Source organism: Uloborus diversus, chromosome 1, assembly GCF_026930045.1.
Source record: "Uloborus diversus isolate 005 chromosome 1, Udiv.v.3.1, whole genome shotgun sequence".
NCBI lineage: Eukaryota > Metazoa > Arthropoda > Arachnida > Araneae > Uloboridae > Uloborus > Uloborus diversus.
In genome coordinates, this window is record NC_072731.1 from 32,486,322 (window position 1) to 32,630,500 (window position 144,179).

General features: G+C 33.2%; 1 protein-coding gene across 1 annotated transcript; it reads left to right on the forward strand.

The window, feature by feature from the left end:
• Window positions 1-3,854: 3,854 nt before the first annotated feature.
• LOC129229120 (uncharacterized) lies at window positions 3,855-118,419 on the forward strand. Its single transcript, XM_054863458.1, has 20 exons — window positions 3,855-3,891; window positions 13,224-13,290; window positions 20,855-20,918; window positions 27,401-27,544; window positions 32,596-32,795; window positions 37,800-38,009; window positions 40,040-40,099; window positions 40,190-40,281; window positions 42,330-42,471; window positions 42,586-43,680; window positions 44,238-45,036; window positions 45,686-45,876; window positions 75,844-76,030; window positions 79,184-79,554; window positions 84,323-84,532; window positions 89,163-89,299; window positions 99,227-99,348; window positions 100,402-100,461; window positions 100,566-100,707; window positions 116,144-118,419. The coding sequence occupies exons 3-20, from the start codon at window positions 20,903-20,905 to the stop codon at window positions 117,357-117,359; spliced, it is 5,394 nt and encodes a 1,797-aa protein (XP_054719433.1). The 5' UTR covers window positions 3,855-3,891; window positions 13,224-13,290; window positions 20,855-20,902; the 3' UTR covers window positions 117,360-118,419.
• The last annotated feature ends 25,760 nt before the right edge of the window (window positions 118,420-144,179 follow it).

The following is a 144,179-nucleotide window of genomic DNA, read 5'->3' on the forward strand; positions in this document are numbered from 1 at the left end:
TCATATTGTTTGATATGTGCATTCATGAATCCAGTTCGGAACAGCTCATAATTGTGACATGGTAAATTTGGTAATGGCAGAATTAATAAAAATTCTCCAGCTAAAAAAATCATTTTTTTTAAATTAAGACTTTAAAAATACATGACTTTTTCGTATAGTTGTAATGCATTATTGTTTAAGTAATTTGGGGGCCCGGGCCCAGCTGGCCTGCGCGTTATTCAGGCCCTGACAATGCCTTTTACTCCCTATACTACTTACTACAGTCGAACTCACTTAATGGAATAGCATATTTGCAGAGCCGATCCTAGCAGATGTGCAGAGTGTGCACCGCACAAGGGCAGCCAAAACAAGGGGCGGCAGCAGGCCGCATCATGTAGTTCTTATAAGCAAGTAAAATTCCTCAAGAATTTATCGCAAGAAAACTTATAATAAGTCGAATAAATATGCTGAATTTTAAATGTTCAATTATCAAAATAAGTGTTGGTTTCCCGGCAGTATAGCATAGTTTAAGAAAAATAGAATGTTTGGGAACATTGTGTTGGTTCATTGTCCATTAGTATTTTCTCTTTACACGCATGCTTCATTTGTAACAGAACCGGTAATCAGGCATGGATATAGGGGAGGAGAAATGGCCCCCTCCTGAAGCATGCTTCTAAAAGGAGCACCGAGGGCAGCCACTAATGTTTACCCCCCAAGCTTTTATAGACCTAAACAATGAAGACGTATTTTAATTATAAAAAAAAGCTATACTGATTAGACACTCTCGCAAGCATTTCAAACAACAACTTCTGTGTTCAACAATTGTGGATGCGTGGAAAGAAAATGGAAAATTGCGACAACTCTGAGAGTCAAACATATATGAATGACGAACTAGAATTTTGTAATTTCCCCCCTTTACGGAATTTTTTTCTAATTATAATCCCGAATGAACTGCCCGATTTCAAATCATGTAGGAGGACAAGGCTCTTCCCGTAGCAAATTTAACGAAGCTCCAAAACGAAGATCAAAAAGGATGCCATGACCTCCTTTACGAGACTAAAGAAGGCTTAAAATTGCATTTCTAGGACTTTAATTTCGGAAAATTTCGCTAAGTCTCTGATTGCCAATTAAAATTATTTATTAAGTCTTTGATTCACCCCTTCCACCTCAACTTAATCAAACATACCCTAAAAATGTTGGCTCCAAAATCCAAAATGTGTTTTTAGAGGGCAGCCCTTCCTAGTGTCCTCAAAAATCGCTTAATGGCATTTTTCGGATTTCTTTTTTGAAATTTTTGCGATGGACTTTTTGCGATTACTATCAAAGACAGTCTCAATTAGCGTCTTTAGAGAGGCCCCTAATCCCTACCCCTCTCATTTAATTTATTGAAAAACAAAGTAAAGTTGCGTTTTTCAAGCACCAGTTTCAAGAACTTTCGGGGAAGGACCCCGGATCTCCCTTTTCTCCAATGCAATATCACTATAACTCAAAATTTCGTTTAGACGGTTCCGTGGAGCCACAGAACCCTTCCTGCCTAAACTAGCCTGAAATTGACTTCAGTTTCAAAAAAAAACAGTTCGAGAGGGCAAACTGAACCCCCGCCCGCTCTTAGTCCCATCGTTATCAAACAATGTCTAAAATACGTTTTTGGGACTTCAATTTCTAAAAAATTCCGGAGGAGAACTGCTTGGCATATGTAACTTTCTACCGCACTAGGGCATAACCATCAGTCGCCGAGGTAAGGTGGAAAAAAGTCAAGTATTACGCAACAATAGTCAAGTCAGTAAGTCAAATATTATGCAAAACGAAGAAGCTTTCATTTTTTAAATTAAATTGCGAGTACTATTAATATCTTTATATGAATTTCCGATCAGATGTCGGCTTTAAGAAAATATTCTTAGGCTAGAAATCTATCTTGAGGAATAACAGAAATAATTAAAGAATGAAATTTAATTCTCGAGTTTAAAGTGAAAATAACACAAATAAATAAATAGATAAAACACCTTGCAAACGTGCTGATTTCATACTGTCATGTCAATGTGTCCTGACATTTTCCTCTCATATCAATACGTATAAAATATTACAACAGCAAGATCATCTTGCCTAGACATTGATTTCATACTGTCATAACAACATCTTGATATTATCCTGTCATATCAATACGTATGCAAGATTACAAAAGCAAGATCATCTTGCCTAGACCTTGATTTCATGCCGTCATGACAACATCTTGATATTATCCTGTCATATCAATACGTATGCAATATTACAAAAGCAGCCTACCTTGATATTTTCCTGATATTATGCTGCATACACCTTGTCAGTCAATATTGTGGCAGCCTGCTGACAGCATAAATGGAGTAACATAACAATACTGAGGCAGCATTAATGCAAGATGATTTTTCTTGCATGTCAACCTTTATGCAATACTGATACAAGATATTTTGCTTACTGGGTAAAGATCCGCCGTAGCTTCCCAGTTTCGTTAACGTCACCAAAGATAGTATAAAATAGCGCTTTTAGAAACATCCTGTTGGGAGCCCCAAAACCCTTCCTTCTAAAAAAAATAGCATGTAATAGATTTTAATTCTGAAAAATATTTCGGTTCGGAATATTTTCACGTTTCCCCTATTGTTTTCAAATACAGCCAAAAATGGGTTTTTGAAACAATAGTGCGAGAAATTACCGGAGGAAAGCCGCTAGATCCCCTACCGTCACCAAAGATAGCCTAAATTTGCAAACTTCAATTTCGAAAATTTTCGATAGGAGACGATTGAATCTCCCCCACTCTAGCAACGTCAACAAAGGTAACCCAAAATTGCGTGTTTAAAACTTCAGTTTCGGAAAAATTTCGGGAAGAGCGCTGATCCTTCCTACGCTACGGTCACAAAAATAGCTTCAAACTGATTTAAATTTTGAAAGAATTTTAGGAAAGAACTCCAACATTACTATCACCTGAAGTCTCGAAAAAGTTCCTAAAATTGCGATATTTGACGTCAATTTCGAAAATTTCTCCATGCACCTTGAATATATCTGACTCTTTTGTAATTGCAACCGAACACAACCAAAGATTAACTAAAACTATTTTTCATACGCCAATTTCGATAATTTTCTCGGAACAATCCCCCCCGCCCCCGCTTCCGTCCTTCCTATGATGTCATCGAAGACAGATTATAAAATGCGTTTTCAAGAGTAGTAAATTTTGGTATCTATTACTTTCTTCAAAGACATAAATTGTACCTAAGGAGTTTCTTATTATAAAACTTTTCTTCCTTTTTACGAATTCAACATTCTTCTGTTTTTTTTCCTCTCTTTTTTACATTATAACTTGGTACAGAAATTTGAAGAAAGATTTATATAGACGTTTTAAAGAATAGTCAAAATATGCAAATTACTCTTGAGGGGCGGCACATCAGGTCTTTGCACACGGGCGGCCGACACCCTAGGATCGGCCCTGCATATTTGCCACGAAAAATTATTCTAATAGGCGGGATATTCCATAATCTGATATGAACATAATAAATTACAACAGTTTGGTACATGGAAAAGGTATTACAGTAAGCAGGATATTCTTTTATCCGATATTCTAATAAGCAGGCTAGACTGAATTTATTTATTTAACTACTACGGTAACCATGGTAGCGAAAGCAGAACTTGAAAATGTTCTTCTTCTTTCCATTAATTTATTTTTGAAAAGCTAAGCCGTATATTAAGCAATACATTTTACTTTTACAAAAAGTTTTTTTTCAATCAATCAGTTAGAAAACCATGCAGTAATTTTATAGTAAAAGGATTTTTGAAGATGAATTTAGTTTTTTTACTAATACACTCAAGTTGTATATATCGATGTTAGAATTAACGTTCATCGATGCAAGGCGGTATTTTTATTATTGACTTAGTTCAAAATTTGAGGTAACATTTAAATGTTTTTGATAAAAGTACTCTAAATTTTACATTTCTGACTTCGAAACTTTAATACATTAACTCTAATCTCTGTATTATACTATAAATTTAAAGGGCTTTGCATTAATACTTGCAAAATGGTTGCTGTATATACTACCCATGATGCACTCCTTAGGCTTAAACTGTTCGCGTCGTACATTCGTAATGTGTTTATCCTCCAGTTTGAAAAATATCTATCCGTGATGACAGTGATTTCTATTTTGTTGTTAGATTTTAACCGCATAAAATAATGAAATCTGAAGTATTTGGTATCAATATCTCAATAATTTCCCGTTTCGATTTTGTTTTAAATTAGTGCAATATTTGTATAGCATTTAACTCTAACGATATTTGTTGGTAAATATTTCGGCGGGAAAGCATTTCATCCATTACTTCAGTCATTGATACAAGTTATAGCCACCAGGTATCCGGATTAAATTTAATATATAACTGAAAATCGTTAATATCTTATTGACATGAGACATCAAGTCCATCGTTGGAATTTTTGTATGAAAAGTTTATTTTGAAAATGTTTTATTCTGTTGTTTAATTGTTAAATTATCATGTGTATGGAAAATTGATGGTTTCTACCAGCCTCTAACTGAATTTCCCTTCTTTTTTTTTTTTTTTTTGAATCTACAATCTTATCCAAGTATACTCAAATATTTGTTTATAATTTGTTGACAGATGCTCTTGTCAAACAATTAAGTCTTATCAAATGTTCAATTAACATTAGTTTCAAATAAAGTAATTTGACCTATTTTTTATTTGCTCACTGTATTAATGTTTTGCATCTGTATAGTATCCATGGCTTCATCAAGAGCTTAATTAAGGGCCATTTCACAGTATTTTGTCCAAATGTAGTCTGCAACATGACACTTTTTTGGCATAACTATTTAATTTAATGCTTGATTTGCACATCATTTTATTTTGATTTAGTCCTACCAACACACAAACTCAAAATGCAACAATGCGAATGAAACTAAATAAAATACATTTGACAAAGAAAAAAATGTCGTGTTTTCAGATTCGACATATAAATAAAATACTGTGAAATGGCCCTTTCGCTCATGTTTAATTTAAAATTAGCATGAACAAATTTGTATCAATTATGTTGTTATATATGCTCCTTGAGAAAAAAAAATATGATCCTTTTTTTAGTTATTTGATGTCACAAATACAATCTGTACTTCTATACTACCCTAGGCAGTTAAATGGGCAATTACATTTTTTTCTTTTTTGCATTTTTGTCTTATATTTTACTTTACTTATAAACATACTTATATTATCTCCGTTGAAAATAAAGAATTTTCAAGTAGTGACCTATCGTCAAATTCAGTCCCCTCATTTCAAATTTTTCCAGTCGGAAGGGAAGGTGCAAGTTAAACACTCAAGTAAATTATATCAAAAACATACCCACTTGCATGTTATCCTAATCAAATTTTAATGGAAATCAAAAAGTTGTTTCTTGAAATACCTTTTTTTTTTCTGTGTGCTGTCATTGACATGTCTGTAGCAGTATACTTCATCAACTGCTTGCATTATCTATTGTTATGTTAAAGGTGTAGACTGGTATTTTTCTTTGGTATCCAGTGGCTAATAACAACAAAAACTTTGGTAAACAAACACCCACACGTATCTTTCTATATATAGTTGTATATATTTAAGTTAAAGATCTTTCCCCTACCCAATAAAAATCAGCACCAGTCATTATTTTCTCTTTCTCATCGAAGAAATCAGAGTATGATTTGGATTGAAATACAATACAGGATGGCGACAGATCAGGGAACTTTATTAATTGGGGAATTTTGAAAAAAATAAGAAAAATTCTTGAAAAATTGATTAAATGAAGAAAAAATTTTTTTTTGCTTTGAAAAATTAAATTTGCCAAGCAAACTCCCTCAGCAAAGCCCTTTTGCCCCCCTATTGCAAAGTTTTCCACTTTTTCCTCTACATTTCCCCCAATTATTTGTTTTAAAAAATAGTAAAATTAATAAGGTGCGATTATAGATTGCTGCATATTTGTGTATCTTTTTTCCTCAACGGAATTTTTAATTAACTGCTTAAAACGTTTAAAACACTGCATTTTATTTAATCTTACTACTATTATATATGCGAAAGTTTGTCTGTATGTATGTATGGATGTTTGTTACTCTTTCACGCAAAAACTACTGAACAGATTTTCATAAAACTTTACAATAATATAGCTTATGCATCAGAATAACACATAGGGTAGTTTTCGTCGCGTTATGGGGGGCAAAACCCTCTTAGGGGGGCAATAAAACAATTTTTGTATAAATTCTCTAATATCGGGATGAAAAAATACTTGCACATATTTACATTATATGTCCATCGAAAGCTCTGATTTTTCTGCTGAAGATGGCACCTGTTCGAAATTTCTAAGTAGAATAAAAAACGAGTTATGAGCTTTTTAGTTCCATGTTCGAAGACTTTCCTCAACTCAATACATTATTTAGTGTATCATCTCAACTCCCTGTCGATAGCGGCAATTGTTGTATTGTTGACTATCTTTGCTTTTCGTGACTGTTCAAGGCTTTTCTCAAGTCAGATCTTGAAGTAAGATTTTTGCACAAGATTGGCAAATAATACATGATTTGGCTGATCATTTTCCACTTAAACGGAACTTTAATGTAATTAATGGTTTTTATTATTATTTATGCTGATTGAACGCTTACTCATTATCCAATCAACCAGCAGATCGCCAAAATTTTTGCAGAAAGATTTCCGTAGCTGATGTATTTGGCAGTTTTTTCAACGTCGCTGTTTTTGAAGCTGAAGACTACGTCATAATGTTTCTCAGCTTTCACCATGTGAACAAAATATCGCCAATCAAAGAATTTTCAAAAGACTTTTTTTACTGTGTTAAATAATCCAGCAACTAAATTAGGCAAATCCATAAACAGCACAAAAACTTCCATTAATTTTCCTTTTTGCACAATTTCAAACAATCACTAAATTTTACTACTTATTTTGGAAACATTTCGGATGAAACTGTTTTGCGCCATTTTATGGTGACCAAAAGTATCTCAGAATCTGGCGGCGATATCTCTGTAACGAAAATTAATATCATATCCTTTTACAAAGAAAGGAAAGAAGGGGTGAGAATCATCGAAGGTACCCCAAAACGACTCTCGCAAATTCGGTAAAATCGCACCAAGAGCCCACAATGATTGAAATTTCCCAAAATAGCTAAAGCAAGTATAAGGGGATTACGAGCGCAGCTACTTTTTTTAAATCACTTCGTACTTCATTAGCCATACAGAGAAGGTTTTAGACTCCATGTTTAAAAAAAAGTATCAACAGATTAATCTTTTTAAACATGAGAATATTAATTTCATGTTTTGGAAATTTGTATATGCTTAAATATAGTGCTTTCGTTTCTAAATCAATACTATTTTGTTCTTTATACTTATTGCTATTTTAGTTTTATGGGTAAGGAAGAAACTCGATTTTTAATCACGTCAAAAAGATGTGTTTTAAATTCTTTCACTTAAAACAGAAAACAAAAGCAAGTAACGATTTTTTCTCTTAATTATTACTGACCAGACTTAGATAAAATGATAAGCTTTCTGCAAACACAAATCCTAACTGGAAAATTTTCTGCAAATAATTATTTTGTCTAACTCACCCTTGAATAAAAAATTAAATTTATATTCATATGTGAAAGAGGCAAAAAAAAAGTGCTTTAAATCATTCAATTTTTTTTTTTACAATAACATATAGTTTGCTTATATTTCACCAACTGAAGAAAACTGCCAAAACCATTATTTTTTTCACACGTGCTTTAAAAGGCTTTTGGAGAAAGACTTTAACAGAAATAAACTCTGGGATTTTCTTAAAAATTCCCTTAATTTTTTTTTTTTTTTTAATCAACGTTAGCAGTTTGAAAAAAAATTTCTGCAGAGCCAAAAAATTTCTGCGAACCCCGTTCGCGCGTTCGTCTATATTATGCAAGACTGTTACTGACCCAGGCAACGCCGGGTATTTTCACTAGTATGCAATATTTTTCAAGTAGGGTAAAGAAAGAAAACCATTATTATTGGGATTGAAGGGAAAATCAATGAACTTAATCCGGGAAAAGTCAGGGAACTTTTTTCGCACTTCCTGTCGTCACTCTGAAATACAATGTTGCTAATATCAAATGCTAATTAAAATTTCAGTTTACAGATGCATTCAATACAAAACATGATATATTAGTGCAGTATACAGGTGTAAAACTACTTACTAATCTTTTGGAAAATACTCTGTAGTAATTAGTCACAGCTTGTATGTGATAATATATACATGTGTAAACCATTGTCACATTACATATTTTGGATTTGGAGAAATAATTGTACTTTATAAATATTGTTTTTGAAGAAGAAATTAGCACTCAAACTTGTAATGTATATTTTAAGTTGAAAAATTAATCAAAGTGTAAAAAAAAAACTGATACATTTACAGAATTAGTTTATGTTCTTCAAAAAGAATAAATAATTGAAAGTTCTAATAGCAGGGACATTTCACTAGGGATATTAATATATTTTGTTAAATGTAACAAAATAAGCTATTTTCTTTGATAGTTATTTTTTAATATTTTTAAAGCATGGATTTATTAGATTTTATACAACATTAATATTAATAAGCATCTACTGAAGTGATCAAAACAAGAAAAAAAGGAATTAGTACATTTTAAACAATTTAATATAATTCTGCAAAATTTGACCCCTTCAGCGACTGGCTTTAATGGATAGCTGCCACTATAAGTTTATATAATCCTTAGTGAAATCCTTAGTTAGCAATTTTTTGGCCATTAAATTTGATCTTTAGCCTTGCTTCAAGTGTGTCTCGTCTTAAAGACATGCTCTTCATGTCTATGATATCTTTTCTGAAACTCCACACTCTCTCCACCTCAGTATTACTAGAGGTAATGCAAAGCATAAAAACCAGTAATTTTTGCATTATTTCGAAGTGACTCTGTTGGTCACTGCACAGCATTTTTCATTAATGACATTGCAACAAACTAAAAAACATCCATTGTTTCCAAGGTTTGAGATTTTTTTGCAACAATGTCAAAAAAATGTGCAAAGGAATTAAAAAAAAAAAAAAAAATACAGTGGGATAAGATGTTAAACTTTTAAGTTAGCCTTTTGCAAAAATGTTCACTTCTGATACATGGTGTTACTATAAGCTAAAAATAATTAAAATAAAACTTGCAAAAATAAATAAATTTATAAACAGAATTTATTCATTTTTAGTTATTAAAATATAGTTTTCAACTGTCAAAAACTTTGAAACTTTTGAAAAGTAAAAAAGGATTGAAATTTCAAACACTGGAAGTAAATTTTCGTGAATCCTGTGTGCAATGTTGACATGTCTCCCAAACATAAAGGTATTTTTTATTTGTTAAAATAAGCTAATTTAAGGTAGCTTATGCCAAAACAACTTCCGATTGTCAAAAATGTTAAAATATGTGCAAGAAGCAATAGGATAGAAATCTCGAGCATGTGATGCAATTTCCCGCGAAGAAAGATTACAAAGGCAGCATGGGTCCACACACACAAAAATATATTCTTTTATTAAAATTAAACAAAATAAGCTTATCTAAGGTAGTCTGTCATAAAATAACTTCCGATTGCCGAAAACATTGAAGTATTTACAAGATGCAGTAGGATTGAAATTTCAAGCCACAAGATGCAAATCTCCGCAAAGTACCAGGGTTCGTACGCTCCTTCAAAACTCCTCCAACGCTCCTTCATTTAGAAAAAATTTTTGAAGGGCCCTTTAAACTCCTTCATTTTGGTTTGAACTCCTTCAAAACTCCTTTCTTAGTTCAAGACTTTATAGCTATATAGTCTTCTTCTATGACAGTAACTTGAAGTATTTCGATTGATAACTTATCTTCGCCACAAGGGCGATTTTAATGTAGTAATTTCGTATATTTTTTTCCTCACAAAGATGTGATTTACAAATTGATCATAGAAATTATAAGAGTTGAAGGTGAAAATATTATTAGATGTATAAAACACTTCACAAATGAAGTAAACCATGCTCAAATGGTGCTTGTTAAATGATTATTACTTTTCCCTCCACCACACTCTCGGCGGCAAAAGTCAGTTTGTCTAATTATTATTTAAATATTTAAAAATACATGAGCAGATGTACAATATTAAGTGATTGTGGTAAAAAAACAATTGTTTAGCAAATCGCGGTTATGATATTGTAAAATGCGACATCCGCAATCGATGTCATGAATTGAGTGGGGAGACAGGTTCATGAAATTGTGACAAAGGGAAAAGAGGGTGGAAAAATAAGTAACATCACGCAGTTATTATAACAATATATTTTTTAAAATATGACATGTGACAAGAGAAGGAGTAAGATAGTGTGACACTTTGCGACAAAAGTGAAGGGGATCAAACATGTTGAAAAAAAAGTGTGACATCATTTAAGGACAGCCCATTAGTACTCCTTCAAAATCTCATTTCACTCCTTCAAGACTCCTCCAAAACTCCTTCATTTTATTTCTGAAATTGAGTACGATTTCAAAGTACGGCTTCAAAAGCTAATTTTTCTTATTAAAATATAAAACACGCTAATCTTTAGTAGCATATGTTAAAACAACTTTTTCTTGTCAAAAATATCAACTTATGTACCAGATGCAAAAAGATCGAAATCTCAACCACAAGTTGCAGTTCCCCCGCGATGTATGATTACAAAGGAAGCATTGGTCCAAACACACACACAAAAAAATCCATTCATTAAAATTAAGCATAAAATAAGCTAATCTAAGATAACCTGTGTCAACATAACTTCTGATTATCAAAAATATTAAGATCTTTACAAGATACAAAAAGATGCAATTTATAGCACGAAATACGATTTCAAATTCAACATGGCACCCTAAAAATAAAATCATTCATCAATCATTTGACTTTGTTTGGGTTTGGAGATCATTTCTGCTGGACTGTAGGGGTTTTTCACTTCCCCCCTGAATGCACAGTGTCTAGCCACATGCAGCAGGTTTTGCGCATCAATCGCGAGGCATCAGCAAGGAGAAGGGCAACATTTCAACTTTTCTTGCACGTCCACAGCCGTCGATAAGTGATGTTACCACCTAGAGGAGCATGAAAAACTGCGTTTGAAGCACAATACAAGCAATAACAAAAACTTAGAAGAAGTTTGGTTTTTTTTTTTGGTCGCCATTTGGGGAGTGGTAACCTGCACCTCTTTGTTATGTCTGTTGAAAGAAAAAAATTCCTTTCCTGAACTTTCCCAACGTTCTAAACCCATGTAGCAGTTGTTTTTTGAAAGAAAAACTAATTTTTAAAAACTCGTCGTTTATTTGAACACTCACAGGATAATAAAATAAAAAAAAACAGAATCGCTTAAAAACAAAAACTATCTCCATCCATCAACTTGATAGTCACCCAACACATTCATTCAATCCAAAATACCCCCTCATTCCTTTTCAATGCACGTCGACTCGGCACGTGCCGATTGGCGATGATGTCAATCGCGTCAGCCCGCACCCAGCCGACTTGCAAGAACGAATTTGCATGGGAATCGATAACTTTTCTGCCAATAGCCAACAATGTCTGAGTATATTTGCGCACACAACTCAAAACTATCAATCATGTATCCATGAAAGCAAGAGATTAATGTCATTAATTTATCTACATATTTTCAAGATAACCATCTTTACTACTAATAAAGCTGAAAGTCTCTCTGTCTGGATCTGTGTGACATGCATAGGGCCTTAGACCGTTGGCACAAAATTAGTTAGTAGGATAGAAGTGTGCACCTCGAAGCAATTTTTTTTTTTTTTTTGAAAATTCAATTTTGTTCTTTTTCCATTCAAATTTTAAAAATATTTTACCGAACAAATTATCATAATGTGGGCGAGTAAATTACCAAATTATCATAAGGTGGAACCGTAACATAGGTAAGCAAATTGGCGAGAAATTCACCTTTCATTATTTGTAAATATACAGGCTAACCAAATGACCTTTTAATTTTCTAACACTGGCAAAGCCATGCGGGTACCAATAGTTGTTTAATATTGATATTAATTTTTAAATTTTGAGCGAAGTACATATTAGCAGCGCGCATAATGTGCGTCTACGTTATCAAGTTATGATCTGGAACTGTCATAAGCAAAGGTATTTACAATCAGCCTTTGTATATCGCCGTTAGCATTAATCGTTTCCTTAACCACCATAAGTGAAAGTAGGATTCTTTAGTTTTTAACCATTTCATCTAACTTGGAAGGTTTTTATGGTTGAAGCGTGGAAAACTCCTTTAAAATGTCATTTGCAGCCTTTTAAATGTGTTTTAACATGAAATAACACCCTTTAGTCACCATTATGCTCATATCGCCAAAATTTGAGGGGGGAAAATATTTGATCTTGTTTTAAATTTTTGTATAAACATACTATTTCTGACCTATTAAATAGAATACAATGTGTTCAATGATAAAATGTGCAAATGAGTGATAAAATTTCCACAGCCTGTTTTGCGTTCTTTCCCTATGAAAGGTAATGCTTACTGTTTGAAAAACTAGTTGAACATCATTTTGTTCTCTTGCAATGATACCAGTGACAGGTTTGGAGGCCCATCACAATTTAGTTTTTGCGGCTCCTTTCAAGTGAACAGAACTATCTAAAACTTTTTCCATGTGCTCCTTAAGATCCGCTTCAGAGCCTGTATGTGATGGAGGGTGGGTAAATTAGAAAATTGTTTTTATTGGTTTTTAGATATTCTAAAGGCATTTCCACTCATTGTTCAAACAACTTTTTCCTCTTGAATTTTTGCATCTTATTAAGATGTCAAAATATTAAAATACTTGAAAATTGCCCGTCAAAGTATGACGGGTGAAAATTGCTTCTACATTTGAACAAAGCCATTGCCTGTTTGATGACATTTTGATAGTTGAAATTGTAACCCTAACTCCAGTGGATTAACCCTAAACTCCAGTAGGTAGCGTTCATTGTTGACCTTTTTTCGTTTCTTCATACTTCTGAAATAACGCAGTCTTACTAGTAAAACAGTTAAGTTACCGAATCCAGTTTAGCCTTGTCACAATAAAACCTTTCCCTGCATGTTAAACATTACCAACTCACATTATCAAATTATATGCTGTGGCGCGAATTTCATTGTAGAAACATGCGGGTTACTCGATCATTGGCTATTATTTATATGAGGATATTCTTGTATTTATTTGTACTTTAATTTTTTGTTAGAATTGTTAATGATTGTTATGTAGTCTTAACATTATTTCTTCTTTTTTTTTTTTCTTTCAGTGCTTTAGTGTCATCAATGAGAAATGAGTTTCAAGGCTCCTAAATTTCCGAACTATCTTTAAAAAGTGTGAGTAATATATATTTTTTAATTAATAGCATTATAAATTGAGGCACTGTCTCTTATTATGCAGTCTTTCCAAGAAGACCTTATAGCTTCAAGATGTAAGTTAGTACATAAAAAGTAGTCGAAAACTTTGTACTGCATAGTGAATAAAATATAACAACGTATATAAAGTACAAATTGAGAGTGGAAAAAGGTTAAAAAACCAGCAAACAGCTGTTTCGGCACTCTAAAATACAAGTGCCATCATCAGTGCATTAAAAACGAAGACAGGTTCACCCGACTGAAACACAGTTGAGGCGAACAATGGAATGTAAGTTAGTGCCTATTCAGGTAGTACAGTAGACCTCCTAATATCCCAATCTTTGATAATTCCAATCTCTTGCAAAATTTCAGAAAAAAATCAAAACAGAAAGCCACTGAGATTTGCAATTTAATGATTCTGTCTACTCACTATTCTCTCTGTCAAGCTATACAATACTAATGCACAGCACTTCTAAGTAAGCTTAAAAGGTTAAAGTGTAGCCTATACATCTAATTAATTAAAGGTTCTTTTTCATTAAACATATTTTTTTTCTCCTATTTACAAAATACACAGTAATTATTAAAATAGATCCCTTTTTTTTTTTTTTTTTTTTTTTGAAAAAAAATCCAATTATCCAATTATTATATTCAAATTTGAAAGATAATCCAGTTTAAAATCCAATTATTATTATCGGAATTTTTAAACATCAGAATGAGTTTAGGTCCCAAATTGCTTCGGATAATTGGAGTACCACTGTACTCTGCTAAAGACCTAAATTACAAATCATTTGCATAATGCCAGTTCTTGTAATTTAAGGGATAGAGGGAGGTGCGGTACGTTGGACCGGTCTCAATTATATTAATATTGTTTTTATTTTATGACTAACAAATAGCACCAATAGTTCTGCAAATCCTATAATGAAATAACAGGGTACAATTATATTGAACAAATTTTTTTCCAGGAAGTGTTATTTCAGTAGTCTTGAGTAATTTTTGGAAAACTATAACTTTATTTTTTTTCATCCAAGATTGCAGGAGAAAATTGAACTCCTTTTTTAAAGTAAGTTCTTTTAGTTCACAATAATTGGCAATTTTTTCTTCTTTTTTTGAGCAATCACGTTTGCTTATTGCTTTTATTTGACTGTTTTGATGTGCTATCGCTTTATTTCCCCACCAGCACCCTCTGCAGTATCGACCGGATGATGCTGCTCCTCTAGCGAAAACCGTCTCCATGTTGCATCCATATCCTACACTTACACGCATACATACACGTAAATACACACACACAACTACCCACACACTCATGCCTGCACACAGACACAAACACATATACCTACACACACATACACATTTCCCCCCCCACACACAAACACTCATACACACATGCCTGCACACATACACATACCCCCCCCCCTACACACAAACACACATACCCCCATACACACTCGTGATTGCGAAAAACATAATTTGAATTCAAGAGGTCAAAATTCAAATTAAATTTTATTTATTTATTTTGTCAAAAAGAAAAAAAAATACTTTTTCAGACTAAGAAGGTGGGTTAGATTGGTCCACTCTTTGTGGGGCATGTTGGACCGGATCAACCTACCCCGCATAATTTTTTTTTTAAATTTCTCTTAAATCTCAATAATTAAAACAATTATTCTATGTGTTTGTATATCATACATTCATTTCATTTCATGTTACACATATTTCAAAATACATTAAAAACCTGTAAAGTTGATCACCCTTGTAAGTTGACCGATTTTTTCAGGCACGGAATTAGCCCTTATCATATAAATCAACCACTGTAAGTTGACCACTAAACTAGTGCACCGCAGGTGGTCAACTTACACAGGTTTCACTGTAATAATGATAAAACTTGGGGCAAAAAAATCAAAGATATATTTTATAATTATTTAACAAAAATTATACTAAATTAATTTTACCAAAAGGTTTATTTCATTTTCAGTAAGTTATCGCCCTATAGCCAGGGCTAGGCAGAAATACATGAAATACACCACCAGCTCAGTCATTCCAACCGAAGGCTGCTTTAACTTAAAGCTGTCAATTTTATTCTTTTTCTTTGAAATGCATGGTAATAGTACAGCAGGGCTTTTTTATTATATATATACTAGCAGTACCCGCACAGCGATGCCCGTGCTAAAAATTAAATGGAAGTCCGTTGAATAAAAAAAAATTGATGCCCCCTCCCCTCTCTGATGTGAAATGATCGTTTTTCTTTGTATAAAATGCGTACACACCTTTTCAAAAAAAAAACTATTTAAGTTTCTTTGGAATTTAAAACTTTTCGTCAAATCATTAAATTAGATTTACAGTTGCTTAAAAACTCTATTTAGCGAGTGAAGCGGTTTTTACTGCAATTTAAAATATTTCGCCAAATAAACATAAAAAGACATCAAATAATATCTTTAAAAATAATTCTGCAGCTCTATTGTCTATCACCAAACTTGCCCAACAACGACGCTATCATAATCCAACCGTCTAACGAAAATAAAAACATCCCGTGGAACATTCAAAAATCGTCAGAAAAAAAGAAAATGTCGTACATTTCACTGGGATAAAAACAAATCAATATTTTCTTTTCTTTCAAAACAAATCTCCAAAACAATGAATTACATTAACGGTTGCGTTAAAACAATAATCCTAGAATAAAATGCTCAGCGCCTAACGACCACGCTACCGGAACCGAGCCCTTTTGCGATTGAAGCGGATGATTTTTCTTTGGTAATAATAAATGTTTCGCCAAACTAACAAAAAGGTATAAAATCACACTAACAGCAGCTTTCAAATCTTTACATATTAAGAGTTGCGTTGCTCGGCTTTGCCCGGTCTACCTTGAGAACAAAAATTGTGTCAAGTGACATATATTCAGCAATTAATTAAAAGAATAACTTAATAACGTAAAGAATAACTTAAATAAAAGAAAAAAAACACCATGCAAAATTACTCTTCCAAACAATGACGACAGATATTAAAATACTTTTAAGAAATTAAAATGCGAAAGATGGATTTTAAAAGCATAACCACGGAAACATAAAATAAAATAAGTTTAAAAAACCAGATTGGAAATTAACAATGGATTCAAAAAGCGTAACCATAGAAACGCGAAAATAAAATGGTTGACAAACTGAATCAAAATGACATATTTTGAAATTGATTTAAAAACGCTTGTAACTTTTTTTCCTTTGAAGATAGAAGCTAATTTTTTCGACCATAGGTCGAGAGAGATCTGGAGTAAAAAATCTCGCTTTTTCCAATGCTGTCAAAAAAAAAAAACTTTGGGGCAATTCCTTCACTTTTTATTGATAGATTTAATGAAGAAAGTAGTGCCTAAATTTCAGCTAAGCCTAAAAAAGTTCGAGCTAAAAACGCAAATTACTCCCGCCGTAATTAAGTTAGAGCATTGAAATAAATTGTTTAGAACGCAGAAAATTCTACCCTTTTTAACGATATATAATATTAATGTGTGCAAATAATTTTTCACCCCTTTCATAGCCAATAATAGGCAATTTACGTGAAATTTGGGCCTAAATTTGAATAAAAAAAGGACTATTTATCGGATTTTTTTGAATTATAGCCTATGTTACTCGGTAAGAAAGCACCTTTCATATAGTGAAAGAATTTTTCAAATAGATGCAGTGGTTCTGGATATTACCTCGAACATATAAACAAACAAAAATCCTCCCTCTCTCTTTATAATATTAGTAAAGATATGCAATGAAGAAAAGATCTTATTCCCCTAACAAATATTGATGCAACTTTGCATAAATGTAACATATGACTTGTATCCTTTAAAAAAACCCAGACCAATAGAAGTGCTATTTCCAAAGGTCTAAAAGTAGCACTTTTATATTCCCAGATATCATTTAACACATCTTTGGTTAACTTGAATCTGCATTAATTATATCCAGAGTATTCAATAATTGATTTTTGAAAAATAATTGTGTATTAATGGTGAATGCTTACTGCTGTTTTTAAATAAAGATGATTAATCAATTAAAATCAATTTAATATGTTATATTGATCTTGAAACTTTATATTTTTCACTCGACAGACAACAGAGAATAAGGTAGTTATAAAATCTGATAGTATTTATCACTAGAATTATAATAAGTGTTGTTTGAGTAATGCAGTCCAATGTGCCCCACCAGGCGGACCAACTTTCCCACCCATGGGCACGTTGGTCCACTTCACAAGGTTCCGTTAAAAATTAATATAAAAAAAAAGTTTATGAATTCAACATTTCCAAAAAAATCTGTGGTGTTTAGAAGTGTTTAGTAAAATTTGTTGTAGAAAATCGAACTGCTCATAAAGTTTTTTGATGAGGTAAAAAATAAAAAAAAGCGGACCAACGTGCCACACCTCCCCGTACCCATTAGAGATGTAACAAGTAGTCATATAATCGAATATTTTGCCAAAAATTAGGCCAAATACCAAATATTTGTTGGCAGAATAGTAATGTGAAATTAAATTATGCAAGATGTGTAGAATAATATTTGACATTTGTGAATGCTACACATTTGAGAATGTCAAGCAGTTTAAATGCCTGGGCACAATGATCTCAAGCTGCAATGATCTATATATTGAGATAAAAACAGGCTATCCATGGCTAGGCTTGCCAGATTTCTGAAATGTTCAACCGGGACATCGGAATGTCCCCCCCCCCCCTCCTTCCCAGCGTCACTTGTTTTCAAAAGGTCACACAACTATGGCTGATTTTTGGAGTGTTTTATAAGGCAGTTTATTCTCAATGCTATCAATAAATGGCTATTAATTATGAACCTAAATAAGAGGTAATAAAAAATAACATAAGCAGATAAAATTTGAACATTTCACTTCTTAGTTGTAAATACTTAAAAGTTTTTTTTTTTTTTTTTAGAAAAGACACTTTGTATGAGGAATAAAAAATTCAACAATACTTAGATATACTACTTCTCATTTTATAGGACTTTAATAGATATTCTGTTTTAGTTTTAACCTTATTGTAAAAATCCTCACAAGCTAATCCGGTATTAATTTTACAAGTCAATGCTACAAGGCCTTAAAAACCAATTAAATTCAAATTACATCAGCATTAAAACTAAAATAATTCTATATAAAACATTGATAAGACCTGTTAGTTGAGGAGGGGGGAGTGAATATTGGGCCCTCAGCAGGGCAGAAGAACTTTTATTGATTTTTGAGAGAAAAATTTTAAGAAAGATTTTTGGACCAATAAAACAAGACAACTGTTGGTGAAGAGCTTATAACCATGAAATTTACAAAAAGTATGGTGAACCTAACATCTTGAAGGTTATAAATGCGTCTCGCATTAGGTGGCTGGGCCACATATTTCAATATACGGATACGTTCCTCACAAAAAGAGTCACCTTCTCCAACATTGAAGGAAAATTTTAGAGGGAGACCTCCTGTCAGGTGGCTGGGTGGGGTAGAAAAGGACTTAAAAGTAGTAGGAGTAAACCAATGGAGGGTCATTGCACGGAACAGGGTTAAGTGGAAAGACTTTGAGAGACGGTCTTGGCTTGCACCAGCAAAGAAGAAGAATATTTAGATAAACCTCAAATAATAAAGGTGGAATGTCCACTTAACTCAAATACAGAGAATTTCCTTAACCTTTGGAAATATCTTTCTTTAAGCTCTTGTAAGCACCTTGCATGCTGTGTGGGGGAAAAACCACTTTCATTTGCCAGAAATACAGTGAAACCTGTGTAAGTTGACCACTTGCGGTGCAATACTTTGGTGGTCAACTTAGACAGGTGGTCAACTTATAAAGGGGGTAATGATGATGATGATTTTTTTTTTTTTTGTAAGTCTTGCACCATGCATTCATTTTTTGCCTAATTGACACTTACTCTTTCTCTTCAACTCACTTTCATTGTTTAGCATTACTTTGAATCAATAATATAAAATGTTATTCGAATAGTTTTAGAGATTATTTTCCCAGAATGATGTATAGTATGTTATGAAAATTTAAAATTTCAGTAAATTGATCAAAAAAAAGTCTTATTGTTTATGAAAAGTTAATCATTTTATATTAATAGTTCCTAAAAAATTATAGTTAATCAAGAAATAAAATTTTTTTCGTTTAACAACAAAAGAAAAACAAGTTTGGAGAATAAAAGGGTTCTTAGTAGTTTTCCCATGTGGTTAAACTCAAAAGGAGGTTTAGTTATGCTGCTGTTTCATTAGTTGGTAAAATGCTGGTCTGGCATCAGAAATATTCTTGGAAAGCTATTAAAAAAATAATAAAAATAATAATTTGTTGAATAAAATTTTTAAAAATAAACCAAGTGGTCAACTTACAAAGGGTTTTTTACAATACTCCAAACCAAACTTGGGGTTCATTAGTGGTCAAGATAGACAGGTGGTCAAGATAGAGAGGTGGTCAAGTTACAGAGGTTTTCTTTCATTATATAAGATAGGAATAATTCCGTTCCTGACAAAAGCGGTCAACATAGACGGGTGGTCAACTTACAAAGGTGGTCAACTTTACAGGTTTTACTGTATAATATAAATTCAAACAGAATAGAATTGTGCTTGAAAGCTCTGAAAAACATATTTTTATTTCATAACTATCTGCTTTGCATGGTCTATCTCGAAAATAAAAGTTTTGTCAAGTGACTTGTGTTCAACAATCAGGCTTCAATTAGAGAAAAAAAAAACACTACAAAATTTCCCGTCAAAATAATCATTCTTAAAGGAAGAAAATGGCAAGTCCAAAGTTTCCGCAAAAATAAAATGCAGCACTCCATAAATACAATTAAAATCTTTCTAAAAAAAAGGAAGAAGATAAATCGCCAAATAATAATCAAATAGGGGAAATTTTTACCTCAAAAAAAAAATCTTATTTAGTCACAGCGGAGAAAAAAAAGTGGCAACCTTCTGAACGCTAATTTAAAATGAGATCGCGCAAATGATAATTTTCCGATTTAAAATTTGTTTCATTAGGCTTACCAGTGCTTTTAATTTTTCCCGGTGATTTTACAGCCTTGATTTTTTGAAATTCAAAATAAATGAATAAATTTAATAGGTGTTTTTCGCGGGCTTTCGAATGGGATCTGAATCAAAGAAATTGGAGAATTATTTCGGGTAGAAAAAGACGTTTAATGCCATATTCGAGCATTAAAATTCGAATGGTTCAGTTCTTTTTTGACGTTTGAAAACACCCCTACGTTCCTTCGCGGATACCCAAGTATCCCAATGCCAAATTTGGTCGAGATTCGACGTAAATTGGATTTTTATAGGGAACATATAAACACATATACATGTTCTTTGTTTTATTTATATAGATTTTCGAGTTTTTTATAACAATGGGTTTTTTCAACTTATAACACTGGAACCTTCTTTGAAGTAATCCTGTTAAAATTTATTAGTTAAAAGCATTTGAATATTATTTAGAGACGACTCTTGTTAGTCTTTACATCAATATTTTATCCTACCAGATTGTATGTAAAAACGTACATGTAAACGTACATGTCCTGAGAAATGTTGTCAGCAATTATTTTACTATTTCTTGTATTTTCAGGCTAGGTTTCCATTTTTATGCAGTAAATATTTTTAAGCTAAGCACATCATGACTAAAATAATAGGTAAGCTTTGATTTTATAATTGTATGTTTACATTGTTATCCATGAAAGTCTTTTTTAGCACTTTAATCATTTGTTGAATGTTTATATTGCTAGTTTTTAGAAGTTGTGATTTGAAGAAATAAAAGCTCTAAAAGCATTGCATTTTATAATCTTTTTCCCTATGAAAGTAATTTTTATTGTATTTTTCCCAAACAAAATCAGGGTCCAATACAGGCTGATTTTACTATTGTTTTTCAGTACCTTCTCAAAAATCAAGTAAGGAAATCAGCAGTTTCACAAAACTAACTTTCAAAATCAGCACAGTCACAAAACAATATTTAAAAAAGTTTAACAAAAATACAGAGCTTCCCCCAGGATTAAAAAAGGGCAGGGTGCTGTTTTTCAAAAAAAGACACAAACTTTTCGAAACTAAAAGGCATGTTAATTATAGCTTCAAAGCATCAGTGGATATAGTCGTAGGATGTTACTGTTATTCCTGGGTTCAAATGTCTTACTGTTGCAACAAAAAAAACTTTGAAACATTTATGAATTACTTCGTAGGACATTTGAATAGTTTATAATCTAACAGCTTAACTCACGTTTCTCTTAAGATTTTGATGAATTATGTACATAATAACTTTCCCCAACGACACACTTTAACATGAATTAGACTTACATTAGTTACCACAAAGTACTTTGAGATGTCACAAACATTTGGTAACAATTGCATTAAGCAAGAATGGCTTGTTTATGTAAAACAATTGATTTACTATTATCTAAACAATGAATATATAAAGTAAAAGTTTCTGCTTGTGGCTAAATAATGTTTTGTAAGCAGATATACATAAGTAAAACAAATTATTATGATCTGAAAATTTGGACATTCTGCTTTTTTTTTTTAATAATTTCTAGTTTTGATTTCTAAATTGGAAAACAAAGAATGAACTATAAAAGGGGGAGGGGGAGGAAAACTAATTCTTTCAGCTGTTACTAGCTGTAACTTAAGACTTTTAAATCCAAAAGTAATAATTGCTCTTGGAGTAACCACCATCATAAGGAAACAAAAACCAATAAACAGCACTAGTTTCAAAGCACTTAGTATTTATTTTCAATAATTAAAAGTCATTTGTTTTCATTTGAAATGTCAAAAATCATCCACATTTGACTTTTACATGCTGAATTCTTTTTATTTTTGTCATATTTTTGCGTTTCTTTGATGCCACGTGTCACGCGAAATATTAGCGTTTTGCTGTTAATCTGCAGCAATCTTTTAGCATCTGCTTTCAGTTTTCGATATTTCTTATTATTTTTTGAGTAGTACACAATGTGAAAAAAACTGAGCAAAAATACAAACGTATTTTTCAGATAAAAAAATTATCGGCATGCGTATAAAGCATAATAATAAAACAGAGCATATTATCCGCTAAAACAGCTGTTTCAGCAAATAATCGTGATTTTGATTAATTTACACTGAAATAAAATTTAAGGGAAAAAAAGATTAAATTCGCAGCGCAGGAAAAAAAAAACGGAAAAAAATGGTGCGGATTTTGGACGTTGGTGGATTTTAGGTCGGTGGATTTGTGGCGCTCCATTGCATCTACTTAATTCTAATTCAAAATGGAAAAGCACTATTAAAAATATGAATTTGATTGAAAGATTATAAAATGCAGGGCTAACTTAACGTTTATCTGGCTGGAAGAGAAGTAGAGTTTTATTAACATACATGTCAATTGGACAAAGAAACACTTCCCTTGTCATGAAGCGATAAGGAGGAAGGATGACAGCCAGTATTCTTCGCTACAGCCCTCCATTATTGATGGGAAGCCTGAGGCAAGGAGCAAGGAAGTGATTCTGGGAATTCAGCAGTGGCTTATCAGTAGTGTTCCCAAAAGTGAAAGGTCCTTGGAAGAACATTGTTAAGTCTCTAGAATGCCCAGTAGGCCACTTTTTATCCCTTGTGGTAACTGATAATGGAAGGCATGCTTTTCTAATAGTCAGCTCAATGGCAATCTTAGTTAAGAGGCAAAGGGGAGGGGCGGATGTCCGCTGTTTTCACTTAGAAGAAAGTCATTGTGGGAAAACAATGGAAAGAGACACTGGCTCCTTCCTTTTTCTAGTAAAAATCTTAAATCCAAAGGATGCCAGCTCATTAACAAAAAGGCAATTAGGGCGCCGTTTTACCGATAAAACGGCAAGTTGGGCGCGTTCTAAGAATCAAAGGGCAAGTTGGGCGCGGCGCCCTCCCGCCCAATCCTGGGGGAGGGTCTGAAAAATACATATTTTAGAATAGAAAACTTGTTTTTCTGTTTAAAACACAGACGCACGCTAGGGCTTCACCATCCAAGGCTGGTAGTGGTCCACTAAAATTTTCATTAGAAAGAGATGGATCTCTAGATTAGAATTTGCCATTGCCTTGCTATACGTTCATTTACAGCACTATCCCCAAACACTTAACATGTTCTACGTGTTGATGCAGCTGCTGATAAGCGCATTTTGAAATTGTAAAGTTAACAACACCGAATGAGTTTCTTTGACACTTCCATTTTGCTACTCTACTGTATGGGTCCCACTAGTGCTGATCTCACCCGACAGGTGTTTAAAACATGATACACTAATTTGTATACCTGACAGCAGCTTAAACCACGTGACATACTAATTTTCTAAATCTTACTATCACTTCTTTCAATGGCAAAGTAAAAACGGCAAGAACTTTATTGGTTACCTTATAAATACTACATAACTATTTTGACAATATATCCTGCATAGGTAATTAGATATCCCATATCTAAATGACTCTCCCCATCATGATGCATATTGTACATGATTTAAATATTCATTGTTATTTTGCATACAACCAAAATTTTAGAGGTTATGGTTTCTAAAATTTACGTGCTATATTTCTACATTCTATTCATTGCAATTTAATATACTACTATTTAATTCAGCCCAATTATTGAGAAAAAAAAACTTTTTTATGCATGATTTGTAAAATGCATTGCATTAAATTCAGATAGTATAAATACATGATATGAAAGCATATGTTCAAAAATAAATACTGCATTTAAAATAATCTTTTATTGCATTTCAATAGCACCAATGCTTCAAAACTCAGGTTTCATTCTCATTATGTGAGAAGTGGAAAATTTTCCAGCAATGTTAACTTTGGAAAGATAGCAAATATTCAAACAAAAAATTCAAAGTTAACATATGCAGCAACTATAAGTAGTTTTCAAAACATAGCTGGAAAGCTTTAAAAATTCAGACACATAAACTACAAACTAAAGAATTTGGAAAAATTAGTTCAGAAATGCAAGGATTGTTTTGAAGAGTATGTATAGTGAAATTACATTTGATTCTTATTTAAGATATTTTTTTGCTAGATCCACAGCAATTCATTAAAAAATATTCAAACAAACATTAGACGATAAATAAAAATTCACACCTATTTCCATGAATGCTCAACTTTTGCATTTCTTCAGTGTGTAATTTTTTCAACACATACAGTTTAGAGTAATTTTATATACAGTTAAGAGTAATTAGAAAAGTATTAGACATGTGATTATAGAAAAAATACGTTATTACGATAACTTGAAGTACAAAGATCATAATAGCGAAAGACATCAGGCATAAAAAATTACAATCTATAATATACACGTGGGTCACCTAAAATAATACATTGAGCATGGCTAAAACATTTGAAAACATCTGAAAGTTTAACAGTGCTTGGGATGGTGATAGAAAACAACACAATATTTTTAATTCCTCATTCTTTGAGTTTAATCACGTCACATTTCGTACATAATTTATCCCAAATCACACACAAGTCAATCATGTTTTTCCCAAATAGTTCACTCACCCAGTCACTGATGGAGCTATATAGTACCATTTCTCACAGCAAAACATTTAATATTATTAAATAAGTTTTCTTCAAATTGTGTAAATTAAAAAATTGATTTACTTCAAGAAAAGTGAACTGGAAAATTTTTTACCTTGAACATAATACTGATTTTCTAAATTCAAATTAAGTCACTCAAAATCAGTCATTTTCTCTACATCATTCTACTTAAAATTAACCTATCAGTATTTTTGCGTTTCCTTTTAAGAACTAAAATAAGTTCTGTATGAAGATAGGATCCTTTTTCATTTCTTTGTTAAATTGTAATGAGATAAATTGTTTTCAGCAACATTTAGTTTGTCAACTTGATGAATACTTACCTGTGCACTTGCTTCCATAGGTAGGAAAGCACCGCCATGTGGTTTAGTGTTATTCCAGGGGGTCTCGGGGAGGGCCAGTGGGAGTGGGGTAGGTACGTTCTGGTTTGAAGCGCTTGATTAGTGATTTCAGATGAACTTTGAAATTAAGTTGTGCGCTTAGTATTTAACAAGGATATATATTGTAGATACTTATTTTGTTCAGAATTTTACTCTGTACAAGTAATCTGCCAATATGTATGGCCATTGGAAGAGTTATTTTTGAGATATTGTTATATTAATCAAACTAGTATGTTGTGGCCATCACGAAACTTTCTTCTATATTTTTCTTTTTTTTTTCTGATCCCTCCCCATGCTTGACGGGGAAGCAATATTCCCAACAAACACAAAATGACACATGAAAAAACTTGACGACCATCCCAATGTCTGAATTATTGCAAAAGCAAAGCAAAGAGCGAAAATTGAAAGTTATTTTAAAAGCTTTGCTTGAATTAATTACAAATATTTTATTTGTTAGCAAACATAAGATGGCAACAGTTAAAAATTTTAAATCATTGAGATAATATTTCCGATCATTTCCATACAATTAAAATCACGAGAAATACGCAGACGATAATCTATTACGATTTATCTTTCGTATTGTTGCATTAATAAAGCTATTTTTATTCGCTAAAAAATAATGATAATAAAAATAAATCAGCACCGATTGGCGCCAAAATTGAACCAAAGCCTGTTTACATATGGATTCACATATATTCCAACTTTCAACCAGAACGTAGCATTACTTCTTGAGATAGGGGACTCACAATGGAAAAAAAGAACGGGCGATTGCGCTACCCCCTTTTTAGCTGTTGACACCAAAATAAAATCAGCTTTTATACCCACTAAAAGCTACTTGCCGATAAATTTTTCTTTCATTCCGTTCATTATTTCTTGAGATACATCAGTCACAATTGACGACAAAAAATGTTCTATAGCTCAACCCCCGTTTGAGTTATTGACACCAAAATTGAATCAGCACCTGTTCCTGTTACTGGCAACATATGGACCAAATTTTATTCGATTCCGCCAGTTACTTCCTGAGGAATAGCAATCACGCGTAACTCAAAAAACGTCCCATTGCTCCACCCCCCTTGGAGGAATTCGTGCCAAAAAACCAATAAGCACAAGTTCACATAGGGGCACATATGCGTACCAAATTTCGTTCGATTTCATGCGGTAGTTTTTGCTGTAGAGCGGCCACAAAAAACTGGTCACACACAGACGTGACACACACACACACACACAGACAGACAGACATTTTCCAAAAATAGTCGAAATGGACTCAGCACACCTCAAAACATTCGAATCCGTCGAAATTCGAAAATTTGCACGAATCCAATACTTTCTTCTATATATTAGATATAGAAGAAAGTAAAAACAGGTGTTTTTTGTCACTAATTTGGATGTAACGGCTAAAGCTCACTTAGTAAAAGGGGGAAAACTTAGTATGGTTATTCCAGACCCATAAAGCATAGATTAAAGCAATTTCCAGCTTTCCACCAATTATTTCTGTATTCAAATCCCCGACCGATTGGCGACACATGTTACAGTCGAACCTGTCTATCTCGAATTTTACGGGAGAGAAGAAAAATTTGAGATATGGAGGTTTCTTGATACAGAGGTTTTGAAAAAAGTTCAAAAAATAAGTAATTGGAGCAATAACTCGAAAGTAAAACTTTGGAAGCAATTTTACTAATCGACAATGTCCCCTTCCTCTCAGTTTTTGAATGGATATAATTGCTGGAAAACTTGCTTCTTGTACATAAAGTTTTAATTCTGGAGGATTATGTGACTGCTAATATTAGGAAAAATGCTTTTTGTCTCCAAATTCCAGTTAATAAAGATCGTTGGGGATCAAATTCAAGAAAGACACTTTAGTCGAAATTCGAGAAATACAGGTTTTCAGAAAATTTCATTCGAGACAAACATGGGGGAAAACATTGAATTAATACTTTATGTGCAGGGAAAATGAAAAACTTTGACATAGAGAAAAACCTCGACATAGTTTTAGAGATGGGCAGGTTCGAGATAAACAGGTTCGACTGTATAAGGTTATGGTAGAGCGTCATGATGACACATCATCTGTTATCATGATGCCTAGGTTTAAATTCTTGTTTTTAACACTGTTTTGAGCTTACTACTGTTTAACACTGTTGTCCTAATGAAGAAATTAACACTGCTATTAGTTGCTGTAAAACGCATTGACTGTTCTAGTGGACTATAATAGTTTCCATTTATTTTATATATAGATAGTTTGGAATGTGGAAAATGTGGAGAGGTTTTCCACCAGCTGGAAATTTTCATCAAACACAAAATGTCTGGTTGTACACCTAAAGAAGATGAAAGTGATGAAGATGCTGCTTCTAAAGAAGCAAAAAATATCAAACAAATTGGTAATTGTTAAAACTTACTGTTTTTTGTTGTTACTATATTTAACTGCTTTATTATGACCTTTAGTAATTTCATTTTTCACTCAACAAGAGAAAATAAAATAACCATTGTTGATTTATAATGCATCAAAACACCCCAAAATTGTGAAGTAAGACGAAAAATTCATTTTAACGCATCCAACTTATTCTACTTTTTACCAAATTTTGAAAGGGTAGAATAGCAAAAGGTGAGTGATTATTCATAGTGATATTAGCGAATGTATACTCAGGATTGAAGACAAAATAGTGTTTCTGAAACAACACATAGTTTATTTTCCAATCCCTTACCTTGCCTTTGTTCACAGTTGCCCCTAAAGCAGAATACTTTGATGTTCTGCGATGTAAAATCATTTGCCCAAAATAGGTTCTGCAAGTACTTCTAGCATTGTACACATAGAAACGTTAGAAAATTAGTTGATCATGAAAACTATAAAATCCCCAATACTTAAACAGGCTGTAAAACCTAAACTGTGTGAGATGCATAGAAAAAGCAAAAATGTAAAGTTTTATTAAAATCCTACTCTGGGTGTTAACTTAGGTTTTTTCTTTTGGCCAATTTTACATTGTATGAACAATCGATTTAAACAATGTTGATATATTTCTGAATTACTAAAATAGTTTTTTGAAATGAGTCGAGTTACTGCAGCATATAATAAAATACCTCAAAACTTTCAAAATAATTGAAATATATTCAAGATATAAAAAGGTTGAAATCTCAGCAAGACACGCAATTTTCGGCAACATTTCAATGTTGGCATGTTTCCAAAATATATGTTTATGGCAGAAATTGAGGATTAAGATCGATTGGGGGAAATTTAAAGAAAAGGAAACCAAAAATGCAAGAAAAATCAGAATCTTTTCAGATTTATAAGAAATATAGGATTGCTCTTGAGGTCTCAAAAAGTAAAACAAGAAAGAAAACTTTACAAAACAAACATAAAAAGTGAAAATTCCGGTAAAAGCCGGGAAAATCTCATCCTGTATGACAATTAAGGGTATAAAGCAGGTGCTTCAGTCAAGGTGATTTTCTGCAAAAATCTAGAATTTCTGCAAATGTCTTAATGTTGCACAAATATTACAGATTTCTTTAAGTTTAAAGTAAATCTAAAGTTTCTGAAAATGACCCTTAAAATTGCGACGTTTTGAGAAAGCTTTCCCGCTGAATAAGCGTAATTTGCGAGAATTTCAGATTTTCTTCTAATTAGAAGAAATTCTGCAGCATTATATCTTTAGTTGGAAGATACTTGTAGAAGATCTGCAGTTTATGCAGAAATTGTACAAATGTTTCTAGAATTTCTGCAGAAAATTTGTCTAAGTTTTCCTCTGTCATTTGAACAGAATTGTTCTGCAGCTCAGGCATCTGTTCTGCGACGTACATCTCAAATTTAGTAGTATTCTGCTTTCGGGATAGCTGCCAACTCCCGATTTGTTCAGGAGACTCCTAAATTTTGATGCCTTAACCCGAATGAAGTTAATATATCCCAAACTCTTTTATCAAAACATCAAAATCCTCCCAGAATAAGATTTTTCAGGGATTAAAAGTTCTGGGAAAATCCTTAGAATAAACCAATTGCTATGGGAAAAAAAAGAAAAGAAAACCTTTTTGTACATGATTTGAAAATTGTATATATCTGCTCATTTTAGAAACATGTATTTAAGTTTTCTCTCTCTCTTTTTTTTACTTGCATTTTTTAACTCTGATATACTGTATTTGCTCTTTAAAATAAAAAAAATATTTTTAAAAAAATCAAAGCAATGTTTTTAAATTGTTCTCTTTTTATTAATTTTCATTTGATTCTGATCTTACACCCCCGACTTTCAGAGTTCGGTGTATATCCATACATATGGGGCATGGCTTTTGTACTTTTTCAAACAATATGCATTGCCGTGTGACCCTTCGCCGTGAAAAATTTGAACTGACGGGCCTGCGTGCAATCTATATCAAATTTGATTCAAATCATATTTATCATTGGTATTATATGAGTTTTACTTCAGCTTTTCAAAGTTTTTCGTGTAGATATTCGTGCATGAAATATAGTATAGTTTTCTAATTTTTGTAAATGCTGAGTTTCAAGTTCAGGTATCCCTCATATAAAATGATTTATTCGTTCGATGTAGTATCAAAAACCGTGCTATACAAGACTATTTTGTAAATGATTTTTTAAATATTTTTTTAACTAATGAATCATGTAAACATTATAAATTATGTCAATATGTACTGTGTTGTATCGAAACCAAGTATTGTGTTATATCGAAACCGTGGTACACTAGACAAGGAATACATAAATCAAGGAGAATGTGTACCGTATCATATTGAAACCAAGTTATAAGTTGAAATTTTAAAGTAGCTTAAATTTTGGTTCAATAAAATACTTAATGTTGTTATAAACGATGCAACTTAATTTTTCATTCCTCAAATTATAACTATTATGCACAACAAGAAAAAAAAATTGATCAACTTTCTTTGATAAGAATAAAATGCATTCTATCAGAAAGAAAAATCTGAAGCCTTTTGATAGCTATAAAATTCATAACTATAATTGTTCTAAAGACAACAAAACAAGAAATAAAATAAATAAAGTTAGTCTATTTATTTCATTTTATACTTTGTTTCAACTACATTTATTTTTTATCAGTTGCCAAATTTGTCATGTGATTAATCCTAATGTTATTTTCTTACAAGGCCTTGGAAACAAAATATTTTTTATCTTTTTGTCTTCAGATCACTGATGAGAAAAACAAAGTCTGAAAATTTAAAATTTAGTGTTATATGGGGAAGTCAAACTTTCGAGTCGGAAATAGACATTTTTCCATATAAGTTTTATAAAAACAAAGTAAAAACTTATTAGAGCTATTATCATGCATTTTTTAACAGTGTATCAAACATAAATGAAATTACATCTTTTAAAATTCCTGTTATATCAAAGCTGTGTAGTATTAAATTCAAGTTTTGTATCATGTAATATCGAAACCATGTTATAATAATCGCAAATTTGGTGCCATGTATTATTGAAACAGTGTTGTAGAAGTACGGTGTTATAGGAGGGACGCCTTTATTTTAAAAGATTAAAATTAATTGTAATAAAAGACTGTAAAGTCTTTGAAAGAATAAAAATGCTCTGATTTGAATTTAAAACAACTTTTTTTTTTCTAATTTTTTTGCACCTTAAAATTATTCAGTGTTTAATTTGCCATTTTCATGATTTTTAACCCTTTTTAAAATATTTTAATATCATTCAGTAACAACCCAATGCTTGTTCTTGGTTTTATTTTGCTGTAATTCTCATTTGCAGAGTTTGGTTTCTATGAACCCATTTATTTATGTAATGTATTGTTGAATTTTCATTCACCTGTATAAAAATGATGAGGTGTCTAAATCTGAAAGAAATTCTGTATATTGCAAAAGCTTACTTCCCATTATGAAATTTATTCCATTAATCAAACTACCTGCTCCAACTCCGTATTATCTCTTCTACATTTTTTAATGTGTTCTGATTTTATATTTATATATAATTAATTTATGATTAATACATATTTAAAATTAAAAATATTTTGTAAGATTTCCAACCATGAATTTTTTTTCAAGTGTTTTGAAAAAATGGTCTTGGCATTATAGTTACATGTTTTTCCATTTAAATGATAAAACGTCCTAATTTCTTCAAAAAAGAAATATATGTAAATTAACATTGTCAAGGAAGTACAGTAGACTCCTGATTATCCGGACTAATGTGGCACATTTGCAGCCTGAAAAACAAAAAATCCGAATAAGACGGTGTTCTATCTTCTAACTCCATCCCCTACTTAATTCAAAACACATGTAATTACATATTTTAGATAAATAACAAAAGCAGAAGTAATACTTACTGCTTTATTTTATAGATAAGTGTTGTCTGCAAAAGTGACCGTGAAACAGCTTCTAACTAATGTGCCACCTGTGTTATTGGGGGATCAGAATGCATGGAGGTTGCATGCAGGAGGCAGAAAATGAAAAACATTTTAGTATTCTTTATTTTCCCCATGCCAGACCTGCCAACTCTCCCGTTTTTCACGGGAGACTCCCGTTTTTTACTCCATTCTCCCGATGTACGTTTGAGTATCCATTTCTCCCGTTTTTTTATTCTTTTCGAGTTTTTTTCTTTTTTTTAAAATTAAACTTAATTTTCTTCCTTAAAATAGTTACTCACAGCCTTAATAGATGGCGTGGCTAGCAGAGCAAGCTCACGTTCGACGAGCACGACCGGTTAGTTAATCACGTGACAGCTAATGATCACGTGCTCCAATCAACTGCTTAGAATGGTAACGAATGCGGTAACCGGTTGATCATAGAACGCTGCTGTTAGTAACCGGTTACCTACCGATCGACCGGTGAGGTTCGTCGAACTCAAGGTGAGCGGCAAACATCCGATGGGTGCGTTCGGAGTGTCGACCGAAATGCTTCCGTAGATGGTATTTCGGTTTAACTCTACGTTCACACTTCTACTTCTATCTCACGCATGCGCCGTTGCCGTTTCGCGGTATCGTTCAGTTTTCAGACGCATGCTAACTGCGCCGCGTGTTTTCATCTTGATCTACAGCGTGCGTTGTAGTTTAACATTCATCTTTAGCGATGTCTGAAAAAAAAGAAATATCTACAAACAAAAAGAGCGATTATACGAGTGAATTCTCTTTCATGAAAAAATCAAATAAATACTTGTTATAACTGTTTTTTTACTTATAGCATCGTTTAAAATCTCCCTTTTTCTCCCTTAAAGCTTTGACTGGATCTCCCGTTTTTTCTTTTCATACGGTTGGCAAGTTTGCCATGCACTTTCATGACCAGTTTTACTAATGAACGATTTCAAATATTCCTTACTAGGCCAGATAGTCACCAGCCGAATAATCGAGTGTCTACTGTAATAGGTTTTATATTGTAGTACTATGTTTTTTCCCCCCATAGTTATAGTTATTTATTATTTAATTCATGTAAAACTTAGATTTCTGTACATGTATTGCTTTTTTTTTTTTTTTTTTTTTAGTAAAAAAACCTACAGTGAGTGAAGCAAGCCCAAAAACGTCAACGAGCAAATATGCTAAAGAAATTGATAAAATGAAAAAAAGTTGTTCACCTCAAGTATTGAAAAAAAAGTTTCCAGTCTCACCTAGTTCATCATCGAAAAAATCTAAGCTGTTGCCTGATGCTCCAAAACTGAAAGGGGTAACTGGATACCTTTGGAAAGTAATTGATATTTTTTTGTTCATTTAGTTTTCAATGCTAAAGAATATATTGAAACTCTGTGAAAAAATATTTAGTTATCATCACATGATTTTAAACCCAACTGTTCTGGGCAGGAAGGGGGGTTCCCCTCCTTTAATTTAGCTTTTTTCACTTTCTCTAAAAAAAATTGCACGAAATTTAATCAAAACCATCTTTTCTACTACAAAAATCTCAAATTCTTGTAACAAACCAAATTAAGTCAAATACCATGTTTTCAGTTCTGAAATTTCTTTCTTCTTTTTTTTTGCCCCAAAAATTTTGTATTAAACTCCAGTACCCCAACTAAAATATGACTAGCATTTGTTAATGAAATTAAAATACTGGAAAAGACAATTACAGAAAACATTGCCATATTTGTCATCACAGAGTGAGGTTTTAGATTGTTTGATGCTATTAATTCAGAATAAAAAATTGTAACTTTTATACATGTATTTGTTATAACCCCTTGTTTTAACCTTTTCCGATTGGGTATTCTTAGAGATGCTGAGTTCTTTTGAGGAGCTGTGTAAAAGCTTGTGTGACCAGAATTTCCTCCTTTACTGGTTTCTTTACCCTTGTCAAAGTGAAAACTGTCCTGAATGTCATGCAGCAATGTAATAAATATCTCCCTGTCAACTTCATTGTTTTATTAGCTAAACAAACATATTGTTGAATCTTTGATTAGTCAAATTGTTGTCTGATATGTTAAAACCCATTTGTGCCTAGTGTCCCATTTTTGGGACGCTTCCCTTAAAAAATTCCCAATTATACTACATTTATCACAGCTTTTTAAAATTCTGGATATAATTTGCTGGATATTTGTTTTCAATATTTGATCACAGATGGCAGCACATTTGCGTATTTATTTTAGTGCTTGATAGCTTTTATTTCAGATCAAGGCTTGTTCTGCATGGAACAACATGGCATCTAAGAAAAGGTAACATATTTTCCTTAATTTTTAGCCAATTTTTATGTAGCTTTTATTATTTAGTAGAACAAACATTAGAAAAGAATACGTATTTTTGAATTTTGTTCGTACTTCACTTTTAAGTACTATTACGAAGTTTTTTTGTAACGTCCTAAATTTGGGACGCCAGGCAGGAAAGGATACGTGTTTTTGAACTCATTTTTAATGCAGTGTAATTGCTATTTTTCTTTTATTATTTTTAAAATTAGTATCCTATAACAGAATGTTTGGCGACAGAATAGCCAAAGGACTCCCTTTCTTTCAATTAATATTAATTATGTGCAAAAAAACCCCTTCTCGCTGGGTTTTTTTTTTTTTTTCAAAGTGACTTTTTAACTTCAGAAATAGTGCAGTTCTGTAATTTACATCCCATATTCCGACGTTGACTTGCATAAGCTTTTGATAAATTGTCCTGGTAAAGTTTTTATAATGTCGTATTAATTCATATAACACTCAACAAATGTTTTGCTCATTTCACTTGCTTCATTAAAACAATAAACAAATAAGAAAGTAAAGATTTTGCTTCAAAAATTATTTTTATATTTTCTGGTACTACTTTTTTTGTACTGTACTGTTGATTGTGTATTATTTTGTAAGTATACGTTACATTTTTCCAGTTTATCCGTACAAGAAGCTCTGGCTCTATTGGAAGAGTTGTCAGATGATGATGACTTCCTGAATGCTGACATAATTATTTCTCCACCAGAGAGTGAAAACTTAACAGACGAAGATAGCGGAGCAGAGGATAATATAAGTGTGAATAATTTGTCTGGTTCACAATTAAGAGCACCGGCAATAGTTAAAATGTGCAGCAAAAAAGCGGCAGTGCGAATAGTTGGGGTTTCTTCTTCTGAAAACGATGATACAAACATACTTCCACCTCCAAAACGGAAAAGGAAAATTGTTAAAAGATAATGGAAAGCGAAGGACCTTAATGCGCTTTTAACACAACAATGGAGTGAAAGAAAGCCACCTTTTTTGAACATTCACTGGTCTCCTACATCCATATTTCAAGAATTTTTTGATGAGGACTTATTTACAATGATAAAAGAGCAAATCATTCTATATGCTTGACAAAAAGGTTGCATGTCTTTTTCAGTTACATACAAAGAGCTACACATTTTCATCGCCATTCTTTTCACAAGTGGCTATGCGGAGTTACCAAGGCGACGATTGTACTGGGACCCATCAATTGATGTGAATAATATTGCAATAAGCTCTTCAATGACAAGAAATCGCTTTGAACAAATAATGAACTATCTGCATTTTGCTGATAACGACAAACTAAATAAGAAAGACAAGTTAGCCAAGCTCCGTCCTTTTTTCTCAATGCTAAATGAAAAATTTCTTCAATATTACCCAATGGAGCAACCACTTACAGTGGATGAGAGCATGGTTCCCTATTTTGGATGACATGGCTGTAAACAGTTTATCAAATCAAAGCCAATTAGATTTGGTTATAAAGTGTGGTCTTTAAATACGAGACTTGGATACTTAGTCCAATTCGAAACGTATCAGGGTGCAGGAACAGTAACAGATGTTGAAGGATTAGGAATCGGAGGATCTGTTGTGCTGGATTTGATATCAGAATTGCCTGCAGATAAACCGTATGCATTGTATTTCGATAACGTGTTCACAAGTCCCGCTCTTATAGATGAGCTATCTGAAAGAAATATTGGAGCGACTGGAACTGTACGTGCCAATCGTACAGCAGACTGTCCTTTGGAGAATGTCAAATCCTTCAAAAAACTAAAGAGAGGTACTCACGAGTATTTTACTGATGAGAAACAGAACCTACTTATGGTAAGGTGGATGGACAATAGCGTTGTCACAATTGCATCAAATGTGCATGGAGTTCATCCTTTAGTTAAAGCAAAGAGGTAGTCAAGTTCGGAGAAAAAAATTATTGAAATTGATCAACCTCACATAATTGCTCAGTATAATAAGTTTATGGGTGGTACGGATCGTATGGACCAAAATTTAAATGCATATCGTTGCTCCATACAATCCAAAAAATGGTGGTGGCCACTCTTTGTATTTGGCTTAGAAAGTTCCATCCAAAACGCCTGGCAAATATATAGGTTGTGCCCATCTTACGAAACAAAACCCTTAGATTTTCTCAGTTTTGAGAGAGATATATGCTTAGGTTTTTTTCACTCCTTAAGTCGTTCATCAGCACCCGGAAGACCCATCACAAAAAAACGAAATTCTAAGAGCAAAGTACTTGACTGTGTTCGCTATGATGGTATGAACCTTTATATAGAAACTAATAAAACGCAGTTAAGGTGTGGGAACTGTGGCAAAAAAGCCACAAGAAAATGTGGAAAATGCATGATTGGATTGCATGAAAAGTGCTTTAAAGTTGGGACGTTTTGATTTTTCACAAATAAATGAAAAATTTTGAAGGTATATTTTTTTCTGTATTTTTTACATACATTTTAGACTATTTGTTATAGTTTGACAAAATACTGCGATGAAAAAAAAATCAGGCACAAATGGGTTAATCATATCTGATAGGTACTAAAATTTCTAGATTCTACCCAAGTTCTCTAACGTGTACAAGCTTAATTGAAAGTTGATTTGCTGAAGCAGCTAAGCATGAGTTTCCATTCTAAGATTATTTCGTTGGGTGGGGGGATTACATTACTTGTTTATTCCTTAGAAATAACTTAGGTAAATATTTGATGTTATCTTTAACATATAAAATTTTAAGATTCTGTTGAACCATTGTTTATAAAATTACCTCTTTTATTATTATCACTGAGTGTTGGTGTTAAGCTTATGAAAAAAAAGCAAATTGCGGTAGCTTTCTATTTTGTAAGCCATTTTGTTAAAATCTATTTATTAGGAAAAAGTTAAGTAAAATGAACCTTGCATGCACATCGTATTAGTGTTGCCCCCTGACCAAAACTGGGGCAGGAAACTTTCAGATAAAAGGGCACTTTATTTCAATTATAAAAGCACTTTTTGGTGACTTGATGCATTCAAAATCCAAGTTTTTTTTCTATAGTATTTATTTAATTTTTTAATAAAAGTTTTTAATGTTTAGTTTATAAAACATAGATAAAAAAAACATTCAAATTTATATTATTATCAGATTTTAGTGGATAAGAGATAGAAACAAGTGATGTTTTAAGGCCAGGCTTGTGTGAATCTTTACCTTTTAAAAAAAGGTTGATTTTGTTAAAACTTTTGAGGGGCAAGGAGGGTGCATCAAAGGTTGATTTAAAAAGGGCAGGGTGCAGCATCCTCCTAAAATATCATTGGGTAAGCATTAGTATGTGTGTTTTTTATCTTCCTTGCCAGTTAACAGCTTTGCTAATATGATTACCGGTGTCCATGTGGTTGTTATCAGTTCTCTCGCAAATTTCGGTTTTGTTGGTGAGCTTTTTGCACTGATAAAGAGGCTCCATTGTAGCCTTGAAATAGCTATATGCTGTATTTTCTTCAAAATTTGTTGGTTTTTCACTTTAATCATATTGTAGCACAAAGCTTATATGATAATTTTTCATTTAGCTTTGCTAATAGTTTTGATTGTACTTTTAAAACTTAAGTTTTTCTGAGTTTTGAATTGCTGCTTAAGAATAAGATTTTTTAAATACAATACTGTATCATCAATTTGTTTACTTTGATAGAAATAGGAGATCTGTTAACAATATAAATGTAAAATGATCAAGTAAGCTTTTTGCTACATGATTGAACTAAAAAACAATGTAAGTAAAGCACAAGTTATGAAGAAAATGCAGCTCATAGATATTTCAAGAATTATTACAATGAAATAGCACTTTTTCATCAATGTAAAAAGGTTGAAATTCAACAAAATGGCTTGAGAAAACACCTTCTCTCACTAACATTTTGTTGTGTGTTGAATATTTTTGCATTGATGAAAAGGTTCCAGTGTAGTCTTGAAAAAGCTATATGCTGTTTTTTCTTGATAATTTGTTTTATTTAAGTAAGTGACGAAAACAATATAGATCTTCATTTTCGTAACTAAAAAAAAAATCTGTGTCTTTCATTAGAAACGCATGATGCAAGAGCAATTGAAAGATCAAAAGAGACTCATGATAGCAAAAAGAAAAGCAATGCAATATGCCTCTGATGAAGGCTCATTTGAACAGGATGAGTCTTCAGAAAGTGATGACATGATTGAAATGAGGCCAGAAGCTCAGTGTGGAAACTGTGCAGGCTGTTTGCGTGAAGAAGATTGCTTGGAATGTGAAGTGTGTTTGGTAAGATTTTTTAATTAAAAGTAAAATGGTAAACATTTTAATATTTTACTTTGTTATAAATGAATGTCCACAGACTTCAATGTACTTGCAACATACAGTTTAGGGTTTGATTAATTGGAAAAATTTATATTAAATTTAGGTTGACCATCAAGAGCATTGAAATATTAGAAAAACGTACCTGCCAAAACTCATTTTTTTTAAAAAAAATTGTATTATTTTTAAGAATTGTCAAAAATGTTTACTTATTTGCCTTTTACACTACTTAAATAGTAGTGTATATAAATTTTCATTTTTACTTAAATGCTGTTGATGTTTCACATTTGTAATAACTTTAAGTTGGTGTTTTAATACGATTAAGTTATTGATGAATTTATTGTCATCAATTAATATGCTGTGATGTTTTCACAAGAAAAAGAAATATTATGTCAAATTTTTAATTTGATATCATTCAGAACATAGTCATTTTTTATCAGAACCTTATTAAGGCATAGCTAAAGTTTAATGTTTTAACAAGGTTAAATTTTTCAAGTGTAGGTTGTCGAAGTGATTTACAAAAAAAATCCTGATGCTTTTACCTATGTCTCAAAAATTATACTGCCAGACATGTCCGGGGCATGTAAAAATTCTGATTGGGCATGAATCTTTGCCCTTACATGTCTGGCCGGGCATGTAATTTTTTGATCAAATATTTGTTCCTAAAACTTTATTATTTCGTATTTTATTGAAAAATTACCATATCCGTACTTGGAGCTCAAAATTTATTTCAAGCCCTACTGCTAAGATGGTTTGTTGTTTGCGTGGAAGCGATCCTTCCCACCATATAATTTAAATTTTGTTAAATTTAACAACAGCTTATTATATACTAGTTATTCAAACTATTTTTTTTTTTTTTTTTATGATTTATCTAAAAATAATTCGTCTGATTAATGGTGAACTTCAAATTCAAATGCTTTTGTTGATATACAATAAGGAAAACTGGGCATGCATCCTTTAGACAAACATGCCCAGCAGGGCATGTAAAATTTTAAGAATTTTTCTAGCCTTGGTTTTTACAATTATTCATATTTAAAAATGGTCCATTTTATGATCATGATTATTTTTTGGGAGAGATGTGAAGGTTTTGTTTTTGTGTTGAAGACCTTTTGCAATTCTAAATTCCCTAAAAATTTGTGTCCAACGACAAACTTTCTGTTCAACAAATAAGCCAAAGCCTGCATGGGTTCTCATATTTTCTTTCATTCATTTAAAATTGCCTACATTTGTATTATATTTAAAATATATCCAGTGAAACTTAGTTTGTTTTTGCAGAGTATCATAATCTATTAGATTTTTATTACTAATAGCAAATAGGTTATTTACTTTTTGTGCGGCGTGCATCCATTTAAAAAAAATAACTACCAAAAGTGCATAAGTGGCTGCCACTTTTTAATAGCCAGTGGCTGCTATTCAGAAACCCTATTCCAAAGCTTTACTAAGAAGAAACAATGATTCTGTATGGAGCACAACTATTACAATTTGTAACCCTTTCTCGTCTGCAAATAGGGGTACTGTTGTGACATTGAAACGCATGCATTCTGTTTTGGCTTTCCCCTTTTTTATACATACTTGCTGGAGAAACAGATTGACAACGGTACCATTAAAATCCTTAAATAGCATCCAGGTGGCAATAAGGTGAAATGCAGAGCAGGAAGCAAAGTGAGTGTGGGGGGGGGGGCACTAGTTTTAAGTATATTGAGTGCATAGAAATAAATGCTAACTAAGCAAGAATTAATTATGGAAGACAATGTGGAGCTCAGCTTATGAAAGTACTATCTGCTGCACCTTTTTTTAGTAGCTGAAAATAATGTTTTAAATGAACTACAGTCCATTAAACAAAATCTGTTGAGCTAGAAAAATGTGAATTTTTACTATGTTTTTGATGTATTTATTATCTTTTTATATGCATTTTTTATTTTATTTATTATAATTTAATTGATACTTTCATTAACCGCCATTACTAAAATCAATTTTATTTTCATCAACATTTTCAGAGGAAGATGGAAGATCCTGATTTAGAAGACTTATGTATCTTAAGAGAGTGTACTGAAGCTGTGAGTATTTTTTTTTTTCCAGGTATGTCTCCATAGCAATAAAATTAAAAATGCTCCTCTATGTAATTATTGTAATTTTTTCCTTTTTAGGACAATGAAGTTTTCAAAGTGGAAAAAATACTTGCCAAGAGATTTCGACATGGACGTTATGAATATTTGATAAAATGGAAGGGTTATCCCAAGTAAGCTGCCATGCTTTTCTCTTGTTTTATTTTTAAAACAGTTGTGTTAAAAACCTTAAATTATTTGTTAAATTTCTGTTTACTTTTGAAGGGCTCGGAGCAGAAATGTGACAATCCACAAGGAGCAACTTTTCAATCAAAATTTTGTTTCTCATAACTAAAATTGAGCTACAGTACAATGGATTATGTCATTGGAAAAATAACATATCTGGTTTTAGTATTGCAGAATATAGAATTTATAATACTTTTTTTTTTTTGAGTTTTGCCTACTGAAAATTCACAACATATGACATATCATATTCTTGCCCCGAGCCCTTAGTTTGCAACTGTAGCTCGTAAAATGAGGTAAAATCCTAATGTGAACGCTCTGTCTTGCTGCAAAGTTTAATTAATATTTAATTAAAAGCCGTAATTCAGGACCATTGAATAGAGATAAATAGAGGGAATGCAACTTTAATTTCCTGAAAAACCCTTTGTACTATATGACTTGGGAAGAAATTTCAAGATGCTGGTAAATACTCAGCAGGTAGCTTGTTTCATTCAACCTAATATGACAAGCCTTGCTGAAAAATTAAAGGACTGTCCGTGAATGATGTCACTTTTTTTCTAATATTTTTGTGCTCTCTCCCTCCCTTTTTGTCACCAAGTGTCACACAATTTTTTCATAAGCTTATTTGAATTTTTTTAAATGCACTTCTTGTTTTCCCTCCATCCCCCCTTAAAGGGTGTTATTTGTGGACAGCCTTTTGGCTGGTGTGACTTCGGCGTTTACGGGAACCTAAGATATGCATGCAAAGAAAAATTTTTACTAGTCAATCTTGTTTGGACAAGACCAGAGGAAACTCGGGTGGAGGTTAGCGGTTCTGACATTCAGGTCAATCTTGTCTTTATCTAGATAATTGTCTGCAGTTTTGATACTTATTTTTGGTTTGTGTCATTATGCATTCTCTCACATTGCAAGCAAGGCAATTTATCATTAACTATGGAATGAATCTTGATGGTAGTCATTGGTATGCAATGACATACCTGCCAACCTTTCCGGATTTTCCGGAAATTTTATGGATTTTCATGTCTTTTACCGGTTATGACCAAAATCTTCCGGAATTTTTATGTTTTGTTGGGAAAAAATTGTATCTCGCCAGAGTTTTATCGCTAACAGTACATTTGAAATGCGACACCCCGTTTTAGGCCAAGTAACGAAGGAGAAGTTGCCTGAGGAGAATCGCATGAGAAGACTTGAGGCAAGATTATGACTTCCCTCAGTGATACAGTGCATGACTTCATCGGGATCCAGTCGAAGCGAGCGTCACAGCTGGCAACTAGGGGAACAATTTCAGCGCTTATTAACATCTTCTCGTTCCCTCAGTTCCTGCTGTTTTTGTTTTGTTCCTTTTTTTTAAGACGAGTAAACGTTATTTTCAAACTTTTAAAGAAAGTAATGCAAGTAATTTTATTAAACAAAAGTAAGTTCATTTGATATGAAATTCATAACTAATTTCATATTGTTAAATGTAAAGAGGATAGGTGTCCTCTTTGATTTTATTTTGCGTTAAAATCTTCTGGATAAAAAAAAATCTTCAGGATTTTTTTTCTCAGAGGTTGGCAGGTATGCAATGATATATATATATATATATATATATATATATATATATATATATATATATATATATATATATATATATATATATATATATATATATATATACTGCAGTGGGCAGGTATCTGCTGAAATGAGTTTTCAGACTTTTTTTTTTAGTAGAAATAAAATAAGCAAGTTTGTACGTTATAGCTGACGTACAATAAATGACAAAAATGCAAAAAATTGAAAAATTTGCAGTTACTGCTCTTTATGCTCCTTATGCTACTGCTCTTTATCTTCTATTTCACGACAGTATACACCCTGTGCAAAAAATATTGTCAAAAGCATAAAATACAATTTGCAGTAAAATTACTAATGGAATTTTTTCTCATTTGTCTATAATTATTCTCTGCATAACATGTATAAATACAGGTGTCTGCAGTGCTTATATGTATGAATTTTATTTTAGCTCTCAAAACACTTGGGAACCTAAAGAGAATATTTTAAGCCCTACTCTACTGGAGGAATTTGAAAAAAGACATCACAGACTTATTGCAAAAAGATCTCAGTTGATGCCAGCTCCGAAGAAAAGGAAAAAGTTTTATTACACAGTAAGATTTTTATCTTTTTCTCTATTCATTTATGCTTTTTATTTTGTTTAGTTAAACTTTACATTTGAAAGGAAGTCATTTAAGTAAGATTTCTCTCGATATTGTTTCATTTAGGAGTCAAGTGATGATTCAAGCCAAGATGAGATGCGCGCATCTCGGATGTTTTCTCCCGCAACTGCTTTAGATGCACAAAGAGGTAGATCTAGCAAAAAAGCTGCAATGAACTTCATAAAAACCGTTTGTTTGAAAGGAAGACGACCAAGCCCAGAAGTAGTTCATTTTGATGAGTCGGTAGTATCATCAGATTCTGATGCAAGATCGAGGTCTCCATCACCCCCTCCAGAAATGGCTAGGAAAAAAATTATCATTGAAGTTCCAGACCCAAGTGAAGAAGGCAAATTTGTTAGAATAAAAGGAGAAGCTAGAAGGATTAAATTTTTGAAAGATTGTGACCTCAATCCAGTTGTGGCTTTGGGTCAGAGAGTTCCTATGGATGAGGCTGGCATACAAGCATATTTATTTGATTACCTTATTCAGGCAAGGTTAAAAAAACTCAATACTAAAAAGTCCTTTAGAAATATTGAAATACAATCTGGTAGTCTGTCATCCCCAAAGCTAGCAAAGGATAACTCAAATCCTGTTAAATTCATACCTTCTATTAAAAGTGCGTCTATTGCAAAGCTGCCGATTCCCCAATTAAGTAAGTCAATAGATGATAAAATCCAAGACAAGAAAAGGAGAGTTACATACCAAGAAAAAATTGAAAGCCTATTGAGTCAAGAAAGAAATGATATGGAGGTTTCTTTTGATGATGTAGATGATTCACTTAATGGTGGGGATTCTAAAACTTTAGCAGAATTAAGAGAAAGTTTGCGGCAAAATATGAAAAAAACTGAAGAAAAGAAGACATTCAAACCTAGTGGCCCTGAATCAGTTCCAAAAGTGGGTGCTAGAAAGAATTTTGTACGGCCCATAAAATCAAAACCATCGCCTGCACAAAGTTCACTCCATCAAGCACCAACAACTAGTTCTACAAATTCTGCAAAAGACTCGACAATCAATTCCGGTGAAAGAGTTTTTGTCGTAATGCCAGATGGTAGCATGGTTGAAGTAAGTTCTGCAAAGAGTGATGAAAACGTTTCAAAATCCTCTCCAGAACCTGTAAAGAAAACTCCTGCCAAAGAAAAACCAAAGGTACCTAAACCGTTGGTAAGTTCTTAAGATTGACATTTTTACTTTGTTTTGTTAAGTTTTTCTTTTCTATGTTGAAAATTTTGAACAATGAAAGCCATGAATCGGGGCTTTTAGTGAAATCCTGAAAAGTTACTTTTTTCTCTAAAAATTTCTTTGTTCATCTAATAAGTCTCTTTTTTTTTTTACAACTTTTAAAACCATGGAATTTCCAGAAAATTTTGCTTTCGTATTTAGTTTTGGATTATCTTTTAACTCGCGGAACCAAACTAATAGTTCATGTTAAGTGATTTTTGCGTTAAAAAGATTAGCTTATGTAGCCTATATTTTTTTGGTTCGACAAATCTCAACAGTAGATCAACCACTAATGTATTCAACCTTTAAAATATATCTCTAAAAGAAGTAGCTTTGGAGGTTCCAAATTAGAGAAAAAGTTAGCTTTCTCAGATTTGTCATGCATGATTTATGCATTTTGTTTTTGTTCAACCAATTTTTAAATTGATTCACATTTTAATGCTTGTATAGTCAGTTTATAATTTGTGATATATAATTTAATCTTTTTTCCCCTCTTGTAGGCTGTTGCATCAAAAAAACCTGTAACCCAAGTGTCCTTGGAGGATTGCACAAGTGATGCTACTGATGATAGTAGGACATTGAAACTCCCAAACACATTACAGTTAGTTCAGAGTGAATTGCCTTTATCTGAAGCAGAAAACAGCAACAAATTAATAGGCATGTTTCTGTTTCGTCAAGTTATATCACCAAATGACACAAATCATAAATGTCTTCTTTGTACAGCAAAAAATACATACCGTACTCTCTTGGATTTGGAGAAACATTATAGTACTGTTCATGAATTAGCTTCACAGATGTTTAAAGCAGAGTTCAGCGAAAATATTGTCTTTGTTTGTGTTCCTCCAGATGTTACAGAGCAAACTACTCTAAATTCAGTTTGTAGATTTTGTGATATTACTCTAAAAAATTTGGCTGAAGTCCGATCTCATTATCCTACTTCCCACACTAAAGTTGTTCGGCTCGTACATGAACAGCAAGTAATGGAGTTAAATACATCTTTATTTTGTAGCATATGCTCTAAAATGTCGAAAAATTTCACTGATCATCACAGTCACATGAAGAGTGTGCATAGAATGCAGACATATGTGTGTAAATATTGCAGCTTTATAACTTCCAGAGCAAATCGATTAAAGTCTCATGTGAAACAAAAGCATCCTCAAGTTTCAAGCCCTTTATCAAATACTGTTGGATCCGTGAAAGGAAACAAGCTTAAACAGAAGTGTCCCGTTTGTCAGCTCTTTATAAATGGAAAAGAAACCCTGGACCAGCATGTGACATCATCTCATGCTATTCAAACAGGTCAGTTTTTGTTTTTTGTTCAATTGGTGGCAAAGAATATTTGATCTTTATATAAGCTTTAATTACTAAATATTTTTTCTGTTGGTTAAAATCCTTTTCTAAACCTTAGAATGAGTGCGTTATAAAATATATATAATTCAAGACATCTGTTTCTTAATAGTTTTACTATAAAAATTACATAACAATGCCTTTACAGTCTGACCACCGAAGATGTGGAATCTGACAAGAGACTAAGCTAGGATTATTCTATCTGAATGAATCTTGCGGGGAAGAAGTGAAAATAGCGATGAGATTTTTATGCACACATTTAATAATATCACTAGGACCTTATTAATTTATTACATTCTATTAGTTGAAAATGAGGGAAAACGAAAAAAAGTTCCTACGGAAACAACAAAAAGAAAATTGAATGAATGTTTTCATTTTATCAGGAAATGTTAAAGCAAAATAAGCTCAAAATTATGTTATAAGAAAATAAGTGAGAATATAAATTAAACTCAGTGTAGATTTAAAAAGTTATTGCTGTGGACTCATTTTTACAAAACACTTTTTCACAAAATAAAAATTTCTCTGCTCTTTATAATTAGTTTTAACTATGGGTTTTATTTTACATATTTATTTTTAAAAACTTTTTTCTTGTTTGCTTTAGGTCCTGAAATATATTCATGCATAAAATGCTTGCGTCATTTTGGTTCGCTAAAAGAATTTACTGATCATGTTTTTAATTGCACTCCTACTGATGTGGAAGAACCTGTGAAACTTTCACAATTAAAACAAGATGTATTTATTTATAAATGTAATCAGTGTGCTTCAATGTTCTTCACAGAAAGAGACATAAAGGTAAATATGTTATTTCTTTGATTTTTAAGTATTTTAAGAGAACAAAATAATGTTAAACTAATTCTGCTATCATTAATATGTATTTACAGGCCTTCCAACTGGTCCCTTCTTGCCCTTAACAATCCCTATTTTAATTGTAGGCCCTTCTTTAGAGTCCCTTTTTTTTTTTCCAAATTCAGTTTTCTCTTTTCTTCGAATTACAGTTCCTTTTGTAGGGCACAATACGAGCTGATTTTCTGCCATTTTTTCGGTATTTTCACAAAAATCTTATTTTGAAATCGGTTCTTTCACACTGTATACTGTACAGAGCCTATTGAGCTGATATACAATGGTATTTCTCTACCTCTTAGGTTTTTAGCTCCCTGCCCCCTCCTCCTCCCCCCCCCCCCCCCATCCAAAAAAAAGAAAAGAAAAACCTGTTAGAAGTAATAATAGTAGATGACATTTGCACTTTTCAAACTGCAGTTTATGTTGCTCTAATTTCTTTAGCAAAAATTAGAATTTGACTTTAAAAAATCAGAAAATCACTTTCACAAAAATAGCATATTAATGCAATATTTTCACAAAAATAGCTAGTGAGAAAAAAATCCTGGACTGGCCCCTGTTTTTTCCCCATTCATTGACCTGTGATTCCCTTTCCCCTTGACTGGCCATTATTAATTCTGTTTTTGAAAATTGCAACAACGTGAAAAACTCATTGGAAATGAATAAAATTCATTGCACATATTACTTACTCATAATGCTACAAATAAACAATCCAAATTACAGATCATAGAAATAAAAATAACAGGCTTAAATTTATATTGAATGTAGCTACCCAGCGCAGCTAAGCAAGCTGAAGCCTGTACAAGTTTTGGTATCGAATCATATAAGTACTGAATGTCAAATTGGGAATAGCATCCCATATGGCTTCAGTTTGAAGCCAAAGTTCATCCGTACCAACTGCCGGACGTGACTTGGGCGAGTCTCCGACAAATTCAATCTGAGGACATGCTCAGAAAAATTCGAGTTGTCCCGACCAACACAATCCGAGACATGCTCAATGGGCGTCATGTCCGGAGAACGAGCAGGCCAAAAAAGTAGCGTAATCTATCGTGCATCAAATAACACTTGTATGTTACGTGCAACATGTGAATGTGCATTGTCCGGCTGAAACATTACAGGAGGAATGCTCTGAAGAAAGGGTAGTTCTTCCTGCGTCACAGCGTCCCTGATGCGGCGCTCGCTATTGAGGTTACTCGTAATTCGGAGTAGATGGGACTATCCTTGGTATTTAATAGCACTCCAGACCATGACGCCTGGCTTAATGCCAATATGACGTTGGATTGCACACTATGGGAGGAGACGTTCCCATGTCTAATGTCTGGCGCATAGACATCCACCGTTATAGTGCAGATTAAATCTGAACTCATCCAAGAAGAAGACCTGCTGCTAGTTGGCACGTCATTGGGTGTTTTCGTAGGCCCATTAAAGCCAGAAGTAACGATGGTTGAAGGGCAAAGGGAATCATATGTAGGAGAATCCTTGCATGCAGACCATGGCGCAGCAGATGCCGACAAATTGTGGATGCAGCAAGTGTGACACCTGTAGCCAAACTCCAACATTGTGCTAGCTTACAAGAGGACACTATGCGATCCATTACAGCTTGGTGGGTGAGGTGTTGATAATCCCTTGGCTTTATTCGGTTGCTTGGGCTGGGGGGGAGTCCTTCGGCTAATTTCATCATCTTCTGTCCATCTTTTACAAATACGCATCAGAGCCAAGTCTGTAGCCAGAAAGGAAAAAGGTCAGAATCCCCCCCCCCCCCGCAAAAAATTTAAAATTTCACATGCTGTAAAAAAATAGCCAAATATTTCGTTTCAAACTTCAACTCAGAAAAATTCGAGTTGTCCCCCCCCCCTCCCCCCCCCCCCAATATTACTAAAGATCATTCAAACTTTCGTTTTTAGGGCTTCAATTTAAAAAAAATTTTGGGGAAGCGCCACCAAAAATTACCGAAAGTTGTTGACCTAACAAATTGTGTCTAACTCCCGCAAGGAAGGTAAACACCAAGTTTAGCAGATGCCTTTCTATTTCACATTTCTATAGCTATCAAGTGAAATGAAATGTCAGAATTCAAGTTGAAAGGCTAAATCATTTTATTAATAAATTCAATAATTAACAACTGTAAATAATCTTTAACATTGATAAATGATATAAACAAGTATGAGGGATTTCAACGCTACTCAAAACATCCTTCATGTTCCAAAAGAACATCTTTTCAAAAAAAACATTTGACACCCTAACATAAATTATTCTAACAATGTTTCAAAAAATTTAAGTCCCTAACTCTCATGGCGAAATTCTAAAAGCCATTCCCTAAGTGCAGGACGTCGCCTCAACAGCGAACGATCCTCTCAAAAATACGACTATCGTCAGTCGAAAATGAAAAACGCGAGCAGAAGAAGGAAGAAGTGATTACCTTCTCATTTTCCCCCTGCTTATATAATACAGCGCACTCAATGCACGTCACGCCGGATATGCCTACGTAAGAGCTCCATCTGGATGCTTCCAGAACATTCGATTTGCCGCGGAGCTATCGGGAGATTACATCATCTCCACTCGTGCTCTGACGTCACATCCTCCTTCCTGACGAAACACGTTGTTCGAAGTCGTTCTGATGTTTACACGTTGATTCTCCCGATACGCGATTTGAAACAAGCATCCTTTAAGGGACAAGATTCAGGGCCATTAAGGGCCTTTTCGTTATTATAGAAATACAAGTGAGTAAAAACATTTACACTTACGCTCCCCACCCCCCCTCTCTCCCCAACATCATTAACGATTGCTTTAAATTTAACTTTCAGGGCTTGAATTTTGAAAATTTTCAGGAGAGTAGCTTTCAAAAACTCTTCCCCCTAACATCATTGAAAGTCAACCAAAATTACGTTTCTAGAGCTTCAATGGATAAAGATTGCCATTCCCCTTAACGTTACAAAAGATGGTATCACAATCCTGTTTTAAAGATTTCAATTTCAAGAAATTCCCAGGGATTGGCGCCAATATCTCTTCCCTCAAACATTACCCAAAGATAGTCTAAAACTGCGTTTTTGCAACTGTAATTTTAAAAAAAAATCAAACGAGAGCCCATGCTCCTCCCTTTCCCACACAGCATAATAGATCATAATCAACAATTGCATTTTAAAAGTTCTAAGTTCAAAAATAGATCGGGGGAGCGTCCCTGAACCTCCTCCCCCCTCAACATTGCCAAAAATTGTCTAAAATGCATTTTTAAAACTACTAATTTAAAAAAATTCTGGGGTTAGGCCCTTGAATCTCTCCTCCCCTTAACATCACCAAAAAAACTTCCAAAACTGCGTTTTAGAGCTACAATTTATAGAATATCTTTGGGGAGCTCCCGAATTTATTTTATTAACATAATTGGGTACATAACAATTGCAGTTTCAAAAAATGGAGGGTGGAGCAACCTCAAACCTCTTCTCCCTCTAACATTACCAAAGATCATCAAAGTGCATTTTCAAAATTACAAATTCTTAAAATTTCTGGAGGGGAAGCGAGAAGCCCCTGTGTATTTAAGACACCTGATATAAAAAAAAAAAAAAGAGGTCTTCAATTTCATATACCTCCCATTCGTTTTTCGACAGCAGAATGCAGAGGCGTAGCTAGACCCGACTTTCGGGGGGGGGGGTTACTTCTTTTACTTATATATATATATATATATATTAAGGCTCGACCGATGGCATTTTTTGGCCGATGGGCCGATGCCGATTGTTCATTGATGGCCGATGGCCGATTGTTTTTCCTCCAGATGGCCGATGCCTTTGGCCGATGGCAAAAAAAAATCTAACGGACATAAATTGATAAAATTGTTAGGGATTTAAAGGATCATTTATTCATTTCACTTTACTTCCTTTCTACGAATAAGGACTTGTAATCAAAAAAAAAATCAAACTTCGACTAATTTTTATTTTACGATCACCCAATTTAAACTTCACAAGTATTTTCGGCACATCTGTGCACGCATATGTACCAAAGAACATATAGATGACCAAAATATCCATTTTGAACACCTCCTCAGTTAATTATCGCCAGTTCTCTTGTGATGTCTTCATACGCGTAAACTTGCGTCCCTCAGAAGTAAGTTGAAAACACATACATACGTAGTATGATCTAAAAGTTCGAGGACAAGCAATATAAAACCTTACACTGAATAGTTCACATTACCGAAGCACATCTATCTACAAAATAATCACCTTGAACGACTATGCACTTCTGCCATCGTTCGTATAGCTTTTAGAAGCACTCCTGGCAGCCATTTTTCGCAACCTCCTGTAAGGCATCTTGCACTGCTGCTTTAACTTCATCGTAGGGAAGAAGGTGACTTTCATGTTGAGGATGCACGGTTTGATTGCTCAACGCTCTGATAGACAAACAAATAACGTAACGTTTCGTCGGATTTTGTTCCGTGTGACTCTAACCTGTTCCCAGCAAAAAAACATTTGCATGGACGCCGCTTTCTTCCGTCAGGAGAAGATAAAGCTGTATCATAGTAGGTTGCGATAAAGGCTTCCAGGAGTGTTTCCAAAAGTTATATGAACACTGGCAGAAGTACATAGTCCCTCAAGCTGACCCTTTGAAGGTGGATGTGCTTCGGTAATGTGAACTATTCTGGGTAAAGTTTTATACAGCTTGTCCCCGAAATTTTGGATCGTACTACGTACAATCTATATAGGATGTAGTTATGCTTCTCTTTTCTGACTGTTGTATGATGATAGATAAAGAACAACAGCCAAAAAAAGGGGGAAAAAAACAAAGACACTGTTTAATAACCAACTGATTTGTTTTTTTTTTTTTTTTAATTGAACATATAGCTAAGATTTCAGCAATATTTTAATAATGTATGGATTATGTACAATACATATAGTTAAAAAAAACTTTAAATTATGTTGTTTAATCATTCAAAAAAAAAAAATTAAGAATAAAAATATGAAACCGTCAACAAATTACGCAATTAAAGCGGAAAGATTGCAAGTAGACATTTTTTAGTCATGAAATTAAATAAAAAAGGCAACAGATAAATTACAATATTAAATCATAATAGGAATATTTTTATGCTTATTTAAAATTTATGAATAGAAAAATTTGCATTTTTCGTAAAAGCTATAACAGTGACATAAATTTTTCTGAAAAAAGAAATAGCCATGAAAATGAGGTTCTTAAAACGCAGCTACAATAAACCAACTCGATATTTACTTCAAGTTAATAATAACTGAATACATATACTACTTGATCTGATGTTTGCACACATAATATTGAACAATTTGATTGTTTAAAATCTTTTATGAAGCACTACAAACACATTCAAATTAAATTTTTCAATTTAACAATAATTTGCTGAAATTTAAAAAATTGCTTAATAGAAAATCCTTGAAACTTTTCTATAACATATTATTAAAAATATGATGAAACAAAAATAACTCGTTCATTGATTTTATAAAAATACATGAAAATAATTACTTACAATAGAAAAAAATCGATCGCTATAAATGAGGCAAAAAAGATGGTGCATTACGAAATAAAGATGAGAATGATGAAACAAGAACAAATTACATTTCTTGAGCAAAATAAATAATCGCTAAATATGTAAGAAATCCTTGAAACGACGAGGTAGGGGGGGCACCCACTGAGTTTGAACTAACTCACAACATTAAACTTCGTTATCAACTTCGGCCTCATTTGTTTAGTACAGAACCGCTACCACCAACACTTCGGAAGAGTTTCTGAGTCGACTTCAGCACTTCCGAAGAAAAAAATCAGAAATCCCTTTGATTTTCGAGTTATGTCACCATTCAAAGCGTCTTTAATCAATTTCTTACAGTAATGCTGTAAATTCTTCCTAAACAATAGATTAAGTTTGAAAAAAAATAAAAAATATCTAATTTTATGAATGGTGTTGGTTTTAAACAACTCGGAAGTGCAACTAGAGTTTAATTTCAGAAATACAGGGAGGGGGAGGGGGGCACGCAAGTGTTCTAAAATTACCGGCGGTTCAACGGGAATCTAACAAAATGACACAAAAGCCGGTTTTGCCATCTCATATTTGTTTCCATGGTCTCCAATTCGGCAATATACACTCTATAACAAAAAAAAAAAATCAACGCATCAAGAAGCAATCATCCGATTGCTTTGAAATTTTGTATGCGTGATTGTTTTGACCAGATGTGCAAATGATTAAAATTTCGTGTCCAATGAATTGATAACTTACGATGTTTAAACGAAAAGCTGAAGGGCTAAATTTCGTAAGTCAGTCAACAATGTTACATGCTTATACAAGCAGAGATAATATCACACAGTGGAAGGTGCAGAATCAAATGTTAATGTGAAGAAATGAACATTGGAAACTTGTTAAAATCTTACCAAAAATTTATTGGTCCATAGTTACTAAAATAAATAAACTAACAAAAATAAGTTCATAAGAATAAACCCTGGCCATAAGTGGAGGCGGAGTTCGCAACTCCCCAACACCTATCGGACCTAACTCACAAGAGGCTGACGAACACAAAAGAAGAGAGAGAGCGATTGGAATCGTTCACTATTTATACTTGCCTCATTTGCATATGATTGGGCATCAAAGGATGCCAACCTAAAACTAAAACTTTACATGTGCCGAAAGAGTTGAGAAGTTAATCTAATTTGAATAAAGTAAATTTTATATTACATTACATTAGGAATGAGAACGCGGATAAATATCGGTTACCAATGTTTATCATATCCCCCCTTCGCATTCAGTAATGCTATTAAACTTTAAATTTTTATACAATTTTAATAGATTCAAAAATAACCCAAAAAAAAATCCACAAAGGGCCAGGCTTAATCTTTTACAAAAAATTTAACAATTCAACAATAAACAAATATGGATATATATCCATCATAATACATCATCCATCAGCAGATGCAGCTCAATGCATCACCGCTTATTTGATTGAAGTCCTTTCTCAAAAAAGTCCTTCTTGCCTATTGATGATCCACAGTCCAAGGAACTAGTAGTAAGTCCAAGATTAACATTTCCACTGCAAACTATCTTGTCAAACTATAATCAGGGTTCGTACGGGTCATGGAAATCCTGGAAAGTCATGGAAAAAAATTAACCAAATTTCAGACCTGGAAAAGTCATGGAAAATTGAAATTTTCAGTCTAAGTCATGGAAATTTATTTTCAGTCATGGAAAAATATTCTGGGAAAAAGTAACAAGTTAGCTAAAAAATGTATTAGAAATCTTGAGTGATTTAGTATTGCACTAAGAAAACTATTTAAACTGGAAAAGTGAAAGATCTCAAAAAACATTGCATCCAAGTTTGTTTCCATCACTCCTATATCTTTATTTTAAAATTTATCCGAGTTTATCTCAATTTGTTGAAGGTTTTGGACAATCTTTAGTCATGCAATAGAATACAGAAATAGGGGAATTCTAATGCTCAAAAACAGTAGTGCCCAATATACGGCCCGCAAAACTAGTTCATGTGACCCACTGGTATGTTCAGTGTCATTATTCAAACATGTTCTGGAATTTTTAAACCTATGAATTTATATGCATTTGAAAATGTACAAATAAGTAAACAAGTACATTTAAATCAAAAGATTTATTTACTATGAAATGTTTTTATTTTTATTTTTTAAAATAAATATCTGGTTTGGAAACATGAATTTACTAAAGATTGTGTCTTTATTTTAACGAACCAAAAAATTGTCAAGTTGACACTAAAAGGCAACTTTTGAAGCAAATTTAATGAAACTTAGTAATGATTCATTCAACCTTTTCCCCAATCATTATCATTCTGCCTGTTTATTAAAAAAATAGTTAACATTTAAGCATCATTCCCTGTAAACTTAAACCCATAAACTTTTACTTAACTTAAACTTATATGATGAAAACAGGTAAAAATTATTCAGTTTTTTAGGTGTACACTGATATTTTTTCAATTAGGTAGTGGCATTCACATAGAAGTTTTGCTAATGCTCATTTCCAAAAATAAAATAAATAAAATAAAATAATAAAAAAAATTTTTAAAAATGGCAAGTTTTACATTAAACAGTACTATTCTCTTCATGTAACAAGGTCATGAAAATTTTCATGAAGTCATGAAAAAGTCCTTGAAAAGTCATGGAATTTTTTCATCCAAATAGAGTATGAACCCTGTATAATTGACAAAAATACTCGAAACAGTATCTTTGAAAAATATAAGCACAATGATTTGAATTTTTTTTTTTTTTTTTTTTTTTTTTTTTCACAATGACAAAATTGTTTAAAACGCTTAGTTTCTAAAGATAAACTCTTATCATTGAACCAAATTCCTCCATCTCAAAGATTAAACCAATGAGAAATTTGAAAAAGAATTTCAGTTGTTACAAAAATATTTATACTTTAATATCCCATTATATTTATTATACTAAACAATTTAATACCATTAAAAATTAACAAAATATTTGTTCACAAAAACGATTCAGTTCAAAACGGGTCTGCGGCTTCGTAAAAATATCGGCCCTATTGGATTTACTACCTACATGTTTTACGGTAAAAATGTCCCGTTGAATCAAATCACGAACAAAAAATAATTTTACATCAATATGTTTTGTACGGTGATTTTCAATCGGAGATTTAACAAAGTCAATGGCCGATTGATTATCAACATACATTACAGATTTAATTTTACTTTTTCTAACAATTCCCCAGCGTAAACATTCGTTTAATACACGGTCAAACCACATAAGCTCTTTAGACACTTCACAAAGGGCCACAAACTCACTTTCCATAGTGGAAAGGCTAATACAACGTTCCTTGAAGGTTCGCCATTCAATCGGCGCATTATCCAACAAAATTAACTGCCCCCCGAGTGAAGTTTGATCATCTCGATTAGCTGCATAATCGGCGTCAGAAAAAGCTATTAATTGGGTTCTATTACAATTTAATTTAAGTTTTAAATCTTTTGTTTGAAAAACATAACCCAGAAGTTTTAAAAGACCGTTCCAATGAATGACACCAGGATTGCTTTGAAATTGACTGAAGATATTGACCGCATAACAAATGTCCGGTCTCGTTCTGCTCGCAATGAAAGAAAGACAACCCAACAAATTACGATAAGGAATCTTTGACATTTCAAATTTTTCATTTTCTGTATTAGGACAATTCGATTTCGAAAAAACAGTACCTTTACAAATCGGCAATGATGAAACCGGAAAATTAAAATGTTTGAACTTTTCAAAAACTTCAATGATATATTTAGTTTGAAACAAATTCAAACCATTTTCAGTTCTTTCAAATTCAACACCTAACAGTTTTTTCGTTTTTCCCAGAACTTTTAAGTCAAAATTTTTCCTAAGTAAATTTAAAACATGATTTAAATTCTTTTCTTTCCGTGCGAGCAAAACAATATCATCAACATACAACAATAAAATGACATATGAATTATAAATATAAACACAATTACATTCTTCAAATTTCTGAAAACTAATTTTCAATAAAACACTGTTTATCTCAAAAAACCACATAGGGCCACTCTGGTGCAAACCGTAAATTGCTTTATTAAGCTTACAAACTAAATTTTCTTTCCCTTCTATTGCAAAACCCGGTGGTTGTCTCATAAAGATGCATTCTTTTAGAGGTGCATATAAATAAGCATTTTTTACATTGCACTGCAAATCGAACCAACCTTCTGATATTTTCAAGGAAAAGAAAAATCGAACCAATGAAAAATGAATCGTCAGACTAAAAGTCTGATAGTACGATTCAGGGGATTGTGCATATCCCTGAGCAACAAGTCTCCCACAATACCTAACAATTTTCCCCGATTCATCTCTTTTAACATTGAAAACCCATCTTGATCCGATTGGTTTTTCATTTGCAGGCACAGGTGTTAAATCCCACACTTTTCTAGAATGCATAACCTCTAATTCATCCCTCATTGAATCTAACCACTGGTCCTTTTGCTTAGATTTAAGAACCTGTTTGTAATTCTTAGGAATTACAATTTCATCATCTAGTCATAAGTTACATAAATTTAAATGAACAGTTTGATCAGAAATTTCACCTTGATATAAATTTTTACCATTAAAATCAAATAAATGTGGCTTAAACAAAATAGCATTTTTAGAACAATATTTTTTCAACATCATTTAAAGAACGTAATCGTTTAGAAGAATGTTTCTCATAAAAATAAATATCAGTACGAGATTTATCTGACCTTGGGATTGCTTTCCTCACCCATTCTGTTTCACGCAGCTGGGCGCGTGGTGGGTTTTCCCCATTTTCACTCAAGTCAGAATTCGAATTTGATTCATCCCCGCTCGTCTCGCTTTCACTCTCATCAGAAGATAAGAATTTAGACGGCGTACTCGGGCTTTCACTTCCGTTATCCAATTCGGAATTCGATTCATTTTCTGAATTTTCAGAATCTGATTGAATATTTGACCATTTGAGACAGGGACCCAGCACAGCTCCACTAGAGTCACTCTCTGATATATTTTTAAAAGCTTCTTTGTAATAAACATTTTCATTAAAATTTACATTTATACTTTCAAAAAATTTTCCGCTTTCGGGAATCCAGATACGAAAACCCTTAGTGTTAAATGCATAGCCCAAAAATATACCTTTTTTGGCTTTAACATCAAGTTTATGTCTTTGCTGACGGAGTGTTCCAAGATAACACAAAACACCGAAAGGTTTGACGTGCCTAGCACTTGGCTTACGTCCACCATATAACTGAAAAGGTGTTTTAGTTTGTCCTGAGTGACAAATCCTATTCCAAGTATAATTGAAATAAAGCATAGCATCCGGCCAAAGTCTTTTACTTAGCCCGCTTTCTGCCAATAATACTGTTGTAGCATTAGCGGCTGAGCGATTGTACACTTCGGCCAAACCGTTCATCTCTGGACTGAAAATATTGGTTAACTCATGTTTTATACCGTTATCCAAACAATAATTGTCAGAAACTTTATTTACGAATTCTCCCCCGTTGTCAGTTCTAACAGCTTTTACTTTAAGATTTAAAAATCTTTCAGCACGCTTTATGTGCCTTATGAAAATTTCTGGTACTTTGCTCTTTTCCCTAATTGGATACAAAGCAGATTTACGTGAAAAATCATCAATGATTGATAAATAAAAACGTTCCCCCTTATTTCCCTTAATATTACATGGACCCCACACATCAGCATGAAGTAATTCAAGGGAACACTTGGACCATATTTTACCTATTGGTTTAAATGAAACACGTTTAAATTTACCAATTTTACAATTTTCACAATCTTTTTTTACATTTTTGAATTTAGGCAGGCCATGGACACACTCAAATTCACCGCTCTTTCTGATACTATCGGTGTTAATGTGTGCCAGCCTTCTATGCCACAATTCTAATTTTTCTACATTAGAGCATTCAATTTTCTCATTTTCGAAACGATCATTACTTTTATTTGGTTTTATACTTTCTTGATACGATTTATTATACAAAATTTGAGGTTTTACAAAATAAATGCCATTTCTTAAAATTGCTCTAAATATAAATCCATTTCGACCAGATATCGCCACGGAGCCGTTTCCCCCTTCAAACTTAGCACCCCCCTTATCGAATTTAGTACCCGATAACAAATTTTGACGCAGATTAGGAGAGTACATTACATCTTTTAAAACAATGATAGTATCATCAAACTTACACAGTGTCGTCACAGTGGTACGTTGACGACATCCTAAGTCCTGTTTTGTTGCCGTTCCTTTTGTAGTACCCTCGTCTGGTTTTCAGCAGGACAATGTCAGATAACATACGGCATGTATTGCTATGAACTGTCTGCAAGCTTGTCAAACTCTTCCGTGGCCTGTTAGATCGTCAGATCTCTCTCCCATTGAGCATGTCTGGGATATGATGGGATGGCGATTGCATCTGGCAAGGAATGTTGATAACCTCGTCTGACAATTGGAGCGAATTTGGCCGGAAATACCGCAGTACAACCTCCGGGAGCTTTATTGGTGTTTCCCACGCCGTGCTTCAGCTTGTATGTAGGCTAGAGGCGGGTGAATACCTTATTGAATTTGTTACTGTAACTCTGACATAAGTTATTCAATTGTTCTAAGAATTTAATCATTTACTATTCAGTGCATTGTCTTCCTATGCACCAATTTTCGTCTCAATCGGATCACTCCTTGGTGCGTCAATTTTTTTGTTATAGAGTATATCACCAAATGATCGTTAGTCTGAGACGCTATATTAGTTTTGTGTTCAAATAAGTAATTAATAGTCACAAAAAAATGAGTAAATAGGCTTTTTAGAGCACCCGATCGAAAACAAAAAGGGAAGTGCACAGCTGGAACGTACGCACACCCCCACATGCGATATTTTAACCTTTCTACAGCTTACCATTTTTGAGTTATGACTTATAAGAGATACATACGTAATCCAGCCGCAAGAAACAACGCAATAATTAACTTGTTTGGTACCTAAATGCAGTATTAAAAACTCTTTCAGGGGTGACTAAAATAGAAATTCATACTGATGTTTAAGTAAACAATTTTATATGAAAACAATAACTCCCTTTACTTTGAATTAAAAAGTAAAACAGTAAAGGTCTTTTTTATTTTTCGAAAACATCGGCCAATTCCATCGGCTTTTCGATCTTTTTAAGGCCGATGGGCCTATGTTTCCTGAAAGTTAGCATCGGCTGCCGATGCCGATGGCTAAATTGTTGAACCATCGGCGCCGATGCATCGGTCGAGTCCTAATATATATATATATATATATATGTAAACTTTTTTAGTATTAAAAAAAATAAGAGGGAGGTGAATCTTACATACTTTGGAATGGGGTGCCCCAAGTCCGATACTTGTGTCAAACAAAACAAAAGCAAAAAAAAAATTTTTTTTAATTTTTTTAATGTTATGGAAAATTTAACTTTTTTTTTCTTTTCCCTCCATTTAATTTAAAGTGAAATTTTCTAGCAACGGTCTTGTTAAAAACAGTCGATCCAAATCAGGGGGAAATCAAATATCTCATGAGCGTGTTCCGTTCATTTCAGTGTGACTGCTTAATTTAGAGGCTAACACACATCTACAAAAGCTGGCATCCCTGAAAGCTAATAGATACTTCCATTTCCGCCTGTAAACTGGATGTTTGGCTTTCAATCTCATCGGTGGTCAGACTATTAAGACTATTTTTCAATGGCATTGGGGGGGGGGGGGGGGCGAAGTCGATTTTTGACCTTTGTTACTCATAAAAAAGTGGTTTTGATTTTTTTCTTTTCCTTCTTTTTCTTATTTCTCTTTTTTTTTTTTTTTTTAGACAAACGTTTCAGGGGGGGGTTGTCCCCCCCCCCCCTTAGCTACGCCCCTGGCAGAATGGCCTTGAGAGTTGGATCATGCCGTGGCAGCAACTTCTGACTGCAAGTTTAAGTGTTGCAATAAAATTACTTACTGGTGATCCAAAAGAGGGTTTTAACCACGGTTGGCTTTCTGCCGGCAGAAACTAGTTTTTGCCGTGCCAGTGGCAGAAACTAGTTATAACCGGTAAAAACCGGCAGAAACGAGCAAAAACTTAAAAGCATGTTTAATTAAGTGATTGCTAAATGATATTCGTTTAAGTAAACTAAAAAATCAAACTTCATTTCATCATTTAAAAAAATTAAATCCTATGCTAATGCCCTTGATTTAGTTCAAGAAGGGAACTTTTCAATTGCAGATGCTCGTAATGTTTGGATTAATCTAACAAAGGACGAAAAATCTAGGTGCTCAGGAAAGAGGAGCGACATATAAAACTAAAAGGCATTTCTGCTTTTAATATGCTCACTTATGTGCTTCATCTATATTGTTTGTGATTGAAATTATCACCTGCTTCAAGAAGAAAGTGCCAGAATTTTACTTGCCAATATTAACATAGATTTAGTACCTAATGTCACAGCTTTGCAAAACAAATTGGCCCTATTTCTCGAAACTTATTTTACCAGTTGAATTCCTCCCACTACCCCAGTTACTACATGGTGGACCAGTTAAAAAAATATATACAATAGATGAAAGTTTCACGAACATTGCTTGTTCCTTCATGCTTTGCCAGCAAGCTCTTCTGTTGCAGGAATATTCTAAAGTTTCTCATTTGTACATATTAGATTGAGAAACTGTTAAGATTTTAGAAACCACATTTTCTAAGATGTAACTGCAGGGTCCAAACAATGCAATATTTGATTTTAAATTGATGTAATATCATAATTAAATTGTGCTTTTGTTAATAATTATTTTTTCCATGAACTTCCTATTGCATGTCAATAATTAAATTTTTAAGCTCATAATTAGCTCATTGAAAGAAAATTTGCGAACTCCCGAACGTTCTCCCAATTTGAGAACTTCCAGCGTCATCAAGTGTAGATCTTATAACTTAAAAAAAAATATCCCAGTTAGAGCAAATACCTCCTCCTGTAACATGTCAACATGTATCCCAAAATTACGTTTTTACAACTTCAATAACAAAATTTCCCAAATGCATTTTTAAAGCTTCAAAAATTTCCAGGGGAGTGTCCGTAAACCAAATCCTTTCCCTTGTGTTACTACGAAATGTAGCCTGAATTGCGTTTAAAAAAATGTCTTTTGAAATTGCTCCTAAATTGAGGTACTGAACCCAGTGTCAGTTTGGCATGTATTTCAAAATATTAAAAATACTCCTGGGTCTGCTCTTCCCTTACTATCATTTTGAGTGCTCCTGACCCTCAGAGCTCATGAAAAGTGATTGGTGATACATATTCAGGGTGGCGACAGATCAGGGAAAAGTCAGGGAACTTTATTAATCAGGGAAAAGTCAGGGAAATATCAGGGAATTTTGAAAAAAATTACAAAAAATCAGGGAAAATTGATTTTATGAAGAAAAAAAAAATTTTTTTGCTTTACAAAATTAAGTACTCTAATTCCCTACGCCCTTTTCGCCAATTATCTGTTCAAAAAAAAAAAAAAGTAAAATAAATGAGGTGTGATTATACACCTGCCACATATTTGTACAGCTTTTTTCCTCAACGTCTAAAGTATTGAATCTTACTTATTAACCACAGTATGAACTTCCTAAGATTGCTTCTTTGTCTGTTAGGTTGTTTATTTTACCTAGCTTGAAATTTCCTTTTACGCTTTCAATGCTACTTAAAATAAACAACCATACAGGCAAAGAGGAAGCCTTCATTAATGCCTTAGCTCCTTTGCCTTTATTCCATTGTCTCGAAGTAATTATCCTACTGTAATCACGATTTCAAGAAGAAATCTTTGGTTTTTGAATTAAGACCTTAAAATCTTAAAAGTTATTACTTATTCGCATTTTAAATTTAATTGCTAAAATTGAACTTTCAATTAAAAAAACTTTGTTTTTTGCCGTTATACTATTTGTTATCACTGCAGATTATAAAAGTTTTCTTTTCTTCAGACTTAACTGATTCTTTAATTTTATAACCAAGTTGTATTCTTCTTTTATATATTTTAAAATTAACTAATTGCTTTTTCTTTTTTTTCCTTGCATTTCAAAGTTGTTTGTTACAAAAGCAATCTAAGATTTTTTTTCGTTACATACTGAAATCATTTGAAATAGAGTTAACTCTTGTATTTAAGTAAATATCTTTATTTTTTCATTGTTAACCCATTAAGCGCCAAGTCTCCCATTTTGGGAACCTTCAATTAAGATTTTTTTCTTCATCAAGTAATTGAGATATCATTTTGAAATTTTTTAAAATGAATGATAGAGAACCAAACTTTACTCGTAATTTTTTCAAAAAGGTTTGGAATGTAAATTTGTTTTTGAAAAATTTTTAAATTTTACGAAAATTTCTTGTTTTTGCATTACACGGGTAAAAAATTCCCTAAAAATAATAAATGCAAATGCAGGAAATTAGGAACATGGAATATGAAGCTCAATAGACCATTTTTCAAATCACAACAAACAGGGGCCAAGAAAAATAATTTAAAGTAGTTTTAGAGGACTTTATTTACTGAAGTCCCGAAATGGGAGACTTGGCGTGTTCTGATTAGCAGAACAAGTCATGCCCAGTAGAAATCGTCTTCACCCATTTTGCATGAATGAACTCTCCCCTCTTTCCTGTTGAAGCCACAGCCCCCTTTGTAGTTTCTCATTGTAAACACTCTTTTGTTGTTCAAGGTCAAGAGCAAGTGCTTTTATCAAAACAAGTAACATTCCATTCGTTTAGAAGAAAGTTCAGAAAAAACAGGGGTGCCAATCCTCCCTAAGGAGGATGACGCATCTCTCTAAATTTCTACAGATCACGAAAGATATTTCCGTAAAAGGAGTTCAAATTCCCTTTAAAACTATTCCTCCCCCCTCCATAAAAATATTTTGTAGCTAAGTTAGCTCCATGCTCCCCTCCCCCTTGAGGGCACTCCCCCTTCAATTAGGGAGATTGAATTTCAAAAGAGAAATTTCTTCACCTCTTTTTTTTTTTTTTTTTGAAATCAAAAATGTAGTAAGAATTTTTCACTTTGCTACGAGCTTCAAACACTATAAAAATAATATATTTTAGCTTATATTTTTACCATTTATCGTAATTTGTTGGATGAAATCGGAGAAACTATAACCGTTGATAATTCCTCAGTGCGAAGCATACTAGACATTTATCTCTAAAAACATTATTATGATGAATAAATCATGTCATCAAACATGTTGTGAAGTAACCCAAATGGTTGACTGCAAAAAAACCCTTGTCTATAATAACACAATTACACCATCAGGGAGCCCAAAAATATCTTAGTTCCATTTTATAAGATACATTTTATATAGTGTGGTAGTGTGTAATGGTAAATGACATTTCATGTCATTGTCATTTACCATTGCTCGACCCCCCTACATGGTTAATAGAAAAAAGCTACGTCTTCTCTTTTTGTATATGAAAATCCTAAGACTTTTTGCTAAAAGGTAGTAAAATGTGTGGGAAAAGTTTCGTTTTGTACAAAAATGTATAAGAAGAAGGAATGCAACAAGAATGAAATCCAGACACGGAGTGATGTACGGGCAGAGGGAGGGGGGGAGACGTTCATAAGGGCCCCAACGGCTCAAGAAATTAAAAATAACTAGCATACTAATACTTATTAATGTTGCAAATATACACTGCTAGCCTCTGGGGCTGGCCTCCACAGCTTTTGTTGCAAGGGGGCCCAAAATGTATAGCTTTGGGTGTCATGAAAACTTAAAAGTTCTACATTTTAAAGCTTGAATATGTTAAATATGTACATAAAGTACCAATACCTAGCCATATTAATAACATAAAAACGATTTTAGGGCTTTCTAATTGGATTTAGCCAGAATTTTTTCAAGTATCAACCTAGTGGCAGGGACAGGCTTGGAGTTGATTACGAGAAAATGTAATCGATTACGATTATGATTACCAGCTTAAAAAATAGAAGATTACAATTATGATTACGATTATAATACTCTGCCAAAACGTAATTACGATTACAGCAACGATTAGATTACGTCAAAAATGTAATCGATTACAATTACGATGTGCCGATTACGATTTTGATTACGATTACAGACTCGTGAGAGGAAATGACATGCACACATATACTATATTATTCTCATTATTATTTTGCGGCAACAATGTCATAGTTAAAAAATTATGATTTTTGATTGTGCTTTTAAATGCTACATAACTATTTTGACCATATATCCTGCACAGGTAATTAGGTGTCCTATATCTAAATGACTTGCCACATTATAATGCATTTTGTACATGATTTAAATTTTCATTATTATTTTTCATGCAACCAATACAGTTTCTAAAATTTATGTACTATATTTCTACATTCTATTCTCTACAATTTGCTATAATATTATTTAATTCAACCTATTTTTTGAAAAAAAAAACCCTTTGTATTTAATTTTGCAAAACATGCATAGTATTAAAATATATTCAAATAGTATAAATAAATGATAGGAAAATAAATGTTCAAAATAAATACTGCAATCAAGACAATTTTTTATTGCATTTTAATAATACCAATGCTTTAAATGTATCATGTTTCATCCTCATTCTCTGTGAGGTATAAAACTTTCAGGCAGTACTGAATAACCGCTCAACAGGTGCAGATGATGCACAAATTGACAAGTACTTGGGAGCAATTTTGCTCAGTAATGGGTATACATGAATATTGGATCCCCAGTATTCTAGGGGATCAATATTATGCTCATTTGGTGCGCTAGTTTCATACGCATTTATTTCGCTTTCGATTTTCTCCTGTATTAAAGAATTATTATTTTTGTAAGTGCTGGCTGGTTTTTCTAAAAATGCGAACAATTTCCCTTTTTTTGCAGGCTGTTTTGGTGACACATCTTTTGTGTCCTTATCTTCTAATTCAGTGAAAATGTTATGACAGTCCTTGTTGACATTATTTCTTCCTTGATAATTTCTTTTCTTTTATTTTTTGTGCTTGAATCGTACCAGTTGCATTTGAGCCTTGGGTCTAAAAATGAAGCCACTTGAAATGCTTCCGTTTCTTCATAGTGACTCATTCTAGAAGTTAGTGCTGACAACAGCTTTTTACTGTCGTATTAAAGTATTGCAAATTTTTGGTCAGGAGGTCCCCAAGATGGTGCTTGAACACTCTTAAAGCAATATAATTGGAAAGCACTTTAAAAAGTAAAAATGAGTATAATAAATTTTGCTATGATTTCCAGGCATTATTTTTTCCCCCACATGCATAAGCATTTTATAATGATATTTTTATATCTCCGTTTCAAAAACAAGTGTTTTTACAAAGGTTAAAACTAATGTTTTTAAAATCTTTAAATGCAAACTTTTTTCTCTTATATACCTATTAAAAAGTATCAGCATTGAAATATAAAGCATAAATTTAAGATTAAATTAGATGTGAAAATATTTTGAAAAATCACTTACCAGAGTGATGTCATCACAAAAATCAAAGAACCGCTAAGATAGTGCGTGTGAATGAGCACTGAAGTGCAAATCCAAATTCGCTCTTCTTTTGACAAAATTACTCCTCTTCCGCCAATGAAAGTAAAAAAAGAAAAAAAAAAAAAACACCAAAGGCATAAAACTGTTTTTTTAGAACTTTGTCGAAACGAAAACATGTGTTCGTACAGCACTGTTGATATTGTTCTCTTTCCGAGGCGGTAGCTCCGCTTGTTTGTCTATCATTCACAGATGAAAAGGAAAATTGATGATCAATCCAACTTGGGGACGCGTTCCTGTCAATAACACCTACAGGGTACAAAACCCACTAAGATGCGGCATGTTTATGACCCTTTGCCAACGAGCCCTTTTAACAGCAGGGCCTAAAGGCTCTGCTGTCTAGTCCTTTGTACGTTTCTATTGAAGTCTTATCTTTTCCTCAGTCCAGATCCCATCGTCGGCATAGCATTGTAGAAACGCAACTAGAAAGTTTTCACTTTCAGCAAGTCGGGATTACACGATTACGGAACAAAATTACGATTATCTAAACTTAGATTACAATTACGATTATGCAAGAAACACTTGATTAAAATTACGATTACAAGATTACGAGTGTCCCATTGACAGATTATGATTATGATTACAATTACACAAAAATGTAATCGATTACGCAGATTACGATTACGTAATCGGCGATTACTCCAAGCCTGGGCAGGGATATGTATGTTGTCCCTATCAAACGCCAAGTCTCCCATTTTGGAACCATACCATATCTCCTAACCTAATAAATATTTTTGCGAAATTTCAGCTACATATGGTTAGAGATGTGTATTGAATATCAAAACACATGAAAACTTAAGTATTTTCAATGTGGTTCATATAGCGGCGTTTAATGGGTTAAAATGCTGTTTTCATTCATTAAAACCTATGTTCTTGATTAGAGAAAAGCCCCCTATGAATGGATGTCAAATGGTTTCATTTGTTTTGCATAAATATGTCAATTAGTTGTGTAAGAATAACTACATTACTTCTATTCTTTCACTATTACTTGTTATTCTTGCAACAATTATTATACTGTTTGAAAACTTAGTTCAAAATAATTTCAATTACTTTTTAGTTCTATTATAAATACACATATGTTTTTAAGAGTAATTTTAATAGTTTAATTCTTATGCTGAGTGGTTTCTGGAAGTAAAGTATTTTTTTTTTTAATTTTCTCTAATCTTTCCGTTGTAGAAAAATTTAATGTACTGTTTTGTAGGGTTTTCCCCCCCAAAAATTTGACTTGATATGTTTTTTTTAAAACCATTTTATTAAAAAAGTGGCATCTTTTAAAAATATATCTTTAGTTCAACAACTTTACACAACTTAAAACGTTTAAAATACTGCATTTTATACAAACATACAATGGATTTCAAGTAGAGCAAAGAAAAAAACCATTATTAATAGTAACGTAAATCAGGGAAATTTGGTGAACTTAATCAGGGAAATCAGGGAAAAGTCAGGGAACTTTTTTTCACAGTTCCTGTCGCCACCCTGATATTAGAGATGAGACGGGCTCAGTACGAGCCCGGGCCTGAAGCAGGCTCGAGCTCTAGAACCGAAAATAGGTTTCGGGCTCAAGCCCAGATATTCAATCACCAATCTCCATACAAATTCAGGGCAAATAAACATTTTCCTACTGTGAGAAAATGAAAGGAACATTTAAATCAGTGCAATCAATGTCAAATTTATCCCCCCCCCCTCCCAAAAAATTAATTAATTAACGCTTATTTATAGTTTTTTTGCGATTACTATTGCAATATGTCATACAGTAATGCATTTGAAGTGGAGCATTTAAAAAAATTTTAGAAACTTCTGTTAATGAAGAACATTTGAAGTAGAGACGTACCGAGTACTCAGTAAGTACTCAGCCAGATTTTGATCAGATACTCTGCCAATACTGAGTAGTTGTAAAAAATGGAATATTGTTAAGGCAAATTTTAGAATTAATAAAGGAGTGCAACCATATAATATACTGCAATCATTTACAAGTCAAATTTAAATTTTGAGAACAATGAAGTTTGTTATGCTTCAGTGGAGTAAATCTTTTTAATGTCCGCAAAGTTAATAAAAACTTGTTTATTGAAAATGGAGCAGTGTAAAAAATATGAAATTTTTATATTATGTTAGGCATACTAGAACCAGGTGGGGGAGAAGGGACACCTGTTGACCCGAGCCTGTAGGGGGCCCAACCAGGGCTCGAAAATTATTCTGCCCAACATGCCCGAGGCATGTAAAAATTTCTATAGGGCATGAATCTTTTACCCTGACATGCCCGGCCGGGCATGTAATTTTTTAATCAAATATTTTTTCTTAAAATATAATTATTTCGTATTTTATCGAAAAATTACTGTATCCTTACTTGCAGCTAGAATTTATTTCAAGCCCTTCTGCTAAGATGGTTTGCTGTTTCCGGCTTGCGTGGAAGCCATCCTTCCCGTTATATTATTTCATTTTTTTTAAATTCAATGACGGCTTATTATGTACTATTTCTTCAAACTATTTTTTTTAATGATTGATATAAAAATAATTCATTTGATCAATGCTATACGACAAATCCAAATGCTTTTATTGATATACAATAAGGAAAACTGGGCATGTAACTTTTAGACAAACATGCCCGCCAGGGCATGTAAAATTTGAAAGATTTTTCTTGCCCTGGGCCCAACATTTGTTTTAATTAGTCATGAAATATAAAGGTAAACAATATGGGGGGCTTATCAGAAAAGTCATTTGTGACGGACCCCAAAATTTCTCTACCCCCCCTACCCCCGAATAGACCTGAAATAGATTGATATAATTTGTTTTAATTCCAACTTGATTAATCATACTTATTATTTGTTTATTTTTAATTTTGAAAATTACTTTTTTTATAAAATTTTTGACACAAAATCTTTTACATAATGTGTAACTAAATTTCAGCTGGAATTTTTTTTTTAAAACTATTGTATGAACATGGAGGTCTATACTACTATTCCAATAAGTTCGAAATTCATCACGTGTGTGTTGGTGGCTCTTATTAAAACATAATTGGAACTCGGTAACTCGGCCGAGTAGTGAAAGGCGGAATACTCGGCTACTCGGTACGTCTCTAATTTGAAGTAACATTTTTCATTAACAGAGAGATCATGTCAGACTGTAGAAGGCTCAGTTTTTGATTCAAGTTTCCTTTGGGCTCGGGTGGGCTCGGATTTTGGTCCGAGACAATATTGGGCGGGCCCAAGATCTCAAAAATGAGCCCGACTTCATCTCTAGTACATATTACTATTTCATGTCCAACTTGAGCGCCAATTAAAAGTCCTTATGTCATTGGTATCTTTCGCAATTGCGACATTTACGGCCCACCACACATCTTTTTCTGAACCAATAAAACTTGTACATTATTAAATTTCAATTAAATATTATATTAATTAATTTAGATTATCTGAGAAAACATTTACTCACATTTTGATAAAGTAGCTTTAATTCTCTGTAATTCAGTAAAATTACTGTTCAAAAAAAAAAAAATCCGAAAATAAACCAATAATACCCCCTACCCTCTCCTACGTCTTCTTCCAAAAAATTTTCATTTTACTGTGTTGCCCCCCCCCCCACACACACACACGGCAATATGTCTACCAATACTCAATATGCCGCAAAAATCATAGCATTGAGTGCCTTTTTGTTGAAATTTTTTGAAGAACCCCCTCCCCCAAACAAAATCCTGGCTACGGCCTTGAACAGAGTTAAGGCATTACGCCCCGTGCGGGCACTGATTTCTCAATAGCTACGTTACCCTCACTCATACTGGTTATGCAGCCAGATTCGAACTCCGTTACTTGTTTGTATGGCGCTCTGCGTTTTGAATGAGGCATATTGAGTACTAGAAAGACATCTACTATTGACAGATAATCATACAATGATTTCGAAAAACCTTTACAGCCCTTTATATACAGAGTCTGCGCCGCAGCTCAGCAGCATTTCTCAGCCCATGCATGCACGATGTCTGTAATTCTAATCATTTGCATATCTTATCATGCTATACATTTCCTGTGAATTTTGGTTCATATGCATAATTCCTTCTTGCAGGGATGAGATTTTTCTGGCTTTTGCCCGAATTCCGGCTTTTTCTGTTGGTTTTTAAAACCTTTCCTCCTTTTTTTGCCTCTTTCAGGCCTTATTTTTCTCAAAAATTGAAAAAAAAAATACGATTTTTTTAAATTTTAAGTCCTTGATTTCTTATTCTTTTCATTCTTTCCTCTCAAATATGTTGAATCTTTTTTACTAAATGTTGCCTTACATCCTTATTTTATTCATCATTTCAATAATATTTTTACTTTAATTTATTTTAGAAAAAATGCAAAAGTCAATTAAAAAAATTTAGCTTAGCACCCACCGTCTCGAATTTATTGAAACTTGGCATGGTTACTTTTTTTTTGTGTATTTATGAAAGTGTAAAAAATATTTATGGTGAATCTCAAATGGTTTAGGCTTTACAGCCTATTAAAAGTTTTGAGATTTCATGATTAAATGAGGCAGCTGCAAGTTGTTTTGATTCCGAAATCGTATTAGGAAATTTTTAAAAACAAATTTTATTTTCCAATGCAAGGAAAAAGGTAACCAATTGTTTATATACAAATATATTTATTTTATTTATTTTTAATTCTTACTATGAAATGTATGTTCTACCACTTAAAGAAGTTTTAGATTTTTCTCTCTGTTGTAAGTTTTTACTTTACAAACAGACCTCATTTTAAAATTTATGTTCTCACTCGTTCAACACTATGAACTCAAATATTTTTAATGAAAAAAAGTATTTTTCTCCAAAAAATATGAAATGTTGACACTATTGTGTGATGCAGCCAAGATTGACCTCTGGCTCCCCCAACCCTTTGTTCAAGAACTCAATGATTAAAAATTGTTGCCTCTTTCTCAAAATGTAGATTTATTTAGGAATCAACACTGTTGCAAAAAATGGTTCAGTGCAGCAAATTGTACAAAATTATTACTTATACTTAATTAAATACGTACAGGGCTGCCACTGGCGACTAAAAAAGCGACTATTGCGACGTGACTATTTTGAAGATTTGCAGACTAACAACTATTTTAGCCTAAATTAAGACAAAAACGACTATTTTGTAAAAAACTGCTAATATTTCAACCTAAAAGCGACTAAAATGTAAAAAAAATGCGACATGAAAGATGTGAAAAAAATGTAAATGTAGAAAAAAAAACTCAGTTTCAGGTTTTATCGCCGAAATTTTCTTTTTTTCAACTTAGGTCTGCCAAATTATGGAAAAGTGTCCAAGTGGGTTAGGCCTTATTTATTGCCAAGGATAAGTAACACAGCCTTTTTTTTTTTTTTTTCTCCTGGCACCGTGTGGCACAAGATGCATATTTCTTGCCTACAAGAATAACAATAATAACCTCCTGCAGGGGAGTATTAGTTTGGATAGTTTTGGTTTTTGCAGTTGGCAATTACAACCTAGTTCTTTTTACTTTTTGGTACAGAAGGAAGTAGTTTGGATTTCACAAACAAATGCACTTCATTTGAAAAAATGCTGATTTAATAGCGAATCAAAGTTTAAAGAGCGCAAGAAGCATAGTTTAAAGGGGCAAAGGCGATTTTTTTTTTTTTGGTCTTTAAAGTTACTCTGGATCATAAACTTCTGGAAGCCCTGCTATTTTTCTCAGAGGAGTAAGTTCTGCAGCTGCAATATTTGGGCGATGTTATTTAATGAACGTAGAGCATTCAGCCTTTTTAGTTAAACTATTTTTACTTTTTTTTAATGCAAATAAAACTTAATTGTGTAAGTGTAAAGAAAAGCTAACAATTGTTTTATCTGCAAAAGTGATAGTGAATTTAACAGCAGTGTTAAGCATTTTTCTTTTATGATTTAAAAGCCTGATGTACCATATGAAATGCTGCAATGTGTTATCAATACTTACTAATGTAATATCTAACATGCATTTCAACCCTATTAACCCATTTAGCGCCAAGTCTCCCATTTTGGGAACCTTCAATTAAGATTTTTTTCTTCATCAAGTAATTAAGATATCATTTTGAAATTTTTTAAAATGAATGATAGAGAACCAAACTTTACTGGTATTTTTTTTCAAAAAGGTTTGGAATGTAAATTCTTTTTTGAAAAATTTTCAAATTTTGCAAAAAATTCTTGTTTTTGCATTACATGGGGGAAAAATTCCCTAAAAATAATAAATGCAAATGCAGGAAATTAGGAACATGGAATATGAAGTTCAATAGACCTTTTTTCACATCACAACAAACAGGGCCCAAGAAAAATAATTTAAAGTAGTTTTAGAGGACTTTATTTACTGAAGTCCCAAAATGGGAGACTTGGCGTGTTCTGATTAGCAGAGCACGTCATGCCCAGTAGAAATCGTCTTCACCCATTTTGCATGAATGAACTCTCCCTTTTTTTCCTGTTGAAGTCACAGCCCCTTTTGTAGTTTCTCATTGTAAACACTCTTTTATTCTTCAAGGTCAAGAGCAGGTGCTTTTATCAAAACAAGTAACATTTTATTCGTTTAGAAGAAAGTTCTGGAGAAACAGGGGTGCCAATACTCCCTAAGGAGGATGACGCATCTCTCTGAATTTCTACAGATCACGAAAGAGATTTCCGTAAAAGAAGTTCAAATTCCCTTTAAAACTATTCCTCCCCCCACCATAAAATAATTTTATAGCTCAGTCAGCTCCATGCTCCCCTCCCCCTTGAGGGCGCTCCCCCTTCAATTAGGGAGGTTGAATTTCAATAGAGAAATTTCTTCACTTTTTTTTTTTTTGAAATAAAAAATGTAGTAAGAATTTTTGACTTTGCTACGAGCTTCAAACACTATTCAAAATAATATATTTTGGCTTAAAACAAGAAGATGAGTGCAGGATCACTTGTTTGTGAATCGCCAAATTCTTTTCAGATAGTTGAGAAAAAAAACTTTAATTGAAATCGTTTAGATCAGATATAATGCGATAACTGTCTCACTTTATATTTTTACCATTTATCGTAATTTGTTGGATGAAATCGGAGAAACTATGACCTTTGATAATTCCTCAATGCGAAGCATGCTGGACATTTATCTCTAAAAACATTATGATAATAAATAAATCATGTCATCAAACATGTTGTGAAGCAACCGAAATGTTAACTGCAAAAAAACCCTTGCCTATAATAACACAATTACACCATCAGGGAGCCCAAAAATATCTTAGTTCCATTTTATAAGATACATTTTATATAGTGCTCCATGTCCTTGTCATTTACCATTGCTCGATCCCCCTACATGAATAATAGAAAAAAGCTACCTCTTCTCTTTTTGTGTATGAAAATCCTAAGGCTTTTTGCTAAAAGGTAGTAAAATGTGTGGGAAAAGTTCCATTTTGTACAAAAATGTATAAGAAAAAGGAATTCAACACGAATGAAAACCAGACGCGGAGTGATGTAAGGGCATAGGAAGGTGGGGGGGGGAGACGTTCTTAAGGGCCCCAACAGCTCAAGAAATTGAAAATAACTACCATACTAATACTTATTAATGTTGCAAATATACACTGCTAGCCTCTACTGCTGGCCTCCACGGCTTTTGTTGCAAGGGGGCCCAAAATGTATAGCTTTGGATGTCATGCAAATTTAAAAGTTTTACATTTTAAAGCTTGAATATGTAAAATATGTACATAAAGTACCAATACCTAGCCATATTAATTACATAAAAACGATTTTAGGGCTTTCTAATTGGATTTAGCCAGAAATTATTCAAGTATCAACATAGTGGCAGGGATATGTATATTGTCCCCATTAAACGCCAAGTCTCCCATTTTGGGACCATACCATATCTCCTAACCTAATAAATATTTTTGCGAAATTTCAGCTACATATGATTAGATATGTGTATTGAATATCAAAACACATGAAAACTTAAGTAATTTCAATGTGGTTCATATAGCGGCACTTAATGGGTTAATAATAAAATGTTTTGTGGGATTTTTTTTTCAACCACATGCCAAAAATGGGTGCCAACAGTAAGTCTTGTGTTATTTAATAAACGTATACCATTCAGTTTTTTTTTTTTTTTTTTTTCATTTTACTGTAAATGTAAATAAAACTTAAATGTGTAAATAAAAGCTTTTGATCGTTTTATATGCATTTTTTCAAATTTATAAGTCTGTTGTGCCTTATAAAATACCTGATATGTGTTAGCAATGCTTTGAAAAGAAGTGTTTAACTGCAGCTGACATATGGGAGAAGAACACACAGTTTCTTAACGGACTGTTAGGTTATCCATCATATAGTGAAAAATGTCAATTTTTTTTCTTTTGTTTAATTGGCATACAGAATAATGGGATAAGTACTTCATTTAAAACAGAAACATTGCTGTATAGTATAATACATGAAAGAATTTTTTTTTTTTTTTAACTTTTATGTTTTGAGACATTTAAAAAAGAGTAATTACCGGCTGTAATGTTTTCGATGTTTTATAAAGATCTCTGATGTATGCACAACTTTCATATTCTTTTCATCGAAATAAGACTGGTATGAAACCATGTCGGAAACATTATTTGTGTGTGTATGGAGAGAGCTCCACTTGTCTGGCAGGTAGCAGGTGATCCCGCTTATGTACCACATTGCTGAGGTATATCTATTTGTCAAAGAATATGTAGCATGATTTAATATTATTATTATTTAAAAAAATATGGGAGACTATGTTAAATACTATTTTTCTTGTTTGGTGACTATTTAGCAGACAATTTTTCATTTAGACAGCTACCAAATTGACTGTTTTTAGGACCATAACTCAAAGGCAACCATGTACATATTACCTTTAAAACTAGTTAATTAGCCATTTTTTGTTGCATTTTTGAATATCATGGCTACCAGGTTCTATTTTGATGCGGTTTTGAATATCATCCCTTTCACAAAATTTTTTGGGATTTCCTCCTTTTCACTCTCTGCCCACTCTCATCTCTGTTCTTGGTGTTGCAATTTTTTCAAACATAAGTGTATATGGTAAAAAATTACAAAGCCTTATCCACATTGATGTTTTTCGTAAAATAAGAAAATCAGGAAAAGAATTTGATGAAGCATTGAAAACCCTTGATTTACATTTGACCCTTGATTTACACTGTAATTAATTTTTAAATGAGCTGGATAATAAAGGCTGAAAATCTTCCTGCCCTCAACCGGGTTCAAACCCAAGACCTGAGGGTTGTTGACTGAGGACATTACCGATTGAGTTATTCGGGCAACAAGAGTTCAAGCTATTTATGCAACAAAAACTGCATCATGATTATTATTATTGGTTTAATTTCAATTTATTGCTGCTGCACTCCTATTAGTCATAGCGTGATGTTATATAACCTATAGCCTTCCTTAATAAATGAACTATTCAACACAAAAAGAATTTTTCAATTCCAACCATTAGCTCCTGAAATTCGAGCGTTCAAACAAACAAACTCTTCAGCTTTATATTGTTGGCATAGTTGCAATTAGAGTCTCGAAAATCCGAGGTAATCAGGGCTCAAGTCACCGGATTACTGAAAACTCGAATTATCCGGAAAATTCTTACATATTAAAACTTTACACTATTTGGACAACATAAGAAGGAGAGTTATTACTTCCTTGTGTCTAGAAAAGGAAGTATGGTCTTCAGAAAAAAATTAATCACTCAGATTTCAATATAAATTTCCATTTTAATTATGTCAAAACCAATTTTCGCTTTAGATTTTCTGGATATCCGAATGTATTTATACGTGAAAATTTGTAAGCAATTAAAATGTATTTTGACTGTAACCGAATCCATTTTGAAGAGCTTTCCGTGACTTATGTGTGCATGTGTGTTCTCGTGTATCTTGGTTAACTCAAAAAAATTAGTTTTATATGGTTTAATATTCTTATATGCAACTCATGTGGCATCAAGTTGTACACTATTTTTTTATTGCAATTGAATTTTCCAAACGGCATCAATGTCAGTTTTACGTATCGAGTTATTATCTCCAAGGCATTTCTTAATCCATATCTTGTAGATGATGAATATTTTGTACCACTTAGGACTAGTGTTGTTGAAACCAATATCATTCAATATACCTTCTTTAATTATGTATTTTTATTTTTACACTGAATGTAGTTAATAACTACATTCTGTAATAAATAAAAAAATCTGTTTTCAAATTTTAATGAAAATTGGTTTTTTAGCTAGTTAAAAAATTAACTTGAGCTATAAATGAAGCTCCTCAGATTAAGCGGAACATCGAACTTTCAAGAAGCTACTGTATTACCAACTTCACAAGTGAAGTATAATTTTAAAGATCATCTCGCCCTATCCCTGCTTTAGGAGAAAAAATTAATTTAAAACTCGATGGTTTCGTTCAGTAACATTGAAAAAATATGCTTGCATTTTTAAAAGGGAGAGAGCGTTTGACTTTCAACAGAAAGATTAAGGGATTGAGGGTCTGTTTGGTCAACCAACCTTTGTAGCAGTTTCAAATCAAGCATTTTGCAAGTCTATGGTGTTGAAGTAAATGTAACAAAATGCTTTGCATTTTTAAGTCAAGCCAGATGTGAGTTTTCATGTATGGTAATTTACATGATATTTTTTAGGGCATAGCTATAAATTTCTAGTAAGAATGCTTCACATGGGTTATCTAGTAAAAGAAAAATTTTTATCGGATTTTAAAATTACTTTACATATTGCTACTATATGCTATTTTTTCCAACTTAATCATATTGAATTTCTTGATAATGTAATAGTAACTATTTAAAAAGAAATATTTGAAAATATTTCTGTGTTATTTTATTGGAAGTGGTACTTAAATGTTGTGTTATTGTAGAAAATTAAAGATTTATCTTGTAACAAACCTTTGTATTAAGACAAAGATATTTTTATTCTAATATTAAACGACTTAGTGGGGGGAGGTCTTTTATAACTTGTATAATTCTTTCATTTACAATTTAAATGAGCCCCCCCCCCCTCCCAATGAGTTAAAATAATTTTTTTTTCTTTTCTCCTATATAGAAACATTTAGCTGATTCCAAGCATGCTCAAAGCTTCGAAGTAGTCGCACCTAACGAAGTGGGGAACTACAACTGCTTTTTGTGTGACAAAATTTTTGCTACTGATGATTTGTGCAGAAGTCATTATTTACATGTTCACATGGCATGGATTGAAAAAAGTGCGCCTAAATTTGTGGAGACACATGGTGGTAAGTTATTTTGCAGAACCTGCTAGCAAATTCAAATTATTGATTTGATTCAATTTTTAAAATGTTAAAGCTTCTAGTTCTGGCATATAACCCTGGCTTGGGCTTTAAAGCAGTTAGCACAAATGTGGTGGTAAAAATACTCTTAGATTTAATATTTTAATACCAATCAAGACAGCAGAAGTTTCTGCATCGTATGAAATTTGTTTGGAGCTTCTAAAATAATTAGTGCTGCAGTTTGCATTTCTAAATTTTAACTCAAATTTGAAAAACATTCTTTACTTCAAATCATGAACTTTTTTTTTCTGTAAACAAATCTTTTTGCTTCTTTATTAAAAAAGAAAAAATACATTACGAGGTTGATTTATTCATACATGATTTTTCTATATTTTGTACGTAAATAATTCATAATTCGTTTCCTCCAAGTTAAAACATTTATTTTCAAGTGTTGTAATTCAGACATTTCATTTTAGATTTTAGACAATTCTGTTCTTTTTTTTTTTCATTATGTTGTAATTGATGCTTGCTTCAGAGTAAAAAATTTAGAAAATCATGTATGAATAAATCAACCTCGTAATGTATTTGGAAAGCATTACGTTCAGATGAATTGCTTTTTATTTATTTTATAATTGTATGACAATAGCATTTTAAAGAGAAAACAATAGTTAAGACAAACCTAACTTGGCAGCACTGTAATGCTGTGATTAGGATCTGCGTAGCTTTCACAATGCTTCCAGATTAAGTTTGCCCCGACTATAGTATTCATTACTTAACAGTGTTCGCGCTCAACTATCCGTAACCTGAGTCCCAGGGACCCATTAATGAAACAGATTTGGATCCTTTGGTGAAAAAAATGAGTCTTTTAAATTTTAAACAGAAAATCTTACCATATAAATGAATAATATAAAAAGGTTAATACTTGGGGGAAAAAACTATCCACATAGTGATTATAAAAAGTTATGAAATAAACTAAATTGGTTTCATTTTTTCTGATTATCATTGTAAAATTATTTTGAAATAATACACTTGCAAGAGTTAGTTATGTGAGAAACTATTTGGTCAGTTAAATGAGATAATCACACTCAAAATTTACTTTTTAAAAAAAAAGTTGGATTTTACCATCAAATACTAAACAAGTGCCTCTGATTGATCAAGCAGAAAGCACTTCCTTTACCTTTATTTTCCTGGAATTTTTTCTAGATGAAAGTACCAAAAAGCCCCCTCCCCCCTATCCAGCATGAATTACCATCAATTATCATTGGGAAAATCGCGATCGCAAAAACCGAACCATTCTCTCACATGAGTGTGAAAACTGCTCATTTGCAATCTTAAATCAGTACATTTGACTTTATTTTGACTTTTTCAAAATATCTGTTTTGGCTTCCGTGCTATTTTTAAAATCGCGCCATTTTCAAAATGGTGCGGTCGATTAATACCTGACTTTCGCAAGTTCAAATAAAAAAACCCATCAGAAAGAGATGAATTACTAGAAAGAGGACAAGCTTAAAGTGCTTTTGTATAAAGTTCAAGTATTCATAAGCAATTTAAGAAGAAAAATGTGTGAAGTTCAGAACTTAGTGTTCAGCGCGATCGGGAAATTGTTCACCATTTTTTTTTCCTCCTATCCTGTTATTGGGGATGCATGATTCTCAAAAATAATTCTGGTTACATGAGTGCAAAATAGATATGCTTTTACTGTACAGTTGTCTTGTGTTAATCCTGAAGATTACATTGAAACCCCACTCTTACTTGTAGTCTTGATTGCTGTTTTCAGGAAAGATAAAAGTTGAGGGAGAGCTTGTTCTTAGAATACAGTTTACAATACAATGGACTATTTATGAACCTGCAATATTTTGCTCCCTGAGCTCAGCCCAGGAGGTCACTGTAAGTTCCAGTCTTATCACTAATAAAACTCCATTGACTGGTCAACAATAGGGGTGTGTTTGAATAGCTGATAAAGAGATAGGGTCATTTTAATTCCTTTCTGCTGATTCTCCTGGTTATTGAAGCTTAAGAGCAATTGCTAAACGGATCTTCAGCATTTTCCACATTTTTTTTTTCTTATCTTTATCCCCAGGACCCGAATTTTCGCGGAAGTTGCGCCCCCTTTCCGCGACTTTGCGTAAAAAACCTGCTATAGCGCGTAAACGCGAACCCTGCTTAATGATAAAAAATATAAATTATTCTTGAATAAAATTAAAGTATTGTTCTAGAGTTTCATCATAGTTAGTTTAAACTCTATATTTAATCCTTATATTGTCTTATAATATAAACTTGGACCCCCCCCCCTCAAACTCAAATACAAAATGGCTTAAAATATTATGGTTTGGTATTGTGGTTTTTTACAAGATTTTTTAATTTATTTATTTTATTCAAACTTGAAGGAAAAAGAAATAAAGATATAATCTGATGAGAGAAACATATTTTGCATACATAGGCTTCATCCTCCTTGTTGTTTAATCGTTTTATATGTTATAGAGAGTTTTTTTTTTTTTTTTTGTAAAAAATGGACAAAAAGGAAAGGACCTCCCCCCCCCTTTTTCCATGCAAAAAAAACTAAGAAAAAAACCCTCACTGGCCCCAGAATTTTTTCACAGCTTTTTACTAGAACACGGGTCAAAAAACGTTGAGAAGCTCTAGTTTAAACTATTTGTGTACTAACCTCCCAGCTCATGTCCCCCATGTGCAATGTTGACCATTTTTCTACACAAAACTATTATATTGATCATATTCTGACTTTATTAAATTTATAATTGTAATTGAACTTAAATTGATTTTAAGTAGTATTTTGAAGATTTTCTTTGAATATGAGTAGTTTTAAGAGTTTGATAAAGTTCTTGAAAATAATATTATTTTTGCATTTTTTAAAAGTTTCCAATAAGCCTTCACGTGCCATTCTTAATACTTGTCATGGACTGGCCATCCCTGAATTAGGTGAATGAATAGGGTTCTAAACTCTTCAAAATTGTTCCAAAAATGCAATTTTATATGCTTTTTTTCAGTGATGAGGGCAAAAAAAATATTCTCGGTGCTTTGAAGATCATTCCAAAGCAATTTTACCTTAAATAACATTTTGATTTTTGATATGAATTGAATGTTCATCATCTGTAACGCCTCGTAGTTGGATTTAATTATTTCCACTTTGCTTCTTTTCAGATGTAGAAAAAGATGACATTGATGGATCGATAACTGCAAACAATGCTCCTGGAAATGAAGAATTGGCAGTCATTGAATTTCCAGACAAAATAGGACATTACTGTCACCATTGTGATTATGTCATCAAAAATTATACCCTTTTCTGCCTTCATATGCAGGGAATGCATGCTTGTGAAAAACGTTTTCAATGTGCAATTACAAGTTGTACAAAAACTTTCACTAGCCCCAGTGAATTTAAGAAACATTCAAGAGTACATGATCAACGTTATGCTCATAATTGTAGCATATGTGATTCAACATTTACAGATGAAGCAGAGTTAAAAGAACATAATTTATCAGTAGAACATGGCACGAAGTACATGAAAATGCATGTAAGTCTGCAGTGTTGTCAGTTTGGAATTGTTTACTTTTTTGTATATTTTTGAGAAAATTTCCATGTTAGTCACAATTCAGATTTTGATCATAAACATTAAACTTAAAAATGTTAAATCATTTACCGGATTTTAAATAGGATGTGGGTTTGAACCAATCATATGCAAAATCTGAAAATTTCTGCACATTTCACATACTTGCCAACTCTACTGTTTTTAACGGGAGACTCCTATTTTTTTGCTTCCATCTCCCTTTTTCCCGTTTTTTACCATTTTCTCCCATTTATTCAATCAATCATCAGAAAGTTTCACTTTTTTCTCAATTGATGGTGCCCCTTTCTAGTCATCCACCGATGTCAGGAGAAAGTAGAACTCCTTATAGTGTAAAAATGTGGACTGAAACCAATTTTCTCCCTAGGGATAGAAATTCTATGACAAGTACGCTAGAGAGCGCCGAAATAAGTTGTCTGCAACAAAGCTACATTTAAGGGCCATTTTTTTCACCTAAGTAATAGTATATAGGTGTGCCAGAAAAGGGTAGCTGCGAAGTACTCCATATTAATTTGTTTCCGGCGAAAACTCTTTTTGAAAAATCAGTGTGCTAAAACGATTGGCTTGTTTAAGAGTTTTACTTAAAAGAATTTTTCTAATTAATTTTTGGAAGCTTTCCACATTCCTTGTTCAACAAAGCACATGCTTTGCCAAAAATTGCAGCAAATTTTAATCCTTTTGCATCTTAAAAATATTTCTGTTATTTTGAATTTTTAAAGTTATTTTAACATGAGCTATCCTATGCCTAACTTTTTTTTATTTTATTTGCATTATATATTGTTTTTCTTTACTTGGTAGTTAAATTTTTGTTGCTACTTTTTTAGTTGAGACTGGGCAGTGTACAAAACCTTAAGCAAACTAACTCATTATTATTTGGTTTTTTCTTTGCAGTATTCTATATACATTTTTTTTTTCTGCTACCTGCTACCAATTAGCTTACATCTCCGAAAAATTCTTATTTCACTTCAAATTCAGTATTTATGATATTTAAAAGCATAATTTAATAATTTTAGTGTGAAATAGGTAGCTAGTGAATCACCTGTGTACCTCTTGTGGAATCTCCTGTTTTGTTTTCTTCGAAGGTTGGCAAGTATGATTTCAAAATGCTGTGTGTGATTTCTCCCTCTGGTACAGTAGTGCTTTCGAACTTATGTACACTTTTATTAACCCGTAACAGGGGAGGTGTGAAAGTAGGACATAACATTGACATGAGGTCTCAGAGACTGCTCTACTTTTAATTTTTTTACAAATCATGTAATTAAGATATATTCCTGTAATTTCCCTTAAATTTCCTTGCTCTTTTATTAGCACAGAAAAAGAATATTTTTGAAATTTGAATGAAAACATTCCTTTTCTGAGTAAATTTCACTAGAACCTTAACAGGGTTCGTACGCTCCTTTAAAACTCCTCCAATACTCCTTCATTTAGGAAATTTTTTGAAGGGCCCTTCAAACTCCTTCATTTTGGTTTTTTTCCTTCAAAACTCCTTTTTTAGTTCAAGACTGCATAATCTTCCTCTATGACAGTAACTTAAAATACTTTGATTGATATCTTAACTTCATTACAAGGACGATTTTAGTTAGAGACGTACCGAGTACTCAGTAACTACTCAGTAACTACTCAGTACTCGGCTAATACCAAGTAGTAGTGAAAAATTGAATATTGTTCAAGACATATTTTACAATTAATAAAAAATAAAAAAGTGTAAGCATATAATGTACTGCAAACATTTACCATTCAAATTTACAAGTCAAATTTAAATTTTGGGAATAATGAAGTTTATTATGTTTCAATAGAGTAAATCTTTATTTTAATGCCTCCAAAGTTAATGAAACTTATTTCTTAAAAATAGGGCAAAAAAGGTAAGTATAGAAAACATGAAATTTTTATATTAAATAATGGATTTTTGCCACAAACAAAAATTATTTATATGGAATATAAAAATACATTTGCTTAAAAAATAAAAGCAAATAAAACACGTTAAAAGCAAAGATGTGCAGGAACATTGCAAACAAGTGTTTTGATGATACAAGGAATGCCTTTTTCAATGCACAAAATGTGAGCTTATGGATTTAAAGACATCCAACAAAAGTTGAATTTTTTGTCGGATGTCTTTACATTCATTAGCTCACATTTTATGCACTGAAAAAGAGGTTCCTTGTAACGCAGGAACCCATGTCTGCAGTGTTCCTGCACATTTGCTTTTAACGTTTTTGCTTTTTAAAGCCATAATAGATTGATATAACTTGTTTTAATTCCAACTTACTTGAACATACCATTTATTTATTTGTTTATTTTTAATTTAAAAATAACTTTTTGTAAAATTTTTGACACCAACAAAATCTTTTAATTAATGCAAATTTAAATTTCAGCTGGAATTAAGTTTCAAAAACTATTGTACGGAGGTCTTTACTACTATTTTAATAAGTTCAAAATTCATCACCTGTGTGTCCGTGGTTCTTCTTAAAACATAATTAGTACTCGTTCAACATTAGTACAAACAACAACATTAGTACTCATAATTACAACTCTTTTGAACAAAATATTTACCAATGATACAGCGAGGAGGAAGATCAGTCCTTATGTAAACAAGTTTGTCCTATACTCAACTAAAAACCGTAAAAGGTTTCTTGAAAACACAGAGCTGATAATACAACTAGAATGTAAGCTTATTTATCCAAAAGGCAGAAACTAGCAATCAACATAAAGAGAAAGTCAAATAAAATTTATTTTTTGTACAAAACAAACTGTATTTGCATAGGTATTTACTCTGCGTTTAGTTCATATATTTGTTAGTCAAAATAGTCTGTAGTTTTGATGCAGTTTTTGCCCAGTGTTGTACTTTTTCTTTAATGCATCCTTTTCCTCATGCACATTTTCGGGGCTTGGGGTCACACAAGCGTAACTGCAACCACTCTCAATTTGTTGATGATGCAAAGTCGTATCTGCTGTTACAATTATGCTTCTCTAAACAAGTTAAATATTATACAGGGTGTCTATAAAAGAACTCCGGGGTTTTAAGACAAAATATTTTAATAAAGTAAAAAAGTACATACATGTTTTATACATGATTAGAAAGCTTACATTTTCAAGATTTTTTAACAACTTAGTAAAGTTCAATGTGAGCTCTGTTAGTGGCACGGCACACGTCGAAACGGTATTCTACCTCTTCCCATGTCCTGGCGAGCATGTCTGGGGGAACGGACGCCACGCAATTCACTATTCGTTCCCTGAGATGGCGAACATTTTGAATTTTCTCCGCATACACAAGATTCTTGATATGCCCCCAGAAGAAAAAGTCCAACGGAGTCATATCAGGGCTCCTTGGTGGCCATGGAATAGGTCCTTCCCTTCCAATCCACCTGTTTCCCAAACGAGCGTCCAGTGACTCACGCACACACAAACTGAAGTGTGGCGGCGCCCCATCTTGTTGGAAGTAAACTAAACCTTTCTCCGCCTCAATGTCATCCAACTGAGGATAAACATACTCCTCTAACATGTCACAATAGACATCACCATTGATATTCCTTTCGGCAAAAATGAAGGGACCTATGACTCTGTCATGCATAAGAGCACACCAAACATTCACTTTGGGCGTGTCACGTTCGTACTCAATAAACTCATGGGACGGCTCTGAACCCCAAATTCTGCAATTATGCCTGTTTACAGTTCCGTTCACATGAAAAGTAGCTTCATCACTAAAAACCACACTTTTTAAAAAATCATTATCTTCATCAATTTTATCCAGCATGGAAACAGAAAAGTCGAATCTCTTAACCTTGTCTGCCGGTTTCATATGGTGTAAAAGTTGAATCTTGTAGGCAGTTAAATGAAGTCTTTTATGAATGACCTTATGGACTGTTGATCTTGGTAACCCCAACTCCAGACTGCGTCTTGTTACCGATTTATTAGGGCTTCGAGTGCATGAAGCTCGGATTCTGTCCACATTCTCTTGAGACACACGCGGCCTACCTGGCTACTTTTGCTTCAAAACACTTCCTGTTTCCTTGAACGCACTTAACCACTGACGAATTGTTTTGTCTGTAGGCGGGTCAACACCATAGCTGCGTCGAAAGTTTCTTTGTACAGTAACAACAGAATTAGTTTCTATGAGCCAAATAACACATTGAGCCTTTCGTTGAGGCGTCGCCATAGCGCGGCAGTCCAGACGACACTGACTGCCTGCCGCAGCCGCTACGTCATTTCAAGGTCAACGCTCCGCAGCGCTGCCAACTGTTGAGAGAAACATTCCCAATCGGTATGAGTAAAACTCTTTGAGCTGCTTGTTTCAAAGGAATTGATCAAATTTCGCTATCTTTTATAGTTTAAAAAATATTAATTTTTTTAACCCCGGAGTTCTTTTATAGACACCCTGTACATAGATACGCATGCACAAATCAGAAGAGCCAGGTGGACATACACTCTTGTGACTCTTAAATAGGTTGAAGTTGCCTGTACCCAAAAGAACGAAAATATTTAACTATGTAGTTTTGTTTGTGTGACCTTAAGCCCCCGATTTCATACAACATTTAGTCTGAAATGTGCTGTTGAGTAACATTGTTCATCCTAATACTCATCTATTAGTGTTGTTGTTTCTCAAATTTAGCCCTGAATCCTCTGGTCTGTATTTTACCTCCACCCTCCGCCACCTACCCTTTTATTGTTCTTTCCATTTAGTTTTTTTATTCCTTATTTATGCATTTTTTGTTTTTTGCAGGAAAAATGTCGGCCAAGTGGTATTGAAGCACGTAATCATCAGTGTAAAGTTTGTCAAACGTGGTTTGGCTTACATCATTACCTGGTTAGACACATGGAGACTGACGATCATGATTATACCTGCCAGAAATGTGGTCTGCAATATTTGCAGCCTGGATCACGGCGATTGCATATTCAGCAAGTTCATCCTGAAATTGCTACTACCTGTGAGGTAATCTTTACTTATTACTTTTTGTAAAGATACATAAACATGATATAATTAGGGGGTTGGGGCTTAGATCTCACATGGTTAATAAGTTTAAAAAATCGAGTTTGTTGTCTTCCAAGTATTAAGCTTCTGGTTGAATTGAGATACGTGCCATTTATTGACAGAGTTTAACTTACTAGAAAGTCATTTATTATTGTTAACCTTTTATCTGAAACATTACAAACCTAATTTGAATTGTATCCAGGGAAATGATTAGGGATATGTTTTAGTTTAGATTAAGTTGTTCGTTTATACAAGGTCCATCTATTCATTTCCAGAACTAACATAACTGTAGGAGAACGAAGCACCGGAAGATGGCACTAATGATTGCATATTGAAGAGCGTTTTCTTGCGCATGTGCAGTGCAATCGCTGTCATTCTCGTGGAACATAAGTGGTTCTCGTGGAAAGGTGCATTAAAACGTAGCTCTGAAATTCCTGTCGTCGAAATGAAAATAGAACAAAGAATTAGCATTAAATTTTGCTTCAAACGGGGCAAGACAGCTACAGAATCATACAAAAAGTTGAAACAAGTTCACTTCAACTTCTGAATGGTTTAAACACTTTCGGGACGGGCGCAAAAACGTCGAGGATGATCCACACACAGGTCGGCTGCAGTCTGTACGCTCCCTGGAAGCAATTGAAAAAGTTCACATTATGGTGACAGCAGGAATTGAAGAGCTATGTTTAATGCTCCTTTCCACTAGAACCACTTACTTCAGAATGGCACCGATTGCACTGCACATAGCAAGAAAACGCTCTTCAATATGCAATCATTTGCGCCATCTTCCGGCTTTTCGTTCCCTTACAGTTACCTCAGTCCTGGAAATGAATAGCCGAACCTTGTATTTTGGTTTGCTCTTTTATTGACAGCATGGATTAGAATGACCGGTGGAATTTCAGGGGTCTGGCCAGAGGATATTTGGGTCCGTTAACGGACCCTTCACAAAAATCCGATCAACCAAAACGGACCTTTCACAAAATCCCGATCAAACAAAACGGACCTTTCACAAAATCTCGATCAAACAAAACGGACCTTTCACAAAATCCCGATCAAACAAAACGGACCTTTCACAAAATCCCGATCAAACAAAACAGACCCTTCACAAAATTCTGATAAACAAGATCGGATCTGTCACAAATTGTTTATTGAAAGAGCAAATCTGAAAGCAAAATAATGCATATTTCTGTGTATAAACCGATAATTTTTGGAACCTTTTTTTAAGTCAAATTAGAGGGATCAGCTTATACAAAATCGGTTAATTTTGAAAAAAAAAAAAAAATCGGCACTCTTGCGATGCTCCTGCAAGCAATAAATAATTGCTACTGCCAAGTAAAAATAATGGTTGTTTGTTTTATCACAGCTAATTAGCAGTGGTGTTGTTGTAAACTTTTTTGAAAAGGCATTGGTAAGCACTTTTCTCCGCTCATGATTTAATAAACAATAATATATATCTGCGAAATGAACTTAGAACTGCAAAGGGATAGTAAGGTTGAGGAAAAAATATGATCGCTTCAGATAGGGTTACCAATTTCAAAACTATCACCACTTAGCGTCTGGCTTTGAACCTTTAAAATGACTTGATTCGAAAATATTCTCATCATTTTGTTGGCTTGTCAATATTTGCGTTTTTATGGTGCGGGTGCGATGTTTAATTGTTATTTTGGGAGAAAATTATATGGGTTTTGATTTTTCGATGCTAACAAGGATGATGAACTTTAAATAAACTCTTTTAATTACAGTTTTTTTTTTCTTTAGATGTCTACATTTTGAAAAATGCAATCTTTTAACATCCGATATGAGAATCATATTTTGTTCTTTTTTCAAGCTAACTTCGCTTTATTAGGATTCAAATAAATGAAAAGTCTCTTTATTTCTGTTAGAACGCTCATTTAAAATTTTTAAAGCAAAATTCCATTTTCTGTTATGAGTCAAAAATTAAAATGCTAAATAGATGGTTGATTTTATTTTATTTTTTGGGTCAACTGTGTCCACAGATATTAATGATATGTTTATCATAGGACTCTAAAATGCAACTTTAAAATAATTTTATCAAAAATATTTCTTTTACAAGCCGTTTTTATTCTTTTGATGCCTTCACTTTGAGATTTGCGATCTCTTTGCATCCGCTATGGGAATCCGATTTTTCGAATTTTCAATGATTATTACGCTATGCTCCTGCAAGCAATTGCTACTGCCAAATAAATACAATGGTTGTTTGTTTTATCACAGCTAATTAGCAGCGGTGTTGTTGTAAACTTTTCTGAAAAGGCATTGGTAAGCACTTTTCTCCTCTCATGATTTAATAAACAATAATAATATATATCTGCGAAATGAACTTAGAACTGCAAAGGGATAGTAAGGGTGAGGAAAAAATATGATCGCTTCAGATAGGGTTACCAACTTCAAAACTATCACCACTTAGCGTCTGGCATTGAACCTTTATAATGACTTGATTAGAAAATATTCTCATCATTTTGTGGGCTTGTCAATATTTGCGTTTTTACAGTGCGGTGCGATGTTTAATTGTTATTTTGGGAGAAAATCATATGGGTTTTGATTTTTCGATGCTAACAAGGATGATTAACTTTAAATAAACTCTTTTAATTAACGTTTTTTTTTCTTTAGATGTCTACATTTTGAAAAACGCAATCTTTTAACATCCGATATGAGAATCATATTTTGTTCTTTTTTCAAGCTAACTTCGCTTTATTAAGATTCAAATAAATGAAAAGTCTCTTTATTTCTGTTACTATTTATTTATTTATTTATTTTTTTATTTTTTTTTTTTTTTTGGTCAACTGTGTCCACAGATATTAATGATATGTTATCATAGGACTCTAAAATGCAATTTTAAAATAATTTTATCAAAAATATTTCTTTTACAAGCCGTTTTTAAACTTTTGATGCCTTCACTTTGAGAATTGCGATCTCTGCAATCTGCATCCGCTATGGGAATCCGATTTTTCGAATTTTTGATGAGTATTACGCTTTGTTAAGAGGTAAACAATTGAAATATCTTTTTATTTTTGTTAAAATCATGGAATTTATAAGTTTTAAACGAAATTCTGTGCTTTTTAAGAGTGTCTTGGGTCAAAAAGTTGAATGCTTAACCCTATTCTGAATTTTGTTTTATTTATTTATATTTTTGTTACAATTATTTTAAACACTGTACAGAAATATATCTTGTATAATTTAACATAATGCAGAATGGTAGACAAATATTGATATTTGAAAGAGCGATGCCCCCCCCCCCCCGGCCAAATATCAGGAAAAAAATCCAGAATGATTTTCTCGTCATAGAAGAGGAAAACACTCAACTTCTTTAAGTTTAATTGATGCAGTTTGTGCCATCTCTAAATTCTAAAATTTCGTTTTAACAATTTTTTTTTTTTGCGAAATTTTTTGATTTTTCACAAAATTAATTCATTTTTCACAAAATTATTTGATTTTTCACAAAAAACGGACCCTGTGAAAAATCCTGGACAGACCCCTGAATTTAGTTTTTTGTCATTCGGGCTCCTGATAAATATACTAATGTTTTGGGATCTAGTGGAAATTAGTCATATTTTGTAGGGATGCAACAATTAATTGGCTGTAATCGGCGACATTGTCAATTATGTGTTATTTGCCAAATTTTGGTAATTTGCTAGAAAATATTTTTTTATTAAGATAACTAACAAGAAACTATGCTAAATGAATTTAAAAACAATCCGTCAATGTAATTTTTTATTGTTCAAAATAAAATAGTAAGTGGTTTTTGAGGTTGTTATATACTTGTCTGTTCTTGGTTCCCTACACATTTGTAGGAGATTCAAAAATTTATCTATTATTTTCTATTCTTTTCTTTATTCTTATTACTTATTTATTTTTTTTTTATTGTATCCGCATAACTATAAGACAACGTACATTTCGCAATTTGTTTTAAAAATTACTACTTTTCTAGTCACCAAAAATGTTAATGTTTAATATGTTTTAAATTTTATTTCTATTATAAGAATTGCTGATTTAAGCGATGTTTTTTATTTTACTGCTTCATATATGCATTTCAATTTCTGACCAAAAAATCCTGTAGTTAGTAGTATGATAGAAAGTGATGCAGTTCTTCATAAAAAGCTGAGATTTCTCCTATTTTAGCTTGTTTTATGTATCTGTCTTCTTTGCATAATATATTAATCCTTTTTTTACATTTCAAGTGAAAGTTTCTTGTACATTTTTTGTATTTCTTATATTTGTTTTATCTATGTATCACACATTCAGTTCAATAACGTCAAAAGTGCAAATTTTTGATTTTAGGGTAGTTTTGCAGTATTTTGGACTTAGAGATGAAATAGAGCCATAAGTGATTGTTTCATATATATAAGTTATTAAGTTTAATTGTATTTCATTTCAAAGTTCAACATGTTAGTCTTGCAAAACCACGATAAAACCTAAAATTAAAAACTTGCACATGTGGTGGTACTAAACTGGATGTGTAATATGTATACTTTTTTATACTGGGGGGAGGGGGTGTATGTGTATAGGTAAAATATGAATTAAATGTATTAGCCTGTTATACAATGTTTATTTTATTTTATTTTTCTCATAATATTAGTTTTGTACCCTTAAAATGTCAAGCACACAAGCTGTTTGGGGTCACTTAAAAACTCATGGAATAGTTCATGAATGTGAAATTTGTCACAGAAGATTTTTACACAAGGAACAAGTAACTACTCACATGGAAGCTCATGAGTAAGTTCTTGTGATAATGCATATCACATTTTTCACCCATTTACATTTTTCCCATGTTTTTGGTCATTTTAATCGTTTTCTTCCCCCATTTTGTTGTTTTTTTATTTTCTTGTGCATTCCACGTTTTTCCCGCGTTCCCCCGTAAAATTTCGCACACTTTACGATATCAAATATGTGACTTATTCACTTTTCCCATCGTTTAGCTTTTTGTCAATTTTTCAAGCGTCGATCCGATTTTTCGCATCTTCTTGTCGGCCATTAAAATGGCGTAGCGTCCCCTTCCCTTCGTTGTTTGGGCGCCAAACGCACTCATTGGTTCCCGCGCATCGCCGCGTACCCGGATCTGATCGCTCATTTGCCGATTCGTTTTTCCACCCCACTTCACTCGACTTGCTGCTCTCTGTCCGCTCGGTCGCAATTTTCTGCGGCTCCGGTTTTTGTTCTACGATGGCGATAATGAAGCATCGGTGCACGGCGTCAGGGGACGGCCGTTGCTCGCCGCGAAATTGTTAAGACCTCAACATGAGGTGAAAGTTTTATTTTTTCATATATGTTTAAAATATAATAATCAAGATCGTTACTTCGTCGCAGCCGAAGATGAGAGCGTAGGTGATCCATCACCTGTTTGAATGATGGTGTCCGATGGCGGCACGCAGAGTGCACCTGAATCGTCCCCTTAAGTAACTACTTTTTCGATGATCTACATACCATGAGGTGACGGCATGGATCCGCAATTACCTTGAAAGTATCCTGATTCCTTTTTAAGCGTGTGACGAGCTCAACATTGTCACCATGGAGATTACAGCCTGCACCATTTTCGTCTCAACGTACATCGGCCTGCAACGGGCATTTTAGCCATATGCCATCCCTAAATTACACCCCACCATCTTCATAGCGAACTGTCCGTCCTCCGTACATTTCAATTAAATAATTCACCTCCCTCCGCGAGAACTCTATGTTTTTTTTTTGACCGTTAACGAACTTTGCAACCCCTGCCAGCTCCGCCTTTTCTATTTGAACTCTTAAGTCTGGATTCCTCGCATTTGTTTTTTTACTATGTGTGAAATGTTCTGGTGATCACCATGCCTAGTGCCTGTCTTCATGTCTGCTTGGAAGTAACATAGAATAAAGAATGTATGGTAATTAATTTTGTGTTTACTATCCTCTTCAACACACAATCCCCGGGTAAGTCTCTTTTAAATTTTGTTCTTGGGCATTCAAGGCAGTCGTTGGTCTGAGGTTATGCGCGGCAGCGATGCTTCCACTTCCACGGCCTAAAATCGTTATCTTTTTGGTTTTCGTGTAATTTGGCAAAATTAATCGCGCGCATCATGACAGTTCTTATTTTCATTTAGTAGATATTTTGAATTGTTTATTTGTTATTCTTGTTTACGACCCTCGATTCACTTCTTCATAAAGACAACCCACAGGTTATTCATTTTTGTTTGTGATAATAAATTTTGCCCTTGATCCTATGCAAATTCTTCCAGTCAATGATCAAAAAGTTAAACTTTTCTTAGAAAATATGAGCAGGGATGTACCAAACTGCGCCAATTGCTGATCCTGTGCCAAACTGTTCCAAAAGACTGCCAAATGGACTTTTCATCGCCAAAACTACAATTTTGCATTTAATGTTGCATTTGGCAGTTTTGGATGAATATCAAGTTTATGCATTTAAAACTTTTTTTACGATTTTTTGGCTTTGTCCCGAATTTTTGCGCCTTTCAAAATTTGATTGCATCCTCTTTTGAAAAACTCGATTGTTTTAATTTTTTATGTGGTTTTGTTCTTTTAACTAGAAAAATTTTGCACTGATCATTATTTTTAACCTTTGTTATCTTTTGTTTTCAGTGTAGGGTTATTCCACTTCAAATCAACATAATTTGGAACAATTTTAGGATAAACCGTTACAGATCTGGATGACACTTGGTATATAAGAAATTTAACCTGGTTAGGAATAAAAATGCTGAATTTTTTTTTTTTTTCTTTCACCTTGTTCAAAAGTTATTAATTATTCAAGTTTTCGTTAAAAAATGCTACACTTTGAGATGGTTAATCCTCATTTTCTCAGAAACTATAAAAGATACAAGCTTAAAATTGGTCTTGTTTTAAAGCTCTTGTAATCTGCTTTAATTTGATGTGCAACTTGATTAAATCAAAAAATATTTATTTTAAAATTTTATTTAATTAACTTTTAATTTTTTTTAAACAGACAATTTTAAAATTCTGAAAAAATTTACAAAATTACTTTGTTATCCTCTCACATCTCACAAGGTTTCATAATGGGATCAGTAGATACAGGGAGGACAAGTGTCATATATCTGAGAAAATATGGGTTATTTTGCTGAATAGTTAATTTTTTATCTACAAAGAAAAGTTGAAAGAACTCAAAGTGTTATATTATGAATAAATCTGCTTCTTACATGTTCACTATTTCATGTAAAAAAAATTCTAGAAATGAAGTTGTCCCTGAGAAATAACTAATTAATAAAAATATTAATCATCTAAATCTCATTTCACTTTTAAAAAATAAATAAAAGGAAAGAAAGAGAAAAGCGAGAAAGAGAACTCACTCATTTCACCCCGTTTGCTAACAAAATGCAGGGGTGCCCACCAAGGGGGATCATAGTGCAAACTGTGCCATTGAAATTTAGGGGGGGGGCATTCTAGTTTCTGGGGAGGGGGTGTTTGCAATGTTTAGGGGTGCCCCCTTATTCTTAGGGGGGACAACTCTGCCAAATGAAACAGGCTGGGGGTGGCTATTGAGAATGAGATGGTTTGTTCCAGGACTCCTGGGTTTGTTTGAGGTGACAGTAGTTTGTTTGTTTGAGGTGACAGTAGTTTGGCTTTTCCAAAAACTAGAGTTTTGTTTTGCAAGATGAAAAACATCTTATCACTGGAACAGAAGTCAAGCCAAAATTCACCCATTTGTTGCATACTTCAAAAATTAAAACAAAATTCAACACCACTGCTTCATAATAATCTCCAAATGTCTTGAGCACAACACAGTTGCTGTTCATCTATTTTAAGAAAAGTTAATATTTTTTTTTAATCAAAATTGGAAAATGGGTGGGACATTTTTTTTATTTCTCCGATTTATCAGTTGCACAGTAGAAAAATAAAAAGAACTTTTTAATTCTATGCTGCCATGAAAGAGATTTTGGTATTAAGCCTGAGTGGCATTTTTCTGCTACCGCTCATGGTGAAAGCCCATGTGATGACGTGGGTGGTAACTCCAAAGAGAAGCAGCAAGGGCAAGTCTTCAAATGCCATACAAAACCAAATTATGACACCTATGCAACTGTACTAAAAGGCAAAATCTGACTTCTCTATGAGCATGCACTTCAGTTTCACCACCCCAGAATGAATATATTGAAAATGCAGAACAACTCTCTCATTGTTTCCAGCTAGCAATGCCAATACCAGGTATACCCAAAAGCTGCATGCTTTTGTTCCCTCCAGTTGTGAAGAAAGAATGAGTGCCAAAACATTTTCATTTTCTCCATCATCAACCGAAAGTTATGTCATCTCAACTGGAGAATGTTTTTTTGACGATGATGAAAGGTGAAAATGGATATGCCATTTCATATATGCTATAAAAAGTTATGTTTTGGCCAAAAATGAAGTGAAATTCACTTTCCTCCACCCACCAGGACCTTCTTCATTTTAATATTCATCAGTACCAGACATTCGTTGAATACCTTGTTCAGACATTAATTGCAGAGTAAATCCCATCACGTCGACAAGCCAGACACATACTCTACCAGCTGAAGAAAATAACAAAATTGTAAAGATTTTGCAGCTTAGAGGCTGAAGAAATTCCGATAAAAGTAGGACATTGCTGAGGTTCTCTTTTTCTAAAAAAGGACAGTTAATATGATTTATTTTTTAAATGTTTATTTTTTTAATTATTATATTTCATTCAATTTTTATGTAAGTGTAAGTCATTAGAAGATTTTACATTGCTATTAGCAGTTAATTTATAGTTTGCTGGGCTGATTTTTATAACTTAGAATAATATTTGATCGATCTGTCAGAAAGCCATTTGTCCAAAATGAGAAATTTTGAGATATTGAGTTTTTGAGTTATCAAGGTTTTTAAAAAATTACACTACTAACTCTCACATTTACACACACATACGCTATATGCATTTATATATGTACAGGGTTCGTACGGTCATGGAAATCTTGGAAAGTCATGGGAAAAAATTTAGCAAATTTCAGACCTGGAAAAGTCATGGAAAATTGAAATTTTGGGTCAAAGTCATGGAAATTTATTTAGAGTCATGGAAAAATGTCCTGGGCAAAGATAAATTAGCAGTTAGTGATTCAACAGTGTTGCATATAAAAACTATTAAAACTGGAAAATTGAACGATCCCGATAAATCTGAATTTTGAAATCTCATTGCTTCCATTCTGTAGCAGCCACACTTTTATTTATTTTTTTTTTTTTTTTGCAATGCGATTTTACTGCTTGGACATCACTCATTTTGAAGTTACATTATTTTCAACATTTTTTATATTCTGTAGTAGCGAACTTGCACGTTCTTGATTTTTGCCACACACACTCAAAAAATGCAATTCAATTGCATCCGAGTTCGTTTCCATAACTTGTATAAAATTTATTTTAGAATTTATCTTAATTTGTTGTAGGTTTAAAAAAGACATGAGTCAGGTGATAGAATACATAAATAGGGGAATTCTAATACCCTAAAACAGTAGTGCCCAACATATGGCTCTCAAAACTGATTCATGCGACCCACTGCTATGTTCAGTGTCAAGAATCAAACACTATATTCCAGAATTTCTGAACCTATTAATTTTTATGCATTTGAAAATGTGCAAATAAGTTAACAAGAAGATTTGAATCAGAAGATATATTCACTGCTGAATGTGTTTTTTAAATAAATATCTGGTTTAGAAACATGAATTTAGTAAAGAATGTTTCTTTACTTTGAAAAGCCCAAGTACTGTCAAGTTATTCGGATGATTAAATGTACTGTTGACACTAAAAGCCTTTTAAACCAAATTTATTGAAATTTAGTAATAACTCATTCAACTTTTGTCCCATTCATTATCATTTTGCCTGTTTATAAAAAAAAATACATACAAAAGAACTACACATTTAAGCATCATTATATTTGATTCACTGTATTTTTACTTTACTTAAATTTATATGAAGAAGACATACGAAGTTTAGTTTTTTAGCTGTACACTGATTTCAATTATTTAATGCTTGGATGAGATAATGGCATTAACGTGAAAGTTTTGCTAATGCTCATTTTCAAAAAATAGCAAGTTTGATATTAAATAGTACTATTCCCTTCATATAACAAGGTCATGAAAATTTTTATGAAGTCATGAAAAAGTCATGGAAAATTTTTCACCCATATAGAGTATGAACCCTGTATGTACTACTGGACTATATCAACTTACGATCAATAAAGTAGTCTTCAATATTTCACTAGATTTGAAATTTTCTAATTGTCGAAAGTGCACAGGATGAGATTTTGAAATGAACAAAAGTTTCAACTTGGTTTTTTCACCTAAAAATTTAAAAATTCTAATTTTATCTTTAATCAGTAACCTCACATTCAAAAAGTTCTCAGCAGCCATTTTGTAGGAGTTAAAAAAGCTGAATGAAGAAAACGAGGAACGCATTTTCCGTTTTCGCTTGAAAACTGACAGACGAAAAATCGAACCCTTTTCCTCAAAGTGGACAGCATGTTCGAGAGAAATGCACAAAGATTCTAAATTCTGGGGAAAACACTGCACCCCTTTCATGCCAACACTCCCCTATTGTCTTGCCCCAATCTCCTACTCACAAAATTTCCAAGAAAAGGGATGAAAAACGTTGAGCAATTGTCCTTGGAACAGGTTTTACTACAAAAATTGCCGAAGCAAAACGACAATTGAAACTTGCTTCTGTGCAAAAAATTTCGACATATCAAGGGTTTCGAAAAATAAATTTCGAGATAACTATGGAAAATACATAGGGGTTTTTATAGAAAATGCTGGGGAAAATTTTTGTTTCGAGACATCAAGGGTTTCGAGATAAGGAGGTTTGAGATATCAAGGTTTGACTGTATATGTGAAGCTTGTCCTCTCTGTATCAACTGATCCGATCAAGATCCCATTATGAAACTTGGTGAGATGTGAGAGGATAACAAAGTAATTCTGTGATTTTTTTCCAGAATTTTAAAATTGTTCTTTTTTCAGAAATTAAAATTTTAAAATTTAATTAAAATTTTAAAATATTTTTTTAATTTTAAGTTGCTCTTCTAATTAAAGCAGATTAAAAGAGCTTTAAAACAAGACCAATTTTAAGCTTGTATCTTTTATAGTTATTGAGAAAAGGAGGATTAACCGTCTCAAAGTGAAGCATTTTATAACGAAAATTTGAATAATTAATAATTACTAACTTTTAAATGAGGTGAAAGAAAAAAAAAATTCAGCATTTTCATTCAGTTCTGTGATGGTGCGTCCTAAACCGTGTGATGATTTGACATGGAATGACCCTATATGAGGACTTGTAAATTCGTTTTCATGCCACGCCCACTCGAAAATCTCAATCCAGTTGCATCCAAATTAATTTACGTGAATGCGATCCGTAAAAATTAATATTGTTAACCAGTTTTTAATCTTGGGTTTCTTACTACTTTAAGACAGAAAAATGATTGGTTTAAAATGATAGTTAAATGAAAAATGTTAATAGAAAATGTTAATAGTTAAATAGAAAAATGATATTTTTGGTTGGAGACACTTACAGGGGCCAATCCAGGATATTTTTCTCGCTACCTATTTTTGTGAAAGTATTGCATCATTCTATTTTTGTGAAAGTTTTTTTATCAGCATTGTTTTTGTGAACTTTTAGAGGCATCCTATTTTTGTAAAAGAGAAGTAGAACAAGTGAAATTTTAGTTTGAAAAGTGTAAATGTCATCTAGTATTATTTTTAACAGGTTTCGTTTTTTGGGGAGGGGGGGAGTTAAAAACCTAAGAAGTACCAAAAATACCTTCATAATTTTAGCTTAATGGACTATGTACTGTGTACAATATTGGAAATTATGAGAAAATTGTTCCCAAAAACATGTTAAAAGATTGCGATAATATTGCATAAATTCACTTTGGCGAGAGACAGCTAAAAAAATTAGTTAAAATACCACAAAAAGGTTGCTATTTAAGCGATTGTACATATAAACCTGCTTGGAATTTTATTTTGTAAGTAAATTTTGTTTTAAACAGAGAAACAAATTTTATATTTTAAAATGCGAATTTTTGTGAAATTTTCTATGTTTTTGTAAAGCTACCTGATTTTACTACTTGATTTTTGTGAAAGTACCTATTTCAAAACAAGATTTTTGTGAAGGTACCGAAAAACGGTGGCAAAATCAGCCTGTATTGGGCCCTGACTTAAGATAGCAAAAATTTGGGAATTCTAATGCTCTTTAAAATTTTTATTTATTGATTTATTAATTTATTTTCACATTTTTCATTTTTTTTTTCATGTGTGTTTAAAAATTCCTTTTCTGTGACATTTCTCAAAATCTTTTTTTTTTTTTCATTGTAATTTTATTATTAATTTTGTGATTAAATATCAAACAGATAAAAATAAAAGGTTTTAATGTTGTCTTTGCTTGATCTTCAGATCAGTATACAAACATATATGCCAAGAAAAAAATTTAATAATAATGAGATAATCAATTATCCAATCTTATGAGGCGCAAAAATTTGCAAATTATTGCAGACACGTGTTTCAGTGTTACAAGGAACACATGTCTGCAATAATTTGCAAGTTTTTGTGCTTCATAACGTTGGATAATTGATTATTTTAATTTTCAGCACAAAGGTATTTATTTGTTATTTAATAATAATAAAGTCAAATATAAGTGTATAACTTAAACATACCAAAAAAGAAAAAAAGAAAAAAAAAGTATCTAATAGCTCTTTAAAACTCACTCTTAACTTGTTGAGGTAAAGTTTTTAAATTCAACCATTCTTTTGTGCTTTTTTTAAAAGCTCTTTTGAATATGTTAATAAAAGCTTACAAATTTTAAAAATAGGTATCAAAACACTATAACTTAAATGTGCACTAAATTTAAAATAAAAGGAGTGTAAGAAAAAAATAGAGTAGGACAGGACTTGTCTTTTGTGAAAAATATTAGACAAAAAATATGTATCTAAGCGAGCTTCAATTTGTAGTTGTAGTTTTTTTGCATCCTTAACCTCCTTTTTTATTATTTTATCATGTCACACTTGTTTCTGTGTGTGACATGTACATAGTTGCTCTGAATTGATACAAAATTTAAATTTTTGCTGCTTCAAGCTGCTCCAAATTTGCAATTTTACTGCTTCAGACTGCTCCAAACTCAACATTTTCCTGCTCCCAAGGTTGCTCCAAAAGCGAGTTTTGATCGGCATAACCCTGATATACAGGGCCGTTGAGGTAAATCCGGAAAATGGGACACAAGTATTAAAACTCTTATAACGCAAACAAAAAGGATTTATTTTGTACACAACTTTGCAATATTATAGAAAATATGTTATAAAAAGAAATTACTCTATATAGCCGCCGTTAGCTGCTACCACTCGCTCAAGACGCGACCGGAACCAACCGCATGCATGTTTCACCTCCTTCCTGTTGACGTTGGGCACCACCTCAGTAATGGTGGCTCTCAGCGCGTCCTTGGTATTATGAAATTTTGCGTTAACCTTTTCCTCAACTACGCCCCAAAAGTAGTAATCGAGAGGATTGCAGTCCGGGCTGGAGGGTGGCCACAAGTCGGGTGCCCAGTGGTAGGGCACATTACTGTGAAGCCACGCTTGGGTTTTTCTCGACTTGTGGGCTGGCCCTGAGTCCTGCTGGAAGATATAATCTCTTCCCGCGGCCACCATGTCCATCCAGGGCTTGACTACCGTTTCCAATACGTGAATGTATCCATCGGCGTTGATTCTGAGACCTTCTTCAAAGAAATGAGGTGGCATAACATCCCCTTCGCTGCTGATAACCCCAAGGACTATGACCGCTGCTGGAAATTTGGTGTGCATGACGGTGGGTACTTCTGAAGCATCCACTCAACTGACCTGAAGATAACCACTCAATAATCTCCTTTGGTGATTTACCGGCACAAAGGGACTCAAGGATCGCTGCTCTTCTGTCTTGTTCCCGGCTCATGTTGTTGCTTGTTGTAACGTGTCTATATGCGCACACCTCGTGACGATATGAACTACACATTAGATAACCTATTCGCAAATATGCACTCAACAACCGCTAGAGGGCAGTTAATAAAAAAATTCCGGATTTACCTCAATGACCCTGTACATGATGTGTGTGTGTGTAGTAGTTACTTACTTCAAAATTAACTTTTTGGTGAGCCAAACTGCTCCAAGTTCACTATTTTCCTGAGCCAAGCTGCTTCAAAGTCACTATTTTCCTGCACCTGAGATTGCTCCAAAAGTGGAATTCAGCTGACACATCCCTGTATAAGTAGAGTGGTGGAGTCCATCCAAAAGTGATTAATATGCAAGTTATGCATCGATAATCAAAATAAATTAATATGTAATCATATTAATTTATTTTGATTTTTTAGCATGGGAACAAGAATGTTGTAAAATTGTCCTTCACAAAAGCAAGCTTAGAAACCATCACTTTCACCAAAAACTAACATTTTTCAAGTTTAACTTTAATGCTCTGCCTTTTTTTATCCGTTTTTCCTTTGCACTTGGAAGAGTTAAACACCTTTTTAAAAGATCATGAAAAGTCATAAATAAATTTTCATTTAAAATCCTCCATTTACTCATGCTAACTTCTAGTCACAGCTTAAATTTCTAGATTTTTATTCGCTATTCCTCCATGTTCTAAATACTTCCTCAAGTTTCTAAGCTGAAACTCAATGTATAATTAAAGGAAATTGTTCTTTTTTTTCCAGTCCTCCAGTACAGTGTCCATGGGAAGGCTGCTTCCGTCAACTTGTAACAAAAATAAGTCTCTATTATCATTTGAAAACTCACAGGGGAGATATAGATTACAAGTGTTCCGTTTGCTCCAAAGGTAATAGCTTTTTGCTTTGCTTCTATCTGTTTTTTGGTTTTGATGCACAATTATTAACGTATTTATTTTGAATTTCATCAAACATTTCAAAAGCATGAAATTAATACCTTTTTGCTAAAAGGTAAAAATATACATCTGTTAAAAGATCTATCGTCAGATGTCTTTTCATCGGCTCATTTGTTTGCCTTGAAAAAGATAATTCCTTTTTACTCTAAAATCTTTCGTCTTCTATCTTTAGCTTGAATTTAAAAAAAAATCAGTAAAATTTTGTGGTACATTGCAAAAAAATAACCAAAAAGGAAACATTTTAAATTTTCAGATTGCAGGAAAAGCCTTAAAACAGAAGACAAATTTATTTCTTCATATTCGAGAAAAAGAATGGCAACACATCTTTCTTCTCAATGACTTTCTTCACACTAAAAATTTTAATAAAAGCATTGTTGCGGAGTTGAGATAAAGCACTGAATAATAATTTAAATGGAGGAAAGTCTCAGAAAAATAGGAATTTTATGTCAAAATCTAAGTATCATAATAGTTTTTCATTGATATCTCCACTAAATATTATCGGAGGATTATATTAAAAGCTAAATATACAGAAAGGAAAAATACAAATCCATGGATACCTGGTTCAATGGTCAGTTCACTGGCGTTCGGGAGGAGTAATTCGGACATAGATGAATACATAGATACATACATAGGCACATACATAGATACATGCACTCTATTTTTAATTATATAAGATATTTGTATTTATGTTTGATGTTTCTGATTGGAATAAGGCCATGCCTTTTTAATATTTATGTGATGCCTTAAAACTTGATTTAAATTCTCAGAACCCAGGATGAAATTAAAAATGACAGTGCAAACATTTCCTCAAAACTTTTCTCTTAGATTTAATACCTGTATTTTATGTACCTTATCATTAGGATTATAGTTGATGTCACTTAAGAATTATAGATTGAGTTTTACTTTAGTACACAATAGTCATACATAAAAGTATTAATCTGAAAATCTTCTGTCAAATTTAGATAATTTTTTTTCTTCTTTTTGTAGGATTTATGAAACAGAAGCTTTTGGAAGCTCATATGCGCACTCATCAAATCGAAACACCAGGTGACAAATCATAACATATTGATATCTTATGCTTAATTCTCAAATGCATGAAAATATAACTTTTCTTTTATAAATTAAAATGATTTTCATAATCTATGTTTTAGCTCCAAAACCTGATGAAAAAGCTGAAGAGAAAGCCCAAAGTGAAGGTGAATTAATTCAACTAATTTGTGCTGGATGTGAAAAGGGCTTCGATGATGAGGATCAATTTGCTGGTCATGAATGTTCCCCGGAAAAAGAGTCGGTGTAAGTATGATATTGACTAAAAGACAGGTTTTTTGAATAGATCCATCATTTACTGCTAACAAAACAAAATATAAGGCATAAATATTGTTAATGATGATATTAATTATTAACATGTAACTTATAGTTTCAGATAGTATTGAATCTAGAGTGGACCAGTTTGGAATTGCTTTGGAGTTCTGTAATCTACTTTGCACACTTTTTCTAATTTTTTATCCCAAGTTTGACTTGCTAGTTTGATATTAATAGCAAAATAGGTATCCAACTTGTTCGAAGAATCTCGCTGCCATGTTCATACCACGGAGATCAGTTCTAAGCTGTGGTTGTTGCATTCAGAATTTTTTTTAGAAATTCCACCATTTAAAAATGACTAGTTTTTCCAGATTGCAAGAGAAACAAAGAGAAAATGCAATGGTGTATGATTTTTAATTGAATTTGTCTTGGTATCAGAAATTTATTTCAAATGTCTATAGATGTTTTCTCTAGCATCTTCTAGTCTAACAGTTTTCTTATAGAAAAAGAAAACTGTTGGGGAAATAATTTTTTAAGTACAGTAAACTCCCGATTATCCGCGGAATAGGGTGACACAGTAACCGCGGATAAGCGAAAACTACGGAAAATCCGAACAATGGGTAAAAAACAATACTACTGTATACAATAGCTAAAAAATATGAATAAAACTCAAACATACATTTTAGTTGTAGCTAAAATCATTGCTACATTGCATCTACTAACATTGAATGTAAAAAATATATGCATTTAAAGTTAAAAACGAACAGTAATACAATCATAAGTTAAAAAATTATTTAATGACCATTAAAAAAATAAATTGTGAAAAGACCCGCGGATAAGCCGAGCCGCCGATAATCGGGAGTTTACTGCAAGTGTCACCAAAGACACAACATCTAGAAAAGTAAAATTAGCACTGGAAAAGCAATTGTAATTCCTGTAGGAGGTGAAATGCGTAGTGTGCTTCAAAGAAAGGTGACAAAAAACTATAGGTCATTGTGCCCTAAGCCCTGAAAAGTTATGATGGATTTTAGATTACGTTATTTTTTTCAAAAAGAAAATAGCATGGTGTATATCTAGTAAAATTACTTTAATGTATTTTTTTATCCTATAATATTGAACTAATGTAATTATTGTTCATGCTATCTGTTTTTAATGTTTACTGCATATTTTAAGTAACTTTGTTTAATTTTTTAGATTTTTTCTTTCAGAAAAAAGGGGAAACCTTCCGCTGTTTGACAATTTCGAACTTTTATTTTAGGTGTCTTTTCTTTCTCTTTTCTTTGCTTCACTTATCATGAAGTGTTCTTTTGAATTACTGCTCTTGAAAATATGGAGAACTTTGCTTCCTTTTTTTTTTTTTTTTTTTTTTTTCAAACTTTAAGAGGGTTTCTAACCCATTTCCAACTCATTGTGTTTATGATGATCTGAAATCTACCAAAAAAATTTTTTTTTTCCTTTCTCTTCGAAGGGGAAATGCATGTAAAATAAAGATATATTTTACTATATATTTCCTCAAAAAATTATAAAAGTATGCAATCAGTAACATGTCTTTACCATCCCCTCAGCAGGCAACTCCTTTACCTAGTTGCCAATCATTAATATATTTACTCAAAATAGTACAACATCAATGTTTTCTTCTGCTACTTCTGTATTGTCTTAAAATCATGACACACAGAATTTTTTAATTGATGGGTTTGAAATAAGCCTCAAAAGGAAGAAAATAACACTGTTGTAAGGTATGCTCACACAGACCCAAATAGATATGATATTTACAAGTTTGAGAAACAGCATTAGATCAATCGATTAAAAAGCTGATTCCAATGAAGAAGAGATCATGTCATAGCTACTAAGCTAGAAATAAAATCATTTGTAAAATTCGAAAATGATCAGCCATTAAAGGTTATAATTATGAATGTAGATCCTGTATGTGTATGACTTTCAGTTCACCCCTTTGGCTTTAAATTAGATACTCCAATTTTTAGCTTGAAAATTCTTTGAGATATGAAGTTTTGCCTGTTTATTTAGATTTTGTACTTAATAATGATTAAGTGCAAACATTTATTTTGAAACAAATAGAGAAGAAACATTTACACTTAGATATAGCTTTTTTTTTTTAATGCATGAAAATATTTTTTATAGAAGTGTAACTCATTTTAAAAGAATGAAATATCAATCAATTCCGTAAAAAAAGTTATTGTCTAGGGTAAAGGAAATAAATGCATGCTATTTCCATTTTTATCGTTAAGAATGTTTGACATTTTTAATCCAATAAAGCAACAAAGAGTATTTCTGATTTTTAATGCATGAAGTATGCTTATAGAGCCATTAAAAATGTGTTTGCATTACTCCCTTTCGAAAAGAATATTTTATATGCATCTGTTCTGTGTTACGAGTTAAAGGTTTAGAATTACTCGATAAAATACTTAAAACATCAATATAAAATTTTAAGGTATGTACAGGGTTGGTGAAAAACAGGAAAAGTTTTAAAAATTAAACACTATTTGTAAGAAAAACAATTTTATTTTAGGAAGATCATGAAGATTTTATGAATTAAACGTTACGGAATGTTTCTTATTTAAACCTAATGTCTTCGTAATTAATTAAATAATTAAGAATAAAATCTTGTAATTTCATTTCCTCATACATAGAGATTCTATAGGAGAATATTGTTTGAAAATCTTTTAAAAAATACAATACATAAATGGGCTTTGGTATGAGTAATCAAAGAAACAATTTATTGTAATAGTTCAGACATTTTTAATGACAAATAACCAAGAATAAATTCTTGTAAATTAATTTCCTCAATTTTTGAAGGAAAAAAAAAACACTTTTTTTTTTAACCATTTGGTTCAAACCAAACAAACCTGTGTATTTATATTTTCATTTAGTTTATTCTGTAGAATGCTAAAAGCCTGGAAATTTGTTTCAAACAGCTATAGGAAAAGTCAGTAAATAATACTATCAAGTCCCCTGTACCCAAGTACCCTGAATAATACTATCAAGTACAATAATGCATTAAAGCAGTGATTCTTAACCAGTGGTCCAGAGCCAGTCCTAGATTTTTGCGCCACTTTAAAAGACGAAACTTACTCAAAAGAAAAAGAAAGAAAACTCCATTATAATAAAAATAATATGTACTACATCTTTTACGTGAATTTCGTCATTAATTGTCGTACTTTGCTGTGTTTTTTCAGCAATCTTATTTCTAAATAACATTAAAATATTTTCTGTAACAGTCAGTTTTTCAACACCAATTAAAGTTTTATTTATTTATTTATTTTTTAAATATTTTGCAAGAAAAGGAAAAGGGAAAAAACCTCACCAGTTCATAAACAAAATTCACATATTTTTAGCGGTCAGCAAATGCAAACGTGTTTTTTTGTGAAAAAAAGAAAGAAAAGGGGGGAAGGGGAAACTCCACTGGTCTTTATATATATATATATATAAATTTCTTGCTGGTCAGCAGATTAAAAAAGGTGTAGAAACGCTGTTTTAAAGAATTGCTGTTGATTGTTTAAATGTCAATATTGGGGCAGGGGGTGCTAGAAAAGCCCCTTCAAGTTGGATGTATCCACCTTTTTTATACATGTTTGTTTGTGTGTGTGTGTGTGAATCTCAGTTAATCACAAATAAAACCTGGATTGGACCCAAAAAAAATACGATAATTCTATGCCTCTTTGTCAAAAGAAAGGAATCTCCTCCGTAGCATTTTAATTAAATCAATTGTATGTAAATCTCTGAATTACTTCCTGATTATCAAGCCATCTGGATGGTAAAACTAAAGTGCAAGGATAATTTCAGATAATACTTATGTGAAACATTAATTTTCATATTTAGACCAGTGACACGTGTATAAGAATTCACCATTTGTAAAAAGAAAGCTGCAAGAACAAAGCCTGGATTTAAACTAATAGTATCATGAATGAGTCACCCTAAATTTAAAAAAAATCCCAGTATTTTTGCAACTTTTACTATTAAAATTTATTTTGCTTTGAAAAAATTCCTCTAGAAATATAGTGGAAATTTCTTTAGAAATAACTAGAAATATACTCATAATATTAAGGTTTTTACTAAAATGAAAAGCAAGAAATATTGCTATAATTGAGCTGCATTTTACTGTCTTGAAACTATTGTTAGTTTTTAAAAATCCATGCAGCTATATTACTTTACTGTAAACTGAACAGAGTTGATAATTCAACTTCCTGTCCCAACATACAGTAACATATGTTGTAAGAAGAAATGGTACGCAATTAAAAAAGGATGACATATATTTTATTTTTGGAAGATTCTCGAAAGAACGTCCCGTGCGTAGCGCTAAGTTTTTTATTTTATGCAATTAACTATTAATTAAGCATGGGATTAACTGTTATGCTTTGATATTATTTTAAAGCATGTATTATTTCCCAACAGCATTATTTTTTGAAGGCTTTAGTTAGCTACAAAAAATTAAAAACTTAGCGTTATGCATGGGACATTTTTTTGAGAGGCCCTTTTTTTCAAAATGGCTCAAAAATAACTAGCTGGGCAAAAATGTACGGTAAATAAAAATATTAGTTTAAGTGGTTCATTGTACTGTACTTGTATAATTCCTCTGTAACACATACAACTGGTACCAAAATAGTGAAAAAACTTCTTTTCTGAACCCAGCCATATGGTGGGAGGGGGGGGGCATTGGCGCACAGATTATATTAGCATATACTTTATTTTTATATTTTAATACTAGATAAAGTCATTGAAATAATGCAAGGAAAAATTCAGAAAGTAGTCCTAAATAAATAAAGGGAAATATGTTTCTATGAAAAATAAAAATTTGAGTTTGGGAAAAAAAAAGACTAGAGTATGATTATGATGAGGAATTAAGAATCCTCTACCTAGGGGGAGGGGCAGTTGCCCCTTCCTGCCCCCCTCTGGCTATGCCCATGACTTTGTCTGTGTGGGAGTGAGTGTGTGTGTGTGTTTATACATTCTATCCCGTCCTAGCAGGATTGAAGATTTCCTTAAAAAGCAAGATTTTTTGTTAATAAAGTTAGTATTAAATGTTTTTCTCCCTGATTAAGTTATTGATTGAGATATTGGTATGATAACAGGATTGCTACTGCAAGTTTTTCTTTGCCATAGTAATCATAATTTCCCATCCGTTCATGTTGCTCCTGAATACCCTCAGAAAGTTCACCAAATAGTCATTGCTCCTAAATTAAGAAAAAAAAAATTATGACCCCTATAGTGTGAGAATATTGTGTCAAATGAAATTCATGGAGAAAATTGTCATGACTTGCACTTTCATGAGTCATCTGGGTGGTGCTGGAAAACAACAATTTCGGAGATGAAAATATAAAAGAGATAGATTGTTGTGTTTTAAACTGATGCTCTGTATACCCTTAATTAAACCATTTTAGTGATGAGTACAAAAGTCATTAAGGAGAATGAATGAATATGTAAATCCCAGTGTGCCCTATTGCATTTGTCTCAAAATATGCTTTCAAGTTACTCTAAAAGAATTACTGAATTTTTTTTCGATTTGAAATGTTACAGGGTTCGTACGCCCTTGAAAAACCTTGAAAAGTGCTTGAAAAAAAAAAGTTCATTTTCAAGTGCTTGAAAACCTTGAAAAAGTTTTAAAACCTTGAAAAAGTTTCTTAGTGCTTAAACTCTTTCAAAAATAATCGGATTGTGCTTAAAACTTTTAAAAAAGTATTTCACTAATGCAATTTTCTGAACATGCGTTTGATTTGCAACGTCGCGAAAAATCGCTTCCGTGTTTGGGATTTCAATCCTTTTGCATCTTGTAAATATTTTGAAGTTTTTTACAATCGGAAGCTATTTTGACCTATGGTACCTCAGATTAATTTATTTTTTGTTTAATTTCGATGTCTAAAAAAGGAATAATTTTGGAAACCATGACAACATTGAACTTACTCGGATTTCGCGGAAAATTTCTCTGGTTTTTGAAATTTCAATCTTTTTGCATCCTGCAAATATTTAAATATTTTGGCTAATCGAACGTTATTTTCGCATATGCTACCTCAGATTAGCGTATTTTATGTTTAATTTTAGTAAAAAAATTAATAAATGTATTTCATGGGGAAAAAAGCCAACATTGAACTTACTCAGACTTAGCGGAAAATTAATTCTCGCGTTTGAAATTTCAATCTTTTTGCATCTTGCAAATATTTAAACATGTCGGCAAATCAGATGTTATTTTCAAATATGCTACCTTAGATTATCATATTTTATGTTTAATTTTAGTATAAAATAAATGAATTTATGGGAAACATGCCAACATTGAACTTAATTTGCGAAAATTTGCTTCCCTTGTTTGAGGTTTCAACCCTTTTGCATCTTGTAAATATTTTTATATTTTTGTCAATTAGAAATTATTTTGACACGTGCTACATCAGTTTAGCTTGTTTTACATTATTTTTTTAATAACTAAAAAATTAATTGCTTTTGTTTTGTTTAATTACATACATACTTTTTTAATTTATAATTAGCTAATTCTTGGTTATTAGAGATTTTTTTTGAAAAAAATTTAAACAATTGAGCACCTAACATTTTAACTTAAAAGTTTGTATTTTAAAGATAAAGTTGAATTATACAATTTTATAAAGTTGAATTTATAAGTATGTCATTTTCTTTATATCTGCTGAAATAATTAAGGTATGTAACAAGAGTGATTGTATTTTGGTTATTCACTGGAAATCCGGTAGTGTTTGTTATGCTTTCACCTCCCTACTTCCAATTTTCCCCCTGTAACTTAAAATTACCCCAATGTTCAAAATTACTACTTTTGTTGGATTGTGGGCATTTCGAACAGCTTACCATAAGAGGTTGTAATCAGCAAAGGGGTAGATAACTTAAGGAGGATCCTTAATCTTCATTGTGGTCTAATAAATTGACCAGGACCAGCCTAGCTAGGCCCATTACCTGTTACTGGTTATCAACAGGTACTGGGCCTGGTATTTATCTGTACAATATTTTGACTTCATAAGTTATTTTAACATAAGAAATGAATTGTATGTATATCAAAAATAATTGTTGTACACATGTATATTTAAGGAATAGAGGTCTTAGTTTTAAAAATCATCTCCCCCCGATTAGCTCTTTAAAACTTACGGGTGATTTTTTATGAAATCACAATCAAACCTGAATAATATCACTTCTCTAAATTTAAATTCTAATTTCAATAATAATCCATTTGTTCCCAAAATAAAACTACTTTTGTCATAATGTATGTCAACTTCTTATGAATCTTTTCAATTTGGAAATATGACTCTGTGAATCAGAACTTGTATATTTATTGACTATTACAAATTATTCAGTAAAAGCAGGCTCAAGTTTACATTCAGAGTATTTATCACTTCTTAAGCAACTTTTGCGAATTTTGGGGTTCGGAGACTGGACAGGGTACTTTCATAAAATGTTTTCTTTCTAAATTAAAAAAAATACCTAAATTTAACTTTACTTGAAACAGTTTTAAATTTACTTGAGAACAGTTGAAATGCCTTATATTGCCTGAACAACTAATACATACATACGAATAATTGATTAAAAATTTGAATACTTATAAATAATTATCGAATGTCTAATACTTTTGAACTTAATAGTGCTACCGGAAATTTCCTTCTGGGTGTTCTTTTTAATCCTAACCGCCCTTATATATGTGAATAAACCAGGGTTGGCAAGGTTTTGGACACTACGGTAAAAACCTCAGTAAAAACCCTGGTTTTTACCGTCCTGTCCAAAACCCTGGTGTCCAAAACTCTCCGAAAGTGTCCAAAACTATATTTTTAGAGAAATTATGTTTTATGAGAAAACATCAAAAACAGAATAAAATGTATCGAAGTAATGTTTTATATTGAACATTTATTCAATGTGAACATTCAATTTATGTTGCAGCTGATTTTAATCTAGTTACATAGAAGTTGAATTCTTGATTCAAATTTCAATTTGTATGCATGAGTTTTTTTTTCATAATAGTAACCAAATTTCCTTATGTTTATGCATGTGTGCAAATGAGAGCAGAGTTGTGGAGGTTTTCACCGTCCTGTTCAAAACTCATGTGTCCAAAACTGTCCGAAAGTGTCTAGAACTATTTTTGAGAAACTATATTTTGTGAGAAAATATCAAAAACAGAACAATATGTGTTAAATTATGCTTTTTTTGACTATTTAATACATTTATTCAATGTGAATGTTCAAGAATATAAATATATACGTAACTTATTTATACAGCAGATTTTAATCTAGTTAGGTAGAAATTAAATTCTTCATTAAAAATTTCAGTTTGTATGCATGAGTTTTTTTTTTTTTTTCGTTCTATAAATCAAATTTTTTGACATTTATGCATGTGTGTTCAGAAGAAAGTGTTCAAAATGTAGTGCAATAAATGTAATATATTAAAAATATGAACTAAATAAGAATAGCACAGCTTAAAATATAAGTGTTCAGTTATCAATTTCTTCTTCTTTAATCTATGATTTAAAAAATAATTTTTGTTAAAACATCATGTAAAACTTAATTGCACCTAATATTTTTTGCACCTAAATATTACACATTTAATAACATTCCTTTGAGTTTTAAATAGAACTGAAATTAGTTGTCCTGGTAGTGTTGTGAATTTCCTTTCATAACACTACCAACTGTTACATAAGGAAGTTTTTGCAATAGAGTTATTGACAATTTTTTTTCAAGTCAAATATTTTTTTAATGATCATTTTGGAGAAAAAATGTTATCAAATAATCATTAATTAAACCTCACTAATATCTATATTTATGCATTACAAATATTGTAGTAAATATGAATTGATTAGATTTCACCCCTTTAGCTTTAGCATAGTTTTTGGGCAGTTTAAGACAGTTTCGGACGGTAAAAACCACCTGTCCTGTCCAAAACCAGTTTCGGACAGTCCAAAACCCAACCCTGGTATAAACCACTATCAATATAGGAATTAAATGTTGAAACCTGGGGTGGGGGAAAGGGGGGGTTGACTTCAAAACCTCCTCTCTGACTATTCCATTGAATTTAGGTATTTTGGTTTCTTCCGTTAAAAGTTAAAATCGTTCATGAAAGTTTTTTTTATTATTTATTTATTTATTATTATTTTTTATAAATATTAACTTGCATAATCAATAAAATATGCTTCTTTGAATGTGAAGATTGCAAAGTTAAACCTCGTTGAACCTGCTCCTCTTTGTGATCGAGCTTTTCAGACATTTGCAGAAAAGACTTTTGACACTGATCTTTTTTTTTTTTTTTTGTCAAAGAGTCTCTTGTTGTAGAATTGGCAATTTTGTTTTCCTTAACTTTTTTATACTATTACCTATTATTTATACGTTTGCATTAAATAAAATCTGCATACGATATTTTTAGTACAAATTTATGATATTGCCTTGAAAAAAAATTTTTTTGCCTTGAAAAGTACTTGAAAAGTGCTTGAATTTTTTTCTCCCTAAAGGGTATGAACCCTGTGTTATGATCCAAAACACGTTGAAAGGAAACATTTGTATGTGCCTTTTTTTTCCCCAAGTAACATATTAAATGCATTGGTTGTTGGTTTTCTGGATAAAATGTAGTTTTTAATTTTACCTAAAACTTAACTATTATTTCTATCCCAGTATTCTCGAGCTAATAATTTAGGTATTTAAAAAATCTGAAGAAATTGTCCAGAAATGCTCATTGGAACTTGTTTAAACTTGAATATGGGTCACCGAAAGCATATGCTGAGTTATATTTTCCACTAGAGCCTACGAATTAATGATTTGTGTGGCAGGAGACAACTATCTGGATATTGAATATTTAGAGCTCTAAAATACGAGGAATGACGATGAACTAAAGTTTTATTTTAGAAAACCTTAAAAGACAGAAAAAACAATGCTTGAAGGCTTGGCTTATAAAATGTGCATTGAAATAAAATGTTTAAATATAGCAACAACAGCAGGTTTTAAAATTAACAAATACAGTTAAATTAATGTACGGAACAATCAGAAGGCTATGCATAATGCAAATTAAACTGGATGGGGTTTTTTTTTCGTTAGACATATGGATTATGATACCGTAGTTGCCGTAGTAGGGCGAGTTTGGCGATAAACAATACAGTTGCAGAACTATTTTTACAGTTAAAAATTGCAGTAAAAAACGCTTCACTCGCTAAATAGAGTTTTAAAGCAACTGTAAATCTAATTTAATGATTTGACGAAAAGTTTTAAATTCCAAACAAACTTTAATTTTTTTTTTTTTTTTTTTTTTTGAAAAGTTGTGTACGCATTTTGTGCAAAGAAAATTGATCATTTCACATCAGAAGGGGAGGGAGTGTCAATTTTTTTTATTCAACGGACTTCCATTAAATTTTTACCACGGGCATCACTGTGCGGGTACTGCTAGTATGTTATAAACGAAAGTGTTATTCTTTTGCATCAAATATTTGTATGTTTTAGGGAAAAGCCCACAAATACTCAACAACATCAAAAATTGCTCAGAATTGCATTTTTGGAGCTCTAATTTTGAAAAATTACTGACCCTAATATTACAAAATAGGGCCTTACAAATTGCGTCTTGAGTTGAGGGAAATATTCGTGCAAGGGTGTCCATGCCGCCTTTCTTTAATATCACAAGCATCGGGGGGGTTTTGACACATAAAAAAATTTAGTGCAATAGCCTCTGACTGGAAAACATTGCTTAAATTTTTTGAACCATAATTTTGACAATTTTCCTGGGAAATGCTCCAGATCCTCTCACCCATAAAATCTTCAAATTTTGTCTAAAGTTGCGTTTTTGAAACTTCAATTTTGTAAACTTGCAGGGGGAGAAGGAATTGATTTCAATCTACTATTCAAAAAAACAATCGATCGGAAACAGTCTCTGAGCTCCCTCTGTTACCCTAACGTCAATAAACATCGCCTACAATTGTGTTTTTAAGGCTAAAATTGCGTTTTTTGAACTAAAAGTTTCAAAATTTTAAGCGGACACGTTTTAATTTTTTTCCGACCCGATCAAAAAAAAATTTTTTTTTTTGGTTTGTTTTTCCAATGTACCCCTTAAAACTTTTTTCTGGTTACTTCACTGCACGCAGGGGCAGAATTTGAGCAAATTTGGTGAGAACTAGACAAAGGAGAATTTCCTTTTGTTTGATTCTAAACAGATATATTCTCAGAAATGATATCTGCTTTAATGATACAAAGGAAACTAATGTTTTGGAGACTTATAGAGAGGAATATTTTTGTGCCCTAGGAAAAATATAGAGAATCATTGCAATGATTCTCTATCGCCGCAAGGTGCCCCCAATTTTACACGATGATGGGCACACCTCATTTGTTGTGAATGTCGTCGTGTTCCGTCATAACGAGTGGCGCCCGGGGCGGTTCCCCCCCCCCCTGAATGGCCCTGAGTAAGAGAGATGTCCTCAATTGGTGGGTGTCCATTAGGTGGGGGTTCACGGTAATAGCATTTGATCAATTTCTGCAAAGAAATATTTATTCAGCTTACACTCCTGGATTTCCACATAAGTGAAAGTGGTTAGAGGTAAACTTCCAAATGCACTATTCCACTAATTTAGAAACCTAATGATTCTGTAGCTGTTTTGCAGAGCACAAGCTGCTAAAGTAATTGACGAGGTCTGTTTGCCATCCTCAAAATTGTTTTGAGTATGTTGAAATATGTATAGTTTTTCGAGCTGCAAAATTTTCACCCTACTGTTCCTAGTACTCATATCTTCTATATGTCAATGTGTTGCTACAAATCACTTGCATTCTACCAGAAAACCAGCAGAACCAACGATTTTCCTGGTAAAAGCAAAAAAAAATTTCAAAATGCCCAGTGATTGAGAAACAGTTTAAATATATTAGAAATCCTCCACATTTGCAAACAAATAATATCAATCCTGAAACCAAAAGAATATCATAGAATTTAACAATAAGCATTAAGGGAAGTCATTATCAGTGAAATAGCAATGATCTCAAGTAATGTTGTTATAATTTAGTTATATTTGTATACAGTGAGCTTCCGATTATCCCGGAATAGGGTGGTACGTTAACCGCAGAAAAGAGAATTAACTTAAGTGAAAACGATGCTAGTGTTTGGACATAGTGCTAAAAAAGATCTATAACACTCGTATGCATTTAAGCTATGGCTTAAACCATAACAGTGTATGTAAAAGCTAGAAACTGATCGTTCATTATTGAAAACAAATCACAGACATTTATCAGCAGATTGTGCAATGAGACTGTGTATCTATAATACACAAACTAAGAGTGTGATAACTGCAACAGAAATACACAAAATGTGATAACTGCAACAGATCAGTAGGAGAGAATTGTTTTTAAGACCAGTCCGGTCACTCTTATTTATGCACGTAAGTAGTGTGAAAAGCCACCGATATGCGGGACTTTACTGTAGTTGATTATGTAATACTACAAAATTTAGGTTTATTGAAATTATATTTCCTTTCAATATTTTTAAATCGCTATTATGTTTTAAAATCATTATTTTGTTATTGAACGTTTTTTATTACCTTGAACATATGAATTGAAATGTAAGGTACTTTTTATCATATGGAAGGTATACAATTGCTATTTCATAGTGAGGAAACTTCAGCAATGTTTTAAGAAACGTTTTGATTTACTTGTCTGATCCGTGGGTTTAATCTTAATGACAGTGCTGGTAATTATGGAACTGTGCGGTCAATTTAGAGTTAGCTATTCAAGTGGTTTTTGAAGGTTAAAAATTGGTTTTACTTTTTCATCTGGAGTAAATTTTTAATCATTTTTTTATTCAGTGATTGATTTCTAGGGATCCTAAAAAGTAAAAACTCTTTTAAATGCTTCATCGTCCGAAACTTTATGGGGGCACTTTTAATTACTGAGGAAAGCATTCCATCGTTAAAAAGAAGAAGAAAAAAAAGGCAGACGGATTTCCATCCTTCAATTGAGAGTTTATTTACCTTTCATGAAAGTCCAAAACAGAATTAGGCGATGTATCTCAGTAATGTTTTATTGATACGTTTCGGTTCGAGTTGCTTACAATTATTTTTGTATAGGACCCTTAAATCGAGTAGGGTCTAATTTCCCAGCAACGGGACCAGTACATTCATGAAAATTCGAATTTACCGACTCTCTGATCGTCTCCCCAAACACAACAAGGCGGACGTAAAAACTTACAAAAAAATCGCGTTAACGGTCGTTTTAGAAAGTTCATAAACTTTCATGGAAATAAATATCGTATATACGCCAGAATAAATTGAGCAATTTAGAACAAAATTAAAAAATTGAGCTATAACAAAAATGTTCGGTTTTTTTTTTTTTTTTTTTTTTTTCCCAAATATCGAAAGTACGAATATTTTCCCAATTTTACTTTAATTCCTTCAACCTAAACTCTAAAGAAATAAATGTTGGTGCACTCAAATGTAATTTGTATTGCGGACTGTTAATTAAAAATGTTAATTACATTAAAATCCTGACAGCAAAAAGTACGGTAATGCCGACTTCTGGGTTCACATTAAAAAGCCAAACTTTTTTGATATCTATTCAGTACCGCAGAAACAATTTACAAAAATCGTATTCGTGAAAACGAACCCGATTCGAAAATCGCGATTCTAAAAACGAAACCTTTTCTCACGTACCCAAAAGTAGTAAAAATTTTAGTTTCCAGTCATTTTTGAAACACGGTCATTACATTTCATTTTGAAAACATTTATGCCTAACGTGCCGTAAAACCTTTCCGGTAAGAGTGGCATCCATGTCATTTAGGCATGACCTAATTCGATCCCTTTTGCCGGCTTCAGCAATTTAAATAAGAATGTTAAGCATTGAAAAAAGTGCGAAGGTTCTAAAATTTGCTACGACGACCAATGAGTTGCATCACCTTGCGCCAGCGATACCGTGAAAACGGTAAGGAAACAGTATTTCAAGGTTGAAGTTCTTCACACTTCTCTAATATTACTCCTCACTAGTTATTATGCTCACCGGGTTACTTTTTTTATACCCCTTTCCAAGGGTTTCCATACTACATTTTACATTGTTCCACACAGATATTAGGCAGATATCATCACATGGGGACCAGAGCGGAGACGGGAGTCCCCATGTTTGGCGAATCTAGGTCCTAGCAGACGCATTTGCTGTGAACTCTAAAGAAGATAACGCCAACCGATTTCTTCGCGTTAAATACGAGGCTGCTAGCGAATACGTAAGAGAGTAGAGAAGTTTTCGATTTTTCAATTACATTTTTGTACGATAGAATAACATGTATGAACATCATCGGTGAAAAAAAATTTGCGATACGATAAGTAGTTTTTCTTTTTAAAGTTCAAGCTAATGTGACGTCATCCGCTCTTCCGCTGCTTCAACGGACAAGGAGAAAACGACGAAAGTGCAGTTGGCTTCGTTTAAGACGTACTCGGCATCGCGTTTCTGGAACATTGAATCTCTCATCCTCTCGGAAATATTCGAACACCATCATTGATGTTACTATAGGAAGATTATTAGACTGTGCTCTAACGAATCCGGCCTCCATAGTGTGTTGAAAAGGATTATTAAAATTTCTTAAAAATAAAAATATCGCCGCTCTCAAAATGTCCGTAGCGACGACAGGGGATCTTTCGCGCAAGGCTGCCCTCTAGAGCCCTGTGACTTAAGCTCGTGACGTTTCAGAAGAGTGCGCTTTTGCGCATGGGTTGGTTTTTAAAAATTTATTAAAAATCAATCATGGTGTTTAAAATTAAGCGATGGTAAATTTTTGAGTTTTGAGGGTCAATTAATAATATCCAATAATCAAAACAGGAATATTTAATAAGTTGCAGCTTCCCTATTAGTAAGATTTCAACTTTTTAGAGCTTCTTGGACCCTTCAAAGTGAAGGCTGCTAAGTCGTGATTGCAAGCCGAAAAGTTGGTACCTGCCCTAGCGATACATATAACTTTGGTGAATGTTTGCATTTGCCAGTTCCAGCGAATATCTGCTCGGTTGTTGAGAGGATTGAAGCTAATTTTAACTATGCCTAATTGGACATTTTTCTTATATTTCTTCCTGTTTCTTATTTTCTATCACGCTGAAACTGGTACTCATCTCTACTTGTTTAATTCAAATATCGTATTCAAGATGTTTCTACACAAGAAAAGAGTCATGGCAAAGGAGCCTGGGTCGCATTTAAAGAGGTAGCCGAAGGGGCCCTTCCCGATTTAAAATCCTGTATACGCTTCTTGAAAGATACAGAGTAGATTTTGATAAATCAAAGAAATGTACTTTCGTTTATTTTTTGTAATTGTGCAAATAAAATTTTCGAAACCTTGTTATTTGTATTAACATTTTCTTTGCCAGCTAGTTGATATGCCTTTGTAATGCACAGATCACTTTTTTTTATATATTACGTAGTAAATGTACACATGTTATGTGATATATATGTAAGTAAGCTCAATTACACTTTTCTTCTTTTAATTTTAGAATTCCTGCTTCAGTCGCTGAAACTGAACAAAAAGTAGATAGCGTTCAGAGTGAATCTGTAAGTAAAGAAAAGGTATCAGGACGCAAACTATCGGAAGACAATAAAGATGCAGAGGATTCGTCTAAAACTAAGTCAGCTGATGTTTTGCTCGATGCTGTTCTAGAAGATTCTGCCGACAGTCATAATATGCAAGACAGCAATTTTAAGCAAGCGACGGATGAAAAATCGGTAGATCCAGATGAAGAACCAAAGACACTGGAAATAGTGTCTACTGAAAATAGTGTTGATGTTCCTGACAAAAATTTCAACGTAGAATCTGCAGCGTCAAATATAGAAGATGAAAAAAAAGAATTCATTGATGGAGTGTTGTCAATTTCTAATCAAGAAAGCAACGATGGATCTTCTGCTCAGTTTGACGATATTTCAAGTGAAATGGTTCTTGCTATGGAAAAAAATCAAGTTATGAATTTAGAGGATTCTAATTCAATCAGTAACCAACCAGAATTCTCGTTAGACGGTGAAAGCAAATTGGAAGAAACAGTTGAAGTATCATCCGAGCAGCCAATGGATATTTCAGAATCTGAAAATAAAATTGATTCTGAGAAATTCATAGAAGCAGACTCTCAAGCACAATTCTCAGATGCAGTTGATTCAGAGCAGCAAATAATTTCAGAGTTCGCTAGCATAAGTCAAGACATTACTTCTGTTAGCGAAAAGGAAAATCTTGAAGACACTCCCATGGAAAGTTCAGACCAAATACTTGAAGCCTCTGATGGGAGTCAAGAGATCGACTCTGAGCATGTTGTAATGATGGTTGCAGATCATCAAGACGATAGCCAAAGTATCGAATTGGAATTACCTGATGATTCCCAGTATAATCGCACTTATATGAAAGTGCCTACTTCTGATGGCAAAATGTTGCTGATACCATTCAGTGCCACTGAAAGTGGAACAACAGTGCTGTCTTTGCCACCTGGCTTGACATTGGAGCACGACGGGACTGCTCACGGGCAAACAATTCAAGTTGCGCTTGAAGGTGCTGAGGAAGTAGATGAAAATGGTGAACCAACAGGACAAAGATTTCTGCATGTACCAGTGGAAGGGGAAGTAATGGAGGAATTATTGCAAAGTGGAGGCATTCAAGTTGAAGAGAAAATGACCACAGATACTATTGTAACTGAAGCTGACATTTCACTTCAATGTAGTGAAGACTAATGCAGAACTGCATTTTATTTCTGTGGCAACAGATCTATATTAAAACAATTCTTTTGGGACTTAAGTTGGAACAATCCTTACTCTGTTTTCTTTTTTGTAATCCATTGCGATGTTAGTAAAAAAACAATAGATAACCATTCAACAGACGTCTAATATTTGCATTTGGAATTCAAACCAGTGTAAAAAAAAAAACATTGTTTTACTTAATATTTTATTTTTAAACAGCTAAAACGGTCAGATTTCATGTAAATATTGCATAAATTGTATTTTCCTTCTTAGAATTTTAATCTGCTGTCGTATCATTGGAAGCCAGAAATTTAGGAGTCATCATTTTACCAACATATGGGAATGTGATGATTGACTACAGCTTTTACACTGTGTATTGTGTATAATAAAGTTTAAATCGTATATTTTATAATTATGTATATATAAATGAATTAAAAGTGTTCTCAATCTGTAAAGATTGGAAATAAAGAAATCAGTTGTGGTAGTTATATTTGCCTTTTTCCTACAAAAATGGACTGCAATTTTGGTTTCGAGACGAGAAGGTTAGGACCGAACGTGAGTTAGTTTGCGTTGTTACATTTTTGTATAAAATACTTTTTTTAGAATTATATTTGTTTTAGTACGCTAGTAGTACTAAAAAAGTTTTTTAAATGGCTAAATTTAAGTTATCGTCTTGGAAGAAAAATGAATTTATCCTTTCTTTTCAGCAAACATAAAACATTACTTGGGCAAATACAAGAAAACTAGTAAATGGCTAAGGTAGTTCTGTTAAAGCTGAATTTGATAGAGGTGTTACATTTTAGTGACTGTATTGACCACAACAAAAATAAATTATTTTTAACGAAAAAGACTTGCCACAATAAGAATCTATCGTAATAGCTTTAGCGCAAAAGCAAACCGTGATGCTGGGAGTTCCAAATGCAAATGTAGGCCTAGCTGCTTCGATATCGCTACTTTAACGTGCATGGGATTTATTGTTTTGAGAATTAGAAATCTGTAATTTTGTCTTCAAAAATGCATGTATCAAATGTTTTGAATAAAGCTATCGTTACTATACCGTTGTGTTTTATTTTAGAATGCTGTGACGTCACAATGTTTTCCAACAGCCAGCCAATCAAAAATCGATTGATGCATTGTCGACCATTTTGTCGTAACCGTACTGGAATTTTAAATCTCCGTGGATGAAACTTGTTGCAGAAAAGTTGAATAAGGTTCAAGGTTCAAACCACTTCTATAAAACATTTAGTCTAATTCTATGACGTATTTTGGTACCAAAACTGCGAGATAAAGTTTTTACCCGTAGAAGCTAGATTCAAACATGCTCTCACCAGAGAGTCGTTTAATTCGTTTTTCTATTGGTCGCTCGCAAAGCTACATGTGTAAATTAGTGATGTGATATGGTAGGCATTGAAGTTCACTAGGCACTTTTCGATGGTTGCTACCATTTCCTCTAATGACATGTATTTGATATGCGATAGGATTCTAAATTCACTGAATATGAAAATCAAATGATTTTGTGGCCTGTAGCAACAGCTAATTAAATTAACATCCCTCCCTTTAAGTAAAATGTTTTGCATCACCCTTGACACATCTTTTGATATTACACTGACTCATGGGGGGGGGCAAGCGGGGCGCGTTTTATACTGCATAAAGATTTTAAAAACAATACTGCAATAACAACACGGATGCAACGTTTTATTCATCTTAAAATATGAATAGTGATAGTTCCTTACATTATCAGCATTGCATTAGTTCTGTCGGCATCAATCTTGAAAAACATTGTCGAAATCAACATTGTATCAAAACTGACGCCGTCGAGATCAAGGAAGATAGAAGAAAAGGGAGACGCCCAAAGCCGTAAACTTACTGAGCGCGCTTGAAGCCGTGGAAAGAACGGGAGAGGGGAAGGGGAAACTCTATCCAAGAAAGCAATGGTATTCAATGTAGAGTAATAGGGAAAACGTTTAGAAAGAGAAATAAATGTCTGGCACTTTTATAATTTTTATTATCGGAGCAAAAAAACTGCTTATTTATCACATACAACAATGAAAAAGCTATTTCTTTCGATATTTTTTTTTCTTACTTTTATTCGTTTTTGTTGTTAGTGAATGCATTTTTGGAATGTAGAGTTGTTATTTATTTCCCCCGATAACCACATAATTTCAGAAGCTTAAACGCACTTAATTAATGAAAAAGTATGTCTAAAACTGTGCTTAGTTAGAATTAGAGTATAAACACATAAGAAATAAATTATACTAAAAAATGTGGATGCCTTTAATCTTAAATTTTGAACATTGTTTGAAAGAACTACAGAATGTACCAAATACAGAAAATGTTTTTATTATACACAATAAATATTGACACATTGAAAGTAAAACACAAATGTATGACAGAAATTTAAATTTCTTTAAAAAATTCCCTTAAAATAGCCAAAAATTTAAATAATTTTTCTATTACAATTTCTTTCTCAAGAGCTCTCTTCAATAAGTTTAGTTTGAAAAAAAATCTGCCTTGTAGTTCAAAATTTGTGTTGCTTAAGCTAAGGCCCCTTATATGAAGTACTTATAGGGGTTTTAGATTAAGACATGGCACAAATGAGACATTTTTACGCACTGTATTTCTGGAATATTGAACTTCTTTTTAATTGTGACAATTAAAATATGATGAATCATCATTATATATCATAATATGATGTAGCAAATTTATAGTTTTCTTGCATTTAAAAAAATATGTGCCCTATCTTCTTTTTTCTATGGTTCTAGTAGAGATATTTCGAACAAGAAATGAGTTATTCGAATTGTGTTGCCAGGGTTGGCAAGTATATCACCATGGATGAAAAAAAACACGGTTTTCCCCTTCCAGCAAAAATAGATTTTTTGCAGCATTTAGAAGGGAACAAAAAATGGAATTTTTACAGACAGCTTATGTAGTTTTTTTAATATTGCCCTCAGTAAATTAATAAAACATATTAAACATGCTTTAATTAAATTCTAGTTTTGGTTTTCTTTGACATCTAGCTAGCCTAAAATAAATGTAATATTAAACTTGCCTAAACGAATGCTTCCAAAGATTTTTTTTAAATAAAAATTGAATTTACAATTTGTATTTGAGACAGGAAAACAAATGCAAAGGATGATTGTCTGAAGGGACTAGACATTTAAAGTTACTTTTCCTCTGGTATCAATTTCCCCAGACTAGACATATACAGTTCTCAACTACTTTTCCTCTGGTATCAATTTCCCCAGTCAGGAGAAAAAAAAGTATTTATTTCTTTAGAAAACAAGAAGTTCTGCCTAGAACTAAACAAGCCTACTTTCCCGTATACCCATACTACTTCCTAGTACCTGATCAATATTCTCAAAAATAGCTAAAATCGCAAATTTTTTCAAACATATTTTTTTAATATTTTAAGCTGATTTCTAGAAATAAAATATTCCTTACTCATCTTTATAAAAAAAAAAAGCAGCACCTTTTAAACAAAGCAGCTAATACACTTTTTTCCATTAAAAAAATCTTTAACAGCTTTCAAAACGAAAAAATAATAATTGAAATTAATAAGCTCATTTAAAAAAAATACAGTGGCTCCCAAAAGTGTTCGTACATCTACGACTTTCAATGAAATAGGTCCTTATCCATTGGTTAGACCTAATATTTCGGAATGGGTATTTTATTATAAGATCTATGATCTATTTCTAACAAAACTACATGAAAATTTCTAATAAAACATTTTTTAAAAACCAAAAAGTGCCGGAAATTTTATCTCACAAAAGTCTTCGTACACTTTGAAAAAATGTCAAAAAATTAGTAAATAATCTAATTTTTTACTAGGTTATTATTTAGTAGAATATCATGCAGTAGCAACTACAACTTTTAAACGCTTGGGATTAGATTTCATTGTTTTTAGCCTACTTTCCCAGTAAAAGTCAGAAAAAGAAGAAAAAAGCATGAAAGAAGGCTTAATGCATCTTAAAAATATCGCGAAAAACAAAAAAAAGTCAAAAATAAATAAAATAAATAAATATCGAAAAATTAAAAATTGGAAAGTAGGGTATTGAGATGGGGGAAAATGTCTGTCTGTCTGTCCCCCCCCCCCCCTAATAACTTTTGAATGAATAGTGTCCGATTCGAACAAACTTTTTTTTTGTTCGAAACATCTCGGAGAGAACACCTTATTCCCATATTTCACTTTTTGATTTGGACTACTTTTTGTTCAATTTTGAACAGTTCAAAAAAACTTAACATTAGCGCCTACGGGAAAATTCAAGGCAATTCCGAACTGTGAGGTGAATTGACTTCAAACAAACTTTGTAGGAAAAAAATGTTGATGAAAAACTTGTATATAAAATATCTTTTTGATTTGAACAATTTTCCGTTCAATTTTGAACAGTTCAAATCCCTTAACATTAGTGCCTACGGGGAAACTGAAAGTCAATGTAGATTCCGTACTTGAAGGCGGATATACTTCAAACAAATTTTGCTGGAAATAGCTCTTGATGTCAAGCTCCAGACTCCGACTCCGACTCATGTACCCGACAGTTAATCGGACTCCGACTTCCGACTTCGGCTCTGACTTCGTAGCTTTGGCAAAAATTTATACACGGAGGACAAATGTCTGACTCTGATTTTTGGATATTCGACTCCAGCTCCTTTATCTCAAAATGAGATTGACTCCGACTCCGACACTATGGTTTTAACTGTGAAGTAATTATTGTTGATATGACTTGTTTTTATTTTCACGCTCAAGTTTTAATTTAAGTATTCAGTTTTCGGCGAATAAACTCGAAGTCATTTATGTTTCTACATAAAGATATGCGCAGACGATTTTTTTTTTTTTTTTTTTTTTTTTTTTTTTTGACAATGAAAATTATTTCTTTAAGTTGACATTTTATTGTTTTTATTTATTTTGGTAAGTGCACTAATTCATTTAAAAAATTATTTTTGGCAACAGGGGAAAAAGAACGATTTTTTTTAATATGATGTATTTATTTTAATGCGCTTATTAATTTCAATTATTATTTTTTTTTTTCGTTTTGAAAGCTATTAAAGAATTTTTTTAATGGAAAAAAGTGTATTAGCTGCTTTGTTTAAAAGGTGCTGCTTTTTTTTTTAAGATGAGTAAGGAATATTTTATTCCTAGAAATCAGCTTAAAATATTTAAAATATATATATGTGTTTGAAACAATTTGCGGTTTTAGCTATTTTTGAGAATATTGATCAGGTACTAGAAAGTAGTATGGGTATACGGGAAAGTAGGCTCGTCTAGTTCTAGACAGAACTTTTAGTTTCTTTCTTTTTTGTGTGCAATTTCTGAGTAAGTGTTCAGCCGCACTTCGAGTCTTACTGTTTCTAGTTCGATTTTCGTTTCAATGGTGTATTTTCGTAATCTAGCCATCAGATATCTCCAAATATGTTCCATTGAGTTCAAATCTGGCGATTGAGGAGATATTTCTAAGCTTATAAGGACAAATTTTGAGGCACCAAACGCAAACGTGTGCTTCTTATCGTTGTCGTGATAAAAAAAAAAGTTGTTTCCGAATACCAAATTTTGGGCTTATAGTTTAAAACGTTTTTTAAAATATTTAAATGAACAGCATGATTCATTATTTCATCAAAAAATTCCGAATTTCCAAATCCTGATGCTGAAATGCACTCTCACACAAGAACACCTTCACCGTCCTGATTAACTGATCCAACTAAGTTCAGCTTCAATTCCTCATTTTTTCTTACATTTACAAATATACAACAATTTAACTCAAAATGTTGAATTTATTTTCATCTATAAGTAAGACGTTGTTCCAAAACGTTTTGAGCTTATTTATCATCACGGGACGCGGGAGCGTCCCGCCCCACCAAGAAAGCCAAACGTCAGCAGCCAACAGAAGCAAATCCACCACCAAAGACGAAAAAAAAATAAAAGTGACAAGATTACACGACAGAACAAGTTGGGGTTTTTTGGGTTTTTCACCCCTCTGTATCTCAGCCCCATGAAGACCCCCGGAGTTGATTTTTGGTACACACAATCTCTAGTGGCTCCTGACGGCGTAAACCAAAATACAATCCCCTGGACCATCAGAGGGAGGAGGTATTACAGTTATAAAATCGCTGTTCAAAAAAGTTTTCGCTTTCTTTGACAGGGCTACAGCCAAGACGAAAAAAGGAATCAAGCTGAAATTTCGCACACATATTCCTTGTGCCCTACTGATGTGCCTTTTGTGCCATTTGACCCCACCCCCCACCCCTTCCCCCCTCGTTTTTGCCCCCCAAATTGTACCTTCCCGGGGCTCTATCGCAGCCCCCCGGGGTGCTGCGGTTATGATTTTTTGTATACATATTCTTGGGAGGTCATTGAGTACATATACGAAAATTCAACCCCCAGGGACATCATGGACCGGAGTAATTGAAGTTTGAAAATCACTAATTTTCCCTAAATTCGTATGTACTTACTCTCAGCTCATAGGGTTTGTTTATCTCGGACTGCAATTGCAAGGTTAGAACAGATCTAACAGTTATTCCAAAGTTGTCTTAGGAATTGAAATTCAATCAATACTAAAACATATCCAACAGTTGCAATTAGACGTTAAATCGCGGATATCACAAATTTGCCACTGCCACTGCGCTTGCGCGCAGACTAATAGCTCATTGGGCTTTCTGTTTTCAAATACAAATACAAATGTGACGACCAGCAACAGGCTCTGGGCCCAGCTAGGCTGGTCCTAGTCAATTAATTAGTCCCCAATGAAGATCAATGGCCCTCTTAAAGCTATCCACTCCCTTGCTCATTACCGCCTCTTCCGGTAAGCTATTCCAAGTGCCCACGACCCTGCTTAAGTAGTAGTTTTTCCTGATTTCCAAGTTAGCCTGAGATTTAAATAGCTTAAAACAATGACCCCTTGTCCTGCTTTCCCCGCAAAAATTTAATCCATTTACATCTTTCATTTTGATAAATTTAAATAACTGAATCATGTCCCCTCTGACTCTCCTTTGCTCCAGGCTATACATGTTAAGCCTATTAAGTCTGGTATCATAATCTAAATCTGAGAGTCCCCTTACTAATTTAGTTACCCTTCTTTGAATCCTTTCCAATACAAAAATATCTTTCTTCAGATAAGGCGACCAAAACTGAACAGCATACTCCAAATGAATATTCCAGTAAACTCCTATATAAAGGCAGAAGAACTTTCTTAGATTTGTTTGAAATAGATCTATTGATAAACCCAAGCATTTTGTTGGCTTTGTTACTAGCAATACTGCACTGTTGACTAAACTTGAAGTCCTGATTTATAAAGATACCCAGATCCATAACATTTTCTGCCTGATTTATGACTGAACCCTGTAAACGATATCTCATACGCTTATTTCCATGACCTAAGTGTAGCACTTGACATTCCCCTACATTAACTGCCATACCCCATTTATCTGCCCACTTAGTAATATGATCTAAATCCTCTTGCAGCTGTTTTACTTGTTCTTCATTTTCGACAATCCCCATAACTTTTACATCATCAGCAAAACAATTCATGCTTCCAGAAATATTTTCATTGATGTCATTCATAAATATAATAAACAAAAGAGGCCCTAAAACTGATCCCTGAGGAACCCCACTTAAAACATCACTCCAATTAGAATGATTTCCTCTCACAACTACTCTTTGCCTCCTACCAGTGAGCCAATTTCTAACCCAAAGTAAAGTTTTTCCTCCTATTCCTATGTCAGCTAACTTGCTGAGAAGAGCAACATGCGGTACCTTGTCAAAAGCTTTTTGAAAATCAATATAAACAACATCCACACATTTTTTGTTATCTAAAGCTGAGGTAACCTTGTCGTAGAAATGCAATAAATTAGTAGTACAGGATTTACCTTTCCTGAAACCATACTGCAAACTAGTCAACAGACTATTAGTCTCTAAGAACTTCATGATCTTAATTTTGATCAAAGTTTCGAAAATTTTACAAATCACCGAAGTCAAACTTACAGGTCTATAATTCCCAGCAATACCTTTAGACCCCTTAGGGATCTAAATTAGATTCCTCCCCCCTTAAATTCTATGTTGTTTGTTTATACTTAAGCAGAGAAACAAATTAATAAATGAGATTAGAATGCTGTCCTCCCCCCCCCCCCCACCCACCACTAAAGTTTTGCCGATACGAAGTTTCCTTCCCCCTGTTTTTCAGTTCTAATATATTTATGGAGGGAAAAAATTTTAAATGTCGGCGCGAAACTGGGGTTAAACCATTACAATATTTTACGGGACAAATTATATGAAACTGTACGCATATGAATACGGCACATATAACTTTTTAATTGAAAGCGAAAAATAGCACTTTTTTATTGGTTTGCTTATTTTCTAAATTAATGGATTTTTCACAAACAAACATAATGAATTGAAAATATATGAAATACGTGTGTGGATATCCGTGCTGTGCAGTAATTTGTTAGCTGAAAAGGTTTTTGCAATTAATTTAATCAAGACTTTTAATGAGCTTAGTCCGCGCGCAACATGCACATTCGCTATGGCAAATTTGGGATATCCGCGATTTGACATCGAGTAAAGTTGTATAGATCTTCTGACATATTCAAATTTAAAATATTTAATGGATTAGTTTTTTTTTTTTTTTGCTTGGTGATAACATGCGTTATTTCGTTTTTTATATGAACTTTTAAACAAAACTAGGTATTAAACAAGACAAAGACTTCTATCAAGAAGAAAAATAATCCACTATTTAAGAAAAAATGTAATTAAACAAAAAGTGAAAAGCTAGATTAAAATAGCCCTCAAGCTGTAAAACATTTAAAGAAACCTTCATGAAAATGTTGAATAATCTGTCAAATAAAGAAACTAACAGAATTTATTGCAAAGTTGTAAAATGCTCGAAAACAATGTAATTTAAAATATAGTATTTTATTATCCAAAAAGTTTTCTTTGCAACAGAGAGGATAGAAGGATTGCAATAAAATTTAAACCGCCCAATTCTCGCAAAATGAACATAGAATCTTAATAGTCAGAAAATAACTGGACGTAAAACTAGGCTAGCCATTATTGTTCCTTAAAAACACAAAACAGCGTTGTTTCAATTGAAAATTTTCTGACTTGAAGTTCTCAATTCTAAAAATACAGACAAATCAATAATATCAATGCAAAAAGATGTGATACCTCATCAAAAACAACCCTGTTGTAAAAATTTCCCCGCCAAGAAAACCTTTAACTTTTCCGCACAAAAAAGAAAACCTGCATCCTAAACCCAAAAACCGTCAGCCATAAAAAGTTATGATATCTAGTTTGCCCGCCAAGTATCTGCCAAACTATCATCCTCCCTCTTCCCCTTTTTCATCACAGCTACTTCCATTACAACCTCTCCCACCTTCAACTCCTCAGAAATACGGATAGATCTTTTAAATTGTTTATCTTGTTTGGCGGGAAGCTTTTCAAAGTGAAGTGGTTGCTTGGTGATCAAAAAGGCATAGTCTGTAAGCATATTGAATACTTATGGGGCTTTAAATCCGCACAAGATTTACAGAGTTTTTTTAAATTCTTTTTAATATGTTTCAAAAGTCTTCAATTTCATTCTAAAACTTTTTAATACAATTATATTTTGCCTTTTAGTATTTGTATGTCTGAAGTTTTGTATTCGATTTTAAATTTTCATAAGACAGTGACAACGGCATTTAAATTGACAAAAACAGAATTTAGTTATTTTTTTCGTTAACAAAGTAACCGAACAAAATTAACTGAGCAATAAAAAACACCGTAATTTCAAAATCATTCGGTTTACTTATTTTTTTCAATATTCAAATACGTATATTAAATCAAATTGTGGCGTTTAAAAGCGGTTTAGCAGGAAATTTTACCCTTTCCGATTTCAATACAGATTAGAGTTAATAAAATTTGACATATTTAATAACCTATTCATTAATGGCTGGAAGGGAAATGTTTTTACATTTTTGCAAAGAAAACAGAACTGAAAGCAAGAAAGTTCTAATTTATAGGGGGGGGGGGGCTTAAGCCTCCACTTGCTCCCCTATGTCGGCGCCCATGATATCATACAAACACATTAAAATTAGCCGACATGATTTTACCGAAAAAAGAGATACCAAATCAACTTTACTAGTTCAAAAACTACCAAAATCTTGAAAAAAAATTATGCTAAAAAAATTCTTTTCTTTCTGATGATTACCTTATTATCTAAAGTCTGAATTTCTTGCTGACTAGCAGTTGACAAAAGAAAGCTGTTTATTTGAGATTTCAGAGGATCATCCTGTTTAAAAAACATAAAGCGATTTCAGTACAATAAGTAATTAAAAAAAATTAAAAAGAAGTAAAATATAAATAAAATAAAGAACAATAAAAACCCTAAGAAAATTCAGTTCATTATTTCACTTACTTTTCAGGAAATCTGTAAGGCATGTTGAATATTTATGGGGCTTTAAATCCGCACAAGGTTTAGAGAGTTTTTTTAATTCTTTTTAGTATGTTTCAAAAGTCTTCAATTTCATTCTAAAACTATTTAATACAATTATAATTTGCCTTTTAGTATTTGTCTGTCTGAAGTTTTGTATTCGAATTTAAATTTTCATAAGACAGTGACAACGGCTTTTAAATTGACAAAAACAGAATTTAGTTAATTTTTTCGTTAACAAAGTAACCGAACAAAATTAACTGAGCAATAAAAAACACCGTAATTTCAAAATCATTCAGTTTACTTATTTTTTTCAGCATTCAAATACGTATATTAAATCATATTGTGGCGTTTTAAAGCGCCACCTATAGTATGTAAACAATACATATTAAAAATTTAAAAAATATTTTGATTCGTTCTGCAAATAAATGGTTTTCCAAAAGGAGTAGATTTTAACTAACTTACTGAGCAGAAGTAATAATCCCAAATTACCTTCCAATTCTTAGAACATTCAAGTAATGTTTCGTGATGAACACTCCTAAGGGTATGAGAGGAATAAACGGCTCTTTTTAAACGCAGAAGGAGATAATAGTCACTCAGCCCTTTGAATTGAAAGATCTAGTAAATTTAAAGAGCTTATATACAGGGTGAGTTCGATCGAATCTGCCATACGAAAGGGGGTGATAGATGAGCCCAAACGGAGCATAGAACCGTCCATTATCGTGTCCAATCCTTAACCGTAACCGAGTTATGGTAAATTTAAGGAAAATGAGTAAAAAAACAAAATTCTGTGAAAACGACCGATTTCTGAAATTCCTGTAAGACCTACAAGGAAAATAAATACATATTTAGAAATAGCAGACTAAATCCTACAAAATGATACCTTTCGCATTAAGATAGTCGCATTTTACCTAGAGCTACAAGCTTTGAAACATTGGACACACTCAGAATTAAAATGGTGCCAACATTTTTAATCGACATTTTCAAAAACAGCCGTAAGAGCTAGAGACCCTAGTAAGAGCTACAATCAGGCAAATCTACCAAAAATTGGCCCATTCCAATAGTTTTCAGATGATACAACAACAAATCATATTGGGCTTCAAGTTCAGCTGAAATTCAGGCTTTTGTTTGAAGCAGTGTAAAAATCTGCATTCGTTAAAAAAGGAAAACCAGCGAAGAGTCGCACTTTTCTATTTTGAATTTTCTGTTTCATGATAGCAAATTGCTTTCTTTGTTTAAGAAAATGATATTTGTATATAAAAATAATAGTTTTAACAATTTAATAAAGAGAAAAAACACATGAGATAACGGTTCGTAGAAATAAAGAAGCATTACTTTCCCGTGCTTTTCACAAAGGGAAAATCAAGAACAAAAAATGTTACACCAACTTCAATTAGTACATTTAATAAGCCTTCAAAATTTACAATAGCTGCTGAAATTGGTCGCCGCCACACCTGATACACGCTCTTGCCCTTTTGCGAACGGAAACAACCGTTGCTCTTAGAGAAATTTCATTCCTTAGTTTCCCTACTGCTTCAGCAAGCCGTTCGCTCAATTCTTGCAAACTTGCTACTTCTGTTTTATAAACTTCTTGTTTTAAGAACCCCCAAACAAAGAAGTCCACTGACGTCAGGTCTGGGGATCTGGGGGGGGGGCAAGGGGGGGGGCATACGACCAATCCCTTGGGGATACTGTTCAGTTAGAAATTCCCGAACGGCATTTGAAGAATGTGCAGGGGCTCCATCGTGTTGGAAAATGATTTCCGCCCTCTCCTGAACAGGATTAGTATCAAGAAGGTCGGGCAAATGATGTTCAATGAACTCTAAAAATGAGCTCCTGCATTATAAGACCTTAAAACGTATACAGACCCATCAAATGATTTCCGATTACGATTTATGATTGAAAAATATCGTCTGAAAATAAAAAGCATTTGTTTAACAAAACAATTAATAATAAAAACTAAGCAGAATTATTTATTTGTCATAATATTTTATGTATCGTTTGCTTCTTTTAAATCTTCTGATGTTTTGTAAATCGGAACTCCAGCGCTCGAATACGCTACCTTGCGGTGATTTACAAAACTGCAAATGAAGCGTTCCACGTGTGTCTGTTGACGTAAACACAGGCAGTTTGTTCTGAGTATTTATTAACGCAATCGATGTGTCTTAGTTTGCTTTCAGCTACAGAAATTAATTCGTCCCTTAGTAGTATTCTCAGAGCCGGCCTTAGCAGATGCGGGGCCCGACTGGAGAGATCTGGCGGGGCCCTACAGAACTGTGATACAAATTCGAGAAGTGCCGACCGAAAGAAATGAATGAATGAATGACCACACACACACAAAAAAAAAAATAAATAAATAAATAAGTGTACATTTTAAGAATGTAAGAAAAATAGCTCTGAGAATATGCTCAATCACATGCTTTTGGTGCACGAGAAAAGGGGGGTGAAAAGATGTGTGGGGGTTAGGAAACGGCGCCCCGGCTGCTGATTTCTTGTTCCCTTTTTTTTTTTTTTTGTAAAATTGGACGATATTGTGGGATTTTAACATGACTGATTAAATTAATTCCAAAAAATGTGGAATGTTGCCTCCAAAACCGGGACGGATGGCCACCGTAGACTTTCTTCTTCCAATTCAAAGTTCGATTATCGTGAAATAACACTAGAAAAGTCCATTTTTTTAGTTGGAATTTAATTTTCGTGGAATAAACCAATCCACCTATAAAAAATAATTTTTGTATCGATCATTACTGTGCAACTTTTAGAAAATGAGAAGTGAGGGGGCAATTCCCTTCCCCATTGGAAGTGAGCGGGCAGTTGCATCCCCCCCCCCCTCTCGTATGAGCGGCCTACGCAATTTACAGCTTAGACGGAAAAAGAAAATGCACCACAATTTATCAGTTCTAAAAAAGGAATTTTAGACTACATGCAAAAAATCAGCCGTCTTTGGGATGTCAGAAGTGGAACGGAATTGCTGGGAACATGGGAGCTCTTCTTGGGAGATTTTTCGAAATTAAAGTTTTAAAAAAGCAGTTTTGGTACGGAGACAAGGGTTGGGGGGGGGGGGGGGCGTTCGAGGTCAGATAAACCACCCACTGTCCCCGGAAGAGTCTTCAAAGCTGACGTCTAAAATCGCATTGGACAATTCTGTGTAAAATGAAGGGAAAGTAGTAAGGCAGAAGTTCCCCGCATATCGAATTATTTTTAAAATTAAGATAAGTTAAGATTAATTTTGGCAATGATAGGGAATTGAGGGTCCTCTCAGAATTTTTTTCTGAAATTTTAGTCCCAAGGTGATGTTGATGAAAATGGAGATGAAAGGAACTTGGTGATCTCCTATCGAGGGCTTTAAGGCGCAATTTTAGACTATCATTGGTGACGTTAGGGGATTCAGTGACTCCATGAAAAATTTTCGATATTGAAGTATTAAAAACTCAATTTTAGGCTTTGTTTGGAAACGATGGAGGAAAAGGGAAGAGATTCTCCCTTAATTTTTTTCGAAACTGAAATCAATTTTATGCTACCCATGAGAAAGAAGGGTTTTCTCGCAGTAGTATTTTCTAAAACGGAAATTTTAAGCAATTCTGCTGGTTCTAAAGAAAGTGGTCATTATAGTTAGGAAAAGGGATTCAGAGACCTTTATAAGAAAATATTTCGAAATTTAAATCTTAAAAACACTATTTTAGTCTGCCTTTGTAGCAGGGGCGTGCCCAGCGGGGGGGGGGCAGGGCCGATCCTAGCAGGTGTGCAGAGTGTGCACCGCACAAGGGCGGCCAAAGCAAGGGGCGGCCGCAGGCCGCATCATATAGTTCTTATAATCAAGCAAAATTCCTCAAGAATTTCTCACAAGATAACTTATAATAAGTAGAATAAATATGCTGATTTTTAAATGTTCAATTGTCAAAGTATTTGTCGATTTCCCGACAGCATAGCATAGTTTAAGAAAAATAGAATGTTAGGGAACATTGTGTTGGTTCATTGTCCATTAATATTTACTTTCAACACACATGCTTCTTTTGGTTGCAAAGTTTGTGATAGAACCGGTAATCAGGCATGGATACAGGGGAGGGGAAAGGCCCCCTTCTGAAGCATGAAATGGTGCCGTCTAAAAGGAGCACCGACGGCGGCCACTAATATTAAACCCTAAGCTTTTATAGACCTAAGCAATGAAGACATATTTTATTTATTAAAAAAAAGCTATACTGATTAGATACTCTCGCAAGCATTTCAAACAACAAACTATGTAACAAACTCTGTGTTTAACAATCGTGGATGCGTGGAGAGAAAGTGGAAAATTACGACTCCCTTGAGAGTAACATATATGAATGACGAACTAAAATGTTGTTCTTTTCCCTCTTTACGACAATTTTTCTGATTAAAATCTTGAATGAACTGCCCGGTTTTAGATCAGTTAGGAGGACAGGGCCCTTGTCCCGGGAAGCAAATTTAAATGTAGCTCCAAAACGAAGATCCAAAAGGATGCCATGATCTCCTTGACGAAACTAAAGAAGGCTTAGAATTGCGTTTCTAGGACTTTACTTTCGGAAAATTTCTCTAGTGTAACCATCGATCTTAAGGACCCAATTAAGTCTCTGATTCACCTCTTCCACATTAACTTAATCAAACATAGCTTAAAAATGTTGGCTCCAAAATTCAAAGCACATTTTCAGACGACAGCCCTTCCTATCATCAAACGTCATATAACATTGCTTTGGCATTTTTCGAAATTTTTGCAGTGGAGGACCCCGAAATCCATTCGCAAACATTACTACCAAAGACAGTCTCAGTTAGCGTCTTTGGAGAAGTCCCTAATTCCACCCCCTCTCACTTGACGTATTGAAAACAAACTAAAATTGCGTTTTTCAAACATCAGTTTCAAGAACTTTTGGGGAAAATCCCCCGATCCCCCTTTTTTCCAACGCAATCACTGTTATCTTAAAATTTCGTATTTAGACGGTTCCGTGGAGAGCCACAGCTTCCTGCCTAAACTAGCCTAAAATTGACTTCAGTTTCAAAAACACAGTTCGTGAGGGCACACTGAACCCCCGCCCGCTCTTAATCCCATCGTTATCAAACAATGATTAAAATACGATTTTGTGACATATATTTCTAAAGAATTCCGGAGGAGAACTGCCAGGCTTATGTAACTTTTTACGGCGCTAGGGCATATCCATCAATTATCGGTGTGAGGTGGGTCTATATTTATATTTTTCAGATATTAATGTTGAAAAATATCCGAAAGATCCGTAGAAGCTTCCCAGTTTTGTTAACGTTACCAAAGATAATATAAAATTGCGATTCTAGAAATATCTGCTTAAGAGCCCCAAAATTCTTCCTTCCCAAAAATAGCCTATAATGGATTTCAGTTCCGAAAAATATTTTGGTTCGGAATATTCTCACGTTTCCCCTATTGTTTTCAAATCTAGCCAAAAACAGGTTTTGGAAAAAATAGTGCCGAGGATAGCCACCAGATCCCCTACCGTCACCAAAGACGGCCTAAATTTACGTTTTAAACTTATATTTCGAAATCTTTCGATGGGAGACGATTGAATCTCCCTCCCTCTTGCAACGTCAACAAAGGTAACCCAAAATTGCAGGTTTAAAATTTCAGTTTCGGAGATTTTTCGGGAAGAACGTCGATCCTTCCTAAGCTACGGTCTCAAAAAATAGCTTCAAATTGATTTCAATTTTGAAAGAATTTTAGGAAAAACTGTAACATTACTTTCACCTAAAGTCTCGAAAAAGTTCCTAAAATTGCGATATTTGACGTCAATTTCGAAAATTTCTCCATGCTACTTGAATATACTTGACTCTTTTGTCCTTGCAACCAAACACAGCTAAAGATTAATTAAAAATATTTTTCCTACGCCAACTTCGATAATTTTCTTGAAGCAATCCTCCTCTCCTGAACCCGTGACACCTCCCCCCACGCTTCCCCTTCCTCCATCCCTTCTCTGATGTCACCGAAGAAAGACTACAAAATGCGTTTTTACGACTAGTAAATTTTTTATCGATTACTTTCTTCAAAGATATAAATTATACCTAAGGAGTTTCTTACCAAAAAAAATTTCTTCCTTTTCATAAGATCATTCTTTTGCCCCCCCCCCCCTCTTTTTTTAAATTCGAACTTGGCATAGAAATTTAAAGAAAGATTTATATAGACGTTAAAGATTACTCAAAATATGCAAATTACTCTTAAAGGGGCGGCACATTAGGTCTTTGCACACGGGCGACCGACACCCTAGGATCGGCTCTGGGGGGGGGGGCGAGAGATGGGACACCTGTTGGCCTGGGCCCGAGTCTGAAGGAGGCACAATAATTTTTAAACTAGGGGTGAAATATAGGGGTAAACAATACAGAAAGGGGGCCCCAAAATTTCTGTGCATGCCCCTGCTTTGGAGACGTTAGAGAAGAAGGGGAGGAGGGTGGTGAAAATTATGAATTTTCCTTCCTTGGAAATCCTTTAAAATTGAAACTGAATGATGTAATTTTAGTCAGTTTTTTTGTGATAAAGTTGAGGTAAGGGTGGGCATTTGAGTAGCCTCCTCCTGAATTTTTTTTAATTGAATTTTAAAAACGCATCTTCAGTCACGTTAGGAGATATGTCAGGGTTTGGTCGCTGCCCCAAGAATTTTTTTGGGCTTGAAGATTTAAAAACCTATTTCCAGGCTATAGGTAGAAACGTTAGAATATTAATGGCAATTTGCTTCATAGAATTGTTACTAGTCCGTGGAGTTTGTGACAAAAATACCCAAAACATTTCACTTCCGGATACCAGTCTGAAATTTTGCACAGTGCTTATGTACATATCTAAGAACAAAAATCCGCCGGGAGGCATTTGATCAGAGGTCATGAACCCCCTGTGATGACGTCATCAAAATGGCCGCCTTATTAAGAAAAGTGCGTTCGTTTAACTGCTTAGAACTCTATTATGGATCTTAATATTGCGAAATTAAAGTATATAATTTAAAAGCACTTTAAAAGAGCTATTTAATAGTGTTTGACTTTTTTCCCTATTACTAATAGTTTTAGAGTTATTACAATTAACGTTATCAAAATGGCCGTTTGAAAAGGTAAGTACGTACGTTTAACTGCTTAGAACTACATTACAGATCTTTATATTGTGATATGAATGCATATCATCTGAAAGAGCTTTAAAAGAGCTATTTAAGAGATATTGATTTTTCCTAATAAGACAAGTAGTTTTAGAGTTATTAAAATTTCCGTCATTAATATGGCCGTCGCGGAAAGGTGAAAAGTTTCGTTTAACTGCTCAAAATGCCATTAGAAATTATTCTTCTGTAAAAAATAGCTACACTAATTAAAATCTCTAAAATAAACTATAAAAATATGCATTTCTTCTCCCCCCTCCCCCTTAATAAAGAGTTAAAAAAATTTCACTGCAATAACGTAACTACATGGGGCGGGAGGGGGGGCATTCTCATTGAATTGTTCCAACTGTTCCGCCGCATCTAACCCGCACTGAAACTTTTAATTAAAAATTCCTTGCCGGATTCAATACACATATGTATTGTCACATAATAATTCACTTCTCTTGCAAGTGCGAACGTCTGCCGTCTAGCGGCAAAAATCAGAACGACTACTCGATTTTTTCCCACCAATAAGCTGTAACTTAGGATTGCAGTCCACCTAGCTCGTTTCTTTCCAGCAGAGCTCTGCTGTTCTCGGCAATAATTAATTCCATAGTGATATGTTTATTATTCAGATATAATTTTCAATAACTGAATATTTGACTGGTTAATGCTGTAGCAAATAATATCAAATAAAGATCAGTCATATAATTCTGTTACGGTTTGAAATCGATAACTTCAATTGTTGGTTCCATCTAGCATTAAAATTATCATATAGCTTGTATTCATTTCTTTATGTCCTTTTCAATAAACAAAACGTATTTAAAATTCGTAATATTATTTAGAATAAATGTTTCTCCTTTATTTGGTCCATGTGACCTCAAAATACTAACCTAGCTTGCAATCATTTCTTTCATGTGCTTTTGAAAAAGTAAAATATTTAAAATTGAGTGTTAGTAATCAAGGTCCCATCTACGCCCTGCTAAAATCTATTCAGTGGGCTATGCTGAATGAGTATGGCGAAGATAAAATGTTGGTCATGTCAGGTGGTCTCCACATAGAAATGGCTGTTTCATCTGCAATAGGTACATGGCTTGAAGGAAGTGGATGAACTGAACTTCTAGTAGAAGCTCATGAAACAACATCGGGAAGAGCAGAAAGAACACTAAAAGTTTCGCATATGAAGAGAAGTTCGATAAGCTCACGACTTTGCAGTAACTACTCTCCAAGTTCTGTTAGAGAAAGCGTATCAAAATCGAAAAGAGATACAGAGGAAACATTTACAGACTGGGTTAAGCGAAGATCTGAAGAATTGCCTCAGTTTAAGTACTGGAAGATCACCATGGAGCTAGAATGTATATTTTTAAATCTGGTGCGCACTATTCGTCAAGGAAATTTCTCAGATTTTACTGTCACTCTTGAGAACATATGTCCATGGATGTTTGTTCTTGATCATACAAGTTATGCCCGATGGCCTTCAGTATTTCTGTTCAATTGGAAGCAGTTACCAGAAATGCATCCCGCTATTTTTCAGGAGTTTCATAGGGGAAATTTATCTGGCTCCAAAACTGAGAGGAAATTTTCCAGGATGGCACACGACCATTTGCATGAGCAAAACAACAAATTGATTTTAAAATCATCAACTAATCTATCACGTTTAAGTCATGAGGCGTCATTAATACAGTGGATGGTTGCTGGACAAGAAGTTGTGCATGATTGGGGAGTTTGAAGAAAATCAGAGCCTAAAGTCTGACGTCAATACTGAAAAGCTAGATACTAGATACATGAAGATACTAGAAGCTTTTTTATTCGGTATGAAACTCATGTTTCCAGCCTAGTTGAAACATTTGAAGAACACGGGAATCCTTTCGAAGATGACGATTTAACTACAGTAAACAGCAACAAAATTGTTCTCTCGGAAAAAAGTGCCATTTCTGTGATGTCAGCGCAAGCCAATTCAATACATTTGTAGAAGATCGCTTAGTGTTAAGAAAATTATCCATACATGATGTTATTAAAAGAAACCATCTCCTCTTGATGAGCAGAAAAATATATCTGTTCAGTCCAAAGACAAGCAAAACATTGTTGATTTGAGGAGGGGCAGCACTCTTTTTACTAAGCTATATGTTGCCTGCCAAGTTATTCAAATGGATGTAAAAGAATTTTTTCTCATGAAAACAGCTCATGTCCACCTTCTATATCGAACCTCGGCAAATTTAGGAAACAAAGAAAAAAATCCGACGTAGTTTCTTGTATCGTCCAATCAACTGGACTGGTTTTGACAGCTATTCCGGAAGCAATTGTCCATTTATGGGTCTGCACTGATTCCATGCTTGTTCCTCAGTCTACTGGAACTGTCCAACAAAATTGCGATCAGATTGTGAATATTAATGAGACTAAAAGCGTTCATAGGGTAGATTTAGTTTTTGACCGGTATTCAAAAGGAAGTTTGAAAAGCGACACGAGACAATAGAGAGGATCTGGACCAAGAATGAGTATTAAATCCAATGTTTTGATACCAAAGTCATTTACTAAATTTCTTGCGAAAGATGAAAATAAAGAGGAGCTTTTCAAATTGTTGGCAGAAAATCTCGTGAAGATGGATCTACCAGATGGAAATCAGGTTGTATGCTCCTACAAAGACACTGTAATTGCTTGAGTCAAGAACAGTTTTGAAACCATGCCTACCGTATCCCACGAAGAAGTCGATGCGAGGCTATTCCTATATGTGCAGCATGAATACTCGAAATACTCAGGTCATGCAAAGATCACCGTGAAAACTGTTGACAGTGATGATGTAGTGATTGCTATGTTCCGAATTCCGAAACTGCAAGAGCTATGGGTGGAGTATGGAAGCGGAAAATATCTGCGGTATCTTCGAATTTACGTTTTGCACCGTAAAGTTCCACAGGGTGTTCCAGATCTTCTGCCTTGTTCTCATGCCTTTGCATGAGCACACGGTGTCTAGTTTTACCAGCATTGGTAAAACTAGGTACTGCATGGAAAATGTGGATGGCAATTAGAGATGCTGACAAAGTTTTTTTTCACTATACTAAAGTACCCGAGAGCATTAATGAAGACGATGAGCATTTCCTTCTTATTCAGCGCTTCGAAGTCCTGACGTATCATTCATCAAGCTCAATGGAAACCGCAAATGAAGCTAGGAGAATTTTCTTCACCCAGTAAAACAGACCAGTTGACTGTATTCCACCATCTAGCAATGATCTTCTGCATCACCTTAAGAGAGCAATATTACAGTAGTTACTATGGACAAAATGTCTTCAGCAAAATTTTCAGCTCTTGGATCCATATCAGTGGGGATGGGTAAAAATCGGTGAAGAGTTTGATCCTCTTTGGTATGCACACCCCGAAATAACAATGGAGAAAATTCAGGAATTTATATCAGGCAAGTGCAAAGAGATGTCTACACGCTGTCGATACGTCAAATCAGATCTGAATTGTACACTTCTTTGTAGTTGTGAGGGTCAGTGTAATACGTAAAACGTTCTTTAAAAAAACTTACTACGGTTTTTGTTATAACAGGTACTTTTTCTTTGTATTAAAACATGTAATTTTCGTCAATTTGTCTTATATTTAAAATGAAAGCATTTTAACAAAATTGTTTTATTATACGATAGCATTAATAATTAAGTTCTCGATCCATTTGGGGCGGTGACTTTGATTATTTCTGCATTTTAACCTTTCTTTCCTTCAATATAAAAGTAATATACTGACAAAAAATGTTAAAACATGAAGTACAAATTTAAATTTAATGAAATTGGAAAGGTTCTTTTATAATGCAGGTATAACAGTAAAAATTTTACTCCAATATCGCAGAATACAGGGAAGTCATTGTTTTCCTACCAATTTTCATGTTGATATTGTAATAATAATTAAACTATTTATCTTCTTTACTAATAATGAAGCTCAAAGTTTGTCGGGATATCTGTCCAGATGTCTCTCTGTGACGAGCATAGCACCTAAACCGTTCGGCCTATTTTCCCAAAACTTGGCACAGAATTAAATTGTAACATGGGGTGTGCACCTCGAAGCGATTTTTCGAAAATTCGATTTTGTTCTTTTTCTATTTCAATTTTAAGAATATTTTACCGAGCAAATTATCATAACGTGGACGAGTAAATTACAAAATTATCGTAACGTGGAACCGTAACATGAAACAATTGTTGAAAAGGTCAGGGCCCACCCAGGACTGTCGTGCACCTGAGGAAGGAAGGAAGGAAGGAATCGTAAAATGGCCAAGCAAATTAACATAGCAAATTGAGGAAAAATTCATCATCCATTGTTTGTAAATATACAGGCGAATCAAATGAACTTTTAATTTTTCTACTACGAGCAAAGCCGTGCGGGTACCGTTAGTAGAAAATATAACTAAGCACTGTTGAAGAGCTTTTTTAAACTGCTTTCAGATAATGTATTTGAATTTTACAAAATTATGACCAATTATGTAGTTTTAAGCAGTTAAACCAACGTGCTAACCAATACATGGCGGCCATTTTGATGACGTCACCACAGGGGGGTCTTGACCTCCAATCAATTGCCTCCCGGGTTTTTTTGCTCTCTTATATGAACATAAGTGCTGTACAAAATTTCATACTGGTATCCGGAAGTGAAATGTTTTTGCACAAACTCCACCGACTATACGGAGATGTTTTACGCTAATAAAAGCACGCAGTATTTGAAGCATCTTTTGTTTGTTTATTTTTCAGAATTGCACCTAGTGTTAACTGTGTATTAAAAAAATTGTCATTGCTGCTGAGTTTTAAGATTTTTTTATCAACACAAATAAATAAAGTAAAAAAATAATAAAAGTAAATATGTAAATGAAATAAATTAAAAAGATAGCTTTAGAGATTCCTGAAATTTCGGAGACTCGGGGGTAAGTTTCCGCATTGCCAATGTGATAGTAAGATCCTGGGATAGGGGCCCGTATTAATTGCTGATAATCATTAAAAATTTGTACTTTGGTTCCCCACTACCTAATTCCTTTCTCTTGACCGAAAGTTATAGGGTACAGCGGGTATGGTCTATCTTAGATATGGATTTAAAAATGTTCAACTGGCAGTATGTTCTATTTTTTTCCTTCTGGAAATTTATCTGATACTACTAGTTTCAAATAGGTTTCTATGGACAGCTATTTTCTTACTTTAATAGGGATGCTAAAAGTCTCAGGGAACACCCCTTACTCCCTTAATTACACTGAAAGTAGCTCCATACCCCCAGCTTAAATATCAGTTAAGTACATTATGATTATTATCAGTTTAGTTCATTTGAACTTTTTGTTTTCTTTATTTTCTTATTTATTTTTGCGAGGGAAAATTTTTTTTTAGAGCGGGGCCCCTATTGGTGCAGGGCCCCATTGTGCTCTTTTGCTCTAATCGGCTTAAGGCCGGCTCTGCGAAAGGGAGTGATAGAAGAGCCCAAGCGGAGCATAGAACCACCCATTATCGTGTCCAATCCTTAACCGTAACCGAGTTTTGGTAAATTTAAGGAAAATGAGTTTAAAAAAAAATTCTGAGAAAACGACCGATTTCTGAAATTCCTGTAGGACCTACAAGGAAAATAAGTACATATTTGAAAAGAGCAGACTAAATCCTACAAAATGATACCTTTCGCATTAAGATAGTGGCATTTTACCGAGAGCTACAAGCTTTGAAACATTGGACACACTCAGAATTAAAATGGTGCAAACGTTTTTAATCGACATTTTCAAAAACAACCGTAAGAGCTACAATCGGGCAAATCTTCCAAAAACTGGCAGGTTTTACAGGAAAGCTAATAAAACTAAACATTTTATTAGCTTTCAGATGATACAACAACAAATCATATTGGGCTTCTTCAACTTCAGCTGAAAGTCAGGTTTTTGTTTGAAACAGTGTAAAAACATGCATTAAATAACGATTCGTAGAAATAAAAGAAACATTACTTTCCCGTGCTTTTCACAAAAGGAAAATCAATAACAAAAAATGTTACACCAACATCGATTAGTACATTTACTGTTCAGTTAGAAATTCTCGAACGGCATTTGAAGAATGTGCAGGGGCTCCATCGTGTTGGAAAATGATTTCTGCCCTCTCCTGAACAGGAATAGCATCAAGAAGGTCAGGCAAATGATGTTCAATGAACTCGAAATATGTGTTTCCTTTTAGGTTACCTCGAAACACATACGGACCAATTAAATGATCTCCTATTACGCCAAGCAGGCTCGGACTGGCCCGCCTGCCAACCTGCCCGAGGGCAGGTGCGCCCTTCCTACTCTTTAAGATGAAATGCAATACAAACGCCTTCGCTGAAAAACAAAATTAAAAAAAAAAAAAAAAAAACTTGTCTTGCAAATTTAGAACGAAGTTTTCTAATTGATCCGAAAGCTCCCATACCTTCCCTCATTTTGAAGTTTCGAAAATTTTCCTCCGAGCCCGGTTTCCCTAATGTTATCGTCTAAAATTTTCCGTCTTTTGAGTTTCAATTTCGAGAAATTGCCGGGAAAAGTTCCTTCTATCCCATCTCCCCTCCCTTTCCGTAATTTTTCCAAAGATGACCAACAAGAGCGTTTTTAAGACTCTTATTTCAAAAAAAGTAAAGGGAGAGACCTTCGAATCTTCAATCAAAAAGACCGCCTATTCTAGAACTTCGATTTCGAAAACGTTCTGGAAGAAAGTTTCGAATCGCATTTTTTTCCCTAATGTCATTAAAGATGGACGGCAATAGCGTTTTCAGATTGAAATTAAAAACAATTTCTGGAGATAAGGCCACTAGACCTTCTCTCTTTATCTTCTAACATCATCGAAGTTAGTCTAAAATTGCATTTTTGAATTACATGAACAAGTTTATTATTGTTGGTAGAGTCGGTAGGGGTTGCCGTTTGAATGCAGTTGTCTAGGCGTTTATCAGTGAGTTTTTCTACACTTAGTTTTAATGAATTTCAGTGGCGCCGACTCCATGGGGCTTGAGGGGGCCCGAGCCCCCTCAAAAATATTTTTGAGGGGGCAGAGCCCCCCCAATAAATCATGAAAAGTATTAATTAGTTTTCTAAACTCATAAATTTATTTTTTATTTTCCTTGTTTGAAGCTAGTTTACCTTGTAAAATACATTCGGTAATGAGTTAAAACAAATAATTATTACGGTAGTAAGCAGATTAAATGGTAAGCAGGTAGTGTGAATAATATTGGTGTTATAGCGTTGCAAGCACACTTAGAATTTGTCCCAGTGCGCGAACTTACGGGTCAAATCTGTTGCCGGTGGGCAGCGCTGCGGCGAACTCATCTAAGTGTTGCTGATCTGGAAAAATATATGAGGGTTTGATTTGTATATTAATACGGGATTATGGGAGGCGTGATAGTTTTGAATACTTTTGGGAATTGTGTTTAAAAGAAAAACCTTCTCAAAATGATGATCCTTCGCTTCCTCGGAATCGACGTATACCAAAGAAGTATGAAAACAATGAAGTCAGCTCACCGCACGCTTTCAAAATCCCAAAAGAGTACTACAAGGCACTTTACATTGAGGTTTGTGAAATGGTGCAATCTTGCATTGTTGGGCAGTTTACATCAACTGGAGTCACACAGATCATTGCAGTTGAACAAGAGTGCTTGCATCATTTTATCAAACAGAGGTGAAACAAATTTTGAAAAATCAACTGAGTTTTCAAAAATAACCTAGACATTGAGAGACTGCGTTTACACTTGAATATGTTAGCCAGTATAACTAATGAGAAAACAAATGGTCTTTAAAAAAAAACATGCGTAAATTAAATTACCTTTTTACGAAAATACTGGTGCGTGTTTGTATTCATTTTTTCCCTTTTTCAAAGCCAAAAAATATGTGTCAGGCTTGTCGAGTTTTCGGGGTTCTAATGTTGATTATATGACTTTAAAATGCTTAAAAAAAACTTTAAAACTCAATTTCCCCCGTTTTACCCCCTCCCCCCCCCCGGTCCATTTTTTTAAAAGTCGGCGTCTCTGGGAGTGCCCTTCCATTCAAGTCAAGTGTCCTTCCTACCTTATAATATCAATGCCTAGTTACGGCACTGCACGGCTCCCCATAAAATAGAACAAAAAATCTCTTACTAAGACACGTGATATGATTTAAAAGTTAAACCAAAAAATTTGTAAACCAATTTTTAGATTCTTTTACTTCGAAAATGCCGTGTCACATACTGTTTGTTTGTTAAAATTATACACACCAGAAAATATGACATTTTCAAGGTAAAAAAATCTGACCTTTCTTGGGGGGACTTCCGAAAGATTAAATAACTCCCTAAACCCCCGGTGATGTCCGCCCCCCCCCCCCCAACAATTTTTGCAAGTCGGCGCCCCTGATGAATTTCATAGTGGAAAACTTGAATTTCGTATAGATATGTAGCAGTGCATTTTATAACATAATGACCACTTGACATCAATGTCGCCTAGTGAAAAAAAATCTCTCTCAGAAGATGCGAAATCAAACCACTGGGCGACTTCAGAAATTCGGAATGTACTTATTCATTATTTTTTCTAAATTGCCGTTTTTGGCACTTGATTGAAAAAACTAGTAAAACGTGCTTTCCCCTAAAAGTTAACAAAGATGGCCTACAATCAAGTTTTTACAATTTCAATGGGAAGTGCACAAAATCTCTCCTCTCCCAAATAAAAAAAAATCGTCTAAAATTGTGTTAAAAAAAATTCCGGGAAAAGGTCACCAAACTCTCTCTCTCTCCACCCCCCAACACATCACAAAAAATCGTCTACAACTGTATTTTTATGACTTTAATTCCGAAAATTTGCGGAGGAAAGTTCCTCAACCCCCTCTCTCCAATGCCATCGAAGACTGTTAAAACTTTTGAATTTTTGGAGCTTCAATTTCGAAAAAAATCGCCGGAATCGAAAACTTTTTCAAAATGTCGTTAATGAGGGCTTTCAATTACGTTTTTAGAACTTCAGTTCCGAAAACATTCCAGGGGAGAGCCCTCAATCTCGAGTCCTTCTCCTAACGTCAATGAAGACCCACTAACTTATGTTTTTGAAGTTTCACTATTGAAAATTTGAGGGTTTACTCCGGACTCAATCCCTTCCCTTTACGCTACCAAAGATGGCTAACCATCGTATTTCAAAGCTCCAATTTCCAACAATTTCCGATGGAAAGTTCCAAACCCCGTTCCTTCCCCCTACGTCATAAAAATTGGCTTACAACTGCGTTTATGAGACTTCAATTTCAAAAAATTTCCGGAGAGGAGCCCCCATGTCTTTCTTTCCTCATCTTTCAGCATCATTCAAAGATTGTCTAAAACAGCGTTTTTGAAACTCCTAACATCGAAAAGTTTCTGTTGAAAAGTTTT

Excerpts from the sequence above, each read along its gene's own strand:
- LOC129229120 (XM_054863458.1), top strand. Across the intron at positions 32,796-37,799 it reads TAACTGGATACCTTTGGAAA|AAACGCATGATGCAAGAGCA; the intron begins GTAATTGATATT and ends GTCTTTCATTAG. Across the intron at positions 45,877-75,843 it reads TCACAGAAAGAGACATAAAG|AAACATTTAGCTGATTCCAA; the intron begins GTAAATATGTTA and ends TCTCCTATATAG.